This window comes from Uranotaenia lowii, chromosome 1 (assembly GCF_029784155.1).
Source record: "Uranotaenia lowii strain MFRU-FL chromosome 1, ASM2978415v1, whole genome shotgun sequence".
Classification (NCBI taxonomy): domain Eukaryota; kingdom Metazoa; phylum Arthropoda; class Insecta; order Diptera; family Culicidae; genus Uranotaenia; species Uranotaenia lowii.
The window spans coordinates 86,275,736-86,419,914 of record NC_073691.1 but is presented as its reverse complement, the minus strand read 5'-3'; the positions used below and the strand labels follow the sequence as shown (position 1 = coordinate 86,419,914).

Below are 144,179 nucleotides of genomic sequence, written 5' to 3'. Positions count from 1 at the left end.
TGTCGATTTGCCCGCTGGTAAAATTGTTCCTCGTCATCGGTGCTATCCATGTCGGATTCGGATTCATCGCCTTCAGAATCAATCACTTCCTGCCTTTTGCTTCCAGCCTCAGATGCATTTGAGTTCTCAAGCCAGTCAGCAACCTTTGATCTGGACTGAGCGGTGTAGTTGTCGGACTCATGATTATCCAATTCAGCTATCTCTTCCAGTATACTAAATTGCTTGTCAATCAATTTTCGCTTCTCTTCCAACAATTGCTTCTCAGCTTCCACTTTCTGCAACTGTATTTCTAAAGACATTTTGGCGGACCTTTTCGAGGAGGAGTTCTTTTTTTTTTTTTTTTGTGATGGTCCCACAGGCCCATTGGGGACCTTCCTCCACCCCATACGCATCTTTAGGAGTGGGAGGGACAGTTTATCCTTTGGATAATATGTATTGTTTACCTGTTTTATCTATTTTGTACGACTTATTCGTCTTACTCCCGCGTATGTCCATCACCGTACAATTTCTATCTGATACTTCGTCAGATCTTCATCACTTCTATATGATCCTTTTTAGGATTAGTCTTTTTTTATATGGTCTGTTTTATGTGATTTAATGTCAACCTCTTAAAAATATTCAAGTTTGAACTTTCTTTGATGTTCTGTGGTAGGCTGTTATACATTTTCAGTCCGTTGTAGAACACAGAACGTTTGCTCATCTCTCTTCTCGTGTATGGTAATCTGAAGTCTTGAGCTCTCCTTGTATTGTACCCGTGTATGTCCATTCCGTACTGCAGACCTTCCAATAAATAAGATGGTAACATTCCTTTCTTCATTTTGAAGATGAAAATCAAGCTGTTGTAAGCAATCCTCTGTTTAACTGACAACCATTGTAACATATCAAGCATAAGAGCACTAGGAGTGTATCGGTTGCATCGTATCACCACTCGCATTATCTTGTTTTGTATTCTTTGCAGCCGCATTGTCTGCGTATCTGATGCATGAAGCAATATTGTAGCGCAATAATCAAAATGTGGCATAATTACAGATTTTACATAAATAATTTTCGACCAGAAAGTCATATATCTGCTTATCCGACAAAGTATTCCATATTTCATGGCAATCTTCTTAATAGTGTAGTCAATGTGAGCTATAAAATTTAACTTTTCATCTATCTGTACTCCTAAGTATTTGACTTGATGTACTCTTTCGATTGCAAACCCATCAATCAACAAGTTTGAACAATCTCCGATTTTGCGATTACCAATAATCATCCAGTGGGTTTTATTGAGATTCAGACACAATTTTCTCTGTTTCAGGAAATCTGCAATATTTTTCAAATCAGCATTTGCTTTTTGTATAACAAGTTCTAAATCATTACCGCTCCAGTAGGAGACTGAATCATCCGCAAATAGTTTTAGACGACCGTATTGTAAACAATGTATCATGTCATTGATGTACAGAATGAATAACAAGGGACCCAACACACTTCCTTGGGGGACACCTAAGTTATTTTCTCTGAATTGCGAATAAGATGAACCAAACTTTGTTCTTTGCATTCTGTTATCTAGATAACTCTTAAACCAGTTAAGCACAGTTCCATTGATACCAACTCTTTGTAACACATTTATCAGAAGCGACCGGTCGATTGTTTCGAATGCTCTTTTGAAATCCAGAAACACAGCAACTGTGTAGCTACCATTTTCAATGTTGATCTTCCAGTTCCTAAGTAGCAAATTCACAGCAGATTCTGTCGAATGATGTTTTCTGAATCCAGACTGCTCAGCAATAAGTATTTTCTTAGACTCAATAAAGTGTAAAAATTGCTTTTTTACTGCTAATTCTAGCACTTTTTCTTGGATTTCCAACATGTTTATCGGACGATATAATGTTGCCTCTCGTGCATTTCTCTGTTTTTCAATAGGAACTACAGTTGAACACTTCCAAGTATCAGGTACAATCCCTGTTAGAAGACTGTTGTTAATGACATCTCGAAACGGACTCGCTAGAACAGATAAAGAATCTTTAAAAACCCTTAGAGAGACATTTTCAATACCCGCCGTGGGTTTCATATTGTTCACTATTTCATTGAACTCTTGGGTGTTTATTGTATCAAATGTGCGAAAGTCTCCGCCATTGTGCGTGATCTGATTCAAGCAGACAATAGAGCTTGTCGGAATGCTATCATGAATTTCCATGACACTATCGATAAAGAAGTCATTAAACTTCTTTGCAATTTCAGATTCATCTGTGATTTCAGTTCCACTAAACGAGATCGATTTAGGTTTGGCACCACTTGGATTCATTAAACGCTTTATCGACTTCCACATTAACTTTCCATTGGTTTTGTTCCTCTCTAGCTCGTCTTGAATAGATTGGTTTTTTGCTTCTTTGATTTTACGCGAGTATTCATTCCTTACAGTTTTGTAATTACGCCAAGTTCGTTCGCATTTAGTTCTTAAAAACTTTTTATAAAGATTATCTCTACGCCTTTTTATCTCACTAAGACCTCTAGAGTACCAGTTAGTACCCGAACCAGTACCATTTAGTACCAGTTTTTGACGAATTTTTTTTTGTTTTACCAGTGCATTAACACTATTTTTCAAGAGCAGATCAATACGTCTTACCAACTCATTGAAGTCTGCGCATCTCAAAGTGGGCAAACCTGCCTCAAGAAGCTGACGTAATTCGCTGCTTTCATAATGACTCCAATCATTTACTATTTTATGGATCTCAGGTACGACATCGTCAAGTCCTAGCCCAGCATAAATATTTATTGACTCATGGTCAGATACACGATAATCCGAAATAATAGTCGCTTCAGCCTTGTCCACATTTGTGAAAACCAAATCTATTCTCGTACTGCTGGATACCGTTATTCGAGTGTCTGCAGTGACAATTTGCCGGAAACCGTATGCTTCCATAACACGTTTCAAATCTCGGCACTCTGTTTCTTTATTAAAATTTATATTGAAATCACCACAAAAGATATTATCGATTTCATCTACAACAATTTCATTAAGCCAATGATTTTCAAGGATGTCCAAGAAACGAAGATTGCTTGCGCTCGGCGAATGATAAATTCCTCCAATGACTGTTTGTCTTTTTCCATTGTTCAGTTTTGCTGCTAAAATCCAATTCATTTCTATGTTGGCATTAAGCAAGATGTCTATTTTGTAGATGTTTAGAACGAATATTGAAATACCTCCAGTATGCCTTGAATGAGAAAAGCAATGTATTGTGGTGTAGCCTATTATGTTCAAAGAATTCAAATTTAAGTCTTCAGTCAAATGAGTTTCGACTAAAACTACAACCGTCGGCTTTAATTCCTTAATCACTATGCAAATTTCATCAAAATTATTGATTAAACCGCACACATTAAGATATAAAATGTCAGATTTGGATTGCTATTTACCATAGTCTATGAATGTTTTAGCTTTGGAAACTTTTCGTTTGTAAATTTCACAATCATAGCTCCAAGCTGGGTGACAAGTATCTAAATGATTCTCCAAATCAGTTTTTATTGTACTATTGAATTTGACACAGTTGACACACTTTTCATATTGGGAGTTGCACTCCTTGCTTTCGTGACCTTCACCACATTTAGCACAACAGATTGATTCTTTACAATGCTCAGCCTTATGTCCGAATTTCCAGCAATTGTAACACCTTAATACGCTTACTGCTTCGAAAATTTTGCATCTTTCCCATCCAACATTAACTTTACCCCGTTTAATCAATGTCGAAAAAGTGTCTGCATCAACTTCAATTGTAGCTACCATTGGATTATATTTCCACTTTTTATTGTTTTCCATTTTAACCACAGTAATTTCTGACTCAGACAAATTATTCTGTTTCTGCAATAATTTTACAAATTCCTGTTCATCAAATTTTTCGTCTTGTTCAAATCCTACTATCTTGAGCTTAGGTTTGGCTGGTTTTTTAACCTCAACTATGTACTTTTTCCCGAAAACCTTCTGGGCATGAGCCACGAACTTATTTGCCATTTCTTTTGTCCAGCATCTTACAAAAACTTCTCCTGTGGACTCAATGTAACGAACTGCTTTCACGCCCAACGATACTGGGTCTAATGATGACTTTAATTCTTTACGAGTAACTTCAATTTTTTGTTCAGTAGAGGGTTTTAAACGAACTGTTTCTTCTAACTTTATAAGCGAATTTTTTGTGCTCTTATTTTCTTTTGTATCAGGTTCATTCCTGACTAATTCAGTCTTATCTACTTGATTTTTATTAGTTACTCTAGTATCTATTGAATTCTGAACGCCAGTTGATTTCACTACGTTCGAATAGGATATCGTTGAGATTTTGTCATTATCATTCAGTTTACGTTTTTTCGAATTTGAACGCAAATGATATCGAACAACTTCTTTACTAGGATTATTTTCAAACTTAGAGTCTGATCCCAATTCCCTACGAACAATGTCTTGAACTTGATTTTTAAAATCTGTTTGACAAACCATTTTTTTATCCAACAATTCAATTTTAGCGTCAACTACTTTGATCATTTCAATTAAATTATTAAAATTTTTGTCGAAACTTGAATTTCCCAAACAATCATTACAAACGAAAACAACATTCTTATTTTTCTCAACAAATTCGTAGTTTGAACACACCGCTTCTGGCAAACAGCTGACGTGGAAAGACCTCTTGCAAAAACCATAACAGAGAACTTCATCAGCTGTTGCCAATATTCTCCCCGAGCAACAAGCACACAGCTTACCACTCATTCTCTCGCGTTCATCCATCCAGGCACTCACTAAACGCATACACTCGCACACATACGGGAGCGGCTAACGCCGCGTATTCCCAATACAATAGCAACGATCGAAAGTGATCGTAACCACAAACAAAAACGAAATGAAAAAATACTTAGCCGCGGTAATGGAGTCCTGATTATCCAGCGATCCAGCTCAACTTTTTCCGAGCAATTGGGGGGCCGTTGTCCGCAGGAACCACTTTTCATTGACTCCGAATAACAATGTTCACAATTATCACAATGAAGGACACAAAAAGATCCACATTAAAACTGTTTTGCACTAGGAAAAATAACAAAAACTCGGCACTAAAAAAAAACAGTACATCACATCAGCTCTTCTTCTTTTCTGCTCAGTTCGACTTTTTCGAGATACTGGTTCCTGCCTTTGATCGTACTTCGCATTGATCACTGCCAGTCTTAACCTTAGGTGGATGGTCGTTTGAGCATTTTTCAACAGTAGTTTTGTTTTGTTGCCTTTTAGATATCTTCCGAGTTTTTTTAGTGCATTTGTGACAACTGAATGGTACTCCCTCGCCTTCAATCTGAGATGTTACACCAGCGCAAGTGTAATGTTGCCACAGAGAGCAATCATCACAAAGTACCATCCGGTTGTTATCGGTTTTGTTGCACAGCTGACAACTATTTCCAGCATTTTCCTGTCCTTCATCTGCTGCCTGCTGGGCTTGCAAGCCGGTGATCTTCGTTCTGTCTAAGCCTCCCATTTGAGGTTATGGTTGTGTCTTTCTGGATTTACACCATAAACGGATTTTTATAATGTTATCTTCTCAATCAAAGTCGATCTTCCAGATTCGCATTACACGTTTATTTGTAGTAATAAAAATCCCTGGTAAGGAAATGAATAGTTAGGTAAGTATGACAGGATATTATTTTTAGCAACTCACGTTTAGTGATCTGATCCGTTATGAATAGTAAATCCTTCTAAAGGCAAACGAATCTTCGACTGGAGCTATGAATACCTGAATGAATGATACCTGAACATATGCAAAGGTGATTACAATGTTTAAGTTGATTGCGTTATAAAATTACCTTCACAAGAGTGAGATTGCAGTTAAGCTGTGAGGCTATAGGTTATCTATGCTGATATCGGTACGCTATAAGTGGAAAACGCAACTTATTAAGATCTATTGGCAAGTAAACCACCTCACTAACTAACCTTTAGCAAGCACTTCTTCAAGGAATAACTACTGTTTCGCAAACCGCGTATAATCGTTATTTATAATAAGTATAATCAACCAACTTCGGTAACACGTTTTTCACCTCCGAACCACACGTTTTCTTTGATGTTTTGTTTTGCTCATCTATCCTATTACTATTGCTGTCAAACGGGTGCTCGAGGTTGGCTGCCAAACGAGGGACCTCGTAACAAGGGTGTTGCAGATGTTAAACGTATTTATTGATCGAGAAAATGTAGTCAACATTTGCTACAAAAATCCCAATTAGATATAAGTTATGGCGATGTTAATAACCAAATCGAGAGATATTTTAATTTTCTATCGATTAGGCTTTTTTAATTCAAGCTATATGAAATAGAAAATGGATAAAAAAGCGATGGTCAAATTATTTTAGCGATACGGACAATAACTCGCTATAAGCAGTAAGAAAATTCCTCTCTTCATAAGCAGAAGTTCTGTAACACTTGTGCAATTTGTGAATGTCCTCCACTGTTGACGATCACTTGATCCCAATCGAAATTCTTGGCAACAGTTCGGATTTCGACGGCTGATCATCGCCGTCACGAGCTTCTGGGTCTGCCTCTCCTTCGATTTCCTTCTAGATTCCATTCGAGCGCCTCTCTTCAATTCTCGTGTTGATCTCTTCGCAGCGTGTGGCCAACCCTGTCTTTCGTGGTACCACCATCAAGCGTAATATGTCTACCAAGATACTAGAAGCACTCCATTTTCTTAACATGTTGCCCAACTACCATCTTGCCCAGTTATGTTGACCTCCATCCACTTGGACTTTCCGACATTGACTTTGAGACATGCTACCTTGGAGCTTTCGATGAGGTCATCGAGTTTGCTTCGCATATCCGGTTGTCTACGAGCGAGCAAAACAATATCGTCTGCCAGGTTTAGATCGTTAAGTTACTGCATTGTCGAAGGATTCCTCGGTTTGATCTACCTACAGTCAATCAATCCAGTCAAGATCTCATCCATTACAATGAGACAAAATAGCGGTGATAAAATGCATTATTGTCTCATTCCAGCAGTTACCGGGATTGGATAGGACAAGACACCGTCGTGCAAGACCTTGTACGAAAATGCTTCATACTGCTCTTCGATGTGATGGACTAGTTTCTCTGGAACTCTTCTTTGTTTAAGTGCAGCCCAGATGTTTGTTGTATGTTATTTATTTTATTTTTTATTTTCATAGTATTCCGTCTCACGACATAACTTGACGAACATAATTCCAAAAATTCACTCGGTTCATAGCAACCGTTCTCCAATTTCTCGGGCATCCCACGTTCGGCAGATCACGCTCCACTTGGTCTAACCACCTCGCTCGTTGCGCCCCCGCTCGTCTTGTTCCTACCGGATTCGTAGCGAACACCTGTTTTGCAGGACAGTCGTCCGGCATTCTCGCAACATGTCCCGCCCAGCGTATCCGGCCAGCTTTCACCACCTTCTGGATACTGAGTTCGCCGTAGAGTCGCGCGAGCTCGTGCATCATCCTTCGCCTCCACACTCCGTTCTCTTGTACTCCGCCAAAGATGGTTCTTAACACTCGTCGCTCGAATACTCCGAGTGTACCCAGGTCCTCCTCGAGCAATATCCATGTCTCGTGCCCGTAGAGAACAATCGGTCTAATGAGCGTCGTATACAGGTTACACTTCGTGCGAGGGCTAAGTCTTCTCGACCGCAGTTGCTTGTGGAGTCCATAGTAGGCACGACTTCCGCTGATAATTCGCCTCCGGATCTCACGGCTGGTGTCATTGTCTGCGGTCACCAGTGAGCCTAGATAGACAAAGTCTTCGAATATCTCCAGCTTGTCGCCGTCGATCTTGACCTTCCTGCTTCGCGTTTCAGTTTGCGGTAGATCTTCTTTACCGCCGCAGATGATCTGCCGACTATATCAATGTCATCGGCAAAGCAGATAAGTTGGCTGGATCTGTTGAAAATCGTGCCCCGCATTTTGCCCACCGCTCGTCGAATAACACCTTCTAGCGCCACGTTGAACATCATGCAGGATAGACCATCACCTTGTCGAAGCCCCTTGACCGATTCGAATGAAATCGACAATTCACCCGAAATCCGCACACAGCACTGCGTTCCATCCATCGTCGCCTTGATTAGTCTGATCAGCTTCCCGGAAAAGCCGTTCTCGTCCATGATTTTCCATAACTCGTTACGGTCGATCGTGTCGTATGCGGCTTTGAAGTCGATGAATAGATGGTGCGTAGGGACCTGGTGTTCACGGCATTTTTGGAGGATTTGCCGTAATGTGAATATCTGGTCCGTCGTTGACCGTCCCTCCATGAAGCCGGCCTGATGGCTTCCCACGAATCTGTTTGCTTGTGGCGTTAGGCGGCGGAGTAGGATTCGGGACAACACTTTGTAGGCGGCATTGAGGACAGTGATCGCTCGGTAGTTCTCACAGTCCAATTTGTCGCCCTTCTTGTAGATGGGGCATATTACTCCCTCCTTCCACTCCTCCGGTAGCTGTTCTATGTCCCAGAAGCGGATTATCAACCGGTGTAAGCAATCGGCCAACCTGTCCGGGCCCATTTTGATGAGTTCAGCTGCGATGCCATCCTTCCCAGCCGACTTGTTTCTATTCAGCTGGCGAATGGCTTCCTTAACTTCACTCATCGTTGGGAGTGGCTCCTCTTCGTCGTTGGCTACGCCGGCGATGTACCTTCCCCCACCGTCTTGATCTCCTGCATGTGCGCCGTTCAGGTGTTCATCAATGTGCTGCTTCCACCTTTTGATCAGCTCACGATTGTCCGTCAGGATACCCCCGTCCTTATCCCGGCACATTTCGGCTTGCGGCACGAAGCCTTTGCGGGATGCGTTGAATTTCTGATAGAACTTTCGTGTTTCTTGGGAACGATGCAGCTGCTCCAGCTCCTCGAGCTCCTCCTCCTCTAGGCGGCGCTTTTTCTCCTGGAAAAGTCGGTCTCGCTGCCTCTTCCGCTGTCGGTGATTTTCCACATTTTGACGGGTGCCTCTTTGCACTACTGCCGCCCGCGCTGCATTCTCTTCGTCCATCACCCTCCTACACTCCTCGTCGAACCAGTCGTTCCGTCGAGACCGCTCCACATAACCGATGACGTTCTCCGCAACACTGTTGATGGCTGTTTTGATGGTATCCCAACAGTCCTCGAGAGGGGCTTCGTCAAGCTCGCCCTCTGCCGGCAGCGCTGCTTCGACCGATTACGCGTAGTCTGCCGCGACCTTTCGCCTGTTGTTCACTACGGAGAGTTTTGGGCGCATCTTCACCATCACCAGATAATGGTCCGACTTGATGTTGGCGCCCCGACAGAATCTGACGTCGATGATGTCCGAGAAGTGCCGGCTGTCGATCATGCGATCATGCTGAAAAAAGGTACTACGTACGGCCATTCGTTTTGAGGCGGCGTTTTGTCGTCACCGGTACTTCCGAGGTGAGGGCTGTGCACGTTGATAATGCTGATGTTGAAGAACCGGCCCTTGATTCTCAACCGGCACATTCGTGAGTTGATTGGCCACCACCCGATCACGCGCATTTGCATCTTTCGATCACTATAAAAGCTGTTCCAAGCTCGTGTGTGTTACCGCAGCTCTGGTAGATGGCACGACCATCTGGGTACGTTCGTACCGTGGGGCCTTTCCAGCATACCTATCCTGCAGTGCTACGACGTCGAATTTGCGGCTCTTCAATTCGTTGGAGAGCACGTAGGTACTGCCCACAAAATTTAGAGATCGGCAGTTCCATGTTCCAAGTTCCAATCGCTAGTCCCTTTTCGTCGCGTGGGTCTTTGCCGATTTCCATCCGTTGTTCGTTGCTTATGTTTTTTGTAGTCACAGGCTCGCAAGGCCCGCAGCTAACCCCACTATCTCGCAGGAGGACCGTCGTGATGTTGCTGTTTTGGGTCCCGAACACCATCAGGACGTTGTTGCACTCCGCACGCCGCACGGAGAACAGACGCGTACGAAGCCCCCTGACTCAGTCTGCATGCGACCAAAGCATCCACCGTGGTTGGGTACCCGATCTCCGCTAAGGTTGCTCGCACCCCAGCTAGCACCACGGGGAGGTAGAGAATCGGAGTTGCAGACAAAAGTTGTTGTTGTATGTACGTATGTTGTATGTTGGTTATCCACCATGGGTGCACGGATTCACCGCAGTTTCTGTATGTGTTCACATGCATTCTTTAGATTAATGAGCTCGACAAACCTCCAATGCAACGCGTACACCATACCCGGACCCCATTACTTCGTATGAACTGTTATGGATGAATGTATTGTGTTGACGTAGGTATATTATGGAAGAACGAGTCAATCAGGTGGGCTAGTTTTCTTACAGGTATTCCGGCATCCGTGTATATACCTGGCCAGCTGGCAACTGATTGAACATTCTTATTATATAGTCAGTTATATGTATGAGGAAACACATCCTACCTAACTATCGGCCACTTAAGGAACCCAGAACGCCTGGCATACCAAAACCAGACTCGCGCTAGCCTATCCGCTAGACCAAATCGGCGCTCTCAGTGCAGCCCAGATGTTTGTTCGGTTCAAATTGATTTGTTTTAATTGCTTTATTTTTTTTTGTAGCGGCCTATCACACTCCCCCACACAAAAAAGCGCATTTGAGTCCCCTGGTAATGGACGCTCCTGTTCTCAGCAGGTCTGGCAGCAACAAAATATATAAAAAAAAAACGCGAGCAAAATTATACTCATGCTGAGAACTCAAATGTTTAAATGATAGTGCAAGGAAAAGTAATGATAATAATAAAATAAATACTACATGGATCTCAATGGAAAACAGATTTCCTTTAAAGAGATCCACTATTTGATATTAGTAGGGGAGAGTGGGGTATCGTGGGCCATGGGGAAACATAGGCCACTTTTAATATCTCAGATGTGTGTTGAGATAAAAATCTCAAACCAACTGTCATCGTCGTCGCTTTGCGTGAGCGTATATTCCTATATGTTGTTGACTGAAATACACATCATATGCTTCTTTTATTTATCAAGCTAAAAAAAGTTAGAAAAATTTACTTACATAATTAAAAAAACACCCGCTAATTTCACCGATGGGGAACCTAAAGTTCATAACAAAAATATGCTCATACGCTTATGATCTTATTTTTGTCATGATCTTTCACATGGAAAAGGAATTTTTGATGAAACATCAATAAGTCATACAAACGCAACCAATTTGCAAATCATAGCTTGTGGGGAATCGTGGGCCACACATCTTGAATCACCTATATTTTTATGTTTTTATACACATTCAGAACTTAAAATACGTTTTCCCTATCTGTGAAGTTTTCTCATGCCAAATGAAGAGTTATGAAAAATATTTTGTCCATCCTATATAAGAAATTTTGCCAAAACGTTCGCGAGCCAGGTTTTGGAGTCTATGCGATCATACACAGCTCTCTTTTTTATTTCATCATCTGAAATTGCTTTAAAATAACAAAATTAATTAGAAAATTACAGTTTTGGGTCAACTCATAAACTTTGCATGTTATTTGGTCAATTTGGATTTGGTGGTCCACGATTCCCCACCATTTTTCAAAATCCAAAAAATATTGCTTTATTTTAAACAGTCAGAATTTGAGGAAAATAACTCATTAAATTTTTTTTTAAATATATCTTATGATACCTTAAAAATGTAGAAAACCATACCATTTTTTATTTTTATTTTATCTTTTTAAATAAAGAAGTTATGGAACAACGAAAAAAAATGGCCCATGATTCCCCACTCTCCCATACTACTAAGCGAACATTTAATAAAATAAGTAATATAATTAAAAAAAAACAAGGAACACACAAAAAGAAATTAAATTGCTACAAAATTCACAAAAATTTAAATAGAAAAGAAGAAAACTGGTAACTGATCGACAGTTTTTAACGAATCAATTTTTCTTTTAATAGCTGTATTATTTTGATTTTGAACGTGGAACGGTTGTTGATGGTTTTTATTTCATTAGGTAAGGCGTTGTCCTTTGTTGGACCAATAAAAGAGATTCTTTTTTGACCTAAGGATGTCATGGATCGGCTTCGTTGTAGAAAATCTGACTGGCGAGTGTTATGAGTATGCAATACCGTTGTAAAATGGATGTAAGTCGTCACCAAACTTACTAGTACTCAACCGGATTCACTCATCGTTCAACCTTACCATTTTGCGTACCCCTCCTACCAGAATAACCGAACATTGCTCTACTACTATTGATCTGCTTATCACAGACACTCCGCAACATGTGTTAAAAGCAAGGACTGCCACTGCCAACTCCATCTCGGACCACGAAATTGTATATTTTGTGGCTGATATTCGTGTCCCTAAACCTCCTCCACAAAGTATAAAAGTGCGCAGCATAGAAAGAATTGATTTAGTTCAGCTACACCTCGATTTTCAGAGAATCGATTTTGCACCGTTTTTTGATACTCGTGATATAAATCAGAAAACCGAACATCTATCAACCCAACTCCAATCCCTTCTGAACACACATGCTCCAGAAAGAACTATTAATGTCCGTGATAAGCGCACACCCTGGATCACCAGCGAGATAGAGCGTACCATTGCACTTAGGGATCTAGCATACTCGCTCTATGTACGTAATCCCAACCGGTTCAAAGGAGATCCTCAATGGACAGATTACATCACAATACGCGACAGGGTCAGAACTTTGATCTCCAAGGCTAAGAAGCGATATGCCGACAGATGTTTTTCTAACGACTTGCCTCCCAAAAAACTGTGGTGCAACTTACGAAGAGAAGGAATACATAACAATTCCAAGACAACTACTCCTAGCCAAGACTTCGATGCCAACGTTCTAAATAACTTTTTTACAAACGGACATCTTGCTCTTCAGTCACAACCTCAATCGTACTCAAACTACACTAATGCACTCGATGCAGACGACAACGAAAATAACAACAATGGTAACAGTGATTTCTACTTTCAAAGCACATCCGTTAACGATATTTCCAAAAAGCTTTACGAAATCCAATCTAATGCGACCGGCTCAGACGACATTCCAGTAAATTTCCTCAAGATGTTGTGTCCGTTTATTCTACCTGTACTATGTCATCTGTTCAATAGCATTATAGCCAATAGTAGATTTCCAACTGTTTGGAAAAAGGCTATTGTTACACCCATCCCGAAAGTCAACTGCCCGACAGGTCCTAAAGACTTCAGACCCATCAGTGTTCTTCCTGCTATGTCCAAGCTGCTTGAAAAGGTTCTGCTAGCACAAATTACTGAGTATCTCACACAACACAACCCTCCCCTTCTTGCCGACAATCAATCCGGATATCGCAAAGGTTATTCCACGACGACAGCTTTAGCAAAAGTAACACACGATATTCAGAATAACCTTGATAATGGCCAATGCACAGTTATGGTCCTAGTTGACTTTTCTTTGGCATTTAACTGTGTCAACCATCAGTTGTTAGCTAGAAAGCTAAGCTCGGAATTTGGGTTTTCCATACCTGCTATAGATTTGGTAGCATCTTTTCTATCAGACCGTTGCCAAGTGGTGCGCTGTAACAATCAAATCTCAAACGAACTACCACTTAGAGATGGAACACCACAAGGCTCATGTCTAAGTGCTCTACTATTTAGCCTGTATATAAACAGCCTTCCTTCCTTATTGAACTGTAGTTATCAGCTGTATGCTGATGATCTACAAATATACACGAATGGACCTGTGTCTGAAATCGATCGACTTGTGGCGAGAATTAATTTGGAGCTGAGGAAAATCGAACAATGGAGTAGGAAGAACTTTCTGTCACCGAATCCCAACAAAACCCAGGCAATAATTTTTACCAAAGTAGGCTCCGTGTGCCCATCAGAAAACATAGTTTTTTGTAACCAGCCTATTCAGCTTACGGAAAAAGTAAAAAACCTGGGCCTTACGATGGATCACAACCTAAATTGGGCCAACCACGTGAACGAGATATCAGCGAAAGTTTTCCAAACCCTCAGAACTTTCCGAAAGTTCCAACCCGTCCTCACGGTCCCGATTCGGTTGAAGCTAGTCCAAGCTGTCATCATCCCTATGTTCCTGTATTGCGATGTAGTTTACTTTCCGGGTTTATCAGCAGCCAGAAAAGACCAACTGCTTAGGTGCTTCAAATCAGCCGCAAGATTTGTGTACAGCCTTTTTTTTTTTTTTAGTTGGTAACCACAGGTGGTAAATCCCGGTTTACGGATTGTATTCCAAGGCACGGCGAGCCACCGCGTCCCCCCAGTTTGCTACTCTGGGTCCATGGGTACAATGGGCAGACTCATGATATACTCCGTGTATACCCCCTACTCCCTAAACTCCACCTGGGGCCGCAGACCTGGTTCCCACCTCGAACTGTTTAGTACACTATGCTTCAATAGTGGGAGGTCTATTCGCGCTAATGCGCTCAAAGGCAATACTCATTAACGAGACCACTTTCAGCAAAACCTCTCATCCTTACGACTCAACGCCTGAACTCTCCTCTAACGACTTGAGAACCGACATCTCCTCGCAATGACTCGAGATTCCCACACAAACCTCTCCTCTTCGCGACTTGAGGCCTGATCTCTCCTCTGACGACTTGAGATCCGACCCCTCCTCGCATCGACTCGAGGTTTACCTCTCCTCTGCACGATTCAAGGCCCGATCTCTCCTCTAACGACTTGAAATCTGACCTCTCCTCGTAATGACTCGAGGTGACCACTTGTACCCCTCCTCTTGTTGGTAAGGGGCCAGATCCCTCCTCTTACGACTCGGGACCCGACCTCCTATCATAAAGACTCGGGGTTGACCACACAAACCTCTCCGCCTGAAGGTTTGAGGCCTGACCTCTCCTCTAACGACTCGAAGCCCGACCTCTTATCTTCAGGGTTCGAAGTTTGCCACCTTGCCCGTCGTGTGCCAGATCGAGAGCAGCTTATCCTGGACTCGCGCCTGTCACGGCACACGCGCGGGACTTAACGCAACTACTCGGATGATTCCCGACGAAGACGTCATCCTACACCGACTCGAATGGCTCGCCCGGCGTCGAGAGCCACTCTACCCGTGGGTATTCCCCGAACGTGGAATAACCCTTTCCCAACGATTTCCACTGCGAAGAAGGTCAAGTCTTATCCCCGCAGCTTCTGTCGTTGAGAACCGCTCTACTCGGATACTCCCCGAAGGTGGAGCATCCTACACACGAACGCGGCGCACCCACGGCATCCGCTACGCAGAAGGTATTGTCTTATCTTTGTAACTTCAAACCGTGGGGTCGGACGCACTCTACTCGACAGCCCCCCGTCGATGGGGTCAGTCTACTCCGACCGTTGTCCGGTCTTCTTTATCCCCCTTGGTTGGCAACCCTAGGATTTTTGGCCCGCGGATTTTCCTGCCCGTTGTGTGCCAAATCGAGAGCAGCTTATCCTAGACTCGCGCCTGTCACGGCACACATTCGGGACTTGGAACGCTACGACTCGGATGTTTCCCGACGGTGACGACATCCTACACCGACTCGAGAGGCTCGCCCGGCGTCGAGAGCCTCTCTACCCGTGGGTATCCCCCGACAGTGGTTAACCCTCTTCCTTCGAGATCCGCTACGAGGAAGGTAAAGTCTTATCCCCGCAGTTTCCCTCTTAGGAAGCGGAACTACTCGGATACCCCCCGACATTGGGGTATCCTACACACGTTCGCGGCGCACCCCTGACCTCCGCTACGCAGAAGATGATGCCTTATCTTTGTAGCTTCGATCAAGGGATCGGACGCACACTACTCAGATGCTCCCCGCCGATGGAGTCATCCTACACCGTTCGCGGACTGCCGTTGGTTCCAGCTCCTCTGCAGGGCAGTCATGATCCGGGTGAACCCATCGCTGACCGCGTGCCAAGTGTTGGAATCCGCACACATCCTCTGTACAACGTTGTCTGCTGTCGTGTCAGGCCCGCAGGCGGCAAATATGGAAGTACGTACCGCCGCAAACCTCGGACAGACAAATACCACATGTTCGGGTGTTTCCTCTACGTCACCACAATCTGGGCAATATGGCGAAGCCACATGTCCAAACCGGTAGTGGTACTTCATGAAGCATCCATGACCAGTCAGGAATTGCGTCATATAGAAGTCCACTTCACCGTGCCTTCTTCCGATCCAGCTCCCGATGTGCGGGATCAGACGATGGGTCCACCTTCCTCTCGTTGAGCTGTCCCACAGCTGCTGCCAGTTGGACATCGAGTCCTCATTGGCGAGATCTCGAACGTTGGGCGTGTCTCTGTTGTCGTAGCAATAGACATCCTCCTCTAGCAAAACCGAGATGGGCATAACACCCGCTACTACACAGGCGGCTTCGGACGACATGGTCCGGTATCCGCTGATAACCCGCAGGTTCATCAGCCGCTGAACGCTGCTAAGTCGCTGCAGGTTACAGCTTCCTCCCAGGGCCTGCCTCCAGGCCGCTGCTCCGTACCGCAAGATCGAAGTGGTCACACTTGCAATGATCCGCCTTTTGCTGCTTTGGATAGCCGAGGAGTTCGGCATCATTCGTGTGAGTGCGGCCGTGGCCATTGCCGCTCTCTTGCACACGTGTTCGACATGGCTCGTGAAGCTGAGCCTGTCGTCAATCATCACCCCTAGGTACTTAATTGCGCGTTTAGACACGATGTTGCACGGTCCAACGGCAATGGTACCTGTTTGGGGTGATTTCAGGTTGGTGATAAGCACCATCTCGGTTTTGTGGTGGGCTAGACGCAGGCACTTGGAGTGCATCCAGCGTTCCACTTCCTGGATAGCTACCGTGGCCAGTAGCTCAACCTCCGCTGTTGAGGAGCCCCTCGCCAAGAGGACTACATCATCTGCAAATCCTACGAGTTCGGCTCCCGATGGGAGGCTCGTTCGTAGGAGTTCGTCGTAGGTGATGTTCCACAGAACCGGGCCGAGAATTGACCCCTGTGGAACACCCGCCGAAACCTCTTGTGTTCGCAAACCCTCGCCGGTCATATACTGCAGTTGGCGATTGTGGAAGTAACTTTCCACAAGCCTATACAGATATGCCGGGATCCTCATTTGGATGAGCGACGACGCAATCGCTGTCCAACTGACACTGTTGAAGGCGTTCTTCACATCCAGAGTGACAACCGCACAAAAGCGGAGCCCTCTCCTCTTGGTCAGCCTGGCTCTGTCCGCTACCTCGATGACCGAGCGGATGGCATCTACGGTGCTGCGACCTCGACGGAAACCAAACTGTTTCCCCGAGAGTCCGCCCTCACTTTCCGTGTATCTCTGAAGTCGGTTCTGAATCACCTTCTCCAGGACCTTACCCGCTGTATCCAGTAGACAGATCGGCCGATATGCCGATGGGTCTCCTGGACGCTTACCCGGCTTTGGCAGAAGAACAAGTTTCTGCCGTTTCCACGTGTCAGGAAACACCCGTTCCGTCACGTATCGTTGCAACGATGCACACAGGGGTAAATGAACCTAATAAGCGATCAAAATTATTTGCGCACAAACGGTAAACGATAGACATTTGATGTCTTCGCAACATTTTTATATTTTTTGATGATCTATCAAATTCTTGAAAGAAAAAAGTGATTTTTTCACCTGGAAGGGAGATAAAAAAATTATTTCTTGAAATAATTAGCTTAGCGTCTTGAAGTCTTCACAAAAGTTGTAGATCTTATTATTTTAAGCAACTTTGTTGAAGACATCATAAAGATCGCATGAAATTCAAAAAAGTTACGAGCATTTAAAAAATAACGAGAATTTTAACAAGTAATTTTGAGTTTTTATTTAATATCTTTTTAAGTATACGATTTACAAACTTGGTATATTTGAGAAAGTTGTTCAAATTGTTAAAACACACAATTTTGTAGAACATTTTAAATACATATTTCAACTAAGAAAGGAGATATACTGCAAAATATCCAAAATAATGCATTTTTTCTGTAAGTTATAACCTTAAGAGTTCGGACGAGTTCGGATAATTTTTTGAGTGGATTTTGTTGATCAAGTTATTGGCTTTCCATTGATATATAAATAAAACATTAGTTTTGAATAGATTTTCTGCAAACTAGCAATCAATAATGAGCTTTTTCCTTTAGAAACACTTAAAATTCGAAGAAAAAAAACCTCAATTTTTCCTGTTTTAAGAGGAAAAAGCTCATTTTTGATTGCTTGTTTGAACAAAATCTATTCAAAACTAATGTTTAATGTATATATCAATGGAAAGCCAATAACTTGACCAACAAAACCCACTTAAAAAATTATCCGAACTCGTCCGAACTCTTAAGGTTATAACTTACTGAAAAAATGCATTATTTTGGATATTTTGCAGTATATCTCCTTTCTTAGTTGAAATATGTATTTGAAATGTTCTACAAAACTGTGTGTTTTAACAATTTGAACAACTTTCTCAAATATACCAGGTTTGAAAATCGTGTACTTAAAAAGATATTAAATAAACACTCAAAATTACTTGTTAAAATTTTCGTTATTTTTTAAATGCTCGTAACTTTTTTGAATTTCATGCGATCTTTATGATGTCTTCAACAAAGTTGCTTAAAATAATAAGATCTACAACTTTTGTGAAGACATCAAGACACTAAACTAATTATTTCAAGAAATAATTTTTTTATCTCCCTTCCAGATGAAAAAATCACTTTTTTCTTTCAAGAATTTGATAGATCATCAAAAAATATAAAAATGTTGCGAAGACATCAAATGTCTATCGTTTACCGTTTGTCCGCAAATAATTTTGATCGCTTATTAGGTTCATTTACCCCTGTGTGCGATGTTCGGAACATATCGGGGAATTCCCTAATCGCGGCCTTCACCGCGACGTTCGGAATGCCGTCCGGTCCGGGGGCCTTCCTCGGTTGGAGAGACTTGGCGATCTCGCGAAGTTCTTCCACCGTTATCCTCTCTTCGGCGCTGGTGTCCCAGTCATACGGGACTGTTGGCCAGCGGGTAACATCGTGCTGTGGGAACAGCTCATTGATGATGACTCTCAGTTTATCGGGGCACGTTTCAGGTGGTGCGCCCCCACTTTTAGTTCTGCCCATGACTATCCGATAGGCATCACCCCATGGACAGTCGTTGGCGTCACGGCATAACTGTTTGAAACGTGCCCTCTTGCTTGCGTTGATGGCCCTGCGGAGGGCCGATCTCGCGCTTGTGAAGAGTGGCCTACGCTCCGTTCGCTCTTCTTGGGTCCTTGCGTTCTGCATCCTGCGCCTTGCCCTATGGCAGTCGGCGCGCAGACCCGCAATTTCCTCCGTCCACCAGTAGACGGGTGGCCTAGTGCTTTTATGCTTGGCCCTTCTCGGCATCGCAGCATCGCAAGCGCGAGCTAGAACCCTCGTCAGTTCTTCCGCGGACAGGTTGTCCAGGTTCCTCTCCCAGTGCAACGCCTCGACAAAGACGTTCTGGTCGAACTGCGTTGTCTTCCAGAGGCGTTCTCCTGTACGAGACTCGCGTCTACCTGTCCGCGTACTTGAGCCTAGCCGATAGCGAATCGCGAAGTGATCGCTATTCGTGTAGGCCTCGCTTTGTGTACAGCCTGAGACGGAGGGAAACTACAGAGGTCGCCAGAAAACGTATCCTTGGTTGCGATCTCCTGGACTACTATCACAGACGCATATGTTGTTTTATGCGACAAGGATACAACGAATGCCTGACAACATATCTCCTCAACCATTTACAACGTGGAAGAAATGATCGAGCCAAATGATTTATTATACCACAGCATACTACGACATCAAGAAAAAGTGTCCTGATCTACGGCGCTTCATGCTGGAACTCCCTGCCTTTATCGACAAGGCAAGCTAGTTCATTGACTGCTTTCAAAACGGCCTTGAATCGAGTTTAGTTGATAATATAGTTTGTTTTTCTTTTAATTATTATCACTCAATAAGTAGAATATTTTCAAGAATTGTTTTACTTAACCTGACTAAAGTCTGCTTCATTTAATATTGGAACACAAACAATTGCGTGTAGTTCAGTCATTTATTAACGAATTCATAATTTGTTTTTCATACAAATGTAGCATTTTCTTTACTCTTTCATAAAAAAAAATTAAAAAAATTTATTCATTGCTGTTTCGAAGAAATTCTCGTACTTTTCCCGTAATACGGCACATTAGGCGGCGCACACCCTTTTCGTCCACCGTTTTGGCGATTTGATTCCACCAGTTCTTCATTTGAGTCATGTTCCTAACAAGTTTTCTCTTTGCCTTAAGCCTCCGCTTCGTGATTGCCCAGTATTTCTCTATCGGCCGGAACTGGGGGCAGTTTGGGGGGTTGAGGTCCTTCGGTATTACGCTGACCCCGTTCGTTGCGTACCATTCCATAACCGTTTTGCTGTAATGGCAGCTTGCGAGGTCCGGCCAAAACATTACTGGACGGTCGTGGGCACGAATAAACGGCAGAATCCGTTTCTGTAGGCACTCTTTTTTGTAGACTTCTGATGTCATTGTCTTGTCAGTGAGAAAGACTTTGGTTTTCTGTCCACAACTGCATATCCCCTGTCAAATTATGTACTTGCGGGCGAATTTATCCGCAAACACGAACTTAAATTTTGCAGGTACATCCCCCCGAGCCGTCGCCAAATAAAATTTTTGACCTGGGATTTGCCCAAAGTCCGCCTTCACGTAGGTCTCATCGTCCATCAGAATACATCCGTCGAACATGGTCAGCACTTGGTCGTACAGCTTTCGAGCACGGATTCTGGCCACATTGTTCTGCTTCAGCGTCCGATTTGGTTGTTTGCTGGCGCGGAATGACCTTATTCCTTCCCGGAGACGAATTCGTCGCACCGTACTGTGAGCGGCCTGGAACTTATTGGCCAAATCGCGGTCTGAAAGATTGGGATTCCTCTTGATGGCCTTGATGACTTTCCCACGCAGTTTCCGGTCGACAGTTCCACTCCGATGCTTCGAATGCGGCTTCCGAGCCGTCGTCAATGTTTCCTTGTACTGCTTGATAACACGCCATACGGTATTTCTGGGCATTTTAAGCTGTTTAGCTAGCTTCGATGCCGACAACAATGGATTTTCAAGAAAACTGTGCACAATTTGATCTCTCCGTTCGGCTTCCATGGCGGTTGTTTACAAAATGCTATCGTTTGGTGTTATGACATAAATACATGGTGAAAGGTAATGAATTTCCCGACACGTGGGTGAAAAAAGTTTCCAAATCCGTCCACTAGGAGCGCCACAATGAGCAAAAGAATTTGTTCCAATATTAAATGAAGCAGACTTTATAAAGTTAATTGTAACTAACAGGCTACGTTGAAGTTGATAATCAATAAATTACAAATTACAAATTACAAATTTTGATTACTGAAATAAGTATGTAAATTGTCATAGACATATATTATAGTTTGTAAAACACAATGGTCGTTTAATGGAAGAATGTTATGCGCTCTTAAGGAGTAGATCTGGTAGGAAAGAGCAACGGGAGTCTATAAATATTTTTTAAGGGGGGGGTAGGGTCTAACGGGTATAAAAAAACACCATTTTCACGATTTTTTTCTAGAGCTATCGTTCAAACAAATGTATTCAAATTTTTTGCATTATACAAAGCATTGTTAAAAGAACATTTAGTAATTTTTTCGTAGAAAAATATTGAAAAATGAGCCGGTGACGGAGCATTTTCGAGGATGCCTTTTAGAAAACAGGATTTGCGGTGGACACTGTATCTCAGCACAGAATCATCTGAATGCAAAAAATCAGAGCAAAATATTTTTAACAGATATTTTTCTGGACCCCAACGTTTTTATTTAACTTAAAAATATTTTTATGAAATTTTTGTGACTGTTTGAAGTAAAAACTACGATTTTTCACTTAAAAATCCGCCATTTTTCACCTATAAAATCTGCCCAAAGTAAAAAAATCAAAAAAGAAAAACGTTGGGGTCTGGTATTTTATATGTAGAAACTATGTTCCAAATTTGAAAAGAATCGGATAAGTAGTTTTCAAATGACGATGTCCACGGACTTTAAAAATGTGCTTTCGAGAAAAACGCGTTTGAAGTTTCTGCTCTTGCTTTCTTGCAGTATTAGATAGGAGGAGATAAAGGCCTATAACTTCTACAGTTTTGCTTCAATTGACTTGAAAATTTGACACAACATTCTTGAAATGTTTTACAATAAGAAAATAAAAAAATAAAAAAATCGATTTTTTGAAAGTGTTAGACCCTACCCCCCCCCTTAAGCAGCTATTCTGGAGAGTTTGAGGTTTTTGTAAATTTGACAAGGAGGCTCTGCCCCATATCATAATTATATCAAGGTTTATTTAAACACGAGGTTCTCCGACTTTCGCAGTAAGTAGGCGGGGAGTGAGCGGGGCTCTCAATGAGTTTGTTTACAAACATAAGATTATTTGCTCAGCTTTTCTGTGGTTTGTTGGTAAACGATCTTCATGAGTTCTGCAGTTGCATTAAGCCTAAATAGCCAAAATGGCTGAATCGGGAATTTGATATTCGTTAACACCTCCTATATCTACACACCTTGAATAAGATAGTTAATATGAGAGTGAATAAACGCAAAGTAAAATTTAAATAAAACATGTTGAGACACAAAATTTCTCAAATTCCATAGGATACCACAAAAAGGGGAGTTTTTTTTTCCTAAAATAAGAAATATCTGCATAGTTTTATAAACAATTATTCATTCCTAACTATAGTTTTGAGTCACAAATAATTGCCTAATTTTTTCCTCTAAAATAAGAAATATTGGCATTGTTTTGTAAACAATTATTTATTTGATTCATTCCGAACTATAGTTTTGACACACAAATTTTGCCAGTTGTGTTGTAAATTTAAAGCAATAAGATCTACTTACAGAGTTTTTCGCCTCAAAATATTAATTTTTTCATAAGAAAATACCAAACTGACCGGTACTACATTTTCAAGATCGCACGAAAATAACAAGTCCTCAATTTGATAGATCGATTGCTGATTTTTCAGCAATACGGATCGTTTGCTGAAGAGACCAGCAAAATAAATGTTGTTCAATTTGGCTGGAAATCAAATCATAATCTCAGGGTGCATGATGGCATGATAGGCCAAATATATTGTTTAAAATTTATACAACAGACTTGTCAAATTTTTCTAATAATGTTGGATAATATATAAAATATTCAAAAGTAATGTTGAAAAAGCTTCACAGTCACCAAAAACTTGAGGTTTCAGTGAAACATCTTAGGTGTATCGTGCTGGAAAAAGCTGTGTCCATAAACGATTGATAAGATTTATCTAATTGAAAATAAACCTTAATTTTTTCACCCTTAGATACGATATGAACACTGCTTATGTGGTTCGATTACAAATCTGGTTTAAAATAATCGACGCGATAACATGAGCATCTAGATGGAATAAAAGAAGAAAGTTGCTAGTGCTACATTCGACAGAACATTCGACATACATTCGAATGCGTCTGTTTGACTCAACAAATTTTAAGCTTTGAATAGTTCATTTGGGAGTCGATTATTCGTGGATTCGATTGTTTTGATTATCTATGATAACACACACCAACAAAGTTGATATTTTGTAGAAGTGCAAATACATATGCTACTTGTTTTTATCTACATCTTCCGTTTTTGAATTCAAAAGTTAGCTTTTGAAAAAAGGCAAAAATTCTTTGTTTTGTTGTCTAATATACAAAAACAATAAACAAAGATTTAAAAAAAATCTAGATGTGGCTTTGTCGATAAAATAAAAAGATTAATATTATTTCTCAACAATAGAATATTGGAAAATAGGAAATAAAAAACAAAACTAACAACAAAGTTTAACAAGCAAATTTTGGGGCCATAATCAGTGCAACAGTTAGTATCATTTGAAATGTGGCAATAAAAACTAATGAAGTGCTCTTTACCAGTCAATAGTCTTAAGTATAACGTTTTGGAGGTTGTACATTTCATAATTTATTGTAAAGCTTGCTTCATTTAGAATTGGAACAAACTTTTGCTCATATTGTGGCGCTCCTGATGGACGGATTTGGAGGTTTTTGGCGCCCACGTATCGAGAATTTTGTCAGCTTAACGTATGTATGCATTTTTGACATTCCGCAAATCGACTGTACTTTGTAAACAATCAACATGGAAGCCGAAGGAAGGAAAAAAATTGTGCACAGTTATTTGGAAAATCCATTGTGGACTGCATCTAGGCTAGCTAAACTGCTCAAATTGCCTAGAAATACCGTTTGGGGCGTTATCAAATGGTATAAGGAAACATTGACGACGATTCGGAAACCTCAAGCCAATTTTTCTTGGCAACGGCTGGGGGAGATGTTCCAGCCAAATTTAAATTTATTTTTGCCGAAAATTTTGCACTAAAATGTATTATTTGGCAAGATATTTGCTGCTGTAGCAAAAAACAAAAATTTTCGTTGCAAATAAGACAATGACAGAAACTATACCAATAAAAACGAATTTGGCCGTCCATTCGATTCCACGGCCATCCCGTAATGTTTTGGCCAGATTTGGCAAGTTGTCATTACAAGAAAAGTCGTTCAAGAATAGTATGCACTCACCCAACTGCCTCCAGTTCCGTCCTATTGAGAAATAATGGGCAATCATGAAGAGGAGACTCAAGGCAAAGGGAAAGGTTGTCAAAGACATCACTTAGATGAAGACCTGGTGGAATAAGATAGCTAAAACGATGGACGAAGATGGTGTGCGTTGCCTAATGAGCCGTGTTACAGGAAAAAATCGAGAATTGTTTCGAAACCGTGACGAATAATGTTATCCGTAATTTTATTCTTAAAAGTATGAAGGAAACGCTACACTTGAATAAAAACAGGTCTTGAATTCAATAATAAGTAACTGAAATAGAGGCAATTGTTTTTGTCCCAATTCTATCTGAAGCAAGCTAGTAAAATACCTACATGTGACGTTTTCATCAGGAACACAATCGTTGTGACGTTAATGTTCACTTTTGTAAGTTAATAATGCTTTCGGATATTGTTAATTCAGCTTAACACACGGTGGGTTAATATTTTCATATGATTTTCATTTATTTTTTGAGATAATATAATTATATAATATTTCGATTTACTATGTACAGTTTGGAGATTTGTTTGCTCTGTTCATCCATTTCAATAGATCAATAGTTTTTTTTTGTTCATCTTGTTTCGTAATATTTTCACGAGTTGCTTAACCACAGTGATTGAATCTAGTTTGTCATCTCGTTTTATTCTTCTTTTTGTTAATTTTAAATCTTTTGTTTCAAACTTTTCTCCATGCAACGATTGTGTTTTTTTTTTGTTCACTTTGCTAATCTCCTTGGCTGTGTTTTCAGCGCTTGTTTTTTTTTTGTTTCAGTGCTTATTGCCTCGATCGGATCAGAGCTGCACTTGCATTTAGGTTTTTTTTTTACAATTATCTCTAAATCATCAGCGATCCGAATACAACTATGTATATTATGCTTTAATGTTCTTTCTTCAGACGAGTGTTCGATTAATGTGTTTGTTGTTGTTTTAATCTTATTTGTATACCTTATCTTATCGCGGTATTACGCTTGCTCATTTCACTTCTTGATGGGGATTGAGGGGTGGGCAGGAAAAAAACAGGTGTGAATCGATTGTTGAGGGTGGGAAAAACGTAGTTCTCCCTGGAGAGTGTGGTTACGGTAAACTTAATACATTTCACCATTAACGTTTGGGTTTTGGGTTGGTAATCAGGCGTTTTTAAAACAAAAGATCGAACATGTTTTGCATAATGAGTATTGTTAAGGTTTCTCTTACGTTCTGGGGGCAAGGGGAAATCAATTTCGGAACTATCATCAGTGGTGAATCATTCCCGTTGCTGACTTTGCAGATTACTCGAATGAAAAATTGCACAAATTCTGTCGCTGCATTCAACATTCCTAACTAGCTTGTACACATTCACGAGAGTGTATGGAGCTGCTTATGAACCACACGCCGGATCACTTAATTAGAGAATAGGGATCTACAAAGACGTGTGGTTCATCAACGGCCGTTATATATTAATTTTGTTCCTTTTTTCACTGCATGGAATGAAGTTTCCAGGCGATCTGACTCTTTAATACTTGAATGTTTCTTTTTGATCCTATCAAAAAATACTGATATGAACAGTGTGATATCGATTCTTGCTCAATTTTGATTGATTTTTTTTGTAATTTTTTCTTCTATACACTTAATTAATTGTTTAAAAAGATTTGAAACGACAAACGTTTCTCATGTTTTTTCCCTATGGCAGCCTACGAATAAATTAAAGTTTTTCTTCAAAGAGAAAAATAAAAACAAAACAGTGAACAAAACGCTTGGTTGTGTTGGTTTCCGATATGATTAGAGAGGACGTAGATCACAAAAGAAAACCTAGAGTTTTATAACCTGACATTTGTACAAACACAAGGGACGTTCCTTTTCACCTATTCGGATCGTTGTTATCGATGTCGTGTGAATGTGTGTGTGATATGATTTGGGGACACCCCAAGGTTTACACCATGCCATTGACATACTTGTCCTGTGGGTTCATGTAGTCGAGGCCGTTGGGACTAAACGTTTGACCACCCATGGGACCGGTCAGGGCAGACGTTGAGGCAAGGCCGAAGTTGGCGGATGTCGTGTAGCCTGAATGGCCCATGCTGTAGTTATTCTGGTTCTGGTTTTGGAAATAGTCCATCTGATTGTAGTAATTGTTGTAGTTGTTTGAGTATTGCGGGTACTGGTTGTGCCAGAAGTTGTACGTTTCGTGGTTTGGCACGTACGACAGCGGGTTGTGTGAGGTTTGCGGAGTGATTGGCGGTGACGGTGTGGTCATGATGGACGAGTTGGAGCCCAGAGGTGTTAGATTTCCGGCCGAGGGTCCGTTTGACACTCCGGCTCCACCAGCACCAAGCGATTGTCCTAACCGGGAGTTGACGTAGGCCGGCGCGTGATGGGAAAGGCTTAGTTCTGGATCCTTGAGCAGATCATAGCCCGAAGAGGCTTTCATCGCGTCGTTACCGACACTGTGGTGGAAGGACGGTTGCTCCTTTTTGCAGATCACGTTGATGGGTGGACTCACCGAGGTTGACGGCGTGATTGGAAGGATCGGTGAGGCATTGCTGTGCGTCAGCCCTAGGGCGGCACTGTTGTGACTGCTGGTATTGTTTGCACTATTTCCAGTATTGCTACTGCTGGAGCCGGCTCCGGGACCACTGTTCGGACCAGGGTTTCCACTGTTGTGGTTGTTCAGGGGCGTATGCTTGATCGTCGGTTTGTTGTTGGCGTTCGATATCGACGACGATTTATTGCTACTGGCGGATGTTGCACTGCCACTGTTGTTGTTCGACGATGACGACGAAGATGTTCCGGAAGGCCGCGTCGATGAGCTGGACGTGCCGCTGGACGATTTGCTACTGTTCAGGTTCGAGGAGGTCTGGTGCTGAAGCTGTTGACGGCATTTGGCGCGTCGGTTTTTGAACCAAACCTGGAAGAAAAGAGAAAAAAATAAAAAATTATTCCATGCCAAATGTTAAAATAGTGAAAAATTAGTAAATATTAAAACTTTCGAACAAAAAGTCAGCACTCATCTCAGTTCATTTCACCTTCAATTTCAATTTAACTCTCCATCGTATACTAGAATAAGAACGCGACCGAACAGATGCCAACAAAAGTTAATAATGCATCAAATAAACATGGTCCAAACAATGGCAAAAAGAACTTGAGGTAGTTCATCAAGGAGCGAAGAAAAATTAGACTTCATTCACCACACGCGCCCAAACAATCGTATCCAAAATAGAGCAACTTGAAACGAAACTCCTGCCGTGTTTGCCGAAGAACTCTTAAAAGTACAAAGGTAATTCAATACCCACTGTCAGGCCCCTCTTCGAAACATTACTGGGGTATGCTTCAAAATAGGCAGAGAAAAAAACCCGAGAGCAGCACTTGTTCGCCCTCAAATCCGATAGTCGTCGTCAGCATTGTAAGACGATACTTACCACTTTTCCACCCCCTGAAATAGCTGAGAGAGGGAAATCCTCGCCCGGCCTTCAGTTGCCGTGATTTGTTTCAATTCATTTGATTTTATTACGATTTTCCTCCCCCATAGGAAAACGGGAAACCCAAACTTGGCAATAAGTTGCTGGGATGGAACCGAAAAATGTCGATTTCTCTCCGAGCCAAGGATTATTTGTTCGGGGTAATGAAAACGTGATTACGAAATCATTACCTACCGCTTTTTTTTCTTCTCTCGCTTCATTCGTTTGGCTGTGCTGACGGTTTTCCCCCTAAATGTTTGCCGTCATTTTTGCGGTTCCTCACACAGCTGGAAGTTTTTCCGCAAAAGTGACTTTCCTGCTGAGTTTTTCCCAGTTGGGCGGCTGACTGGTGTGCGGTGGATTGGCTCTCTTGAGAGTTGTAGGAATTTCCCCAAGGATCTGGCAACCGGAACAACATTTGCTTCCTCGAGGCGAAGCGTTATGATTCAATGAAGTTGCTAATAGTTGCTGATGGGATATATACATAAATAATCTGTTATCTTTTTCCAAGAGGCTGGATTCCATGCCATCGAACAGCTGGTATGGATTTTGTTCAACTTTCCTAAAGTACCGGTACAATAGCTGGAACATGGGCTGGACACAAGCACGAATTGTTTCAGTGACATTCGAATTTGTTCAAAGTTTTACTGAATGGATGGACCATCATCGGCAGCTGACCAAACTGGCAGATCGACAAGCAAACAAACATCGTCCAGAGAAGGTGATTACAATGACTGTCAACATCCGCAAAAACAAACAATCCACCCGAAGCATTACATCTCAATCTGTTTCTAATCTCTCAAAAGCGCAGCACCGCAGCCCGAAGAAATGGTCCAGCTCTGAGTCCGAAACCCTAGGTCATCATCAATCACTGTATTTTGGACCGATCCCGAATGCCACTGATTGTGAATGGACACAGAAAAATACCAAGTTCCCAGGAAAAGCCCTTAATGAGACAGCCCATTATCACCTTTTACGAAGCAGGAGAAATCCGGTGTCGGCGAAAGAAAACACGATAGAGCATGCGCAACATGAGACAGCATAATGTAGCTTTTCTCCCAAGCCGAAAACATAAATTCGCAACATCATCGTTGTTTGTTTTGATCCCTTCTCTCGGCCATTCGTTTACTAGTATTTGCCCACCAAGCAATTATTACGATTGTCGGTTAGGCGGAAGCTGATGATCTACTGCTTCTGGTTTATTTTTTCCTATATTTCTATTTCGCAAATCGATCAATTTGATCCGTTGCGCAAATACAGCCGCTACTTCTGCCTTTCCACCAAATGGGCAGATGCTTCGCGACACAAAATATCATCATCATTCCTGCGACGGGACACAACAACCGTTGCGTTTTTGACGTCGCTCGGTTGTGGCGCCCCGGAGACGTTAGCAGCAAAGATAGGAAAATTTATGGTTATGGTAATCCGCGTGTGGCGTTAGCGATTGTCTCCATCCCTCAACTCAACAACAGTTCCCGAATGGCCACATTCGTTCGTTTAGCGCGGTTTTGCACCCGTAAAGGACGGCGAAAAAGGTTCTGATCCAAAGTGCCTGGCGGTTTTCTCCAGGTCTGCCTGCCCCCCGGCCTTCCGTTCAGTTGATAGAGTGTGGACCCAAGAATAAGTTATGAATTCAATTTTTCTTCCCAACTCTCCCCACCCGGCTTTAACCCCATTCTATTACCAACGCCAGTCATAACTCGTAAAACTTAGGCTTTGGTCGACACGAGTCCTTGGGCTGGTGTTTACCGTTTTTGGTGTTGGTGTCAACTTTTACGATTAGTTATGGGAGTGTGCTTTCACTTTGGGGCCGTGATGCGTTTAGATCTTTTTCGAGCGCCGATAAACTTGTGGGTACTCAATGCTAAAATTAAACCTTCTTCGTAAGAGTTATTGAAAAGTAAAATTCCATAAAAAGTAAAATAATGTTTAGATATTGTTTTTTGGCTGGATTGTTTTTTTTTTAATTTTTAGGGATTGAAACGGCTTCGTCAGTCAATGGTGGGAAAAAAACGAGGGCTTGAATCATTGATAGAACCTGAAGATCGAGCGCTCTCCCAACTCTGGAAATGTGTCATATATACACAAGCACGAAAACATCAGTTCCTCATATGAAAACATCCTACAATGTACAAACACACGAAAAACAAAAACAAATGTTAGTAACATAGCCATAACCAATCACGATCGAAGCACTAACACACAAAATCCGAGAAGCCATTAGTAAACAAATAGGAGGATGTAACCTTATTGAAGCCGCGTGAAGAACATCCTCCAGATTTAAGCTTTTTTCGTCAGATATAAGCTTTTTTTATCAGATCATCATCAGCATCAAGGCAATCAAGGCAAAAAAGCTTCCGAGCAATTATAAAATCGCATAAGAAACGATTGCTCAAATCGTTAACAATACCTTTGTTCAATGGTTGGTAAAATCGGTTTCAAATGGTTTCTGTCAACTAGTAGATGTTCAACGAGCCATTGTTTTGGTCGAAACAGGTCATTGTTCAATGGAGCAAGTTGAAACTAGTCGAAACCGATCCAGCTCGGCAGCAGGATTCATTTCGACCTGGTAGAAATCGGTCGAAGTCAATTGGAAAGACACAGGTGATCAATTGTCAATCAATTTCTACTTGTTTCGACCCGTTTCGACTAGATTTCAATGAACAGACTTAATGTTAATGTGAATCGCAATTCCTACCAAATAAGTAAAAGATCCTAAAACTGGTTACTTAAAATCGGTTTGATAAAAAATCCGCCATGTTTGCAAATTTCTTATCTCGCGCTGAATTCAAATGAGAATACAACTTTGTTATTCTCTCTGCAAAAAAGCAGTGCAACCAGGTTGCTTACAATCAGATGGTTCATTTGGAAAAATTGACCAATGAGAGAAGCAGCAAATATTGTCGATGGCAACGGTTTACACGCATGTTGAGCCAAACTTGAGCCCTCTCGCATACTTTCAGGATTTACGAATAAGGTGTTGAATATCGTTCAATTTGTATAATTCTTATCCAAAAATTAAAAATATGGATGTATATTGCCCCACTTTGGTAGATAAATGTTGTTTTTTCGAGTTTTATGCGATGATTCCATAATGTATATGAAACGTAGAACAAATTATGTTGAGAAATATACCTACAAAAATGTTTACTGGGTTAAATCTGATCAAAAGAATCTCACGTTTTCTAGAGTAATCTTTTAAGGTTGCATGGGTCAGTAAACAAAGCGCTGCCGCACAAATTATCAAAATGTGAAGCGTTGCAATTCAATTTCCGACGCAGTGAATTTTAAAAACAGGAAACGTTCAATTTTTTAAACTGACAAACGTTCTTGACAAATCGTTCTCTCACTGTTCGGTTAGGAAATGCTGAATCTTATGTGATCCAGAATAACTCAGGAGTACCAACAGGCAGCAACATCGGACCTCTTCTTTTCTGCATTTATTACAACGATGTAACATACGCTCTTCCATCCGGGTGTAGAACGTTGTATGCTGATGACTTGAAAATTCATCGGAAAATTGAAAGCTACAGCGACTGTTTAGAATTGCAGCAAATGTTGAGTAAATTTCTGGAGTGGTGTAAATTGAATTGCTTAACTGTCAGTGTGGCGAAATGCAATGTAATCAGTTTTACTCGGAAAAAGAAACCACTGACTTGGAATTACACTCTCCAAGATTCCACTCTTGAACTAGTTTCCGTTCTGAAGGATCTAGGTGTACTGTTGGATTCCAAAATTACATTTGAAAATCAACTAAATTACGTCGTAGCCAAAGCAAACAGGACTTTAGGATTTATTTTGCGAACCACTAGGGAATTCACAAATCCACAGTGTCTACGAACTCTATATTGTGCATTAGTTCGCTCGCACCTGGAATCGGCAGCAGTCGTCTGGTGCCCTAGCCATGACACCTGGGTCAGTAGAATCGAATCCGTACAATCCAAATTTACTCGCTCAGCACTCCGAATTTGCCCCTGGCCAGTCCCGGAAGAATCTCCTACGTATTCACAGCGATGCTCCTGGTTGAATCTGGATACCCTTGCTAACCGACGTGAATACTTGAAGGCGGCGTTTGTTGGAAAATTGCTGCTCGGTGACATCGATGCGCCAAACATTCTTGCGAGAGTCGACTTCAACGTGGTGCCTAGACAACTGAGAACGCGAGAATTTCTCCGGCTAGGATTTCATCGAACACTCTACGGTCAGAATGAGCCCATTCGTTCCATGTGTGCAGTATTCAACAATGTATGTAGTGAATTCGATTTTAATTTAACGTGTGATATGTTTGTGAACCGCTTACGAGCTACAATGCTAAGTTAATTTTTGTTTAGTATTCTGTTTTGATGTTAGATCTTAGTATTGCTTTTATTTTGTAAATCAGTAGTGTTAGTTTTTACATTCTGTTAATTATTGTATCGTCTATGCTATCTCCACTGATGGGTTTTTGTGCCTTGTGCTTTTCCCATCACATCCATTTAGACCTCTGGTCCGATGGATTAAGAAATAAACAATAAACAAAAAAAGGCTGAAAAAGTCATTCAGAAACAACTCTTCAACTTTTTCCATCGGCTGTACTGAAACTTCTTTAAACGCTGTATAAGCGCTCCAGTAGGCTTTTATTCAGACAGCAAGCTGAAATAGCAACTATGCTTTAACTTAGCATTTGTTCAACGATTGGTTGTTATAAATCTGCTAGATATTTGTTGAGTCTTTAAAAGCGTTTTCGTTTATTAGCAGAAGCATCCTAATTCTGCACGAGTTTCGCTCTAACTGCTGCCATTGTGTTCGTTTATCCATTCAGAAGTCCACCAGTTTTGCCCGAGTTCTGAACCTCAAGCAGGCGGTTGCGACCCATAAAAGTTGTCAATGTTGGGAGTGTTAGGGTGAATGTAGTAACCATATATTTGCATCCTTCCGGGTGACGTTTTTTTTGTCTATTAACACATTAAGGTCCGCGAGAAAAAATTAGCTCAAAAACACCAATATTTTGCATTCTCTATCTCAGGATCAACTGGACTAAATTCTACGAATTTAGAATCTATGGGAACAAGTTCACTGGTATTGGGAAAAAGTGGTAGAAATTTTGACACTTGTTGCACATTTTGAAAATTTTACCATGCAAACATGTTTTCAAGTTCTTTGGGCGTTGTATTTTTTACAGCACTGTTTCTATTTCAGCCGTATGTAATAGAAATATTGCTATTTTAACATCACAGCATGCGACACGTGTTGTAAAAATGCTTGAAGGATGCAGATCTTGAAAATGTTTTTGCATGGAAAAATTTTCAAAATGTGCTAAAAGTGTCAAAATTTCAACCACTTTTTTCCAACACGGCTGAACTTGCTCTGAGTTATCGAAAGTGTGTGTACAACATGTGGAATAAAGTGTTTTGATAAAATGTATCACATTTTAATTATGCATCTCAGTGAAGCAAACTCACTTCAAGCGAAAAACCGAGATATCTCATACTTGGTCCGAAATGTGTTAAGAAAAAGTTTGCCACTGTGCCAGTGCTTTAAACGAAAACGCTATAAGTGTCTGTAGAGATGTTCTTAAAAAAATAGTGAACACTCACTATAGTTACCAACGATCTGGAAAACTGACTAAATTTCAACAAACTTCAGATTGGGATTTGAATTATTTCCAGATAAATCTTCCTATTATTTGAATCGTTTCCAAGGATGAAAAAACTTCCCAGCTCTTTATCGGAACATTTGCCCACAAAAAGTCAGACAACCCATCGTAGGTTGTTTTTACAGTGACAAGTGTTTATCCCGCCGGCGGCGGCTGCGGCGACTGGCCTTTGTTGTTGTTGTTGTTCTCCGATGGAAAAACGAAAACATTTCCATTTTCTTAACACCCTCAGCGAGCGACAAGTGCGAAAAATTCTGTGTTCGTGTTTTCCGAAACCCCCGGAAGGCTTCCATCCATCCATCCCGGGATGGTGAGAATTTTCTCGACCGCCAGCATATGGGCGGCCTCAATCGTGACTGTTGGTGTGTGCGAATTAAAAATTGATACCCGGGAAAGCCGAGTGCCGCGCCGGCATCAGAATGAAGAATGTGCTAGCGGCAGGAAAAAGGATTTTCCGTCATCAGTTTTGATGTTTTGTTGGTCGAGAGATGTCGTGGACCCCGAAGTTTGAAAAATACGACAACCACCACCGATTCCGTCCATCAGCAGTTACTGAAATGGAAGCAGCGCGCGTGTGATGTTGATTTAATTTTAATTTTTAATCAATTTTTCGCTCTGCTTCCGGCGAAAGTTTCTTGTTTCCCTCTGAAAAATTGGTTGCAAGAATCGAGTGCGCTTCTGTGTTCGCAATTGAAGAACCCGGGTTGCCGGAGATCTTTTCTTGTTGGTAGCCCCTAGTTGAAGTTGAAGTTTTTGCTTGCGAGGGTGAATAATAAAGTGATAATCGAGGATTTGTTATTCATGGGGAAAATGGAACGGAATAATTCGACGTCTCGAACTTTTGCGCGGCAAGGGAAGGGGATGGCAGTATTTTGCGAGCTTGTTTAGCGGACGGGAGAAGAGATCCGGAATCTGGAAGAGGTATCGAATTTCACCGTCGGTTGACAGGGAAAATTGAATTTTACGACCGGATGCTATCCGGTAATTGAGGTTGTGGTCGAGATTTAGCAGCTTGGATGAATGTTTGATCCTTGGAAAAATGATTGCTTAAATTTTGATTTCAGAATACATCATAAACTGGCGTTAAAGTTGAGAGAGGTTTATCGTTAAGATTTCTTACCTGTACTCGTGATTCGGGCAAATTGATCTTCATTGCCACCTCCTCTCGCATAAAAATGTCCGGGTACCGCGTTTTGCCGAACAGAGATTCCAGAACGTCCAGCTGGGCACGGGTGAAGGTTGTCCGCTCTCGTCGTTGCTTTCGTGGATTCACACCTGCGAATAGAAAAAAAAATGAACAAAGTTAATAAATACGCTCCAAAAACCTTCCACTCAAGTGCCTATAATTCTTTTTATTTCGATCCTTAAAGTGACTTACTTTTGCATAAAGCTATTATTAAACCGCACATGATTATCGCTAAATTTAATTTGAACCAGTCACCTTAGAGCACCTGAATCCGTGGTCTGAACAGCGGCTTTAGACCCAAATTCCGACCTGAGCAACCGCACTGGTGATCGATTATACCAGTTTCAACTCTATTTTTTTTTTAGAACTGGTATAAGAATTGATCCAAATCTGATGAGATTTGGATCCAATTTCACGCAGTTCTAAACCGTTTGACAGTTAATGGAACACGAATGGGGTTGCCAGTTTTCTCACTGGATTGGATCCGATTTCTTTGGTCCAATTCTTGTATAAATTAGACCCAAGAATAGACCACTGATACAGGTGCTCTTAGAGCACCCAATGTTCCTAAAATCAATCATTTTCCATCAGCCATGCTTTACTGCATTCAGAGCCAAAAAATCGAAGCAGTCATTTTTTTCTCTTCAACTAAATCATATAAACAATCATGCATGACAACGACGCTGCTGTATTTGATACATTCCCGCAAAACATGATGTGGTACAGAAGGACGCAGACTATCAGCAACGAACGTCTCGATGGTGATTGCCTTCCTCGATGGTTTTCAACCTTCTAAGATCACAACTGATATGTATCAGGTCTGAGAGATGTGTAAAGGTTACAGTATGATTTTAGTTTTTCGCTTTGCGTAGAAGAACAAAATCATTACTAAGTAATCACAATGAACTGTCCAGCATGTGCTACGGCTTTTTTCAACATGTGGTCCTGGCATTTCTTCAGATTTTCCTTCCGAGACATTCATGATCGTCTATCATTATCAACAATGATTGAAGTACAGACGTTAGTGAATGATTGTGAAAGCGACGTTCAAAATGTATCATCAAGTATGTCGATCACCGTTGATTTGCCACGTGACGAATAGCAACGGTAGCCCCCGATGGGGCATGGTATATTTTTATGTATCTAGTTAGTGTTGATGTTCGACAAACATCCAACGGATACCTTTACCACGTGCGTATCACAGCACTCGGAGGTAAAAGTATTCTAGCTTGAAACGAATCATGATTGCTTTTCTTGAGTGATTTTCCAAACATTAAGAGCACCTATTTCCGTGGTCAAAACAGTCGGTTTAGACCCAAATTCGGAACAAAGCAAATGCACTGGTGATCCATTATACCAGTTTCAACTCAAATTTTTTTAGAGCTGGTAAAAGAATTGATCCAAATCTGATGAGATTTGGATCCAATTTAACGCAGTTCTAAACCGTTTGACAGTTAATGGAACACGAGTGAGGTTGCCAGTTTTTCACTGGATTGGATCCGATTTCTTTGGTCCAATTCTTGTATAAATTAGACCCAAGAATAGACCACTGATACAGGTGCTCTTAGAGCACCTATTTCCGTGGTCAAAACAGCCGATTTAGACCCAAATTCCTAACAAAGCAACCGCACTGGTGGTCCATTATGACAGTTTCAATTCAACATTTTTTTAGAACTGGTATAAGGATTGGTCCAAAACTGAAAAAAATTTAGATCCAATTTTACGCACTTCTGAACCATTAGACAGTTAAAAGATCACGAATGAGGTTGCCATTTTTTGTAACTGGATTTGATCTGATATTGTTGGTCCAATTCTTGTATAAATAAGACTCATGAATAGACCATGCAGGTGTCGAAAAGTAGCCTACTATGTTTATCATTGTTACTACGACCTGCTTTTAGGTGAGGAGACGACCGACGCGACGCCAGGATTAGGGTCAACGTACTTGATTGCTGTTTAAACATTGAAAGTGAAAAAAACGTCAACCAAAACAAAACAAAAAATATCGACAGAAAATCGATCAAAGTTGACGAAACACATTAGGAAGAAGCCCTTCTGTAGAAAAGGAAGCTCCCAAATAAGGCACCGCATCGTCGCCGCCGTCGGTCAGACAGACACCACACTCGGGAAACTATCAAGTTTCAATTTTAAGGTTCACTTCCACGCGCCTCGGTCGTCTGTTTTTCTTCACAAACATTCCAAGAGTGCGACCGAAAACAAACTCTTAACTGGCAGCGGGTTCGTGTTGCTCTTTTGCCAGTTTCGTCCTTTCCGCCGTTGTTTAACTATCAATTACGGGAAAGTCGAACCAAAAGCCTTACAAACAACTCCAGAACCGCCACGTGACCAGACTACGTACTAAATAGCACCCCTTCAAGTCTCGGCCCACGCGTAGGAGCTGCAGCTAACCTTAATAAAAACATTCATTGCAGCTCGTAGCTCGTGTGACTGACGTTCTCTTCGTGGGTGCGAAGAGCAAATATTGACACTCCAATTTTCCACCCTCATGCCTCGCCAGGAACAATCGACAAGGTTTTTGCACTTCCCGACGAGAGTCATTCGAGAGATTCTAGGAATGCAAAGTGCAGAAGCTCGTCTGCCGCTTCAATTAGACGCAAGCAAGCCAAATTAATTGTTCTTATTCGGGGAAAACCTGAAAAAATAACAATTTCATCAATGTTAAGCTCGCCTCGGCTTTGCCCCGGAAAATGATCCCGTCTCTACGTTGCAACGGGATGCTGCCGGGTGAAAAGTTGCCGTCGTCCGTCGCCCGAGGGCAGTTTCCTTTTCGCTGAAGATTATCCCTTTTTTCGGGGTTTCTAAAGTCACACGTGTTGGAATATTTGGCGGAAAAGTACGATGTTATGTCAATGGAATTGGATTGAGCAGGTTTGTTTACGTTGAATTTCGAAATGGTCCTCAAGTGTGAAATAAACGATTTTGAATGTAAAATTTAAATGCAAGACGATGTCATGAAAAATTGAGGCGTTCAGAGCCTTATTTCGAGTTTATGATGCCAACATTTCATCACATTCCAAATTATATTTGCAGATATTTGTAGATTGTAAGAATTATATTTGCAAACTTTTACTTTCAACCGAAAACTACAATTTTAAAAATATAGAGAAACATGGAAACGTGTTTTCTCCAAAGAAGCATTTATGCACTTATTCCCCTTTGGTTCCAAGAGCCTTAATTAACAGTTCAAAACAATTTTGAAATTGTAAAAAAAAATTAAAAAAAAACAGCAAACGGAGCTTGAAATAAACTCACATCTGTCAAATCTGAATCTGAATCTGAAATCTGAATCTGAATCTTAAATCTGAATCTGAAATCGGAATCTGAAATCGGAATCTGAAATCGGAATCTGAAATCTGAATCTGAAATCTGAATCTGAATCTGAAATCTGAAATCTGAAATCTGAATCTGAAATCTGAATCTGAAATCTGAATCTGAAATCTGAATCTGAAATCTGAATCTAAAATCTGAATCTGAAATCTGAATCTGAAATCTGAATCTGAAATCTTAATTTGAAATCTGAATCTGAAATCTGAATCTGAAATCTGAATCTGAAATCTGAATCTGAAATCTGAATCTGAAATCTGAATCTGAAATCTGAATCTGAAATCTGAATCTGAAATCTGAATCTGAAATCTGAATCTGAAATCTGAATCTGAAATCTGAATCTGAAATCTGAATCTGAAATCTGAATCTGAAATCTGAATCTGAAATCTGAATCTGAAATCTGAATCTGAAATCTGAATCTGAAATCTGAATCTGAAATCTGAATCTGAAATCTGAATCTGAAATCTGAATCTGAAATCTGAATCTGAAATCTGAATCTGAAATCTGAATCTGAAATCTGAATCTGAAATCTGAATCTGAAATCTGAATCTGAAATCTGAATCTGAAATCTGAATCTGAAATCTGAATCTGAAATCTGAATCTGAAATCTGAATCTGAAATCTGAATCTGAAATCTGAATCTGAAATCTGAATCTGAAATCTGAATCTGAAATCTGAATCTGAAATCTGAATCTGAAATCTGAATCTGAAATCTGAATCTGAAATCTGAATCTGAAATCTGAATCTGAAATCTGAATCTGAAATCTGAATCTGAAATCTGAATCTGAAATCTGAATCTGAAATCTGAATCTGAAATCTGAATCTGAAATCTGAATCTGAAATCTGAATCTGAAATCTGAATCTGAAATCTGAATCTGAAATCTGAATCTGAAATCTGAATCTGAAATCTGAAATCTGAAATCTGAATCTGAAATCTGAATCTGAAATCTGAATCTGAATTCTGAATCTGAAATCTGAATCTGAAATCTGAATCTGAAATCTGAATCTGAAATCTGAATCTGAAATCTGAATCTGAAATCTGAATCTGAAATCTGAATCTGAAATCTGAATCTGAAATCTGAATCTGAAATCTGAATCTGAAATCTGAATCTGAAATCTGAATCTGAAATCTGAATCTGAAATCTGAATCTGAAATCTGAATCTGAAATCTGAATCTGAAATCTGAATCTGAAATCTGAATCTGAAATCTGAATCTGAAATCTGAATCTGAAATCTGAATCTGAAATCTGAATCTGAAATCTGAATCTGAAATCTGAATCTGAAATCTGAATCTAAAATCTGAATCTGAAATCTGAATCTGAAATCTGAATCTAAAATCTGAAATCTGAATCTGAAATCTGAAATCTGAATCTGAAATCTGAATCTGAAATCTGAATCTGAAATCTGAATCTGAAATCTGAATCTGAAATCTGAATCTGAAATCTGAATCTGAAATCTGAATCTGAAATCTGAATCTGAAATCTGAAATCTGAATCTGAAATCTGAAATCTGAAATCTGAATCTGAAATCTGAATCTGAAATCTGAATCTGAAATCTGAAATCTGAAATCTGAATCTGAAATCTGAATCTGAAATCTGAATCTGAAATCTGAATCTGAAATCTGAATCTGAAATCTGAATCTGAAATCTGAATCTGAAATCTGAATCTGAAATCTGAATCTGAAATCTGAATCTGAAATCTGAATCTGAAATCTGAATCTGAAATCTGAATCTGAAATCTGAATCTGAAATCTGAATCTGAAATCTGAATCTGAAATCTGAATCTGAAATCTGAATCTGAAATCTGAATCTGAAATCTGAATCTGAAATCTGAATCTGAAATCTGAATCTGAAATCTGAATCTGAAATCTGAATCTGAAATCTGAATCTGAAATCTGAATCTGAAATTTGAATCTGAAATCTGAATCTGAAATCTGAATCTGAAATCTGAATCTGAAATCTGAATCTGAAATCTGAATCTGAAATCTGAATCTGAAATCTGAATCTGAAATCTGAATCTGAAATCTGAATCTGAAATCTGAATCTGAAATCTGAATCTGAAATCTGAATCTGAAATCTGAATCTGAAATCTGAATCTGAAATCTGAATCTGAAATCTGAATCTGAAATCTGAATCTGAAATCTGAATCTGAAATCTGAATCTGAAATCTGAAATCTGAATCTGAAATCTGAATCTGAATCTGAAATCTGAATCTGAATCTGAAATCTGAATCTGAAATCTGAATCTGAAATCTGAATCTGAAATCTAAATCTGAAATCTGAAATCTGAAATCTGAATCTGAAATCTGAATCTGAAATCTGAATCTGAAATCTGAAATCTGAATCTGAAATCTGAATCTGAAATCTGAAATCTGAATCTGAAATCTCAAATCTGAATCTGAATCTGAAATCTTAATCTGGAATCTGAAATCTGAATCTGTAATCCAAATTTCAAATCCTAATCTAAGCTATGAACCTGAAATCTGAATCTGAAATCTGATTTCAAAATCTGTAATTTTTTTGAAAATTGGCACCAGAAATTTTAAACAGTAGGGGAGAATGAGGATACTTGATCCCTGGGGATACTTGATTCCTTAGCTATATCTCGAAACTGGAATGTTTTACAAAGATCAAATGTTCTAGAAAAGTGTGCCAAAACGAGCAAAATAACAATGCTTGTAGTTAAAAAATTTTTAACAAAATAATTGTTTGAGTAATTGAACTTTGTTTGAAAAATTTCACAAAATGTAACTTGAAGATCTTTTTTCATCACTTTGAAATGTTCCTTACATGGGAAAATTATGAAAAAAATATTTGTTCTAATGTATCAATCGTTCGAGCGTAAAATGAACTTCATAATGCCATATTTTCAAAGCAATGGAAAACTCTCAACTTTTTTAAGAAAAAGTTTTCTAAAATGTTGATTATGGGTACAATTGATCCCCTAGAGTTGGGTACAATTGATCCCCCTTCCAAACGGCATATTCTTCTTCTGAATTGATCGTTATGATTGCTGATTATGAAATTACTAATATTTATCCAAAAACTAATATTTATCAAACAATTGTCTGAAGAAAAAAGCAAAAATAATTAATTTTCTCTTAGTTATAAAAAATAGCGCCTTTAAGTATGCAATGTCATTAACGTTGAGACAAAGTTATAGAATTTTCTTCTTATGTCTGCTATAAATTGTGAAATGAGAACAAACATGACCGAAATAGTCAATTTACATTCTATCTTGGGGTTTTGTTTGATTTTCATACAAGGATTAGGGCTTCCTGAATAAAAGATCAAGTCTCCTTCAATAGGGGATCAAGTCTCCCCTAACTTCAGAAAAATCGCAATTTTTTTACTCCCACGAAAATGCATCTAGTTCATCAACGGGTTCAAGTATCGTTCTAATTTTTGGAGCATAGAAACTTGAAGTTACAAGCTGTCAGAAAATTTCAAAGACGGCGTGTTGCTAAATTTTTCCAAAAAGATATGGTGAAATTAAGAAAAGGGGATCAAGTATCCCCACTCTCCCCTACATATCTTGAATTGTGTTTGTACCTTTGTTATTTTAAAGAAAGTTTAGAATTCAGTAATTTCACTAAACTGGAGAGTTGTTCCGATATTTTAATGTTTGTATTCATTTTTTTTTCTGAAGATGCACACAAAGTTGTCTTCACAACTTTCCGTCCCGGTTCTAAACATTGAATCCGTTCGCTAACATTTTCTGCTTCGATAAGAACAAAAATCACTCGAAACAATCCAACGGCAGCATCCACATTCAAGTGGCGCTCGCACTTCTCCCTCGATCTACACAAAAGATCCTGGCAGCATAAACGTTCGCGTAAACACACACTTGCACTCACACACTCACATACTTCTACGTAGCCCATCAACTGTGGAAGGATGCCTGCAAGCAAAAAGATAAACCGCTTAACGGGGTGGCAACCAAAATATCCCCTCCCACTCTCTGTTTCCTTCTTGCTCTCGCTTTTTCTCTTTCTCTCTCTATCTCTGATGTGCTGCTGGCTGGCTGATCGCAAACGCTAACGTTGTCGTAAGGCGACATGGGTTCGTTTGGGTCCCCCTCGTTATTTCGTTCTACCCCATCCAGGAACGAAATACGCAAGAAAATTTACGTCCCCCTCATCATGTCTTCCCGAGGGGCATTGGAAGAAAAAGCTAAGATTCCTTTTCCTCGCCGTTGACAGCAACAGTCACGACAGCAGCTCACAGAGCAACAATAAAGCGAATGATTGCATGAAGTTGTTCTTGGGATGTTTGCCCCTGGAACCAAATGCTGAGGTACCTTCCTTCGTACCGAAACTGGAGGAAAGCATAAAAAATTTGCGGTGCTGTGGGATGCGACAATGTTTGGTACAAGAAAAAAAAATTCTTCAAAAGAAGATGCCTCTCCCCAGGAGGATGGTGAGTAGATTTTCGTTTGCCGAACACACACACATTTGCGAAAGAGCTTTGTGCGTCTCGCCGTTTGGAAAACCCCTCGTCGAAACGGGGGTAGCTACAAGTTTTGCAAATCCAAGCAACCGAACCACTCGAGAACAACCTGAGCGAATTCCTTCGTCCTCTTTGTTTCTTCTCTGTGTTGCCAGTCGTCATTGCGAAATTTTATTTATATGGGGTTTATTTGCTCCCGATAAAGATCTTTTGAGCTGGTATCTTGAAGCCTCGATTCATTAGTACTTTTTAAATAATAACTTTCATGTTTTAGAGTCCTAACATGCGCCATTAAAAAAAATCGTTTTTGTTAATGGCGTTACCTTCAATTGTAGTAGGCGAACGGTTTTATTAAATTTAATGTTGTTGTATAAATAAAACTTGACATTTTAATAAGATGTACCCAAGTAACCATAAGCACTTAAATTTCGCACCAATTCTGCTTTAACGTCAGCTATAGAGCTTGATTCTGTGCATCATATTAGCTCTGTGGGCCAGGTTTGGCGAAATTAACTGCTGCTTTAACAAATTCGTCGCTCATAACAAATCCTCGGATCGTGAAAGTAAAGCTAGAGAGCTCCAGATTTCCAAAGCGTGGCGAATCTGAGCGGCTATCTTGAGTAAAAGAGCCGTCACCAGTTTATGGGTCCCATGGCGACAAACGTGTTAACACGTTGGATGCCATGGGACCCATAAACGGGTGACGGCTCTCTTACTCAAGATAGCCGCTCAGTTTCGCCACGCTTTGGAAATCGGGAGCTCTCTAGCTTTACTTTCACGCTCCGAGAATTTTTTGGGCGACAAACGTGTTAATGCAGAAACTAGTATAACCCTATAAAAGCTCTATATTAGCATTGGTTGATGCTATAGCATTGACAGGCGAAATGCTTGAAAAAGGAAAATGGCGCCCAAATGAGGCACCACCCTGCGGAAAAATAAATTATGCATGATTATGATTTTTGTTTGGGTGAACTTTTCTGTCGTGATACTGAATTTGCCTCTTGTAGATAATTTGCTTATGCATATTTCCTAAAATTTCCGAACATTGAATTTCATAAATAACTAAATTTTATTTTTCTGTTGAAGATAAACTGGAATCGCACTCATGACATGACATGACATGCCACTGCACTGCCTTGCTATGCCAAAGTGACTTATATGTCATTTCCAGATCTCGCCAATAAAAGTGTCTTTTTCCCTTTCCCCACTTTCCACTTCTGTGGGACTTTTCATTAAATGTGCTACTGTATACAGATCACGTTTAATGAGGGGTCCCGGAGAAGGGGAAAGTGGGGGAAGAAGAAGAACACTCTCAATGGCGAGATCTGGGAATGGCATATGCCTCATTAGGGCATATCACGGCAGTGTAGTGCTTACATAGTGCTAAAAAGCATTAAAGCAAGCTTGAGTGATGCCAATTCAATGTTTAGAAATTATAGGATTTGTTATTCTGATTTAGAGCTATGTTGCATTTTTACACGTTCCATGGGACCAATATTCGGGTGACGGGTGTATTTCGTGGGAGGCCCCGTCATATCGAAAACGTGTGACGCTTTCTTTCTCAAGTTAGCCGCTCAGTTTAGCCACACATTGCAAAGCTTGGAATTTTCCTTCTTTACGTTCTCGCTCCGAGATTTTTTTTGGGCCCAGCTAGTAAGACTACCAAAATGAGTGTGGCGACGACCGTGTTAAAGACATTGTGAAAGGCTTATAAAATGCTAGTTGAATTTAAAGAGTTTCATAGTTCTAATATGCTGCATAGCACTCGGCTGTTATAATGCAGAATTGCATTTATGGTCAATTAGGTACTACAAGTTTTGTTTCTAGCGTCCTACGCAATGACAGAATATTTGAACCCACCATATTTGATGGTCAACCAAAATATTGTAGCAAGAAACGAGTATGCACAACAAGGTTTTTCTTTGTCAAAACGAGAAAAGGGATTCAAACCGAAGATTTGTTTTCCACAACAAACTTGTAATATTATTGTTTCAAAAAAAGATCCTGAAAAGAGTTTTTTTCCTCTAACTCTGTTTATTTCAATGGATTAGCAATTAGACGTTTCTTCTTTTCTCAGGGATTTTCATCCTTTTGGAACATATAAGTTGATATATCATCCAGGGTTGCCAGCATTTTTTTTTGTTTAAATCAGGGAAATGGTGAAATAAAAATCAGGCAAAATTAGGCTAGGCTAAAGTAAAGGAAATTTCGTTCAAAGGGATGAACCTTTATTTTGGTCATCGCTCCACATTTGCACTCTCATATGTGTTGTGAGCCTTCTTGGTTGAATCATTCTACTGAATCAAAGCAATCGAAAGATTGTCTTTAATTCTCTTTTCACTTTTTAACTTCAGCAAGGGTACCTAATCCAGTTCCTTACTACCCACTTTTTCATCACATTCGCAAAAATCAGGCATATTTTCATAAATAAGGGAAATTCAATGGCTTATCAGGTTGTCAGGCTGGGCCTTGAAAAATTAGCAAAATCCTGAAAACTCAGGCACATTGGCATCTCTGCTATCATCAGCCAGGTATTAATGCAGCTACATTGTGCTCTAGCGATTGCAAGTATTGCTCGTAACTGTTCATAAGCGAAATGACTATACCACTGCCATCTTGTATCGACATTGCCTCAACCAATAAAAAACTGAAAATTTATTTAAGAAGCCATGGAAAATATCGATTAGACAAAAAAAAAAAAAAACAAACAAAACTATGGTGAGTAAAAATCGTTTTCATTCCAAAGTTGAAAACTTTATTGTGGTCATCGCCGATCAAAAATACATTCAGCCGACTCATTTAGTAATAGCGGAGCATCTGCCGAAAGTAAACAGCAAATAAAGACATGAAGGAAGTTAAAAATTGTTAATTTTGTGCATTATTCTTGCGCGAAATTTCTTTTGTTTAGGACGATGAGTCTTGTCGGAACAGATGATATGCTTCACGACGCTGGGATGGGACGATAGAAGCGCGGTATCACAAACACTCACGACTTGTCGAATCTATCTTTCTCTGCTTGGATGGGCTGTATATTAAGATTCTAATTCCGAAGATCAACGGTTAGTACTGAGAACTGTGACAAACCCAACCGGAAGCTGATAAGAAAACCCCACAAAACAATTTTTTTTCTGTTTTAAAATATGAAGATTAATAATTGAAATAATTTTGTTATTTTTTAAAATATGAGGAAAAAGTTAATATTTCATTTACCAACCATTTTTCATTTTAAATTTATTCTTACACTTAGACACTTCACTATTTTTGGGGACCCTTCCTCATCGTCGGGCCACAGTTTTTAATATTCTTGGGGATCCTTCCCGGAGTCAGCCTTCCTCTCCTTAATTTTTTGTGATCGGCGCGCTTCTGGTGCCGACATTGCCCATAAAAATAGCTAAAAACCGAAAAAGAGTGTCCAGTCTGTTTTAGTCTGTGCTTCAACCTTAACCAGAAAGCTCGTCTCCATTCATAGATTGAGAATGATGAAAAGTTGTGTTGACAGTGCCAGAGCAAAACTCTTCCTCAACACCAATAACGTCTTTAAGCCGTCTGTGATCAGCCTTTGCGAACCGTTGTGTTTTTCAATATTATCCTAGAGCTTAGCAATTCTCATTCTCTACCAATATCTTTCCCTACCCATATCCATCTCTACACCCACAAACCAGACTCTATTCCAAAAATGAACTTTCTTGAAGGTGGAATTATCGGTTTAGAATTTTATGCCGGGCCTGCATTAACAAGCTTTCTAAAATTTGGCCTTGACTTCCCAGCGCAACCGCATTGCATATGTCTGAAAGAAACGAATTAAACATATCCCATCCCATACCCCAAGAATATTGTCGATTGATGTGCCGAGCGCTGTTTGTGTAAGTAAACCAGCTTTCGAAAAAAATCTTTGTTTCCAAACGGCAGACGGCCAAAGCATCGCGTTTTTTTGGTAATCGGCGCGGTGGTGGCAGAAGGACTATGACAATAAACTTTCGTTTGCTAAGCGACTCAGATGGTGCACTGGGTAAGATATCGGACTGGCAAGCTCAGATGAGATGTTGCAGTGAGTTCGATTCGCACTTTTTTTTTTTTTTGATGAATTATTCAATATGACGAAAATCCAATAAAATGGTTTTTCTTGTTTCGCTTGAAAAAATGATGCAAGGCCACTAGCCTTGCATCATTTTGCTTGGGAGCTCGAGTCTTTTTGCCAGTAGTTCTTTTCCAATCATATCATCTTTGGTACAGTATTTTTAAGCGCATTTTTGGCAAAGATATTTACTAAATAGGCATTGGATTTTTGCAACCTCTTCTTTGGGTGTAGCTTTTTAGTCGTATCATCTGACAGTCTCCAGAGGGAAATTGGGAAATGACGTCTAGATCAGTGGCTTCCAAATTTTTTCGATCACCGCCTCTCTGTCCCGATATTTTAGAGCTCACCGCCCCCTTCAGGGTATTTTCGAACAAATTTATTGATAAATGCAACAAAAATTTGCTACTCTAAGCCCTTCTACCGCCCCCTTGTAGGCTCTCATCGCCCCCTGGAGGGGGGGGGGGGGGGGAGGGAAAGGGACCACTTTGAAAACCACTGGTATAGATTAAAAAAACCAAACTTGTAGAGCAATAGTTGCATGTGCTTAATAATTTGAAACGAAGTGTTAAGTAAACAGTTTCGCTAGATCAAATGGTGTCAAATATCCATTAAAAACATTGTGCCTCGTTGAGCGACTCGTTAGAGTTAACTAATGAGCCTATAGTAAACAGTTAACAGTTTACAGTCTCTTTAGAGTTAACCAATAATCCGACTGCCCTGGAGTTGTCATTATCTTTTTCAACACCGTTTAAGTCACCGAAGCGTCCAGATAAATGCTATCTAAGCCTCATTATCAAAAGTGGTGCTCAAAAATATTTCCTTCAACGATAAATTGGATTGTTTGGAAAGACCGACGGCTAATATGTAAACTGATTATTAAATGTTTTTTTTAATTAGGGTAGATACTCTAGATTTCGACAGGGGCTAGTTTTCGACAAATTTTTAATGAAAGGCTTATCGTTCTATTTGGTGGCTCAAGCTATCTATGTTCATATTTTTATATTTTTGTTCTCCCAGTTTAGTATACATTGAATATAAAAATTCTTATAAATAAGTTGTTTAATAGTAGTAAATCAATAATTGAAAAGTAACATTCTAAATCACCTGTGAAATTCAATGCTATCGACCAAATAAGAATGATTTTGAATCATAAAAAAACTCCCCTTTTATTCGATTGAAAGCAACATAAAGGGAATCAATGGATAGATAAGGTTCTGAAATCAATCTTTTCGGTGATTTATTTCATATTTTTGCTAAAATTTAAAGAAATTTCAACTGTTTTTTGAGCTGTCGAAAACTAGCGCTGAAAATTCACCTAATAATCTATTTTTCGACACCCATCTTCCTTGGTATGTTTATTCTGTTTCCATGGTGTAAAAAACGCCGTGAAGTAGACAAGCAATTCAATATGCAAAAATTCATATTCCTGTGCTAACAAAGGATGTGAAAATGTTCTTGTCGAAAACTAAAACTTTTTGTGTCGAAAACTAAAATTGAATGTCGAAAACTAGATCATCGAAATGTTTTAGTAAAAGGATAATAAAAACTTTGTCTTTAAACTTTCTATCGATAAAAAAGGTAGAGAATGAAGAAAAAAGTCTGATTCATAGAACCAATCATATTTGAGATGAAAAACTTAAGTCAATTAATATATTGACATGGTATTTCTGACAAATCATGCAAAAACTGTCGAAATCTAGGTATTTTACCCTACCATGTCTATTTTAAGAGATTTGGGAATATCGCTATAGACTTGACATCAGCATAGCATTGACAAATGGACATTTGGTAGTAACGTTAACGATATGTTTCACAAAATTTTGCACTAATCATTCAAAGCCCTTGTATCTGTTCTACCAGTTGCGCCTAAATTTCAGTAGATTTGAAGATGCAAATAATGCAACAAGCAGCGAATTTAATTGGAAAATTTATTGATAGTGTTTGATATTTCCTTTTATTATCATGCAAATTCGTCGAAAGAACAACCGAACCTAAAGCTGAGCTGTCACCGAAAAAAAACCTTCTCGAAAAGCAAACACAAAAACTCGACAGCAACTAGCAAACGACCCAGCACGAACCAAAAACTGTCATAAATCTGAATTATCCTTTCGAAATGGCGACGCCATCATTTCCATTCGTCGTTCGTTGTTCGCTCAACATTTGCACGGACCCCTCGGATTCGGCCGTTCTTCCAGAAGAAAAGTTGCAGTGATACTCAACTCAAAAGGCGCCACCACCAATACTATCGCGAAGAACAGCAGGACAAAGCGAGGGAAAACTGAACGAAACAATTGGCGCTATCTCGTTCTACCACTAAAGCGAGCATAGGTTTTCCCCGTTTACACATAAACGAGGGGTCGCTCCCAACATATCGTACTTTCATTGGGAAATGCGAAAGTATAGTTAGGTATCGCTAGAATGTGCAATTAGGATTAGTCGAGCACTGACTGTGTGCAGATCGAACACAAAAACGACTTTTCGATCCTGTTCTGGTTCCCGAAAACCCTCTAGATGAGGGTTAGATTCCGTCGGAAATCACTCGAATGTGTGGCGTGCCCCTCGTTCTTCACATATCCCATTCGCATATTTCAAATGTCACTCTCGCTCGCGATTGACAGCTACAATTTGTCAACGATCAAAACTTGCTGTACACGAAACTGCACCAAAACAGCACACCCGGTTGGTTGGTTTGGTCCGGGCTGGAGGGTTGCAATCTGGAACTCGACGAGATTTTCGTGGCTGGGGGTAGTTTCCCGAGAATGTATTCCAAATCACGCCTCGACGCTTGCGAATGGCAACTGTTTTTTGAAACTTTTAGTTCTGTTGTTTTTTTTGTGTTGTTGTCATTCCATGAAGATCTGGAAGTAGGAAGAAGGGGTCTCTCTGTGGGCTGCACCGTGTGGTGTACAAAAGCAAACATCACATGGTTTGAAGAATTGCAACTTCTGTCAGCCAGGGTGCATAATGTTGTCGGGCAGATGTGGTGTGGATTTTTTCCTACTTTATTAGTTTTTTTTTTTGGTTTTCTTCTCTAGGTATATGCGTTTGATCGTGATCGACACAATGTAAAATATGGCGGCTGTCCGTTGCGTATCCAGCAGCCGAAATGGGTGATAGCAAAACTGTCACCGAGATTTCTTTTGAGGGGTTAAAAACTGGCCCGTTTCCATGGTAGCCAGAGAAGTTGACATTGGCTGTTAGCAGCTGTCTCAATGTTTTTGTTCTTTAAAAAAACAGTAAAAATAATCCAAGAGCCGGAAACATTTTATCAAATACAATGAGTTTCATTTTTATGTTAAGTTTAAAAATAAAAAACTTTTTTTTTAATTATCTTCGAGCATATTTCAGTAACAATAAAACCATTTTAAATGTTCTTTTTTCGCCACTATGATTCCAAGTAGCTTTATTTTAATTTCAAGCTCTGATAAAAAAAGGAGCAAGAAAACGTAAATGATTGTGACAAATTGTAGAACACTTAGCCCCGATGGTTTAAAAAGCAATGCTCCAGAAGGTTCTCAGGTAAAGTTGAAAACTTATTGAAAAGTCTTTTACACGGAGAAAAAGCCAACTAGTTTATTACGAACAAGCCATTCAGATGTATTTGAATTGATCCTATAGATTTTAGCAAAAAAAAAAATTATCCGTACACATAAGATGAGCAGCAAAGCGACAGTTAAAAAAACGGCAAAAAGTGCACAGAGTCAAACCAAAACAAGGGTTTTCTTTAAACGAAATGTTAAAAAAATGCAATTGTTTTAGGAAATATTTGCAATAATTTGTAAGAGATTTTGTAAGGTTTTTGTTTGAAACGATTTCTTAACACTGCATTTCAGTTGTTGTTTCTCAAAAATAATTTCAGTCAGTTGGAATTAATGTGCACATCAACTGAAATAAACAGAAAAATACATTTTTTTTTACTTTTTTATGCAGTACTTTTGCTAATATGTTACTTTATGAAACCATGGGTTGATTTTGGAACTGGTTCCCGCCAAAATTTAAATCTTCATAAACGAAATCTTATAAAATTGAAAAAAATTGTAGAAATTCTGAAAAGATTTAAAATAGAGCTAGCAGCAAAAATATGTCCAAATCAGTTGAAAGCATTAAGCTTTTAGTAGAGTAAACTAAGGTTAAAACCACCAAAAAAACTTAATTGAACAGGAAAACAATGCTTAATCCATTTAATTAGATTAGCAAACATTATCAATAAATGGTGCTTGATAACTTCGCATTTATAAATTACTCTTTCCACGTAATTTTTTTTTCCTAAGTCAAACAACCTTCCGCGATAAACGCTAATTAAGCCAATAGTAAAACCTTTAAATTTCATGTCTTAAAATGTATACCTAATTCCGGGAAATTTGTACAGACCCCGTTTGTTTTCGGCAACATTCGATTTTGGCAATATTCGATTTTTGTTTTCAAAAAGAACGTTATCTTATAGTTTAGACAAGCACCATAAATATGTGTTTACGTTCTTAAATAGTGAAAAAATACAACAACACGATCCATTTTTTTAAATTAAAAAATATTATCTAATATATAAAGATGAGTTGGACTATATATGTTTGTTTGTTTGTATGCACCTTATACAAATCCACACCGCTGAACCGATCAGCCTGAAATTTGGTACAGAGATGTAGTTGAGCCAGGGTAAGGTTTTAGTAATAGTTATGAGCCCCTCCCACATAAGAAAAGGGACCCTCCCATATAACTTTCGGTTTTATTCACACGAACCAAAAGTCATGGCACCCGTTTTGGAAACCGCGTTTTTTTTTTCTTTGGCGGGGTTATTTTCACCATCACCATGGGCCGGGCATTAGAAACGACCGTCCAGGAGTTCACGTGTACTGGAAAGCAAATCAAAGCTTGCTCAGCATTAAAAATTTGAACGGTAAAATTTTGGCGGGTGTTTTTTTCTTCTACTGTTCAAAACACGTGGTACCGGTACGAAATATTTGGATGCAATAATGAGCCTACATTTTGTATTGAAAAATACAACTATCCTGTAAAGATTATAGATATTGACTAAAATTGTAGTGATTTTCAATGTGCTGCCTACCACCCCGCTGGGGGGCTTTGAGAGTTTACAAGGATATTCAGTGAACTGAACAGTCAACAGTGAATTGGTTTTTTCAGCTGAATAACTATTTGGACTGAATGCTGAAAAACTAATGAATTGATTTTAATAAACTCCTAATTTTAACCAACCATTTTCAAATTTTTAGGATTCCCTATAGAGAAAGAAAAAATCATTAGATTTAGAGTTATATACCCAAGGTTGCGATTTTAACGCTTCGATAGCCTTCGAGGAATTCAAGGAGGAATTAGAAAATTGATTAGATAATACAATCTGAGGTTTTTAGTTTTATAAAATTCTATTTCATTGGCCAATTTACGTATACTATTTGATTTATTTTTGGTCATCAATTTGTTCAATTCTACCATCCAATTTTGAAAAAAATCGTTTGGTACTGGGAGTTCAAACAAATGATTTCAAAGAATTTTAACATTGATCACTCTTCAAAATAATTAATGGAGCTCAAGTAAGACCATTTCCATAACATTTAAATGGTTATTTCGGTTCAGAGATGATTTCTTATCGATAACTCCAAGAAACTTTTAGTGCAACTTTCAACATTTAAGAAAAACAGTGTTAAATTAAAAAAGCGAAAAAAGCACACATTCAATTGAAAACATGCCAAATGAGCCTTTAACATGGTTCAACAAGGTTCGAAAGTGTTTTTAGAAATTTTCAATTAAATAAAACTTAAATATACCATTGTACAGGGAGATCATCCATCTTGAAAAGTGGGATAGTCTCCAAAAGAGATTAAAGTTTTTTGTGATAGAGAAGATAGAAATTATTTTGAAATTCAATTCATAATCCTCAAAACTAAAAGCTTCTTCTAAAAAAAATAAAATCGATAAACACAGTGAATAATCTCAACAAAAACTTTTAAAAGACTTACAAAACTTACGTGGCCAAACATGGTCCCAATTTCTTAAAATGATGAATATAAAGCTTCCAACATTTCGAAAAATCAATCGACTCATTTTGATTAATATCTTTCGTGAACCCGAGCAAGGCCGGGTAAAATCAGCTAGTAAATTATAAAAGAAACAAAAAATGAAAATTTCATAAAATTAAAAACAAATACAAACAGAAGACTAAAAATTATTTTAAAAGAACTAAAAAATAATGAAGAATGTTAATAAAAGTTTACTAAAAATTTACCAAAAATAAAAAAAAACATTATAAACAAAACAAGAAAAGAGCAAAATGCATCAAAAACATGATAGAAAAAAATACTGAAAATGGTCGGAAAACTGTCAAAAAAAATTACGATGATCATTATTATAGTTTATTGTAGTAATAAGTGAAAAAGTTTAAATAAAAAACATTCGATTTTGGCAAAATTCGATTATGGCAACACAAAATGTAAGAGCGTGTTGCCAAAATCGAACGATGTCTGTACTTATGTCATTCAACAGTTGTCAGGAGAATTTAAAAAAAGCAAGTCGAATCCAAGCAATTTTATCTAAGAACCTAACAAAATTTGAATTCAAAATATTCAACCCAAAATCCCGCCAATAATATAAGGGCGAATTTAGACAGATCCCGAAATAATTCAATAAAAATAAAGAAAATCATATGAAACATTATTTCTTCATCGAAACACATTCCCAGATTTTGAAACGGTATTCCTGGCTTTCGAAAGATCTTTATGTACATTCTGGCAAAACTTGCTTTAAAATTTTGATTTGAATTGCAAAAAAAACATAATAACACAAATCTCGCATGAGCATTCATTACGTCTTATGAAACAAAATGTAAACAAACAGTTTAATTAAGGAAAAATACAAAAAATGACATGAACTAGTCGCAACTTCTTTCCATTTAGAATATTTGTAGCCTGGACAATACATTTAATATGTAAAATACAAATTTTAAAGTTGTTTTGATTTCTTTTGTAGCAGTATTTTTGCGAATTTTAAAGATGATTTATACGGCATAATAAAGTTCACGTGAGAAATAGAGATTTTTGACGATTTTGCAAATAAAAGTGAATAAATTTGGGCAAATTTCGGACTTTTTTCAACGAAATGCGGGCAAACAAGCTGGCGCGGAAATTTTCCCAATTTTGAAAAAAAAATTAAGCTTTCTCGGTTAGAACCGGGAAATTTAGCAAGCTTATCCATCCATAACTAATAACAAGCCGCTGGTATAGGGATGCAACCTTATACAACCCATGTGGAGAACATCTCTCAGATTTAAGATTTTTGGTCAGATTCATGCTTTTTTTTATCAAATTTGAGCTTTCATCTCCAATGCTATCAAGGTAAAAAAGCTTAAATCTGATAAAAAGTTAAAAACGAGATTCACTAACACTTAGCAAAAAGATGTTGGTCACAAGTTCTGTATAGAAGTCGTTCAAGATTGCATCCCTGTGGTTGAAGTTTATACTATCATGATAACTCATGGTTTGTTTGAATGGAGTTGGAGTTGGAATGAAGTAGGCGCAGACCAGATCCAAGCGCTCGGTTTCTCTGCTTCCGCGAGAAGTTTCGTAGATTATCTCAATTTTAAGTGTGAAATTGAACAGATAATGTCAAGAGCATTAGGTACTATTGACAATTGAGATTTTTATGTGTTTGTTTCCGTGAGAATGTGAAATTTTAGCGTTTCTGTTAGTGTAAGTGTTACTTAGTAATCTCTTGGAATAAAGTGTGTGGTCATTGGAATCTCTCTAATTTTTTTTTAAATAGGGGCATATTACAACCCTTATAGGCGCATTTTAAAACAGCCTCTAATCTCAGTATCTCAGAATTGATTGCATTTCCAAATAGTTTTATTTGTTAAATTTTTCATATTTAAACTAAATTTTAAAGGAAAATCCCTGAAATTTTTGTTCTAAGTTGATCTACACATGGTTTTTAATGATTGAAAAAAAAAGGTTTATTTAAATTCTGAAATTTCATCAACGAGTAGTACCTTAAAATTTGATTGGTAGGAAAAGTTGATTTATTAGCAAATATCTCATGGTTAAAAAATGTTGAAGTTATTTTAAAGCCAATTTTATATTCATAAAATACATAAAATCTTATTCAAATAGCCACAGAACACTTTTATACGCAGCCATAAAGATATTTGGAACCCAGCATACATTTTTAGGTATATTCTGCATCAAACTTTTTTCTACGTTTCAAATACATTATAGAATCATCGCATAAAACACCAAAAAACAGCATTTGCCTACCAAAGTGGAGGCGATATACATACATATTATTTACTTATGGCTTAAGCGATAAGAATTATTCAAATTGGACGATATACAACACCTTGTTCGTACATCCTGAAAGTATGCGAGAGAGCTCAAGTTTTGCTCTCAATGCATGCAAACCGCTGCTAGCGTCAATATTTGCTGCTTCTCTCATTGGACAATTTTTTTTAATGAACCATCTGATGGCATGGTTGCACTGCTTAACGCAGAGAGAATAATTTTTTTCGTCAATTGAATCCCGCGCGGGAGAACAAATTTGCAAACATGGCGGACTTTTTATCGTATCCGATTTATACCGATTTTAAATAACGATTTTTACGAGCGTTTACTTATTTGGAAGGCATTGCGATTCGCATTAACAATGTTAACGATTTGAGTTATTCGGGAAGTCTGCATAGTAGTACCTAGTCTGGGAGCTAGTACCTAGTTGTGCATCCACATCGATCTATACACGCCTTTACAACCATTTCTACAAGAAACCTTTTACATCAGGAAACCATATTAAATTCAATTTGAACACTTAGATATATGATATGAATTAAACAAATTCAAATCCATTTTACTCATTCCAAGCTTAAGATTGCTTCAAGATAATTTCGGTCAATGAACAAAACGGGGCTCACTCCAAACCTTCCCAGCAGATGTCTATTTAATTAGGTTTTGGCAATTTTTTGCCATAATCTTTATCAAACCACATCTTTCGCAAATAATTTCTCTAATTTGAATTCGATGTAATGCTTTCGGCTTCCATTAGCGTCCATCTTACTTTCGCATGAACAATCCCGTCTGACAGTTCTCACCGCAGCAGACTGCAAACCATTAGCGAAAAAGAAGTGTGTGTGCCCAAACCAAAAAATTTTAAAATAATTAACCGAAACATGGCTACCGTCCATCCGTCGGTGCCAGATGGAAAGTCAAAAAATCCATCAAAAAACTGCCACCGGCCACCGGCTACCGTAGGAGTTCAGTGCAAAATCGCATCGAAATCAAATCTAAATTTAATTCATCATCAACTGTCCCCGCGCGCGCGCCTCTGCCACAAAACAGCCACAGCACAGGATGATGGGTAATGGGAAAAGTGCGCCGGCGGCCGGGGAAGGAATTAGGATCAATTAAAAAGCTCGGTAGCCGGGAGCCCGGTAAGCTGATACGGTTTTGGAGCCGTCGCCGTCACTCTACTCTAATGGAATTAGCCCCGAAATTTAGCCGACGCAGCACGTGAGATCGTGTGAATATTTCATAACACCCGCTCATTCGTCACTCGTCAAGATGATGTGTAGGGTATATGTACGACTAGTTTTCGTGAGACCCCTCGGCGAGAGCGGCCGACGCTGGAATCACATCATCGACATATCAAAAAGCTATCATCTGCTGCTTCGTTTACTTGCTACATTTGTTTGCGAATGGCGGCGGCTTCTGGACAAATTTCCCACCAAACATTCCCCGGGGCCAGATCGTCGGACACAGGAATGTATGAAGGTATCTACAAGAGACGGTGACGGCGGCGGCGGACGCGGTGAGATATCAATAGTCCCGAAAGCAGAACGGTGGACCCCTCGTCAGACGGAGAATGCTTTTAAGAAAAATGACAGATGAATTATTGTCAGAGAAATCACTCGAGCGTGATTTGATGCTCGGCGCGGACTCTCTTTGGGACGTAGATTTTCGTGTTCCGTTTCAGATTCAGATAAGACACTGCTGTTGTGTTGTGTCGGGACTGTGTGGTAGCGAATAGCCGCCACTCAGTCCAACCAAATAAATGGAACTCTTAAAGCTAGCATAAGAGTGCTTCTAATGGGTCCAGGGAGAGAGCCAAAAGGAAGAAAAAACATACTAACAAGACCTTAAACTAATATTACATATCAATCACGAGAGCTTGTTGTATAATTAACGAAACGTGTAGCGCTACTAGTTTTGAAACGATGGCGATCACGCTTCGACCCAAGAATGTGATCCCAGCAATACTGGAGGAAGTCTAATCCTTTTAACATTTTTGTGACTACCGGATCGAATCGAGATGCCGCCGCCGCCACTCGAATTATTTAGATCTGCGCGTGAACTTTGCAGTCTTTCGTTGATGATACAACAAGCTGGAAAATCTCCGCGCTTTTGCACGAAGCAGTGTCTTCGCTCAACTCTAAAATCTAGAGACTAAATTCTTAAAGTCTAAGGTGTATAATAGGAAGAAAAAAACGCATATTTACCCCACATACCTTGCGGGAACCCTACGGCATCGAGCCCGTGAGGCAAACCGAAAGGGGCCAGCGATGTCATGGGCATTCCGGGCGGCAGCGGTCCATGCGGATGGCCGTGGTGCGGATGATGCGACCCACCGTACCCGTGAGGCCCGTGCGGTCCCAGGTCCGTAGACTTGAGAAAGCCCGCCATCAGGGCTTCCGTCGAGTGCAGCGCCACGGTGCTAATTTTTTGCTGGTGTTGGTGAAAGGGGTGGTGATCGGTGGTGGCGCTGCTGACTACGGGTGGTGGGGTCGTTACCGCCTGTAGCGAGTGATGGTGATGCTGGTGACCGCTACCGCTGCCGCTGTTGGTGCCAAGGTGAGCTGTAGGGTTACCAGGGCTGGAAAAAGAAACAAAGAAAAGTGTTGGGTTAAAATCGGTTGATAGAGACGGTTGGTGGTTACATTTAACGATAAGGACAGTGGATTGGAGCCTTTTTTTTTATCAAAAAACCAAGAAAACCCAATCATCATGCTTAATCACTTTTTGAGTTGTAAAAATTAAAATCAACAATTAAATTTATTTACAATAAGATCTTTAAAAAAACATTAAAATTTGTAGCAACCTGTTTGGAGTTGTTTTTGACGATTTTTGAGGATATTTTCTGTGGATGTGTGTGTGTATTAGCTCTATCCTTAATCTGTCAGTTGACGTAAACAAAACAGAAGTACAGTGCAAGGTTTTGAGAAACACAAGCTTCTGCGACTTTTACAGTAAGTAGGCGAGGAGTGCGCGGGACACTCAGTGTGTTTGTTTACAAACAAAAGAATATTTGCTCAGCTATTCAGTTGGTTAACAAACTTCTTGAGGTTCACAGTTTCAAAATCAAAATGACTGAATTGGGAATTTGACACACGGTAACACCTCCTATATAAACATAATTTAGTACAGTGTACTCTATTTAGGCATGATGTTCGCAAAGGAGATGGTGACTAATTTGCTTCTCGCTCTAAAATCTACCAAGCAAATAGCGGCGACTGTAGCACTGATAAAACTGTAGGTCGGATGTCATCTAGCCACTGTTTACCGCGTGAAATGTTTATTCCTTGATAGACCATGTCCACGGAAGCCGGGTAGTGGAAGGCCACGGTCTGTACGCACTTTAAAAGTGGTAGAACCGGTCATGATGAAAGTAAAGTGGGATTCAGTATGATTATGGATGACTTAAATGCATAATCAAGGGCAAGAGCGAAACGCCATTTGATAACAAAACGAATTAAGGCTTACAGTCTAAGTTGAAGCAGAAGCAGCTAAAGAGCGAACACGAAATCATTTATTGCGACGATTTCAGCAGGGCATATCTGATAAAAATATCATTGGGTAAAAATGAACCAAATTTGGCACACTTTCTAATTGGCGTGCATTGTTTACATGCTGTCAAACTCGAAGTCGTGTTTTTCGATTCAACAAAAATGGAGGTAAACCAACGCGAGCCGAGAGAACAAATTCTTTCCAAACACCTGGAATTTCCTGATCTGTCGCACCGGCAGATGGGAAAAATGTTGAACATTCACCATTCAACCGTCTTCAGAGTGTTGAAGCGGTTCCAGAAGCGGTTGACGTGGGACCACGGCAAAGGATCTGGAAGAAAACCGGGATCGGAGATCAAAAATGGTAAGGAAAAGGCGAAGCGGATGCTTAAAGCAAATCCCAACGTCTCAAGTCATGATTTGGCTAAAAAAATTCGGCATGTCGCAGAGCTACGGCCAGAATGCAAAGAAGAGAGCTGGACGACATACATACAAGGTACAGAACTTCCTAAAACGCGATAAACGGCAACAATCGACGGCTTAAACTCGGGCACCGAAGCTCTACGAGAAGATGTTGACAAAATATGGCTGCTGTGTGATGGACGACGAAACGTATACAAAAGCCGATTTTAGGCAAAATCTGGGGTTGGAGTTTTTCACCGGCAAGAGCAAGTTCGAAGTAGATGACAAATTTAAGAAGAAGAAAATGTTGAAGTTCGCCTCCAAATATCTCGTTTGGCAGGCCATTTGTTCTTGCGGACTGAGGAATGAGCCTTTCATGACAAAGGGCACAATAAATGGCGAGATCTACAAATCGGAATGTCTCGAGAAGCGCCTTTTGCCGTTCTCGCAGCAGAACGTCGAAGCTACGCTGTTTTGGCCAGAGTTGGCGTCATGTCACTATTCTAAAAGTGTCCTGGAGTGGTTGGAGGCCAATTCTGTCTATTATTATTCTGTACCGCATGACACTGTAAAGACTTTCATGGAGGGCAACATTCCATCGATTAACCTTTCTTTGGATTTTTGAAGTAAATATATGTATAAAACTACCCTAAAATTTTGGTTTGATTCTAAATATTATAAGAAAATTGGCATGACATTTTTGATGTCGCAATAATTCGGCTTTTAAGGTCCTTCAAACAAAAGCTAAACTCTTCAAGTGATTCAACAAGATAACATTTGATACAACTAGTTCAGTGATTAGCAATTTAAAGCTGTTTGAATTGTTAGGATCCACGTTTCTTAGGTTGGGCCTCTGAGTGTTAAAATAAACCTATTAAGCACGTTTAAACCTAAATAAGTTTTAAAAAAGTTCTACAAAACTTTTGGTCGCTTTGAACGTTTTGAATGCTCCAACCTCCTCAATCAGATTCAATAGCGCATACAAATTGGAACATTTTACTCTAACGATAGCAATCAACGTCTGAAAGCCATGCCTTAATCTGTTGAATAGAAACATAAGTATCAGACATAATATGCAACAAATCAGTGTGATCATGACGATATCGGTTGTATTAGAATGACCCAAATATGTGAGAGAATCGTGGGAAAAGTCAACTCAGCGTAGCTTAATCTGCACCCACGGACAGTGTTGTACCTCAACAGCCCAGCTTACCGATTGAAGAAGATCCCACCTAATCGGTAGCTCTCGTCAAGCGTGTGATAATCCACATTTTATCGATAACTCCAAGCGGCTTCCGAATTAAGACGAAACAAAATTCCCACAGCTGCTAACCGAATCCAAATGCAGTCAGTGACTTATTTAGAACCCCAATAAAGACTGCGATCGACGATAAGTTGGATCCATTGGTATCGATTTTCCCACCCAAAAATCTTCAAAACCAGACACTCCGATCCGAAAAAACGGGGCGGGGCATAGCTAATCCAATCCAAATATTTACACGCCAATTGATTTCGATCCGATAGTCCCCAACTTCTGATGGGAAAAAAACGAGGCAGGCAGGGTAATCCAACCCGGATCGAATGACAACAACTGGTAGCAGCGGCCCTCCAACAAATGCGGTATCGATCTTCCTCCGTAGGAGTTGATAATCCGCGATTCTCACGCTTTTCGCAGCGGCGATTGGAATTCCTGCTCCTATCGGCGGCCCCGGCCGACTGGGAATCACCTATTACACTTTCTCACTTTCCGGCTGCCGAGAATTCCGGAGCACACATATTTTTACGATTCAACGAGCTTGGACCTAGGGCGGCCTGCCTATGAGCATAAAGGGACGGGTTTTCTAAATTATGAAATAAACCCGTCTTCAAAAGCGTGTCGGGAAAATTTCTTAAAAACCAACAGAGAGAAAAGTGGAAAATTGCTCAAGCATAAAGTCTTTCTTAGACCCCAAACCAAACTGCTTGCCGGCTGAAGGGCAAAGGGGAGAGAAAAAAAAGTGGTGAACACAAAAGATTCGTGTAGATATTAGATGGAATATTAAAAATCTATAACCACAATTGCTCACATATATCAGCTGAAGCTGATGATTATTGAGGCTTAGGAATGCTTTTTCCTTCACTATCTCCGTCTCAATACATTCGGGCCTCGTAGAGGTGGAAGCAAAGACGAGAAAGCGGGGAAAATAGTGACAAATATTCTATAAATTTTCGGTGCCTTTTAATGGATTATTTATGTCGCTGCTCTGTCCATTTCGTTCGATCTCTTCCACTTTTCGGCCTGGGGTTTCGGGTCTCTCAGCTGCGGTCGAAACCTATCACATCTCGTTCGAACCTAACGAGGATTGTCTTTTTAGTTTATCACTTCTTCACTCTTGATAATTTTCTTCTTTCGTTCGGTTGGTTTCTCGTAGATTGCCATAGACAAAAGTTCAGCGCAAACGCCCAGCCAATTTGGCTCACAAAATCAATACCCAAACAGATAGAAACACACTGAACACTCATTCGTATATTATCGTTACACGCATATTTATCAGTTCTTTCGTGCAAAAAGCTAAAGTAGGGGAAACAGAAATAACAGCAACACACATCCCATTGAGGTCTCACAACTTCGGTTAACATGCGTTCCGAAAACAAACAACGGGAGTCCTGAGCCCAAACCCAAAGGTCGGTCGATCGTTCGTTCGTTCGTTCGTTGGGAAGCAGGGAAGGGATAATCCCCGAGGTTTCAGTTCAGTTCAGTACTGGTAGGGGATTGCCCTAGGAATGCGGCAGGGTAGGTACGATCTTTGGGAGCCCGGAGATCGAAATTAGGTTGCTCATTGTTCGCCGTTTGGGCTTGAACCTAAAGGCTTTATTCTTTCAACCGAAAATCCCAATATGCCGCAAGGGGTCTTGTTCTTCTTATTCTGGGTTCTGGGTCCTTGTATCTGGGTTCGAAGGATTAAATTGGCTATATCTTGGGTTTGCGTTGAAAGACGCTGAGCAGTTTTTGTTCACTCTGACTGATAGTTCAATTCGGTAGCAAAGAGGCGTAAAATTGTGTTCTTTTGTTGCACCGAAAAAGGAAAGCTGGCTAAAGGTTCCGTTCCGAGATCGATCGTTTGATCGTAACTGCTGCCTAGCCTAGCGATACGGGTGGCTGTCGGCCGAAATTGGAATTTTCGCACTCATTGGCAATATTCCGTAAAACTTCGAGAGGTTTTTTTCCCTTCATCATCGAGTTAGTCTTCCGCATCTCATCGGTTGAACACCCCCCAAGTGGTTATCTAGTACGGATTATGGTGATTATCAAAGCATCTGAGTCACAATGAGGCACTCATTGATTCATATTTTTTCTAGGTTATAGAATACATCACCTTGGCAATGATTTGCTCCAAGGTCTAATTCTTGAATTTGCCGAGGGGTCCACCGATAAAAATGCGAGATAAAAATGCTAACCTGTTTGTAATTCAAATTAGGCCTTAGATGTCTTCGACAAAGTTGTTGACTTGATCAAAATACATAAATTTGTCGAATATATCAAAGTCCTATTACATAACCCACTTAAGTTAAGGTTAAAGTAAAAAATACCTCGAAATAACAGTTTTTCAACGATTTTCCTTTAAGTAAAATAGTTTTTTTTTTTATAGAAAAAGAGTGTTTTCAAACATTTAAAACTCTATTAGTTCCACCGATTTCCCCGCCTAGTTTTAAATGGAAAATGTTCCGTGGTGGTATTGCAAAAATGTACACTTTTGGTGGACCAGCCTTCCAAAATTGTCAATACAATACACTTCTATAAAGCTTTAGCTACTTCTTAAACCATCATATTGTATGAAACAGCTGTAGATTTTGGCTTGTTACAACTTTGTTCCGAAGACAGCGAACCATTTTATTCAATCTACAACGTGTCAGATTCAAAAAACTGGGTTTTCAAGGTATTTTTCACTTTGACTGTAACTCCTGAGGGTGATATAATAGGACTTCAAAATATTCCACAAATTTATGTATTTTGATCAGATAAACAACTTTGTCGTAGAAATTAAAAGCCTAATTTGAATAACAAAAAAGTTAGCATCATTATCTCGCTATCGGTTGACCCCTCGACAAAATTTTATAGACCAAAATATGATCCAGATTAAACTTAACAATTTTGCTGGAGGGAGACAATAAGGATTTCAAATTTTGAACGCAAAATCCGGGCAAATTTGAGCAAAACCCATGAATTAATAACTTATAAACAGCAACACTTGAAACCTTAATCTCCCAAAGATCGATCCAAGATCGACCAATCCTAATATCTAGATGTGTTTTCAGTCCTTCAGGGTCAGACTGGTATTGTTATCGATAACAGGAAATTCTTTCCTCAGCGTCCCAATCGAAGGAAGCAAATTTTTCAACCATTCATATATCACTGCAACATTTTCGCAAAAAAAGCCGCGAAGCTTTGATTTGTAGCATCGGATAAGGGCATCGGGCAGGATGCACAAATTTACACGATCAACTACACGCGGACGGTTGTTGTTTGTCCATCGGCAAACAGACCACGACGACGGGTACGGCTCAGACGGATTGGATTAAACGGAGTCATTAATTCAATTCCCTAATGATATTAATGACTGCGGCCGCTGCCCACCGGTCTTTTTGTTTCAAGTCCGAATGTGGTCGTCCCTTGGAAGCAGAAAAAGCACGCGCGACTCGTCTTCTTCAAGCCGCTTTAGTTCCCAAAACATGGGGCGGTGAGACGTGTCCGGCTGGCCGCCGCTGAGTGTAGAGTGTCGCTATCTGACGCGGTCATCGTTTATCTTTCTCACCTCTCCCGGTGATATCTGATTCAAATTACATCGATTTAAATACACATTTAGGACTCTGGTTTCGGTTTGATGTTGGTGGTGGGGAGAATTGATTAAGTGATTATCCGTGTCTGCCTCTAGAGGTATGCTTTCCTCATGCGAGGAGGTCTGTTGTTGAGGTCTCTAAGCGCGATCCCGCTAGAGCGCCACCACCAGTCAGTGACATCGGCCGACGGGTTATCTCTCCTCACTGTTTTGTCGGATCTTTAGCGGTCGCTTGAGATCGAAGACCGCGGAGACTTTCTTCGGAAGGGGGAGCAACATGTGGTTATGATAAAGCGAGGCGCCGGTGAAGATTTATGGGAGGCCTTCGTTGAGTCAGCACTGTGCCGCCACCGCGCTGCGTCATGGCTGCAGTGACGTGATGAGTGAAAAATGATTGGCTCATTTGGTGATGATGATTGATTTGTTCAACATACGGTTTGCTAACCAATTGACCCGAACTCAAAGTTCAGGGACGAAGCAACTGCTGCTGAAGGACGACTGACATGTTGAAAAATTGCGGGGTAGGACTCTCAAAATTGGAACAGGAACGTGAGAAATCCAAGGTTTCTTTACTCAAGTCCACATCCTTTCCTGAAAGTTTTTTTTTCTATACCTTGGACCACCCGGTTTCAATGTGTCCGGCTTCAAGGAGATGCCGGAGGTCACCCTCTAGAAGAAGTCGATCTTTGAACGTTCAGTAAGAAAACACGTGCCTAAACTCATGAAACAATTCCATTTGTACATACATACTGAAACACGGATCGATAACTTGTTTTCATTCTGTACTCAGTGAAGTTGAAGAGCGGTTGAAGTATCCCTTGAGTTGAAGTTATTACTCTCGAGTGCGCTCTTAACCATGCACGGCTTGATCGACAATTGAAATAAAACATCAAGAGGGCAAACAATGTAGTACATCAACGTGATCCCATCTACGGATCGGTCTAATTGATTCTGAATATGTGCTAAGAGGCGCACGAGACACAAGTTAGCTGGAAAGTCCAAACTTTTACCTTAAGCCCCAAAGTTATTTACAACTCTAAGATAAAAGCTAGCTCACATAGTTTTATGACTCATCGTGTTTCGGTTTTCGGTTTATGTTCCACCAACACACGATACACACATCTTAATTTCTCTACCCATGCCTCGCCCGTTTTTGTTCGATTGATCCCCTCCTGGTTCCAACAGAAGATCGATCAGCTCAAATTTCAGTCCGCCAAGCCGAGCAGCGGGCATCTGCCAGAGAGATTCGAACCTTTTTTTCTCTTGTTTGTTTCTGGTAATGAGGTGTGAAAGTAATAAATATGATCTTTTCCACCGGTCTCAAACGGAGTTTTATGTCTAAGTTTTGTTTTATGTGCTGCCCATTAATATTCCTATAATCGATTAGGCGCCCCTGAACTTTTCTCGTTTGGCTAGGGAGGATTTCGTTTCCCTGATCGGGGTTCGTTCCGTGGGCTTCGGTAATTGGAACTAAGCCTGATCTGAAGCAAACGATTAATCTTGCTCCAGGTAGCGGTGAAATTGGGCTGGGATCTATTACCATCGGAATGGATGGAACTACTGCTCCCGTTTCCATTTCGGGTCCGAATCCCGACCTCCAGGAGGGAGAAAAATCTCTCCTTCAAAAACCCACTCGATTTAATTGAATTATACACGCACAGTTTGAAATGAACTTGATTCCAATTTGGAATCTTGATTCTTTTAACTCCCCTAACCAGCCGTCCGTCGCCTCCTACGCTTGCGCATTTCTCGGCGGCCCGACTGACTGCCTCTGACGAACGCTAGAGGCATCAGACCATGCCAGGAGTCAAAGCAAACAAACGACCTCGAATCCGTAACGAATCAATAAAATATTCATGAAATTCTTTTTCCTCCGCTTATTCTGCTCACCCGAATTCCAAAATTATCAAAGTTGCCTTGCCCGTTGGAATTCCGTTCGCGTTCTGCTGCTGGGTTACAGCCAGGGTTGAACTCGACATGCCGAGCAACATGGCTTCTTCGATGGAAAATTCCTGATTTTCTCTCCAGACAGCTTATCCAATTAATTACGATCGGCATGCAAACTTCTCAAGTTCAAGTCACATTTCGGCCCTGTCATAGATCTTTCACCGCAATCGACAGCCGCCCGGCCAGTTCTGTTGCGGCCAAAAGGTACTCTAACAGACACCATCAGACCGATCAGGCTCTTTATCTATAACCAGTCCCAGTGGAGAGGAAAATAAACACACAACACTCGGGCCGGCTCAGGCGACAAATGTCGCGGCGCGATGACGAAGGCGTCACTGGCTGTCTGTCGACGACGTCCTCAGGTTCAAGTCGGAAGAAATAATCTAAAATTTTTGTCACACTCTGGCTGTCTCCGCCGTTGGTTGATCGGTTATTATGCAAGCATCCTTCATGTCAGTTGACGAAAACTTGATTGTTTTGTTTCTTCAACTCTCAAGCTCATAAGACGAGTCCAGTGAATGGGGTAAAAGTGCGATCTCGTGTAGGCCATATTCTGATCAGCGCCGAGCCACAAAATCAATCATAGTAGGCTAAATATTAACACCGTGCTTAAACTGGTATTAAGACCAATCTTACCCCATCATCCGCGTCGACTTTTGTGCACTACCGTCGTTGGTTCAGTCGATGATGTTTGCCAATAGTCACATTAATTAGTGGTGTTTTCATAAACAGTTTGGCAATTATGCGTGGTTTCAACTCTCGTTGAGCAGTGGAACCAGTTTGTGACTAGTAGATTTGTTTTCCTTGGTGTAACGACTGGTAGCGAACATGGGACATGGGTGGACTGAGCACGAAAAAAAACCCAAACACATTGGCTGCCCAGCTGTCGTAATCCGAGGTGACAAAATCAATCATTAATAATAAATTTGAAAATAACAAACACGATTTGCTACAGCACCACGACGAGCTTTCACCGAACGATAGGTAGCGCACAATTGAAATCAAGCATCAGTTTTTTTTTTCGCAATTTGATGACGCAATCCGCCGGAGTTGATCAACCCAACAGCGAATGGTGGCCTAACTTATAGCGTGCTTGATGAATAAGTGTCGTTCTGCGTCATCCTAACGAACGACTTTTTTGAGCGAAAGTTTCAACTAAAATGTCTTATTTTTATTAAACACTTCATTCATATTTAGATTTCAGGTTCAGAGTTCAGATTCAGATTCAGATTTTAGATTCAGATTTAAGATTTCAGATTTCAGATTCAGATTCAGATTTCTGATTCTAATTTCAGATTCAGATTTCAGATTCAGATTTCAGATTCAGATTTCAGATTCAGATTTCAGATTCAGATTTCAGATTCAGATTTCAGATTCAGATTTCAGATTCAGATTTCAGATTCAGATTTCAGATTCAGATTTCAGATTCAGATTTCAGATTCAGATTTCAGATTCAGATTTCAGATTCAGATTTCAGATTCAGATTTCAGATTCAGATTTCAGATTCAGATTTCAGATTCAGATTTCAGATTCAGATTTCAGATTCAGATTTCAGATTCAGATTTCAGATTCAGATTTCAGATTCAGATTTCAGATTCAGATTTCAGATTCAGATTTCAGATTCAGATTTCAGATTCAGATTTCAGATTCAGATTTCAGATTCAGATTTCAGATTCAGATTTCAGATTCAGATTTCAGATTCAGATTTCAGATTCAGATTTCAGATTCAGATTTCAGATTCAGATTTCAGATTCAGATTTCAGATTCAGATTTCAGATTCAGATTTCAGATTCAGATTTCAGATTCAGATTTCAGATTCAGATTTCAGATTTAGATTCCAGATTCAGCTTTCAGTTGAAGGTTTAAGTTTACCTTTGTCTATAGATAGCAATGGTAGCAAAATAAACCATACAACATTTTCGACGTTTCGCGGATTGATTCTGTCTTTTTCAAGGCGTGGTTGAAGATTTTTATTGTTCAGCTAATGATTCAGCTGAATTTTTTTGTTTTTTTAACTTGAGATATTTTTTGTTGGTTTGTTTTCACAAAAATTTAACTGTTTTTAGGAATCGCAAAAACAGTAACTTGAAGCTTTGATTGCAAATTTTTATTTTGAGGGTCTGTTCGAGAACAAAATTGCTACAAATCGCATTTATCACACATTTCATCACCAAGACGTCCTGTCAATCCGAAGGAACTTTACGACGCATACATTCCATCGGGGAGCGGTTAAACCGTTTCTTTCCATGTCCAAAAGGCCAGAAAACGACCTATCGCACCATATGCATCCCTGACAGTTGTTCGGTCAAAAATGCAGTGGCGGCATCTTTCGTTCGCCGGCAGCAGCAGCAATGCATGTCAGCAGCCGTTAATAAATTCAATTAAAAGTCTGTCAGAATTTCTCTGCGCGCAAGTGAGGCGAAATTTTTTGGCAGAACCTCCAGCAAACGCCCGGAACGATCGGAATGAAGGACCCCCAACTGCGTCGACTCCCAGCAGGGTGCATTACGGCGGCCGCGGCCGGGTTTTCTTTCTTGTCAGCCTCAGCAGCAGCGCGGCACATAACGTGGCTAAGGTGGCAATCGGCGGCAGTCGCTGTTAAAATCGTTAGAATATGCAAAGAAGGTGCTACCGCTCTTTTTTTTTCGGTGTGAGCGTCACCGCCTCACACCTCCTGGGACGGTTATGGCCGCATCTCTGAGCTCCGAAAACAACCGACAGGCGACAATAACCGATGACCGACCGTTGCGGACGAAAATTAGCTTCGAGGCGATAAAAAATTTGTATCTACCAAATCTTGATAGTCGTTGATTATTTTTACGATTATTTTTATCGCTCTCTCTCGCGCGCACACCTCAGAAATGATCCGCCGAAGATGCTGCTTCTTCTTCACGCAGCTCAGCATAGCGGTGTTGCGGGCCCCTTTGTGCTTATCGATTTCGACGGATTTTGAGGAATTTGGGTGCTACCCATTTTAACCGCTGATGCTGCTGCTGTTGCTGTATGGCATAATAAAAATATCCAATTATGCCATTTTGGAACGGGGGATCGCATAGCTGTTAGCTTTGGTGGTGAATTTCTAATTTTCTGGGCTCTCCCGGTAGCTGTTAGATTGGAAGTTGAACATTTATATCATTAGAGCTTCACACCTCAGCCGTCCTCTAGCATTTCCGTTGAAAGCTTCAATGCAACCATCCGAAATCACCAACAGAAGCCAACCCGAGGGAGCCCGCTAATAAAAAAAAATATCGCTCTTCCTAGCTCCAGCGATGGTATGCCCGGTTTTTCGTGTGCAATAAAAGTATGAATACAGGTAGCGTATAATATCGTCATATTTTTCTTAATTTATTTCTCGTTTTTATTGTTATTTATGTAGACAGAAGAGCTTTCATTGGCGTTCCTTCCCACAGCAGCAGCGGTTCGCAGTCGCGAAATTTTCCAACGACGCGCAGCAAAACAAACCGATCGATCGACCCACAGAATCGTTCCCGAAACCCGGTCCCGAAGGCGGAGGAATGGTAGGCTGGAGCCCTCGGGATCAGAACCAGTTTGAAATTATAATAATAATAACAATATTTTTCATATCGGTATACAGATATTCATATTTTCTCTCCCTTCAGGAGAACATGTATTTGGCGACCTCACGGCTCTATCGCGCGTTTTCGGAAGCCAACTCCCGCGATCGCCTCCAAACGGCCAAGCTCACAACAAAAGCCTTTGAAAATACCGCCGCGCCGCTTCATCAGTAGTCAGTCGTCGAACTAATCAGTCTGCTTGAGTTGGTAGTTTGGAAGTTGTAGTAGAAGTAGCTGGCAGTAGTAAATGCTTATTCGCGGAACGATCTTCTTGATTACTGTCAAGCACCTCAGCTCGTTTCGAGTGACCTGAGCGAGGGTAGCCTTCGAGATTGGACCGAAAGAGAGGAAGAAGCCGTTCGCTACTCGGCAGCTTCTCGCGTCTCGCCTGTGTGTATGATCGAAGAAGAGATTCATCTGTTTTCGCTGGGCTTTGCGTTCAATTGTCGAGCATTCGCGAAGCGCGTATTGAACAGCATCCGCAGCAGCAAGATACCGAAATGTGACAGCTCCCAATCGTCCGTCGTCGGGGCGGTGAAAATTAAATCTTTTCAAACGCAAACATCGCCGTTCATAATGGCCATCTTAAGATGGCAGTGACATCTACGAGGAGGCAAGCGACGAACTCCAGTAGTAGGAAGTGCCATCTCTTACAATTGCTCACGTATGTACCGAGAGGTACAAGGAAGGATGTCGCATTCTCGTTAGGCGATAAATTAGGGAGAAGGGAAATGGAAGTGCAATTCGTTAATTGAGGTTAGGAGTCGGTCCGATTAAATTGGATGACAAGCGAGAAAGCCCCCGGGAGAGCGTTGTCAAAAGTGTTGGCGGCAACCGGCCTTTGACGTCGTAGTCGTCGGCGTCGTTCAACTGGGCGGCTCATTTCCAAAGCCCGGAACACCAATTGTTTGCTTAAGATCGCCCCTCGAACCGGGTTTCACCGGGCTGAGACCTTGGGATATCGCGGCGGCAAAGAGGAATCCAACGATCGCGCAAGCCGTGAACACGGCGGCGGCGGAGAAAAATATCTAATAATTAAGATTAATTTAAATGCAATTGATCATCTGCAGTCACAGACGAACACAACACATTCCATACCCGCGGAAGGCAAACCGGGCGATTCATCTACAAAAGGTGAACATTCTCGATTCCGGAACGCGAGTTGTTGCCCGGTTTAAGCCCGTCATCAGCCAGAAGCCGTTCCAGCAAATGGACGAAACGAGTGAAAGAATAAATAAAAATAAAAATAAATAAATATTTATGATCTCGAGCAGCTACCGAGGATTATAATTAATTATGTAGCTCTTGCTTTTATGATTCAGATTCATTTCTTTCCGACGACGACGGCCGGGAGAAAGAGGTTGGAGTTTGAAGTTTTTCGGACGGGAAAGGGTACCGAATTGTAGGTCGCTTGCTTGCCGGGCCACGGCAAAGAAAGAAAAAAAACGAGATCGCCAGGCCATTGAACAATTTTGTTCGGTTCGTTTATTCGGAGAATAGCGCTGCTCGCGGTCCCAATTTCACGAAACCGATCCAAACGAAGAATTAATGAACCGTGTAAAATTTAATCAATTCATTCAAATTTTAACTTTCGGACACGATGTACACGAATTTGGCTACCGATCGCGGGAATAAAAAAAACCCAACGAACGGCGAATGAAAAAGTTACATCCCTGCACACCGGGCCAAGCTCAGTTTAATTAACGACATTTTTACGACTTTGAAAACTCGGTACAAACTAGCTGCCGCCATTTTGTTCCGACATGAGGTGGAACAAAGACCGTCCTGTCAGAGTTATGTCTACCTATATCTACGCGCGGCCGCTTCGAGGAGAGCGTAATTAAAGCTAATGACGACGATGATTCCGCCGAACGAGAAGCGGCAGTAAAAAAGCGAACCTAAGTAAAGCAAGGAAGTAAACACTTCTTCGTTCCATTTCGTTGCCTCAGCCAACCAAATTTAGTTGGGAGTTTTTTTTCCTCAAATTTCGGGAGGAGTTCTCACGTCCGAACGTCCATCATTAGGACACGGGGGTTTGGTTTTTTCCCCCAAACTTTTTTTTTTGGGATGATGCCGAGGAAAATCGAAAACTCCCTCCATCGGCTGCTAGTTGGCTGCTGATGTAACAAACAAACTTGAAAACGAAAACTGCCCCGGAGAACAAAGTTCATGCGAACGACTATGGATTTCGTCATGCTCGATGCGATGATGAGGAAAGCCATCAATCTTTGAGCACGGAATGAGGGCCAAATAATGGGGAGTTCCTCTCGAAGGGCCATCTTGTTTCAGTTGAATAAAAGCATTCTTTGGATTTTAGTTTTGAAATGAAAATACACAATAAAGAAATTATCAATTAAGCCTCAATTAATAAGAATTTTTCATAAAATGTTATTGTGTTAGAATTTTGTATGTTTTTAACACATGTTTTGCGAATTGCCATATTGGCTGATTGAAGGTTGCAAAGAGGAGTTTCGCTCCCCATTTAAAAAATTATTTTTGTCAAATATGATAAATACGAACAAAAAGTAGCAAATAGTTGTGACCCGCATATCAAACCGTTGTTCGAAAAAAAGGGAACAAGTTACATGAAGAGTGCGTCAAATATGACAAAAATGGGTTGGCATATTTTGACAAAATATTCATAACAGTGTCAAGAATCACCGAAAATCGAAGATGATAAAGTCAAACGGAAGAAAGTTTACTTTAAGTATAATCCCAGAAGATAATGATTAAAAGCATAGGTTAGAGTTGTAATAGAATGTTGTATACTTATATGATTATTTAAACCCCTGAATTTAGGCATCTAAAATAACATTTCATCGATCATAAGCGAGCAAGTTAACTGGATTGTAAACTTTTCATGAGCAATTTTGTTTCGATTTCGATTTTGGATCTGAAATCTGAATCTGAAATCTGAATCTGATAGGGTAAATGATCTCGAGCGGAACTAAATGGCTCAATTCGACGCAACTCGAAACAGTTGATCAAGCGGTATGGCTGTGGGTTATACCCGAACAAAAAAATTTTCAGTTCAGCGGATAGATCTTGGTTTCTGCTTTCTAATGATGATTTTTAGAATATTTTAGAGTAAATTCTAATAACTCTAGAGCTGTTTTACTGGAGTAAGAATTCTGATCTTGAGCGGAACCACGCTGATCTTGAGCGGAACTAAAATATGATCTTGAGCGGAACCATTTTCTTCTGTCAACATCTTTTATAGCTCTCATTCCTAATACTTGTGTAACTGTGAAACTTCAATTAAATTTCATCTTTGAAGATTTTAAAGTTAAAAAATCAATGTTTTTACGTAAAAAAGGGAACTTAGCGTTCCAAAGTTGTTCTCAAAATATCCGTTCAAATTTATTGCTTGCTTAATCTTCCAAAGCTGTTCGCAAAATCTGTGTTTCGGGGAAATTTGACTTGTAATTTGTTGTTATTCCCGTGGTCGCAAATGTTGACCAATTTTTATGATATTGGATTCTTTGTGTAGGTTATTTTTTCTAGTTTCTAAATATTTTAAAAGGAAGTGAATTTGTTCTACTAGGTTGTCTGTAGTTGGCTCCGAATGAAAAAAGTCCCAAAAAACAATTTTATTTTTAAATTGCTTATAATTCCTGACAACTTTGCAGTATTTGGGTGCTTTTTTAGTTTCTAGAATTGTTAAAAATACATCTATCCGACGATGTATAAATATGTGGGGGTCCATTGAATTTTTTGACCGCTATTCTGGATTTTCCGGTAGAAAAAAAATCTAACTCAAAACAAAGACATCCAATTTTGTCTTTGCATTGCTGTATCTCATTTCTTAATAAATTGATATTTCAAACTTAAATTTTAGTTTTTTGTCGTTAATTTGACTAACATTTTCATAGATCATATATGGTCTCTCAAAAACGTCAGTTCCTCAGTATGTTGTAATTATGATTAAGATGCTTTGAATCTGCGCTTCGGGTCATATTGACCCGAACGACTTTTGAAGGTAACGACAGAGTCAGAAATACATAAGAAGATGCCTTTAATTACAGATTTTGCAAAAAAAAACTGTACATTGATCTAAATCAATGTTTTTGAGAAAAAAACAGACTTTTTGTCATTTCTCATTCCCTTAAATCCTTAATTACATTGGAAATTCATGATAAAATGGATCATTTTTAAATTTTAGTTGGGAAAAATCAGTTTACGTTGAGGATCTTTTCATACCTTTCTGATTCAAAGAAAGAAAACTAAATTTAATATTGACCAAAAAAAATTATAATTATGGAAATCCGATCAAAGTTCAAAAATTCTGTGAAATCTGTGATGAAAGTTTCCTCAAAATTCTGTGAAAAACAGATTTTTCTGTGATTTCGGCAATCTTGCTCCAAAAAATAAAGTTTATTATAAATTCCAGTTTCTTATGAATCAAGATTAAATTTATTTATGTTTAAAATTTATGGAAACATTAATAATTTAGCTCAATTGATAAAACAATCATTTCTCAAACCGACTTCCAGTTCGAGCTCAAGTGTAAAATCAAACATAAGGGAATTGGACTATTTGTGTGCCTAGCTTGGTACGCTATGACACCAATTAATTAATTTTTGTTCTATTCGAATTTCATTATACATCTTTTCTTTCCCTAAAGCTGATATAATAAGGAAAATACAAAGGTGCTGCATAGTCAGGGGTTAAAATCACGTGTGAGACATTAGACATAAGACAGCGCACCTAGCGGTTTATTTCGGAAACTAGTAGTTCCGCTCAAGATCAAAGATAGTTCCACTCAAGATCATATTTTACTTTTAAAAACTACGCGATTTATTGATATTTTGATAGAAAACTTGTTACTAAAACTCGAATAATGCTTCTTTAAGAATTTTTCTACCATTTTAGTCATTAAGAATCAGTTTATAACGGCCAAGGGTTACATAAATTGACGTTCAAAGTCAGCGTAGATTGATGAAAATTACAGCAGAAATGCGTATGTTTTTAAATCTTCTATTAACATTATTTCAGTTAATAAACTTTAGCAAAAATGTTAATGCTTGTTTGAAAAGATTTTGAAAAAGTGTTTTTTCAACATTTTGATAAGATTCATAAACAATAATTGCCTATATCTTAGGAAAAATAAATGGTTCCGCTCAAGATCAGATTTCGACTAGTTCCGCTCAAGATCATTTACCCTATCTGAATCTGAAATCTGAATCTGAAATCTGAATCTGAAATCTGAATCTGAAATCTGAATCTGAAATCTGAATCTGAAATCTGAATCTGAAATCTGAATCTGAAATCTGAATCTGAAATCTGAATCTGAAATCTGAATCTGAAATCTGAATCTGAAATCTGAATCTGAAATCTGAATCTGAAATCTGAATCTGAAATCTGAATCTGAAATCTGAATCTGAAATCTGAATCTGAAATCTGAATCTGAAATCTGAATCTGAAATCTGAATCTGAAATCTGAATCTGAAATCTGAATCTGAAATCTGAATCTGAAATCTGAATCTGAAATCTGAATCTGAAATCTGAATCTGAAATCTGAATCTGAAATCTGAATCTGAAATCTGAATCTGTAACAAAACAGTTATTACATTTAGCTCATTTATCTTCGATGGTTTCGAAGGCACAAGTTTTTGGGAAAGGGTGCACGAAACAAATGTTAACCCACCACGATCAATCTCGGAAGAGGTCAGAAGCACTCAGAAACGTCACTCTGGCCACGAACGAATGCAACGGAGGGAAAGATTCAGGTCAGCAAAAGTGTCCCCGGCCAGCCGGACCGAGGGCGCTTGACTCGTCGGTGGTTGTGATTTTTTCTTAAAACACGAATCTTTATGAGTGCTTAAGTGCTCTTTATCAAAAATTTATATATATTTTCATATGGGCAGAGTTCGGGAACGATACTAAAATGAGAGACCGATCAAAAGACAGACAGACAACAACACGAATCACCATGATCGAGTGAACGGAATCAAACAGTCTGCGTAGCGGAGTTGGTTTTGGAGTACCGTTCGCTGGAGGAGATCACCCGGACCGGTTGGAACAAACCCGGGAGTTGATCTTGAGCAGAGAAAGACGCGCGGTACCCATTTCGGGACGTTTTTATTGTTGTTCTGTTCATATATTCATGAGGGGGTCCCGCGCGATAAAATCGCACTCTCAATTTTTTTTATAGTAGTTCAATACCAGTTCACCGAAAAGCTCATATAGCAGCAGCGCGCGGTAGATCAGAAAAAACCCGCGCCTGATTGAGCGAACGGGATTCGATCGATCGATGCGAGAATCTGTGGAGTTTTACAGCCCCGCGCGATCGCTCAGTTTTATAGCGAACAGCGAGTTCTTAAACTTTTCACGATTCACGATCGCTAAGTGCGTCTCGGAGATAAAAAATTGTCCCATACTTTCCTGACTGCCTACCAGAGTGTGCGCCACACGGTCGTAAAAATATCAATAATTGGAATATGAAAGATTGAGTTCCGCTACCCTACTTTGAACCACTTCCCCCCCCCCCCCCCTCCCCCTAAAAGCGATCACCCCAGAGGAAGTCCAGTAGGTACCCTCCAGAAGACTTCTAGCGCAAAGATCCATCACGGAAAAACACACACAGCTCATGAAACCTGCCGGCTCTTCTATGCCTCGACATACGGTATAATATGTTAAAACACTTATGGAACAACATCATTATTATTCCATTTTCCTCCCGTTTCGCTGCTCGCGGCACCAGCCAGTGAGACCAGGCCAGGCGGCTCTTATCTTTATGCATAATTATGTCATTTGAGACACGATACGCGGAGTGGAAAAATTTCTGGCCCAGAACCCCGAAAAGTTCTGGGCCCGCCAGATCGATGGAGCACATCAGGGGAAAAAGCTTGATGGGGTCGAGGAGCAGGAGGCATTAGGCTCCAGAGAGCTCGAGATCTGCGTCTGCGGTGGTGGCGCGCAACATTGGCGCCAACTGTCAATGATCGAACGCGATGTCGGGTTCTAACCCTTTCGGGGCCGTTTCGTTTCTTTACATGTAAAGGTTGGCGAAAGTTTTGAAGTTGATTTGTCAAAATTCATAAACGAAAAGAGCCCTTATTTTCTAATTTCATGAAACCTGGATCTCAACTCCCAACCTTGAACCAATCAATGGTCAAACAACACTGTAAAAAAATAATACATTGGGATAAATAAGAGGAACATTAAGTAAGTTAAGTAAGATAACACCATTTTTTTTTTCTCACGGGCCTACATCCTACAAAAAAATAATTATGGAATGATAAAGCTTCTAAATAAATTCTACCCGCTCATTTCCACCATCTTTCATTACTTCTAACTTTCTATCCGTCTACATAAGTTCCAAGATCTTGCGATGTCCTTACTAAAAAGGACATCACTTTTTACCGATAAGGCCCAACTTCATCATTCTTGTCTGATTGTCGGTGACCTGAATATACCCATGAACTTAGCTGGTTTGAACACTGTAATGCAATAAAAATCAATTTTTAAAATCTTTTGGCTACGCATGTACAAACACTTTTCCACTTTTACTGTCCATGGATGTCGTTTGACCTTTTGGGCGCTTACAAAAATTCAGGATAACTATTTGAAACAAAAGAAGATTTGTTTTGGTTCTCCACTTGCTTTGAGCAATCCGCAATTGATGATTGCGGAACAATAGGAAAGTGTGATGATGATGACAGTATAAATGTTTACATCATCACACGATTAAGCGAGACTACTCAAATTGGGTCGTGGTAACACAAAAGTGTTGCCGGATATTCTGGGTAAGAGTATCAAAGTACTCATTCAGAAATGAGTACTTTCCCGGTTAGGGAAGATGATAAGTGGAGAGTGAGACAATAGCAATCGCTAATGAATTGTGTAGTTATATAGTGACTAGACTGACGAAACATGAATAAAGATAACTCTATTCCAAACACGGAAACCTACGTTTTCAACAGGTCATGGGCCCAAATACGTCTTGATTGGAAATTTCCGAGTTAAAGTCTGTTTCACATAGAATCTGGTCGCATCTTTTCTTTTACTGCAGCGCCCCTAGTTGTCACATCGCGAATCTATTGACAGTGTTTTGATCCGGATGGTTTGTTTACCTAGTGGTGAAAATTTCATCAAGATTGAAGCAGTCAGTTAAGGTTATCGACGATGGAACGCGAAAGACGAGAGAAAATTCTGCACACTCAGGTAGAGAAACCGACGTGGTCAGGGGTAAAGATCGCGAAATTCCTGATATATCCAAAATCGACTGTAAATTCGGTGCTGCAACGTTACCGGGGGACCCTTACGGTGGATCGAGCAAAACAAACCAGGCGTAAAAGTGGAACATATGACCGGAAGCTGCGAGCAAAGGTGATTCGATCTGTTCACAATAATCCTGGAATCTCCTTGCGTGATTTGGCGAAAAAGTTCAAGACGAACCACAGTACAGCTCGACGAATTTGTTTGCGAGAAGGCTTGCGGTCGTATCATGCAAGCAAACACCCCAACGGGACGCTGAAACAAAACCTGGTTGCCAAAACCAGGGCAAGGAAGTTGTACGAGAAAGTGTTGACCAAGTACAACGAATGCATTTTGATGGACGACGAAACTTACGTCAAAATGGATTTTGGACAAATACCCGGTTACAAAATTTTACCTTGCGAAGCGTAAAGGGAATGTTGCGGGTAGATTCATGTTTGTTTTCGCAGATAAATTTGCTCGTAAGTTGATGATTTGGCAAGGGATCTGTAGTTGTGGGAAGAAGACTAAGATTTTCATCGCTGGGGACACAATGAATGGAAATGTTTACAAAGAAGAATGTCTCCAGAAGAGGGTTTTGCCATTCATTCGGTCCCACAAAAGTCCGGTGAAGTTCTGGCCGGACCTTGCAAGCTGCCTCTACAGCCGGGATGTCGTTAAGTGGTATAAAGAGAACAAGATCGATTTTGTTGAAAAAAGTATCAATCCACCAAACTGTCCGGATTTTCGTCCCATCGAGAAATATTGGGCAATAGTTAAGGGCAAACTGAAGAAATGTGACAGAACCACGAAAAAACCTGCTCAAATGGAAAAGAGGTGGAACAAGATGGCGATTCAGGTTACCAGCAGTGCTGTGCAGAAAAAGATGGGTGGTATCGCAAAAAAAGTTCGAAAATTCATCCGAAAAGCTGACGAATGATTTTTATGTATTTTTTTCCTTAAAACCCTACAAAATGACATTTTTGCTTTTGTTGTACGTTATTTCTTTGCGGAGAAATGATCTATTTAATCCGACCAGATTCTATGTGAAACAGACTTTAGTTCGAAAGGGGTACTCTCAAGTATTAAACTTACGGTTAGCAAGTGGACCAGCCAGCAGCCAGAGGACTACCCAACCAGAGGGACCAGCCAGCGCCAAGACGACTCAGCCCAGAGGGACCAGCCAGAGAACCACCAGGCAGCGAGAAGTCCCATGCCAGTCAGGAGGTTCCGTCAGAGGTCGAGTCCGGGGAGGTTCGTGGACCAAGAGGGTTACTCTCGATGCCGTCACGAGCCATGAGAAGTCTCTGGATCCGCAACCGAGCTGCGCAGAAATGGACAGATCCAGCTGGAGTAACACCCCGGATTAATTGGGTGGTGCTGATAGCTCAGAGGGTTACTCTCGAGCTTAGCTTGTTCGCTATGGTCAACATGCAAGTGCTGATCCAAGCACAGTTGACCGCGCTGGATGCCATGAGATGCTCCAGGTCAGCCAGATGGTGCCACTGGAGTTCAAAGCTGCGAAGTCGGGTTCCGAGGGGTTGCTCTTGATGTCGTCACGAGGCTCGCTGCGGTTCGCAGTGTGAGTTCGGCCGGGAGGAGGACTCTCGGGAGCCAGCGTCGAAAGCTACAGATCCAGCCTGCATCGGAATATGGAATAAGCCGCATGACGGGATGTGGAGCTATGCTACAGTCAGCACGCGTGACCTCATCCAAGCCAGCAGTTTAATTTTTCTGTGGCTTTGGAGGCGATGTTTTGGACGAGACGGTTAGTTGCCAGCAACTCAGAGCCGGATTTGACGTTTGTTGCTGAACGTTGCCTTCCGCTTTTTCGGAGAGATAAGATCGTGAGAGCAACAAGAGGAAAGTCCATGAAGCTACAAGTCGAGCAAATGATTCTCATTCTTTAGAGCTGCGCTGCCCTTAGCATGTGTGAGTTTATCTTTGTCGTTTGGAAGAAAATGGTTTGGGCGATGGGCAGTGAGTGCAGTTTCTCAAAGTCATCCTGACATGAAGACTTTGAGCGGAAAAGCAAAGAAAGCTACAAGAGTTTGTTTAGTTGGGGTTACCAGAAAACAACGTTACAGAAATCAAAATGCTGTACGTGCGCATGCTGAGGTTATCAGCCGCCAGAATGAACGAAAGATTCGATTCGTTATCGATTCTGGTGCCAGTCAACATATGGTGACGAAAGCCTGCTAGTGGATGTTTGAAATCTCCCAAAGCCAGTTGAGATCGCAATAGCGAAGAACGGAGAAATATTGAAAACCTCCAAAACAGGAACAATGCATTTGAGCAGTCAGTTGTTCCAATTATACTGTTGGATGTACTTGTGATCCCAGGTTTGGAGGACAACTTACTTTCGGTCACAAAGTGCACCGAGAACGGGAAAAGAGTTACTTTTCTCGGAAAGCAAGTACAGTTTGTGTTTTCAGGGAACAAATCAAGGCAATACTCCTGAACAACGAGTATTGCCTTGATTTGTTGTTGAAGCCTAATCGAGACGATATTGTTCATGAACACATGGTCATCGACTAGAATGGTGAGATCCCATCCGAGGCCTTCACATCTGAGCGGTTAGCCGATGTGTAGGAGCCAGAACAACATCCTACACTCGAAAAGTTTCTTTTTATAAAGTTTCTGAAAACTTTAAGAAATATTTTTCAATTTATGAGTACATTGACTCATCAACTTTGAGGCGTTTACTCAATTTAAATGAAATTTTGTTCAGTTCATGGGAGTAGTTTAATGTGGGCTTTGGGAAACCTCCACTATTTGGAGTTTATTAGGACTACCAATCTCTCGATGTCGCTCTTACAATTATGGAACTTTTTCTTTCTGGCGGCGACTACAAACGACCTGGGAGGGCTGCAAGCTTAACCGTCATCATCACCATCAAAGGCTAGACTTCGGGGAGCTTGTGCTCAATTTTCGCGGGCGGCGATAACGGTGACTCCACGTCGCAACATGCAAAAATTTGACCGATAACGAAGAAACACTCCTCCGACCATATCCAGGCGGGTTCCCCGATAGCCAAAGTGCCTAAAATCAGGGACAGAGGAAAGCAAAGGAAACACGTCGAATTCCTGCCTGCTTTCATTCTTTTGGGTGACGAACTCAGTCACAAACCGGCGGCGGCGGCGGCATTTCAATCGGGCCACAGACGACCAAAATAACAATAAAATGCAAGATATGGGCACGAGTCATCTCGAAGTGGTTTTCATTTTTCACTTGGTTCCGCGTTTTAGAGAGACCGATCCAGCGAAGGCAGCCGGGCACAAGTGTTTCGTTGGAATTTCTGGATCTAAATCACCTGGTCAGACCTACCGTCGGACGGCTAGCACGCGCGCTTAAAAGGCTGATTCTACTGCTGCTGCTGCATAAGGTTTCCAAACATTCGGGCAATTTGTAGTTCTTTAAGATCCGCGAATTAGATAAGAAGCCTTTCGGAACCTGCTCGAAAATGGTGCGAGAAGGAACAATCTGGCACACCCAAGCGCTCGCCTCGAAATTTGAAATCCTTAGAAAAACATTTGTCAAATGTCGATGTTTTTGGGGGACCTGCTGAGTCCACGTTTTACAACCGCATTCGATTTAGGATGAACCTGCTGCTGAAGCAAAAACAGGGAGAATTTTGGTCAAACCCATTTGCGAACGAAGATTGGCTACGGACAAACTGACTTCTTTTATTATTTTTATTAGTATCGTTCGGCCATCGACATAAAAAGTGTCGCCAAAGTGTTGCCTTTTGAAGGTCCGCATTTGCCGTTCTTCGCGCTGCTATCTGAGCTTTTTTTCTTCCTTGCTTGCTCTCTCTTTCAATCGGGCAGTGAAGAACTTAGAAACAAACCTCCACTCAGCCTTTAGTGGCTATTAATCGTTTGCTGATCGGCTGTCTAATGGATATATTTATTTTACTCCTCGTCGATCTTCGGCGCACGGGATATCCCTCCAAATGTGCAAGAGGCGGAACAGAAAAGCTTCCAACCTCAAGAGCTTTCTGTTCAAATCACTCACCTCGCGCCACTTCAGTCGTTTTATCAAAAATCATAAAAATAGTCATCGTTGGTGGTTTCCGATTTGTGGTCTCTCTTTTGCACTGTGCTATACCCCGGAGCCGAGGAAATGTCACAAACAAGGTGTAAGTATCGACTCCAGATGATTTTTTAAGTGTTTCTTCGGCCCCCTTAAGTGGACGACAGCGATGCATGGCCAGGGGGAAGAGATCCATTTGCTGGTTCCCTTCTTCCACAGCAGTGTATTCTTTCGCTTCACGCATCAATTTGCTTGCAGCGATATCAACTATTATTGACTGGATGTCAAAATATCACACAAAAATTGAAGTTTTCTTCGCTCGTTCGTTCCGTTCGCATCTCGGAGGAAACCCTTCCTGCCTCCAAACAAAAACAGAACACCTCCGGACGTGGACACAGGTCTGGCCATGTCAATTTATGTCTGCTTCTGCTCTTCTTATTTCTCCCCGGTTCGATCGCCTAGACTCAGGTGAATGAATGTTACCAAGATAGAGACCACGAAGACGGGACCGGGAATGTGACGTGGCCTTTAATGGATTTCGAATGATATCCGTACCGTCCGTTGTTGGTGGAAGCGATCCAACTGTCAGGTCCAGTCATAGAATGTCACTCAATTGTATTGATTCTTGCCTTTTCTTAGGCACCACGCGCGTCCTCCTCCGTCCGGGTAATGAGTTGATTGAGAAATTGGAAGTGTCAGTCACGCTGTGATCCAACTCGAACATTTTTGGACCAAGATTGCTGACAGAGAACCGTCAACCCAACTGAGAAATAAGTTGATATTTGAATCGACCTTTTCCTGTTATTTCTCAATGGTACATTCGAAGAATATTTGTTGTCAAAAACACATACGAACGGTTGATCTTCTCCCTCAAATTTCACACCCAAAATTCCGAATGTCATATGAACATTTGAAAAGGAAAAAAACGGTGGAAGGTAAAAGGTCAGATCCGCCTGTTTCTAAAACGTTTCTAAGCCGAACAAACGGACAAATTTCAGGCTTTGCTGATCTTTATCTGCAACCGGATCTTTCTTCTTCTTCTGATGGAACCTCGAACTGAGCAGTTCTGATCTGGCCTAATAACGTGACACTTCTGTTGGCTAGAATAGCTTTGACGTTGTAACTCAAAAGAGCAAAAAAATAGTGTTCGATTTCAAAACAGATCATCCGCTCTCAAACTGGTGACGTGCTACAAATTTGCCTGATGTTGAATAACAATCGACCTTAGATGTATCATATTAAAAAAAAAAACAAAACAAAGCATTTGGCTCTTGTAAATAATAAATATTGAACATAAAACGGAGAAAATGTTCATGAAAAAACATCTGGCTCTTGTAATAAATATTCAACATAAAACGGATAAAATTCATTCAGTGTTATTACTTTCGTATGGTTCAAACATGGTTTATTGGAAAAATGCGTTCTCGCTTAGGAGCAAAATGTTACAACTAAACTGTTAAGTTTCTAAGACCCTAAAATCCCGCTGTAAGGATTTGTTACGAACACTTTTTCGAAGCATTTGTGACATAACAATCGCATGATTTTACTGCCTATTGCAGTGAAATTTTGTTTTGTCCAAACGTTTTTTATTGCATTTCCTGACGCTTATATTTTGAGAAAAGGATAATGGTGGGGCAAAAATTACAAACATTTGCCTTTAAAGGGGGTTTCTTCACCGGGGATCAGGAGTGCCAGGTGGTTTTCTAAAAAAATCAGGACAACGCGAAGAAAAAAATCAGGATTTTTCAGGACACCTATGAATTTATGGAAATAATATGCAGCTCTGCTTAGATTGCATTAATAAAGGCGAAATACAGGTGTTTAAAACGCCTAAATTTATGCAACAGACACAAGCACCTTCTTAGCTGGCCTGCTGTTCATATCCGAAAACACCATTCAAATTTCATCTGAACTGGAGATTATCATCGATTAAAATGAGTTTAACTTTTTTATTACAGATTTTTGCGAAGTTCTCATAGTTCAACTACAAATTTTATAAAATTGAAAGTTGTTTTTGAAAATCAAGAAAATTGAGGACCTTTCATAGACAAATTTTCAAAAATCAGGACAATTCGAGAGTTATTGAAAAATCAGGACGGTTTCTCGAAAATCAAGACAAATTCTGACAAATCAGGACACCTGGCACCTCTGTCGGGGATCCTGTTTTTACAGTTTTATTACTTGTTTGAAATGGTGTGTGCTTTTCAACCAAAAATTGGTCGAAGGTCTTTTGAAGGCATAAAGAGAATCAAACCTACTATTGTCAAACATGTTTGTACTGGATTTATTTCTTCATAAATTTTTTTTTTGATTATTCTAAAAGGCTTCCAAGTTCAAAATCAATCACAATAAAAAGTCAGCAAAAGCTAATAAAAAAACTGAGAACTACTGATGATCACATGATGTTGATTATTTTATTCTCTTCTGGCAAAGATGGAAATATAGGATAAAAATACTCGGAAAGGCATCGAATTGAGTCTTTATACTTAGAAAACAGCAATTCTTATTGACAATTACACAAGATTTTCAAAAATTAGCATTAGAAATCCTATCCCAGTATTTAGTTTTCCTGGCTTCCAAGTTCAAAATCAATCACAATAAAAAGTCAGCAAAAGCTAATAAAAAACGAAGAACTACTGATGATCACATGATGTTGATTATTTTATTCCCTTCTGGCAAAGATGAAAATGTAGGATAAAAATACTCGGAAAGGCATCGAATTGAGTCTTTATACTTAGAAAACAGCAATTCTTATTAAAAATTACACAAGATTTTCAAAAATTAGCATTAGAAATCCTATCCCAGTATTTTGTTTTCCTTTATAAAAAATACTTGATATTTATTCATTTTGAACCAACCGCCTAATAAACATAATAAAAACTATAAATTCATGATATAAAAATAAAATTAGTTCTTTCTGCTTATATTTTTAATTGGTTTTATAATTTCAGGATTTTGTAGTTCAGTTTTTAAATTTCACAGTTTTTCAGTCTTGGATTCTGTATTTCTCAGTACAATTTCCACTCGATTTCAGTTGATCCTCAGGTATATCTCGTCCGGATATTCAGAATTGTAAGCTAACATTATCAAAATTTAATGAAGAAAATCTTTCTTAATCTGTTGAAAAAATATCAATTAAGAATGTACGCTCTAACTTTGATTCTTTGATCAAATTTGCTTATGAATCAATAAATTATTTGTTTTTTTCGAATTTTAGTAACTTTGCTCAACATTTTATACGGAACTTCCTGATAAAAAATGTCTTTATCACCGTTCGTAGGAAACAAAAATGAGGACTTCGAGGGCAAACATTAAAAGTAAAAAAATCAGGAATTTTTATTAATGTGCGGACCGCCGAAAAAATTGGAAATCTAATTGGCCCGTTGAAATCTCGTAATCACTTTTCACCTATTTGTTCATAATTTAGAAATTATAAAACAAGAAAATTTGAGAAGCTCTAAATCATAAAATAAATAGAATTTGGTTAAGTGGTTGACGAGATATAGAAAGCTCAGTTTCGAAATGCACATATTGTTCCCATAGTAGGATTGATCGATCTTCGGGTAAAGATCGATCTCCAAGATCGATTCAGATAAACGGTTCTGTGATCAATCCATCTAAAAATTCGGAGCTTGAAGATCGATCTCCGAATAATCGATCTTTTCCGTTTGTAATAAGATAGAACCGCTGTTTATTAAAAATATGCAAAAAAGACACAAAATTTCAAATTTGTGAATTCCTTCTACATATGGAAAAAAATCAAGCGCTTTTATGAGTTAGTGTTTTAAAACAATACTGATCCAAATCCAAATATCTCGGAAATGCTTTGATATTTTAAAGTAATGTACCGACCAGAAATATTCAAGAGATTAAAAGAAATTATTTCAAAGTATTTTTATAAAGATTTTATAATGTATATGAGAGATATCGATTAAAATATGCGGAAAAATCTAAAATCTAATTTATATATTTTTTTGGAAAGAATAATTTTTGTAAAACTGCTGTTATTTCTTATGATTCCAGCAAATGTTTAAATCTTGATCAATCACAAACACCTCCCTGCACCCAATTCAGAAGGTTTGGAAATAATTTACAAAATTGTTTATTTTTATATATTTGGTGTTCCGTCTCACGACATAACACACGGTTCATGGCAACCGTTCTCCAACTGCTCCCACATTCGCCAGCTCATGCTCCACGTGGTCTAATCAAAAATTTCTAAAATTATCTTTCAACTGATCATGAATTCTAAATGAAAAAAAAAAATCGCCTCAACCAGTAATCGAACTTGAGTTCGAACTGTAGCTCTAAAGTTCAGTTGACTTCATGAAATGAAGTATGCTGCTAGATTTTACGGCAGAAAACGCTCATCGTGCCCCGATTAGTTGTGCTTATACTGCCCCTACAGTGACTGATTTTCAGATTTCGGTACAAAAGCTCAATGTGCATTTTTAAACGTCTATTTTTACTTTGTTCAAGTTCCATCTAGTTAGGAAATTGATTTTTTAGTGCCTGAACACGAAACAATGATGTAACTCACATATTATAGCTATTTCCTAAGGTTAAATCAGCGTCCTCCTTAAGGGGGCCGTTATGCCCTCATTTCCTCTAAATGAGAAAAAAAAGATCGAAAGAACGAATCGAAAATAAACCGATCTAATCGATTTTTACCTGGCCGAAGAATCGATCCAAAATATCGAAAATCGGAGTTGAAAAGATCGATTTTTCTAGGATCGATCCAAGATCGACCAATCCTATCCCATAGCATCAAAGCGCCTCGAGGTAGACAATCAAATTCCGGCTGAGAAAACTGAAATTTTAGTGTCCTTTTTTCCTTTTTTTTCTCAGGAAATTTTAGTGCCGAAAACTCAAATTGAGTGTTGAAAATTTGATCCTTAGTAAAAAGTCAATGAATAAAAGTTTTCTTTTATTCAATTAAAACAAAATGTAGAGAATTTTAGGTTTGAGTTGGAAAAAATAATCAAAATATTTGTCAAACAAAACAAACAAACAACAGTCGAAAAAAAGACATTTTTGCATAAGCATTTCAAATTGCCGGAAGAACAAGTTCATTCACATTATTTTCAAATTTTACTGAAAGTACTAAACATGAGTTATGATAAATTTTGCATGTTTTTGCATCCAACAAGAAATTGATTTCTAACTGGTTTTATGTAGATAAACAACACAAAATTGTTTACAGTTTGCACTTTATTTCGATTGTGCAGCTTTGCTTCGATGATAAAACGATTATTTTAAAGTTTAATTTCCACTTCTCCCTTGTTTTTTTTTAAATATTAATAGGATTTTGCTCGTAAAGTGTCCCGTCTTCGGGTTAAAAATTGGAAATTCGGAGCTCTTGTTTTCATAGACTTTCAGATAAAAATCTCTTGTTTTATTTGCCTGGAAAAATACTTTATTATGATCAAAAAGCTGCTTCACAGCTGTAAAAATTTCAAATAAGTTTCTCATAAAACCCTTAAAAATATTGCAAAGATTGCAGTATTGACAAAATTATAAATAATATTCAAAAGCATTCCTTTTTTTCAGATTATACAAAGGATATTATTCTTTGGATTGGCATTCACATACATTTGTTATATCTGAGTTCAATTTTTTGTTAGATCCCGTGTAGAATACACAGGTTTTTATCTCGCGTCAGTTTTCATTACGTCGTATGAAACAAAATGTAATAAACATTTTTGTAACAAAAAAATACAAAAGTTGACATAAACTAGTGGCAACTTTTTTTCATTTAGAATGTTCTTAGTCTGGACAACATATTTTATGTATGAGATACAAATTTTAAAGAGTTTTGATAACTTTTTGCAGAAGTTTTCTGTGAATTCTTAATATGTTTAATACGACGTAACGGAAGATCACGCAAGATATGATCTGAACTATGCATTGCAATGTGAAATCTCAAAAATGGTTAATTATGATATTCATTGACTGTTTCAAAAATAAAAAGCTTTAACAGGTCTCATTTAAAAAAAAAATTAGCACTCTTATAAGAAAAAGTCACATTTTCGTTGTTTTTTTTATCTAAGTCAGCAAATTTAAAAAAAAGTTTTTAAGGATGAAGACGTTTAGCCTAAACAAAGGCGTGATTATTTCCCTTTGTCAAAGCATAAGTTATTGTTACTTATAGCCTTTATGGTGTATTTTCTAGAAAAGAGATCAACATGTTTGACAATCGATTGAAACTACAAAATGCTTAAATAGTAATACCTCGCTACCTACGAGAGGGCATAGAAAAGAAACCGATCAAACACGATACTTCCCGGTTTACCGAAACTCCCCCGCAACAAAAATGCTTTAACGAACATTTCGAACAACAACAAAAAACGGTGGCAGCTTCGTGAGCACTAATTGGCGTTCAGCCCAAGCCACTACAACGCAACCCAGTCATCGATTGAACAACGATTGAACTGTGCTGATTCTGGCACTGGGCCAGCAGTCAAATTTGGTCGATCAGGCCGCAAGTCGAGGCGCGCGCTCGCGTTCCACCAACAAATCTTAACCTTCAAACGATCAATCTTGACACCATCGGGAAGAAAAAATCTTAGCAGCAATCAGCTTCGATGGAAGGGAAGAAGAAAACGAAAACCAAGCCCGAAAAAAGACACATTCCAAGAGCACAATCCACCGAGTTGGTACCGAGTTATGAATGAACGAGCACGTCTCCTCAGGGCTGGATCGGATCGACGCAACGCGACGGATGACGCGACGTCAGGGAAGAATTCAAAGTCATATAAAGTTTTTGAAAAGTGTGAAACTCTATGACCGACAGACGTTCGAGAGAACTTGAAATTTTTCGGGGAATATTTTGGTCGAAGCTGTGGAGGGAAACGAAGACCACTCATCTGATTGATATTTCATTGATTAAGAGTCGCGCTAGGTTGATCCAGGTCGGTCGTTCGTCGGATTTGGGTTTGTCGCTTGCTTCGTAAAGGTCTTCCAAGGTGTGGCGAGGGAGGGAAGGAGGAAACAAAACTTCTCCGTTCGCTTGGCAGGTATGAAAGATATCTGAACTCTATTGTGAGTCACTGATGACGGACTGGTTTTTGGCCTTTGGCCATATCGGAGACAGGGAGGCAGGAAGATCGGGGCCGAGAACTTCGATCATTTCATTTGAACGTAATAAATTTTTCGAGAAAAAAAACCCTTCGACCAAGTCTCCGGTCTTGAGAAAATCAAACGGAATCGTGTACGTGTCATAACGAAAGCATAGGAAAAAGGAAGTGTTCGGTTCTATATTAGCCTTCAGTTCAGCTCAACAGAAGAAAGAGGAACCTGACGTGATTGCCTCAATGGAACTGGACAACCGTTGTCGAATGAAGGGGAAAAAATCAGGTCCATTGTCCAGAAGTGACACTTTCAGAACCTTTAAAACGTATTTTTCGAACTAGAAGCAAGGCCGTGTGGGAATTCGGGTTTGCTTTCGCTGCTTCGTGGGAAATATTTTAACAGGTGATCGTATCCTGTGTTTTGTCAGAGTTGGGTAACCGATTGATAACGATTTCCTTCCTATAATTGAATTTATGGAATTGAAGAAAAAATAATTTCCGCTACGTTTTTATTAGGATTCAGACGCCGGATCAGTCTCAAAACCAGACAATGCATGCATAAACTGTAAATATAAATTAAAAACCTGCTGCTTAAAACTCAAAAAAAATGTTAACATTCAATTTAATGTAATGTTTTTAACCAATTAGGAAAAAAAAACTGAGCCTTTTTTTGTGTATGTTATTTTTGTTTAAAGGGAAGAATGAGAATACTTGATCCCTGGGGGATAGTTGATTCCTCAACTATATCTCGACACTGGAATGTCTTACATAGATAGTAAACTTCCATTTTTTTCTAAGAAAAAGTTTTCCAAAATGTATTTTATGGGTTCACTTGTCCCTCGAATCCAAAATGATATATTTTTCATCTGAATGGATGTTGATCATTGCTTAGAACGAAATTGTTAATATTTATCCAATGACTTATACTTATTCAATAATTTGCTGATAAAAAAAGTCTCAAAAAAGCGCTTTTAATTGAAAAATTAGAAAATTGCGCCTTTAAGTATGCAACGAATAAAAAGTAGTATACAAGTTTTGAGAATTCTTCAGAATTTTGTCTAACTAAGTGTCTTCACAAACTGTGGAGTTAAAAATCTAATATGGTCAAAAAAGTCGATGCAACTTTTATCTTCAGATTTTGTTTAATTTTTGTCAAAGCTTAGGGAAGTCTTCTTTAACTTTCAAAATATCACTTTTTTCGTCTCATGAAAACGCGTCTAGTTCATCTACGGGTTCATGTATCGATCTAACTTTTGCACCATATAAACTTGAAATTACACGCAGTCAGAAAATGCAAAAGACGGCGATTTGCAAAAATTTTCCAAAAAGATATGATGAAAATATGAAAAAGAGATCAAGTATCCCCATTCCCCCTGTATGAAAGCGCCTTGAAGTAGACAAGCTTTTGCGAGGTGCAAGAATATAAAGTGTACCTACTTAAAACTTATCCTTTACAAAAAAAGGAGTGAAATCGTGCTTGTCGAAAATCGAAACTATGTGTCGAAAACTTTCAATTGATTGTGAAAAGCTAGATCGTCGAGAAATCCAACTAATTCTATTAGGTAGTACAGTAATCATTAATTTCCTGAGCCAGCAGTTTTTGCCGGATGTCTTTCGACAATTTTTCATATAAAATTGCTGAGATACTATAAAACTTCTTTTCCTGAAGTCGAAAAACCTACTTTCGATATTTCAAAGTATTTTGGGAAAGATCTCCCCAAATAATAGTTGTAATTATCCTTATTAAGATTATTAAGATACACAAAGAACTAACTCATTTTCATTTTGAAATTTGAGATTTTTACTATTCAACTCTACTGGTAGTTTGTAAATTTAAAAAAACTGGCTTTGACCGTTCAAAGAATATCGCTGGACATATTTTTCGAAAAAAGTTAGGTTTTTTTTTCGAAATAATTAGAAAATGCGATAAGTATGGAGACACCAATTAACTTTCTATTGGAAGTTCATGATGGGCAAAAAGCTAAATCAGCATGATGGGCAAAAAGTTAAATAAAAAAAATCAACATATCTCTCGTGAGCCTCCATTACCTCGTATGAAACAAAAAGTAAACAAAAAGTTTTATCATGAAAAAATACAAGAACTGACCTAAACTAGTCACAACTTTTTTCCATTTAGAAAATTTGTAGCCTGGACAACATATTCTCTTTGTGAAACAGAAATTTTAAAGTTGTTTTGATAACTTTGGCCGCAGTTTTCTGTGAGTTGTTAAGATATTTCATAGAGCGTAGTGAAAGCTCACGTGAGAACTCTTTTCGCACTTTTTACTAACTTGAATATAGATCAATATTTATAAACGAACACAAACACATACAGGAGGATCTCACTGAAACTATTGTTTCCTCGAAGAGATTCCTATTCTTAACTCTAAGCGTTCATCTTTCGAGGATATGATGGCTAGCATCTTACAAATGCTAAAACCACCAAACCACAGACAATTTACTATGTATGCCGTGACCGGGATTCGATCTCATACCCGCTGGCTTAGAAGACTTGAAGGCTACGCTCTAAGCCACGGGCTGCGGCTGAAATTGGTCACATAGGTTCAAATTCCCTAATTTGCCTACCTTGCATTTGTTTAGTGATTGAATTTTGATTTTAAGCATTGTTTGAACAAGCGAATTGAAAAGTTTAGCTAGCTAGACCGCTAAACTCCACGAATTTGATTCGAACTTTCATTTTATAACTGAGCGAATCATGCTTCAAGTAAGTAAATAACAATCGTTAACAGATCAAATTGTGATTTTCTCATGAAAGTAACCAAACGAAAATATTGGGCAACCAGCATATTAACACACTAAGGACCGCGGAGAAATCTGAGACGGGAAACACCAAAATTCAGCAAAGTGTATCTCAGAAGTCACTGGACAGATTCTACTAATTTTGCATTTCTGAGTTACTGAAATTATTGGGTTTTATTTTTGTTGGATAATGTTTCATAACTAAACTCATACATTTGAGTTAAGCAAAACTGATTTGCCATCGACTGTCATTGCTGTCGACTAGTATTATTAAGAGCCACAGCATCCAAATATTTTCCTTAGGACTTTTTAGCCTTTTATTTTTTTTTTATGTTTCTACTACAGCGTTTAAGAAAATCAAATACCCGACCAGTTGTTTCAAAAAAAATTTAGGCATTTGTCAACATCCTTTAACTATGACTATACTTTCTTTTTGGTAATGCGAATATGTTTTCACTGTCAAAATAACTCTAAAATACAGTACGCACGGTATTTGATGATTAGTTTTTTGGCAACAGACTTTAAATAAGCATCATCGATTGCTTGAAAATCGTTGAACTTGAAGTAAAAGGTTGTCTACTTGTCCTTATGCCTAGTGATCCATAACTTTAAGAGTTAGCGGTTAAAAGCAACACTAACTTTCAGGTTAGCGATACCGATCACTGATATTCCCAATTTACATCCGACGGTCAGCAAGCAATAGTTGGTCCTTTAAGAAGGCTCCAATGATTAACTGAATTAAATCCACTCACCTCCCGCTCGATGGAAGCAGCTCTCCGAAGGGAAAAATGGTCGCTGCTAATGATGAACTCTCGGATGACCACAGATTTGCTCCGTAACTTTTGCTCGCACAAACCGCTAGCTAACTCTCACTTTGGTGATTCGCTATCGAATCTTCGCAATGGACCACTTAAACAAAACACTGATCGTGACCACCACTCACTGTTTCGCTAGAACTTAAAGAGATCACTGGCCGTTGTTGTAATCGTTGCTGTTGGTTACAATTATGATGAGCGTTTGCAGCACTTGCTCAAAAGCACTATCGAGATCGATCGGAAGAAAATTGTCATCAATATCCACCCGCACTGGAATTGGTTAATCAATAACACACTGGGACAGTTGTTACTCTTATCTTGTCATCGGGATTAGGGTTTGGCTGACTGACTGGCGTATCACTCCAGTTTAGAGCACTCACAAGAAGTAGTGTATCCAAGTTTGCAAATCGGAGTCCGAACGGCGGCGTCCTCTTCTTCGGAAAAATAACCCACGAAAGATCACTATTCACTAAGATCAATCAGCTGATTCGACACAGCTTCCGCGGAACTAGGTTGCTGGTGTTGTGCCGCAAGATCTGGACGTGTGACGTTTAAGCCGGATCAGCGGTCTCGCGCGACTCGTTTGTGAGTCTTCCTTCTAGACTGTGTATTACAACTGCTCGGCGGCCCCGCGTCCTAGCTAGATTATTCTCTCGCGGTTACGAATGCTCGTCGTAGCAATTACGATATCTGGATTGGCCTCGCGCACTACGCACTACACCTATTATTGTTATTAATTAAACAAACAACAATAAAAATTATAATTAATGTTAATCCGCTGTGCACATGTACTCCTTACGAATGTTTATATCTAACTAAGTAGAAAAACAAACCATACCTCATAACTTTTCATTCAAAGACTTCGGAGAAGAGGTGTTGTCGTCACGCACACTACCGCACACTAGAAACTGGCAAGAACTCACCAACACTCAACCGATTACCGCGTTGCTAGAGTTGTCCTGCTCACTCCTCCACTTTCTGCCCTTACCTACAGGGTGTTTCTATCAGCTCTCCCTATCGCACTCACTGCTTCGTCTGCTTCCAACCGACCGATCGAAAAACCAGTTTGACTTGTTCGCCTCACACCTACTCACTCATCCCATTTCCCTTTTTTCACCTTCCCTTTAGTATTGGTGAATCAAGATTTCTTTCTTTGCCACGAATTCCTCTCCGGTCCCACCGCGCACTGCTACTCACATCAGCTCTCTCTCCCGACAGAAAAGCGAGAGGAAAGTTTCTAACGTTGCCCTCGTCCGTCGCTGTGCTCGAACAAACCGAAAACAAAATAAACGAATGGTTTTCTATGCGCACACCTTTTCACCCTTCAACAAACGGGAGGGAAAAATCGATGACGAGCGAATGAACGAACGATGGTTGGCTGGGAAAAGCGGGGCAAATGTAAGTAAAATTTCACTCGCTCCAAGACTTTCTGTCCCTGAAACGCTCTGGCTGGCTGACTGGCTGGCTGGCAGCCCCGAAACTTTTCTAACCGTGGTGGGAATTTTCCATTTCCCGATATAATTAGATTTTTCAATTTTAATTCCTTAAAAAATCTATCTCCACTTTTCCACTTTCGGGGTTTCGTCTGTGAAATATCAAATCGATATTTCAAGCTTCAACTGCGTCATGAAATTATTCACCCGGGTAGCCGAGTCAGTCGAATCCCGAGATCGGAGAGGCACGTCGTCGTGACTTTTAGGGAAAAAACCGGGTAGTGTGCCGGTCTTCCAGTTAAGCCACCAAGCAAATGATCTCTTCCTTTGTGACCTCTGCAAGAGGGGCAATAAAATGCTATCGGTCGTCGGTGGTCTTCTGGGGCCTAGCAATCAATACCTACCGGACTCTGCCACGCCTCTTGCGGTAAGGATCCGGTGGTTGTTTGGGCATCGTAAAAGCCTGGGGGAACAAACCAGAAGCTAATTATGGGCCATAAAGATGCCTACGACGACGACGACGGCTGACTTTTTTTCTTCGTGCGAAGACATCCCTCCAGAGGCATCAGGTAATGACTTTGAATGACTCTTTCGAATGGCAAAAACTTGGAAAATTACAAACTAAAACCACAGAGTACTTAAACATACATTTGTTCAAACTGTGTCTTTGTTTGAATGTTAGAGAAGCATTTTTAAAACTAGTTTTTAATACCATTCCATTTTGCTTGAATTTCCAACTCATGCTTGATGCCCTGATCAAACTCAATGTCTGCATGGTGGTTCTTCTAATGAATTGTCATTGTTTGGAAAGGGTTATCTTCAAAGTTCAGATGAATTTTGGAGTCATTTTTTAAACACTGGTTGGAGTACTATAAAATCTTAAATAAAGCATCATACTTATTGGGTATTAGAGTAGTTACGAGAGCACTTCAAAAGCTTCAATAAACATATGTTTTTAAGTTTGCTTTAAAGCTTTTATGCTGTAATTAAAAGTCATAGAAAACCGAGATACTGGCTTCAATCATAATCATAGAGTGTTGTTGATTCCTTTTGAGAGAAATGCCAAACCAGGTTGTGATTAAGCTGTGATAAAACTCTGATAAAGTTTATTGGAGAACGAGATTATATTTGCGGAGAGCTTTAGTTTTTCCTTTGAGAGAAACTTCTAATAAAGCTGAAATAAAACTTAGAAAAAGCTTTGTTGGGGAGAGACATGCTCATAACTAACAGTTGCAGGCTTGCTCAACGGCTTGTTGATGATCGAATGAAAGAGAAATAAATTATGCCATCATGCTGCATTCTTAACTTTTACAATTACGCTTAAGTTTATTATTCGCCGATAAAATTGTTGATTAAATAGTTATTACATTGCGGCGTGATGAATTCGCAAGTAGAAATTTAGAACTTATTGAAGTATATAGCTGGAAAGATGAAGCGAGTTCGCTTGGTCGTGTGGTCAACTGTTTTAAGAAATTTAACAGCAAGCTGTCATTCTTCCCACAAGTGGTCAACAAAAAATCGCCGTATTTTTTATACTCATTTCATCATATAAAAAACATGATTTACAATAATTTTGTAGATATGTGTAAAGAATTATGCTTCCATTTGGATTTTGACATTCGATATTTAGTTATCAAACTGACGTCCAAGCAAGAGGAGCTACGAATCAAAATTTTGTACATGCGTCGTGAAAATCCTAACTACACGCTCGCAGAAATAGCAAAATCGTTGAATGTGGAAAATCAACCGTCAACAAAGTAATGAAAGTGTTCGAGGAACTTTTATCGACAACTAGGAAGTCTGACTCACTAACTTTCGTGTCCTACAAGGTAGAAGCGCCATTGCATTTAAAAATCAAAGCTCTTTCCACGGAAGCATGGCCGGTTGGAATTCGTTTTCGTGAATTTACCACCGAACGCAATAACAGGCCGGGGTTTTCGTGGGAACCGAAACCCGAAACTCCAGCAATGACCGTCAACCCTATAACACCGTACGTGACTCCCGTTCAAGTTTAACAACTTATAATGAAACCTTGTCGGAATCAACCATTCCCGTGGTAAACTCAGACCTTCTTCAGTATTCGACGCCCGATTCTAATAATCAGATCTCCTTGACTATTTCGCCGACTCAACTTCTCCGCCGGAATATCTCTCTATACTACCAACATGCGGGTGGTATGCGAACAAAGACTGCTGCTTTCCACAACGCGCTTTCTGCCAGTGATCATGACTGCATTCTGATCACCGAAACTTGGCTAAATCACAAGATTCAAGACAGTGAGCTATCATCGAACTATAATATTTATCGTTGTGACCGCAACTCTGAAGTGAGCAATGCTCAACGAGGAGGAGGCGTTTTGATCGCTGTGAAAAAAGAACTGAATGCAATTCCTGTCGCCCTGCAAAACTGTGAACATCTATAACAAGTTGTAGTAAAAGTAAAGATTGGCACGAGCTCGCTCTATCTGTGCTGTATTTATCTTCGGCCAAACAGCTGCCTCCGTAACTACGAATCCCATTCGCCGCTGTTCAACAAATAGGAAAAATGACCACCGCGCTTGACTCAGTAATCGTTGTCGAGGATTATAATCTTCCTCACCTACAATGGACCTACGATCAAGATCTTAATAGTTATCTGCCAACGAACGCTTCATCTGAAGCTGAATTTCTATTAACTGAAACACTATTTTCCGCTGGTTTATTAGACCTTGCATTTGTAACCGATCCCGCCAACGTGTCAATTTTCGAATCACCCGTTCAAATAATTCCTGTAGACCGTCATCATAAACCGCTTATCTTATGCTTCGAAGTTGATCAAGAACTGAGCCCCTTAGAAGAGCCCATCGGAGAACTTGATTTTGATTTCAAGAGGTATAACTTCGATCTGGTTGCGGCTGCACTCAACTCAACAAACTGGGAATTTCTAGAAGAAGCAAGCAATGTGGAGTCCGCCGTTGAATTTTTCTATTTTAAAATTTTCAAACAAAATGTACCCCTGAAGTGCCAGCAGAGAATCAAATCAACGAAGCATGCCTGGTGGAATGCCGACCTTAGAAGATTACGTAATCAGCTACGAAAGGCCCGAAAACGTTTTAATCGGTATCGTTCTGAAAATTGTAGATGTCACTATAGACTCCTGGAACGTGAATTTAAAAACCTGAACAACGTGCTTTACCGCCAACACATCTTGCGTCTCCAGCAAAACCTCAAAAATGATCCCTCATCATTTTAGGAAGCATTTCAACAACAAGAAGCGTAACGCCACTATACCTGCAGATGTGAACTTTAATGGTGTCACTGCTAATAGTTCAACCGAGTCGGCTAATATGTTTGCAGACTTCTTCCGAAGTGTGTATTGCTCTGCTGATGTATGCCAAAGCAACAACTACCTAGACTCTTTGCCTTCCTATGCCATTAATTTGCCCCTACCGTGCTTCTCTGAACAAGATGTTTACGAAAAGTTGCCCGCTGTTGATCCAACTAAGGTCCTGACTGCATACCGCCATCGATTTCAAAATATTGTGCTGCATCCCTAGCTGGTCCGATTTGCAGTGTTCTAAATCGGTCACTTAATGAACGATCGTTCCCTAACGCGTGGAAAATCGCTGCTATTTCTCCAATATACAAATCGGGAAATGCGCACAAAGTCGAAAATTACCGTCCGATCTCAATTCAGAATTCTATTTCCAAAGTATACGAAGCTTTGATGCAAGAAAGACTGTACGGTGCCGTTAAACCTTTCATATCCAAATCACAGCATGGTTTTGTGAAGAAGAGGTCGACTGTTAGCAACTTAATGTGCTACATAAGCTCAATCAGCAATAGCCTGGAAAAAGTTGTCAAGTGGACTCCATTTATATCGATTTTGCAAAAGCTTTCGATCGAGTCCCGCACGATTTACTTGGAGTTGGACCGACTTGGTTTTCCAACTTGGTCACTCGAGTGGAACAAGTCGTATCTCACAAATCGCTGCGCTTTCATGAAAATAAATAGATCACGATCTTGTATATTCGAAACCCCGTCAGGAGTACCCCAAGGAAGCCACCTCGGACCGCTACTTTTCATTACATTTGTAAATGATCTATGTGAAAAACTCCACTCCGACAAGCTCTGACGATCTGAAGCTTTTTAGGAGGATTCATAGTAGTATAGATTGTATGGCACTGCAAGCTGATATCGCTAGGCTTGAAAGCTGGTGCCGCTTGAACGGGATGCAGGCCAATGCCAAAAATGCAAGGTAGTAAATTTTACTCGCTCACGAAACATCGTCAATTTTGACTACCGCCTTTCTGAAAGTTATCTGGAAAACGTGAAGTCCATTTTTGATCTCGGACTGAAGATTGATAACAGGCTCACATTTGCTGAACATATTGCATTTACTTCCGCAAGAGGTTTTTCTACATTAGGATTTCTGCGTCGAAATACCGAGGATTTTGACGACATCTATACGTTGAAAGCTGTTTAATGCGCATCAGTACGAAGCATTATGGAATACGCTGCACAGATATGGGCTCCTTTTCAGAGCACACAGAGTAACCGCCTTGAACGAGTTCAACGTAGTTTTATAAGGTATGCTTTACGGCGCCTTACCTTACAATGGTCCAGTGTTATGCGCCAACTGACGTTGCCGACTTGCAGGAGAAAGAGCAGTTTTACAGTCAACTGAACAGCGTGGTTGAGAGAATTCCGAAGGGTGACATTCAAATCCATTTGGGCGACTTCAACGCAAAGATTGGCTCCGACAATCAGGACCTTGAGCGCATCATGGGGCGCCATGGCCTAGGACAGATGAGCGAAAACGGAGAGCAGTTTGTAGAATTTTGTGGCAACAACAACATGGTGATCGGTGGATCGCTCTTCCCCCATCGACCAGCACATAAGGTCACTTGGGTATCCCGAGATGGCCGAACAGAAAATCAAATTGACCACATCTGCATCAGCCGAAAATGGAGAAGGAGCCTTCTTGATGTCCGCAACAAGCGAAGCGCAGACATTGCATCTGACCATCACCTCGTCCTTGGCGAGATACGACTGAGAGTTGCACGTGTCCAACGGCGCGAGGAGAAAGTCGGGTGTCGATACGACGTCCGCCGGTTGGAGAATCCAGAGGTGAAAAGGGCATACGTTGAACAGCTAGAATCCCGAGCCTCGGAGCTGCCGACAGACGGAACAGTCGAAGAACAGTGGTGTGGAATCAAGAATGCCTTTATCACGACGAGCCATGGTACTCTCGGTAAAGTTTGTGGAAGAAGGAGTGAATGGATGTCGGATGAAACTTGGAGGATGGTCGATGATCGGAGAAAGGCGAAAGTCGAAATTGAGCAGGCATGTACCGAGTCAGCCAAAGCAGCCGCCCGCTTACGATATGCGGAGCTGGAAAAGGCAGTTAAACGAGCTTGTAGACGAGACAAGAGAGCCTGGACAAACTCCCTAGCCGAAGAGGGAGAAAGAGCCGCCGCCAATGGAGATATCCGATTACTTTATGACATTTCTCGCCGCCTCAGTGGTGCAAGGACTAATGCAAGAATGCCGCTAAAAGACCGAGCAGGTCAGTTATTGACCGATCGAACAGATCAGCTCAAACGATGGACTGAGCACTTCGAACAACTCTTCCGAGTCACGAATAGCGATGGCCAACAGAATCTGCAGCTCGAAGCGCCAACAGTAAGTCGCATTAATGGCGTCAACTCGGAAGCGCCTTCGCTGGCTGAAATAGAAGCGGCAATCAAAAACATGAAATCCAACAAAGCACCTGGGATCGATTGCATCCCTGCTGAAATGCTGAAAGCCGACCCTGCCCTATCAGCACAAATGTTGCACCGTCTTTTCGCTGACATCTGGGATACTGCAACATTCCCGGCCGACTGGATGCAGGGTATCCTTGTAAAGGTCCCGAAGAAAGGAGACCTGACAGAGTGCGGTAACTGGCGAGGCATAACGTTGATCTGTACAACCCTCAAAGTACTCTGCAAAGTGATTCTGAACAGGATCCAGGAGAAAATAGACGCTACACTCCGACGGCAACAAGCTGGATTCCGATCCGGACGATCATGTGTGGACCACATCACAACGCTACGAATAATACTGGAACAAATCAACGAATTCCAGGACTGTCTTCTGCTGGTGTTCGTTGATTTCGAAAAAGCATTCGACCGACTTAACCATGAAAACATCTGGGCGGCTCTAAGGCGACGAGGGGTCCCAGAGAAACTAGTCCATCTCATCGAAGCACAGTATGAGGCATTTTCGTGCAAGGTCTTGCACGACGGTGTCTTGTCCAAACCAATCCCGGTAACTGCTGGAGTGAGACAAGGATGTATTCTATCACCGCTACTTTTTCTAATCGTAATGGATGAGATTCTGATTGGATCGATTGACTGTGCACCGAACCGAGGATTGCCATGGAATCCTTCAACAATGGAGCAACTGAGCGACCTTGACCTGGCTGACGATATTGTTTTGCTCGCCCAAACACAACCAGATATGCAGAGCAAACTCGACGACCTCACCGAAAGTTCCAAGGCAGCAGGTCTCAAAGTCAATGTCGGAAAGACCAAGTCGATGGAGATCAACACAGGAAATCCCTCCAGTTTCATGGTAGCTGGGCAACAAGTAGAGAAAGTGGAGTGCTTCCAGTATCTTGGTAGCCAGATTACGCCTGATGGTGGTACCAGAAAAGACATCGAAACACGGATCAGAAAGGCCCGATTTGCGTTTGCGAGTCTCCGAAACATCTGGCGGTCACGCCAGATCTCTCTACGAACAAAAATCCGAATCTTCAACTCAAACGTCAAATCCGTATTGCTGTACGGGTGCGAAACTTGGTGCACATATGCGGTAACGACGCGAAAACTGCAAGTATTTGTAAATCGCTGCCTGCGGAATATCATCCGCGCTTGGTGGCCTGGCAACTGGATCTCGAATGAGGAACTACATCGCCGGTGTCATCAAAAGGCGCTAGAAAACGAGATTCGGGAACGTAAGTGGAGATGGATTGGGCACACGCTGCGAAGAGATGAAAACGAGATTTGCAGAGAGGCGCTAGATTGGAATCCAGAAGGTCATCGAAGAAGAGGCAGACCCAGAAATTCGTGGCGGCGAAGCCTAGCCGCTGAAATCCGAACTGTCAACGAGAATCTTGACTGGGACCAGGTGAAGACGCTGGCTCCGGATCGTCAACAGTGGAGGGCTTTTACCACGGCCCTATGCACCGGAGTATCGGCGCGGGATCATTAACATAACATAACTTTACGGCGCCTTCCCTGGACTGAACCGCTTCGTCTTCCGTCTTACGAACAAAGATGCGCCCTTGTAAATCTGGCCACGCTTGGAAAACGTCGTACCGAACTTCAGCAAACTTTTATTTTTGACACCCTGACTCATCCTGTGGACTGCTCTTACATACTCCAGCGTGTCAATTTATAAGTATCCACGAGGACGCTCCGACAACGCCAGTTTCTCTGGATACTTTAACACCGTACTGCGTATGGTCGAAACCACCCAATCGACAAATGCTGTGAACGTTTCAATGTAGTGTACCATCTGTTTGATTTCAATGTTTGTAAACGTAAATTTAAACTAGACATAAGTAGAATAACCTAGTTTTTAAGAAATTTTTCTGTATGGTAATTTCTTATCCAAAGACCAAGTAATAAATAAATAAATAAAAAAATAAAATTGGTAACGACGATGTGCAACCCTGCATGAAGCTCAAAAACGATCCGGACTTCCACCAGGTGCCGGTAATTAAACGGAGAAAATTAACTCTTTGCTGACATTTTGCTTTCTGATAATCACTGTGAGCCCGCCAGGTTCACTTAGAATCAATCCAAACCCTAAGATACTTAAACCACCTCGATTGAGAGATCGTCCTGCCTAGGAGTTGAAGCTTAGGTTGAGCAGGTCTACGTTTCCTAGAAAAAACAACCATCTCCATTTTCTTTGGAGAAAACTCCATCCCAAGACCAAAAGCCCAGGATGACAATCTGTCTAAAGTACCTTGTAAAGGCCTGTGAATATGCGACTCTGTAGGTCCTGTTACAGAAACTACGCCGTCATCTGCATGTAGTCTCAGCGTGCAGCCTTCAAAGATACAACTGTCGATGTCACTTACGTAGAGTAATACAAAAGAGGACTCAAACATGAACCCTGGGGTAGGCCCATATAAGAAGTCTTACTTTTTGCAATATCTCCTTGCGCCAAAGTTTAGGTGTTTCTCAAAAAGCAAGCTGTATAAGATGTTGATCAATAGAGGAGGTAGACCCCGGGAGTGCAATTTTTCTGTCAAAATCTCTATTTATACTGCATCGAAAGCTTCCTTTAGACCAAACCTATCGGGCGCATCCTGACGGGTAATTGTGAGGTGATCAAAAGAGGGAAACTGCACTTTGATGAACGCCTGAACGGAGCACATGCAGGAGACCAAGACTGTATAGGAAGGTACATCACCGGGGTAGCCGACGACAAGGTGGAGCCACTCACAACGATGAGTGAAGTTAAGGAAGCCATTCGCCAGCTGAATAGAAACAAGTCGGCTGGGAAGGATGGTATCGCATCATCAAAATGAGCCTGAACAAGTTGGCCGATTGTCTACACCGGTCCGGATCTGGGACACAGAACAGCTACCGGAGGAGTAGCAGGAGTGGGTGATATGGCCCGTCTACAAGAAAAGGCAACATATTAGACTGTGAGACCTATTTAACGAGCTCTCCTCAATGCCGCCAACAAAGTGTTGTTCCTCATCCTACTCCACTGCCTAACGCCACAAGCAAACAGATTCTTGGGAAGCCATCAGGCCGGCTTCATGGAGGGGCGGTCTACGACGGACCAGATCTTCACACTACGACAAATCCTCCAAAAATGCCGTGAAAACCAAGACCCTAAGCACAATCACGGGAAGCTGACCAGACTGATCAAGGCGACGATGGATGGAACCCAGTGCTGTGTGCGGATCTTGGGTGAATTGTCGAGTTCATTCGAATCGCGCAGGGGGCTTCGACAAGCCGATGGTCTATCCTGCATGATTTTCAAAGTGGCGTTAGAAGGTATTATTCGACGAGCGGGGGGCTAAATGCGGGGCACGATTTTCAACAGATCTAGTCAACTTATCTGTTTGCCGTGGACATTGATTTAGTAGGCAGATCATCTGCGGCGGTGGAGGAAATCTACCGCAAACTGAAACGCGAAGCAGAAAGGATTGGTTTGATGATAAATACGTCTAAGACGAAGTACATGCTGGCCTGCAGATCTGAGACCGACCGAGCCCGCTTGTCCTGTAATTACAAGGTAACGATCGACGGCGACAAGCTTGAGATAGTTTGTTTATCCCTGCTCATTGGTGACCGCAGACACTGTAACCAGCCGTGAGATCCGGCGGCGAATGATCAGCAGAAGTCGTGCCTACTATGAACTCCACAAGCAACTGCGGTCGAGAAGACTTAGTCCTCCTAGAGCCCTCGCACGAAGTGTAACCTGTACATGACGCTCATTATTAAGACCGGTTGTCCACTACGGGCACGAAACGTGGATATTGCTCGAGGAGGACCTACGCACACTCGGAGTATTTGAGCGACGATATTAAGAACCACATTTGGCGGCGTACAGTGTTGAGGCGAAGGATGAACCAAGAGCTCGCGCGACTCTACGATGAACCCAGTATCCAGAAGATGGTGGAGGCTGGCCGGATACGCTGGGCAGGACATGTTGCGAGAATGCTGTACAACTATCCTGCAAAACAGGTGTTCACTACGAATCCGGTAGGAACAAGACGAGCGGGGGCGCAACGAGCGAGGGGGTTAGACCAAGTGGAGCGTGATCTGGCGAACGTGGGGTGCCCGAGAAATTGGAGAACGGTTGCCATGGACCGGGTGAATTTTAGGAATTATGTCCATCAAGTTATGTCGTGAGATGGAATACTATGTAAATAAATAAAAAGTCATTTCCCTTTAATCTTTAGATTCGCTCTGATTTCTCAAAATGCGCTCCACGAATTCATCTGTCCGAATGAACATTTTTGAAAAAGTTTTAACATTTCATACGAAGAATACGATTTCCTTGTTAGCATAGAAATATCTTAATTCTTTGCCAGCGAAATGAGTTTTTTTTATAAATTTCACTTATTTTAGGTCCACAGTAGGCTCTAGGTTCAAATTAAAGCCGCTCACCCTAGTTTAAAGCCATAGTTTTAAAGAAGTTGTGTAAGCTGGGATAAAATTTAATTTTTTTCCAAGGACATAAGCGATCCTTTTGAAAAATTGGTACCTACCCTACATTAAAAGCGCAATCTAGTTAAAAAAAAGTGATCAAACAGATGAGGCTCTCTCGAGTTAAAAATAAATTATGGTTTAAACATATCCGTTGAGGTTCATATTTTTTTCAATGTTCTTCTTAAGCCTACCCAAAGTTTGCATTAAACCCTCTCAGTAAAACGAGACTCAAGCTCGGAGTCGCAACCAGTTAAAATCTATAATTAATCTTAACCAGCAATGTTGAGAGTACGAAACAGCATTAACGCAAGTACTTCGAGTTGATTACCAAAATGAAAAAATCATGAAACGATTCAAAGGGTGATCAGGGAAATGTCGAACGATACATAATTACCTCCATTCGCGACGGCTCTTGATTATGTATGTACTCGCAAACAAACGCTCGCATAATATGTGCCTTTCTTTCATTTTTTTAGAGCTTGTGTGTTGGGCCTTTTGTTTGATCGCTGTGGATTCCCCAAATTGAGTATAATGTGGGACATCCATTATTAATTGAATCAGATTTCTGTGAAAACGGTGCAAAACAAAGCACAAAATGGCAATGTGTCGTCGTGTGTGAAAATTTAATAACCACCGACCACAATTGGGCAGCGTCGTTTTCGGGCACATGAAATGGAAGAGCAAAAGTAGATTTTTTCATTATGTAATATGTTTTCGATTCGTTATCGAGTGATGAATCTACTTGACTAGATACCAATCAAAAATATATTGTTTTACGAATTCTAGCTGTGGCATTCTTTTCATATACCTGATGGTGAAAATCATTTAATTTAAATTCATACCACCACGAAGTTGTAACTTTTATGAATAATATCTGCCATTCAAATGTTCAAACCTTGAATCAAAATTACAATTTGTCAGAAATCGTGGGCCTCGAGAGTATTGCCCACATGTATAAATACCTACCTTTGACTGTTGCATCATCATCACCTTATCGATTTTCAAGAAAACCACCCACCAATATGGATGCGTGGGAAAATCCATCGGATCACAACCGGAAAAAATCTATGGAGTTTGATTCATCGTGGTCTCCAGCTTAATCCAAACTTCACGTGCACTCCCTCACTCTGTTCAATGTCCTCTTATTATTTGACATCCAAATGGCTTTAAGTCTGACCTCGCGAAAGAAAATGGCTTAATTTACTATCAGCCAAATCTCGTGATCATGATTTTCTTTGCAATAAAACGTTGGTTACAGAAATTTAATAAAAATCAAAACTTATTGTAGTATTGAATAAAATAATGAAAGTATTATTCACCCTCAAATTCAAAATCAGAATCAGAATTTATATTTGGTATCAAAGCTCAGATTAAAAATTCAGAATTATAAGAGCAAAAATTTACAGTCATTAAAAGGAACTTGCTTCTAAAACCCCATTCAAGCATAAGTGTCGTTGATCAGGTTGATCAGATTATCTAAAATTGACAAACAATTTTCAGAAATATCAACTCCCTAGAAGAAAATTTTTACAGCGAAATTATGACAAATAATCAATCAACAGTTACTGGATGATGATGGTACCTGTAGTTGAAAAAAGTCAGAAATTAGTTATAATCTCAGAAATATCTACAACCACCAGTCACACCCATCCTCGACGCTATCATTATCTTAAAAGGCGCTAAATAATTCAAACACCTCAAAAAGCCCCCATTTTGGTGATTCAATCGTTGCTTACCTGAAGCTCGTAGGAGATTCAGCTCGCCAAAACTTCAAACCGATCAAAAACGTCATATTTCAAACAAATAAAATCCATGCCTCCACTCACTGAAGCAGTAAATGAAATAGGTTAACTTTTGCGAGCTCAGCCACCTCCCACCAATTACGTTAAGCCTCTAGCGACCATTTCTGCTGTTTGCCAGCCGCCAAGAAGACTTTTTTCTACCAGCTCCATCATTATCGAGGCCATTGTTTCGGGGCAGTTTAGGTGACCGCAGGAAGATATTTAGAAGATTTAGCAGCCGATCTCTACCCGGAATGGATTCCTTCAAAATTGACTCCGGTTATTCGTAGCTACAATGAAGGATTTCCAACAGTTGACAGATTTTTTTTGCCTCCCCAAAGAAGTGGGCGTACTAGACAAATGTTTCGTTTCGAGTTTTATTGCATTTGCTTGCTGGGACATTGGGCTGGATTATTTAGTTTTACCTCTTTCGGTGTGGCTGCTGTTAGTTTATGCTGGATGCTTTTACCTAAGCCGAGAAAACAAGTTTGGCAAATCGATTTGCGCTACCAAAAGCAAAAAAAAAAAAAAGATTGTGACACCAACCACGGCCGGGAAAAAGTGTGAAGTAGTAACACGTCGATTTGTTTTGAAAATTGTCTGTGTTTTTTTAATAAGTACTGTCAACTGGGACATCACGCATCACTTTTCAACTTCAATGGCTTCTAAAAACTGAATATCCACTGATAACATACCGCTTGTACATAATTTTTTTTAAAGTTGATGGGACATCTAATTGACGTAGTCAGGAAAATTATTGGTTTCACTAGTTATTTTTAAATTAACAAAAACATGCGATTTTATCCATATTAGGAAAAAGAGGTACGTTGCAACAAACTTTGCTGTGATTGGGAATTCAAATGAAAACGTTAGAAAAATTATAGATTTTGATATATTTGTGATGTCATAACACATGAAGCACCAATTGCAGTAATTTTTGTTTTTGTTCGAATAAATTTAACATAAAAAAAAGCACAAGGGTGCTGCATACATTCAGAGGTCATGTAATAAGTCCCAATTGAATTTGAAAAGTACGACTCGAACCAGACCACAAGAGTTTTAGGGGAAAGGTTTCCTAAATGGGCCTATCGGGTTAAATGACCCTACGGCCGTTTGACGAAATGGCTTACAAGACAACATATCTAATCAATGCATTTTGAGGGTAATACGCTTTGAACATAAGGTAAGAAAGAATTTTATGAATAAACCAACTCAAAAAAATTTTAAAATTCATACAAGGTTTTGATACCTTTTGATGTAATATTTTCACTTTTAAAAATTATACGTATAGAAGCTCAAAAAGGTTGGGCGGTTCTTGTTTCTTATCCAATTGAACCTTAGAAGTAAAAAGAATTTAAGCTATTATAATGGTTTCATAATGATTGGAAAGTGGAATAAGAGAGTGGTTTTGTATGCCCCCATCATGTTTGTAAAATGCCGCTACCCTTAAATAACAGGTTAAATAGAATAAATATACGGTTTTTTCCATAACAACTTCGAATTCTAGCTGAAGAAGGAGGGACAGTTTATCCTTAGGATAATATGTATTGTTTACTTATGTTGTCAATTTCTGTACGACTTGTTCGTCTTACTCCCGCGTATGTCCATCACCGTACAAATTTCTATCTGATGTTCCGTCAGATCTTCATCACTATTGTATGATCCTTTTTAGGATTAGTCCTTGTTTCAAATTGTATGTTTTATGTAATTTATTGTCAGCTTCTTAAAAATATTCAAGTTTGAACTGTCTTTGATGCTCCGTGGTAGGCTGTTATACAGTTTCAGTCCATTGTAGAACACAGATCGTTTGGTCATCTCTTTTTTTTTGTATTTGGTAGTCTGAAATCTCGGGCTCTTCTTGTATTGTATCCGTGTATGTCAACTCCGTACTGCAGACCGTCCAATAAATAGGATGGTAACATTCCTTTTTTCATTTTGTAGATAAAAATCATACTGTTGTAAGCAATCCTCTGCTTTACTGACATCCATTGTAAAATATCAAGCATAAGAGCACTATATATCGGTTGTATATCGGAGTATATCAGTTGCATCGTATTATCACTCGCATTATCTTGTTTTGTATTCTTTGCAGCCTCTTTGTCTGCGTGTCTGATGCATGAAGCAATATTGTAGCGCAATAATCAAAGTGTGGCATAATAACAGATTTCACGTAGATAATTTTTGACCAGAAAGTCATATATCTGCTTTTTCGACAAAGTATTCCATATTTCATGGCAATCTTCTTAATAGTGTAGTCAATGTGGGCTATAAAATTTAAATTTTCATCTATCTCTACTCCTAAGTATTTAACTTGATGTACTCTTTCGATTGCACAACCATCAATCAACAAGTTTGAATACTCTCCAATTTTGCGGTTGCCAATGATCATCCAGTTGGTTTTATTGAGATTCAGACACAACTTTCTCTGTTTTAGGAAATCTGCAATATTTTTCAAATCAGCATTTGCTTTTTGAATAACAAGCTCTAAGTCATTTCCACTCCAGTAGGAGACTGAATCATCCGCAAATAGCTTAAGACGACCGTACTGTAGGCATTGTTTCATGTCGTTGATGTACAGTATAAATAACAATGGACCCAAGACACTTCCTTGTGGGACACCTAAGTTATTTTGTTTATTGTTTATTGTTTATTGTTTATTGTTTATTGTTTATTGTTTATTGTTTATTGTTTATTGTTTATTGTTTATTGTTTATTGTTTATTGTTTATTGTTTATTGTTTATTGTTTATTGTTTATTGTTTATTGTTTATTGTTTATTGTTTATTGTTTATTGTTTATTGTTTATTGTTTATTGTTTATTGTTTATTGTTTATTGTTTATTGTTTATTGTTTATTGTTTATTGTTTATTGTTTATTGTTTATTGTTTATTGTTTATTGTTTATTGTTTATTGTTTATTGTTTATTGTTTATTGTTTATTGTTTATTGTTTATTGTTTATTGTTTATTGTTTATTGTTTATTGTTTATTGTTTATTGTTTATTGTTTATTGTTTATTGTTTATTGTTTATTGTTTATTGTTTATTGTTTATTGTTTATTGTTTATTGTTTATTGTTTATTGTTTATTGTTTATTGTTTATTGTTTATTGTTTATTGTTTATTGTTTATTGTTTATTGTTTATTGTTTATTGTTTATTGTTTATTGTTTATTGTTTATTGTTTATTGTTTATTGTTTATTGTTTATTGTTTATTGTTTATTGTTTATTGTTTATTGTTTATTGTTTATTGTTTATTGTTTATTGTTTATTGTTTATTGTTTATTGTTTATTGTTTATTGTTTATTGTTTATTGTTTATTGTTTATTGTTTATTGTTTATTGTTTATTGTTTATTGTTTATTGTTTATTGTTTATTGTTTATTGTTTATTGTTTATTGTTTATTGTTTATTGTTTATTGTTTATTGTTTATTGTTTATTGTTTATTGTTTATTGTTTATTGTTTATTGTTTATTGTTTATTGTTTATAAAAGACCATCTGACGTAAGTGTCTTAATGGTTTACTTAAATCTAGGTCTATCTAAACTTACATTTTGAGTTTTCTAATTAGCTGTTTCTTAACTGGTCGCTTATGTTAGATTCGATCAAGCGTTTAAATGTTGCAGTTGAGATATTGAAGTCAAAGAGAGCATAATTGCGTAAGAAGCTAATTTTCGCGGAACGTAAAGGGTCGTTGCTGCCATAGCGTGTATTTCTCGATTCCAGTGAGAGCCAGTCACGGTTTCGCAGAGCTCTTTCTGGGGCATAAATATTACAGCGGGAGAGTATCCAAGAACAGTCGATTTCGTTTCTGAGAATTTTCGCCACAAATAGTGATTGACCGATAGAATGGCGATCCGACAGCGTGTGAAGGCCAAGCAGAGCGCAACGTTGTGCATAAGGTGGCAGGTTTCGAGGATTATCCCACGGTAGATCACGCAGAGCATAACGAACGAATTTCCGTTGAACCGCTTCAAAACGCGCTACTCATGTAGCTTCAAATGGCCACCACACAAGATTTGCAGATTCTAGTATTGAACGGACCAGGCAGCAATACAGAGCTCGTAGGCAAACAGGATCTGTAAATTCTTTACTCAGACGTATGACAAATCCCAGCATTCGGTTAGCCTTTTCAAGTGTAGCACAGTAGTGACGCTTAAATGTCATATGACTATCCAAAACAACGCCAAGGTCCTTTATTTGATCAACACGATGTAGAAATTTGCCCTGGATATTGTAGTCGTATAAAAATGGAAGTTTCTTGCGTCCAAATGTTATGATACAGCACTTTGAGACGCTTAAGGCCAGTAGGTTAACAGCACACCAATTTACAACCGTATCGAGGAATCGCTGTAATATCTGACAATCTGCCAAGCTGTTAACGACCAAAAAAATTTTCAAATCGTCCGCATACATGAGTGACGCTTAAATGTCATATGACTATCCAAAAAAACGCCAAGGTCCTTTATTTGATCAACACGATGTAGAAATTTGCCCTGGATATTGTAGTCGTATAAAAATGGAAGTTTCTTGCGTCCAAATGTTATGATACAGCACTTTGAGACGCTTAAGGCCAGTAGGTTAACAGCACACCAATTTACAACCGTATCGAGGAATCGCTGTAATATCTGACAATCTGCCAAGCTGTTAACGACCAAAACAATTTTCAAATCGTCCGCATACATGAGTACTCCGCATCCAACAAGCAGCATGTTAATATCGTTACAGAACAGGGTGAACAATAAAGGACCCAAATTACTTCCTTGTGGTACCCCTGAAGTCGGAATGAAATCTGGAGATTCAGAAGATCCAATTTTTACAGCAAGACGACGATTAGTTAGGTAGCTTCTGATCCAGGCGCATAATCTCTCAGATAATCCCAGGCGTTTTAACTTCAAAAGTAAAATTAAGTGATTCACTGAGTCAAATGCCGCAGTGATGTCCGTGTAAATTGCGTCGACTTGTTTGCCACAATCCATACTGGATATGCAGAATGATGTAAACACAGCTAGGTTTGACGTAACCGAGCGTTTCGGGAAAAAAACCGTGTTGATTTTCCGAAATCCAGTTCCAGCAGGCTGAAAACATAACATCGTTGACAATTCTCTCTAAGACCTTCGAGCAGGCAGCTAACGATGTAACACCTCGATAATTGCGCACCTCTTGCTTATCGCCTTTTTTAAAGATTGGGCTCATGAAGGATCTTTTCCAGGAGGCAGGAAACTGATATTGTTGTATGGACTTATTGAAAATACAAGCAAGGGGCTTTACAAGTAAAGTGCAACACTTTTTTAACACACACGCAGGAATTCCATACTGTCCAGCTGAGGTAGAGTACTTCAAATTTTTATAGCCTCGAAAACCATTTCCTCGGTAACAACAAAAACGTCGAGATTTAAAACATCGGTGGGCAATCGTGTGACAGCTGCGCTAATTTGATCTTCAGTTGGCGATTGAATTGAAAATACACTGGAGAAATGCTTTGCAAAAAGAACACATTTGTCAGCAGGTGATTTAGCAATTCTGTCATCTAAACGTACCTCCGCAGGTAGACCGGATTCCTTCCGTTTGTTATTCACGAAATTCCAAAACTTTTTCGGGTTCCGACGAAGCTCACTTTGAGTACGATTTACATAGCGGCGATAGCATAATCGGTTGTAGATTCGATATTGTCTGGTAGCATCGTTAAGTTTCATTTTAATGAATGGGCATCTAGAATTACTAAATGCTCGAAGAAATTTCGAGCGCAGCTGTTTCAATCGTTTTAAACGAGAATTGGTCCAAGGAGGTCTGAGTGGAGGGCGAGCCATGGGTACAGATTTGTCGAACACATCGTCCATAATTGCGCAGAATGAATTCACGGCTACATCCACACTAGTACATCTTTGAAGATTTGTCCAGTCTACTTCAGATAGAACTAGGTTCATGAGATCGAAGTCACGTGCAGATGGGTCGAAAGCCTCTACAAAAGCGACCGGATTCGGGAATGAAATGATGAACTCAAGCGGAGGATGATATACGTCAATTGGTACAACGGCATCATTTGCTTCAATAACTTCTCTGTATCGCGAGTAAGATGAACCAAATTTTGTTCTTTGCATTCTGTTATCTAAATAATTCTTAAACCAGTCAAGAATCGTATCATTGATACCAACTATCACTAGTACATCTATCAGCAATAACCGACCAATCGTTTCAAATGCTCTCTTAAAATTCAAAAACACAGCAATTGTGTAGCTACCATTTTCAATATTGATCTTTCAGTTTCGAAGTATCAAATTCACAGCAGCTTCTGTTGAATGTTGTTTCCTAAATCCAGACTGCTCTGCTATAAGTATTTCTTGGGACTCAATAAAGTTTAAAAACTGTTTTTTACTGCTAATTCTAGCACTTTTTCTTGGATTTCCAACATATTTATAGGACGGAATAACGTTTCCTCTCGTGCATTTTTCTGTTTTTCTATAGGCACTACAGTTGAACACTTCCACGTATCAGGTACTATCCCTGTTTGAAGACTTGTGTTTTTAGCATCTCGTAACGGACTCGCTAGTACAGATAAAGAATCGTTAAAAACTCTTAGAGAAACATTTTCGATACCCGCCGCCCCGCCATTCTTCAGGTCAGCAATCAGTTTCCGGATGTCAACAGGTATTTTTTTGTGAGGAGCAGACATTTTCTTGTTAATTTTTGTGGATTTAATTGACAGGAAAATGTCTGCTTCTCACAAATAAAAACCCCGTTGACATCCGGAAACACGAAAATCTACTGATTTATGCTAAATAAAGTTCATTTTACCGAATTTATCGCTCAGACCACTGGAAATTTTTTTTTGTTGTTATTCAACTCACGTTTTTGCGTTTGATAGACTGACATATAACTGTTTACTTGACTAAGATTTGACAAAGGCCTCAGTGTAGTGACAATTTTTTGACGTCGTTTTTGGGACTTTCTATACAAAATGAATTGGATTATTTTTAAGGTTTAACTCATAAACATTTTGAATACTGATCTACAAAAAGGACTAGTTTCTGCAGCGAATGATGTATTAGTAGTATTTTTATTGACTGAAAAAGTGCTCTTTTTGATTGTTTGGATTTCAAAGTACGTGCTGTACGGACAATTTTTTGATACAGTGTAAGTGGTGAAAGTTAAGGTTTTGGCCGTAACTACCAGCTAGCTCAAGGGTACTTACGTTCTCTCAGGGTCGTCTCTATGATCTCGGGGAGGACTGGAACGACCAATAGCTGATCTCAACAGGGTGGAAAAATACGATCACCTAAGACAAACAAGGGGCTCACTTAACAATTATTAAAACGATTACATACGGGTCATTTTAGGTTTATTTAACTTGCCGTTTTGTTGGGATACCATTTGTCCGGGCCTTTGATAGTGGTGCAGCCGGCTAAGCTGATGGAATACCTCAGATGATCACGGTTCAAAATAGCCGGAGTTCAGGATCACCGATTACCGAAATTGCCAGGATGTTATTTTCCGGGTTAAGCAATTACACCTCGTTCCACCCGGGGTTCGTTCAGCCAACTCCTTGTTTACGTTCGGAATCGGGTCGATCGTGACGAGAATGTAGCCCACAGTCCGGGAACGTTCAAAGTGGTTCTACCTTAACCGGTATTATACCACGTAGGAAGGACTCCAGGGGTGTCGTATAGAAGTCATTAGAAACCTTTTGGCTAGTTTCTATCGAGTGTGGCCGGGATGAAAAAAATCCGACAAAGCGCCTGGAAGCAACGGAGCGCTTTTCGGAACGGTTGGGGATGCTTCTTATCCCTTCACAACGGATTTTATGCCGTCCACTTCACACTCCTTTCTTTTTCGGATTCACAATTCTAAGAATCGATGTGGTTTACTTCCTAGTCCCGATAACAGTGAAAGAGACTTAGGTATCGCATGTACGAAGGACCCTCCTTTTTTCCCAAGTCCAAATACTCTCTTGGCCCTGCTCTCTAGCAGTTGAGTAGTTCCGGTGAGAAGAGGTCGAAACTAGTGGACTAGTGGACAGCTGGTATAAATGTCGATATCTCAACGTTAGGCTTGTTAAATAAAGTGTATAACAGTTTACTTGGAAGAATTAAATGTAGACTAAGTGAGCCATTATAATTATACAAAACAAAATTTATAAAAAAAAAACTACCCGCGAACAAATATTTGAATTTAATAATGTATTGTTTCCGATTTTTTTTGTTAAAAACCGTATTGAATCGGTAACAGTGGAGATGGATTGGGCACACGCTGCGAAGAGAAGAAAACTAGATTTGCAGAGAGGCGCTTTACTGGAATCCAGATGGGCATCGAAGAAGAGGCAGGCCCAATAGCTCAGGGCGGCGAAGTCTAGCCGCTGAAATTCGCACAGTTGACGAGAACCTTGGCTGGCAGCAAGAGAAGACGCTGGCTCCGGATCGCCAGCAGTGAAGATCTTTTATCTCAGCCCTATGCGTCGGTCAATCGGCGCTGGACCCTTAGGTAGGTTTCAAAAGATAATTACTTGATAAACATTAGTTATTGGTATGATTTACTAATTTCATGATAACCAATGATCACGATCCATTCAGATAAAATATTCACCTTTTTGGACTCTAGGGATCAATTATACCCATACATACATTTTGGACATCCTTCTATCAAGATTTCAAGAACGTGGATTTTGAAGCTATCTCTCCCGTCCTTGAGTCCATCAAATGGGAAGTTGAGCTCGATCCTTCTGATCCAAATGCAGCTGCTGCGACATTTTCGAACATCCTCATCTACATTATTGATCGTCATGTTCCGAAACGTGAGTGGCTACAAATCTGTGGGCTCCCTGGGTCACTAAAGAACCGCGGCGACTTAAGACGACCAAGAAACGTGCACTCTAAAACTACAACAAGCATAAACCCCCTTACACTAAGGGAGGATACCGCAAACTAAACTCTGCTTATAAAAAAGTCAGTATGCGTAGCCAATTAAATTATATAAACCGGTTACAAAGGAATTTCAAGACCAGTCCGAAATCTTTTTGGAAGCACGTAAAAAATCAACGGAAAGAACCAGGGCTTCCGTCCTACATGTTCCTTGACAGCGACACAGCGAATTCTGATCTCCGCTCCTCGGGGGCACAAAGCTCGCATATGCCGATTTGCCGATGACCTGAAACTTTTTCACACCATAAACGGCCAAGGCGACATCAACTTCCTGCAACAGCAATTCACCGCTTTTGCTCACTGATGCTATATCAATTGCTTGCCCTTTAACCGCAGTAAATGCTCGGTAATATCGTTTTCCCGTAAGCGGCACCATCTCCATGCAGAGTACATCCTCGGAGACAAAACCATAATCCGGGTGGACCACATCAACGATCTGGGCGTTATTCTCGACCGACGGCTGGAGTTCAAGACTCATACGAACTATGTTGTCGACAAAGCTTCTCGAAGCTTTGGATTCTTGTTTCGTATGGCTAAAGACTTAAAAGACGTATATGGCATGAAAGTCTTTATTGTTGCATAGTTCGTTCTATTCTCGAGTACGCTTCAGCTGTTTGGTGCCCTTTCTACCAGAACGGAGCCTAAAGAATCAAGGCTATCCAGCGGCATTTCTTGCGGTACGCTCTACGGCACCTAAACTGGCGAGATCCGTTTCGTTTACCAAGCTATGGAAACCGCTGCCGTCTCATAGGCTTAGATACGCTTCAATTTCGCCGAAATGCTACTCGTGCTCTAGTTGTAGCGGACCTTCTCACATCTAGAATCGACTGTCCCAAACTGTACAACCCCGAGGATTACGAAACCAGAACCTGCAGCTCTACGTTCCCATTCGCCTGAACAATTACGGGGCTAACAGCGCTTCCATCGGCATTCTAAAAATTTATAATCGATTTTCCGAACATTTCGACTTCGACGTCTCAAGGAACGTGTTCCGAAGAAAAATTTAAGTGTATCAAGTATTGTGTTGTTTTATGTTGACATTAATTTTAATTTGTTAGTTATAGTGTAATCACTAGGATCTACATGTGATACGTTGATGTATTAAACAATAAAGGAATCGGAGGCTCTAAAATGTCAATGTTGTTAGCTTCACTCGAAAAACTAAGTTGAATATTTTTATATAACTGTTTAGGCCGGAACAAATTTCAAATTCTTCTTTTGTCACTCGAAGTTGGAACATCGCGAGGGGAGGGACAATTAAAAATAATGCGAAAAACAAATAAAAGATCCTAATGATAAATAAATTATAGGTTACATATAAAATCAAAATAAATCTAAGTTTCTCTTGACTTGTTCGATATGTTTCTACGGAAAACATTTCTGGGAACGCCAAAGTCAAAGTACTCCGAAAAAAGGTTGACGGTTTTCAGGATGGCTATAAGAGCGCTGTTAGCCCCATAGTTATTCAGCCGAACGGGACCGTAGAGTTGCAGATTCAAGTTTCTCAATCCTCGCGGTTGCACGTTGAGAGGAATAGCTTCCAGCAGCACGGGACAGTCAATCCTCGATACGATCAAAGCACGTGTAGCGTTTCTTCGGACTTGAAGCGTGTCTAAGTCTATCAGCCGGCAACGATTCTCATAACTGGGCAAACGAAAAGGATCTTGCTAGTTCAAGTGTCGAAGGGCATATCGCATGAAGCGCCGCTGGATAGCCTCGATTCGTTCAACTCCATCCTGGTAGAAAGGGCACCAGACAGCAGAAGCATACTCAAGAAGGGAACGGACTATGCTACAATATAAGCTTTTTAAGCAGTACACATCTTTTTATTCTTTAGCCACGCGAAACAAGAAACACACGATTTCTGGAGGCTTTGTCTACAACGTAGTTCGTGTGAGTCTTAAACTCAAGCCGTTGATCGGGAATAATACCCAGATCAATGATTTCGTCAACTCGGGAGATTATTTCATCCCCGAGAATGTACTCATCATGAAGAGGGTGCCGCTTGCGAGAAAAAGATATGATCGAGCATTTACTGCATTTACTGCGATTTAGCGGCAGGCAGTTGTTGTCGCACCAGTCAGCAATAATTTTGAACTGCCGTTGCAGGGAATCGATGTCGTCTTTACCATCGATGGTGTGATACCGTTTCAAATCATCGGCATAAGCGAGTTTTGGACCATCGAGAAGCGAGAGAACATCATTGAAATAGATGACGAAAATTATTGGTCCTAAATGGCTTCCTTGCGGCTCTCCGGAAGAGCCGAGAAACTGTCTCGAGAAAGATTCTCCAGTATGAACGGACAACTTTCGTCCCGTTAGGTAACTCCGAAACCACTCCAGTGAAGATCCACAGAAGCCCAAGCGACCTAGCTTTGCGAGAGCAACTCGTGGTTCACTTTATCAAATGCAGCAGACAAATCTGTATAAATAGCAGTGATTGAATTTTGCTGAGCATGAGTTGATCAACCATCTCTCGCTCAACGCTTTACTCGAAAGCAATGGTTGCTTTGAGGCAGCGAAAACGACAAAACCGATGATGTATACGCTCTCAACATGGCCCGCCTTCACGAAGCAATATGCATTCGAGGCAGCGAATCCAAAAAACCAAACGAATGGCTCTCACTCATCTCCTGTTACAAGCTTGATGGAACCGAATTCTAAAGGCAGAGCAAACCCGAGTCTCCTCGTTTGTGCCTGGATCGAATGCGTGAGGTTTTTCTACTATTGCTATTATTGCACAGCAACCGCACGCCGGCATCTAGTTTTTTCGTTTCTTTTTCCTCCCCTCTCTTTGCACCATACGTTGCGGGCCTGTGCAATGCAATAGGTTCGGTTGTTTTTGTCGTTGCCTCAACCTTTGCGGCGAGGTTGAAGATGGTCTCCTCAATGACAGTTATCGGCTGGAGTTATTCAAATTCAAGAACGTAAATGAGTATGTGTGCCTCGTCTTCTTCATGCATCATGTAGCAACCGAACGTTGAGAGTGTTCGTTCGGGGCAGCAAACGAAAAGTGTTTCTCAGAGCAGATCCTCCTCATGGGGAGATCTGATGAGAAAATTGGTGAGGATTTCAATCACTGATAAATAGCATTGATTTGAACATTGAACATTGAACGTCCGTAAATTTGTGGTACTTGTTCGTTTAGGCATGAAACCGTGCTGATCGTTTGAAAAGTGGTGGTTGCAGAATGAAAAAAATGGGATCCAACACAACCAGCTCAATCGCTCTTATTTCCCTTTTTGTAAACAGGAAACATATATGCTTTTTTTCCACAAAGCGGGGAAGATTGCGCCGTCCAGTGATGCTTGAAAGATATGCCTGATAGGTGTTAGCAGATGAGGCATAAACCGTTTCAAAAAAGTAGCTGGTATTCCATCCGGGCCCTTAGAAGTAGAGTTTTTGAGTTTGGCGGTTGCTTTTAAGATAGCTGCATCGTCGACGAGAATACTATTTATTGAAGAGCCTAGAGGTGAGACATTACTCACAGCCCTGGTCAGTTGTTCTGTAGAAATGGACCCGCTTGAGAAAATGCTCGAAAATTTCTCAACAAACAGATTACAGATTCCAGGATCAGTGCTAGCAATATCGCTGTCCAGGTACAAATGGGACGGAAGTCCGGATTCTTTTCGCTGGCTTTGGCCATACTTCCAGAACGACTTCGGACTGCTCTTGAAATTTCGTTGTAACCGGTTCAGATATGCTAGGTAGCAACATTTGCTGGCTTTCTCATAAGCAGAGTTCAGTTTGCGGTATTCATCTTTCGTGTTGAGACACTTGTGCTTTTTGTAGTTTCGGAGAGCGCACTTTTTAGCAGTTTTCTGTCGCCGTAGTTCTCTAGTAACCCAGGGAGTTCGTAGATCACCATCAACGCTGCGTTTCGGCACATGGCAATCGATAGTGTAGTTAAGAATATTTTGGCTTCCAATTGCCATGTCACGGCAAGTATTTGTGTAATTCAAGCAGTTCTCCCGGTTATGCATATCTGCCTTCTAGCCCCGCTCCGTGTGCATCAAATATTATTTTTTCTGTTGACGACGAGGAGGCCAACTTAACGCTCCAGCCTGCCACTAGCGACACTTCGGCTCATGGAACCGTATCGACACTTTCTCAATGGACATCGGGACGCATCACTCATGCCAATTCGGAAGCATCGGAAGCAGGTGGTCCAGGGGGAGGCTTCCAACTGCCATGTCACGGCAAGTATTTGTTTCATTCAAGCAATTCTCCCGGTTATGCATATCTGCCTTCTAGCCCCGCTCCGTGTGCATCGCATATGATTTTTTCTGTTGACGAGGAGGAGGTCAACTTAACGCTCCAGCCTGCCACTAGCGACACTTCGGCTCATGGAACCGTATCGACACTTTCTCAATGGACATCGGGACGCATCACTCATGCCAATTCGGAAGCTCTCTTCTCTGGCCACCAACGATCGACTGTTCCTGCACCAAGTCGTCCGTTTTTCGGTCAGGTGGTTCAGGGGGAGGCTTCCAATTGCCATGTCAAGGCAAGTACTTTTCTCATTCGAGCATTTCACCTGGTCATACATCCGTGCTTTCCAGCTCCGCCTTGAGTGCCCGTTCAAACGACAAAGCTTGGTGTTACTACCAAAACGTCCGTGGTCTTCGCACTAAAATAGAGGAGTTTTATTTGCAAATTATTGATTGTACCTATGATGTTATAATTTTGACTGAGACGACTCATTTAGTTCATCCCAATTATTTGGCAACGATTATACAGTCTTTCGTTGCGATCGCAGTCCACGCAATAGCAGCAAAAAATCCTTCGGTGGAGTTTTGATTGCCGTAAAGCATGGTTATGTAAGCAGTTTTGTCCCAACGGAACACGGAAACGACTTAGAACAAGTTTGTGTTGCTGCCAATATCAACGGAAAAAGATTGCTGTTCTGTGCCGTATACATTCCACCCGATAAAAGTAGTTGTGTCCACTTTTTAGAGTCCCATGTGGCGTGAACTGTGCACCCGAGCTTCTCCTGGCGAGTCAGTATTAGTTTGTGGCGACTATAATCAACCTCGATTGATATGGGAGGTCAATGATGAAGGCGCTGAACTGTTAACTGTAACTCCTCTTAGTGCTGCTGCCGCCACCTTGATTGATGGGACGAATTCACTGGGTTTGATTCAGTTCAATGCAATCAAGAATCACCTCGGACGGACCCTGGATCTCGTTTTCGGCCCTAGTGATGACCAAATTATAATTTGCACTGCTCCCGATGTTTTGGTACCGGTAGATACGCACCACCCTCCCATCGTCTTCGATTTACCTGTTAATATGCTGGTCACTGAAGCCTCATCAAACCCTGCGAGTAACAGCACATCGTTGAACTTCCGGAAGACTAATTTTTCGCTGCTTTCATAACATCTGAATGGAATTGATTGGGACTCAGTTTTTGGCAATTCATCGATTGATCTGATGACAGTTTCGTTTTGTAATGTGATTTGTCAGTGGTTAAATTCGTTCGTTCCCAAATTCAAACCGCCTGTTTCACCCGCTTGGAGCACACCTACCTTGCGACAACTTCGCCGTGAAAGGAATGCCTGTTTACGTAAACTCCGAAAAAATCGAACAGAACACCAGCAAGCACGGTTTAGAACAACAAGCACTGCCTACAGAAGACTTAATGCCTTACTCTACAAGAGCTATGTTTTGCGCTTACAGTCTGGTTTACGCAGAAATCCCCGAAGTTTTTGCTCTTTTGTTAACTCTAAACGAAAGTCTAGCACGCTGCAGTCTTCAGTGTATTATAATGAAAGTGTTGCAAATTACCCAGACATGTGTTACAACTTGTTTGCAGAACATTTTCAATCGATCTTTTTGGACACCATTTCATCTGAAAGCGAGCGCAACGAAGCAACTCTTCACGTTCCGGTTGATGCGATTGACTTCAATACGTTTACAGTGAATCGAGAAACAATCGAGTCTGCGGCAAGGAAACTTAAAACGTCGTTTGCTCCTGGGCCCGATGGAATTCCGATGTTTACTGTCGTTGCATCGAAGCAGTGTCATTGCCCCTAGCTCGAATCTTCATCCAGTCGTTTCAGCAACCTAAGTTTCCTGACATGTGGAAAAATTCGTTCATGTTTCCGGTCTTTAAGAATGGCGAACGTCGTAACGTGAAACAATATCGTGGCATTACCAGTTTGTCAGCAGGATCAAAATTATTTGAAATAATTGTAAGTGATGCCCTTTTACGCGCCTCATCGCAGTATACAGCCATCGAACAGCACGGGTTCATGCCAGGCAGATCAGTTTCTTCGAATCTTTTGGAATACACATCTTTTTGTTTGAACCAGTTGGAAAAGAAAAAACAAGTAGACGCGGTATACACTGACATCAAAGCTGCATTCGACACAATTGATCATGGAATTCTTCTAGCTAAGCTGGCCAAGCTTGGAATCCATAACAACATGATTGTCTGGCTGAACTCATTTCTTACTGAGCGTTGCATAAGAATAAAGCTTGGCAATAGCATATCTTTTCCCTTCACGAATCAATCTGGCGTTCCTCAAGGAAGTAACTTGGGACCTCTATTGTTTGCGCTATTTTTTAATGATCTAATTCTCAGCTTAGACGACGGAACCAAAATTGGATACGCTGATGATTTAAAAATATTTGTTCCCGTTGAAACTACTGCTGATTGCGTTCGCCTTCAAGTGCTGTTGCATCGTTTCGGAGATTGGTGTAAACTAAACAAACTGCCCGTTAGTGTTTCGAAATGCACTGTCATAACATTCCATCGAGGTAAAACGCCACTTCTTTACGATTATAACATCGGCAACCAGATTTTGAACCGGGTTTCTGAGGTAAATGACCTTGGAGTAATACTTGATTCGCAACTCACGTTTAACAGTCAACGCTCTTCAGTCATCAACAAAGCTAATCGTCAACTCGGATTCATCACCAAAGATGCACGTGATTTCACAGATCCTCTATGCTTGAAGTCTCTGTACTGTGCCCTCGTAAGGTCAGTGATTGAACATGCTTCCATTGTCTGGGCTCCTTACCAGTTAAGTTGGATTCTGCGAATAGAGCGTGTTCAGAAGCGGTTTGTCAGATTCGCTTTGAGGCACCTGCCCTGGCGCCATCCCGAAGATCTTCCTGCTTATCCAGACCGATGTCAGCTCTTGGGTCTCGATACTCTCGGATGCCGCCGAAAGACCCAACAGGCCGCATACATTGCAAAAATAATGAACGGAGAAGTGCAATCGCCTAAGCTGCTAAGTTTGATAAACTTCAGTGCCCCATCGAGAAATCTACGATCTAATTCGTTACTCGCAAGTCAAATTCACCGAACTTCGTACGGCTTCAATGAGCCATTAAGTGCGTTATTAATTATTAATATTAATGAGCGTTTGTTCCGGGATACTGAACATCTATACCAGTTTGGAGAACCTACTAGTCGTTTTGTTCGTCGTATACGCCAATCCAGATTTTTTTAATCAATTTGACGGTGTTTTTACTATTCATTTAAACTTTCATGTTCGATGAATTAATAAAAAAATAAATAAATAAATGAATAAATAAATAAAATTTTTCGGCAGCTGCGTTAGGATCAGAGAAATCTAGTTCATCTTCCCAATTGAGTCCAGAACGAGGGAGATAGCTACAAAGTCGGCATTCTTGAAATCATGATAGAAGGATCTCGTTTTCTCTGCGGGAGCAAATATCCTGGCAACATCGAGTGAGATCACTAAGGCGGGGTGATGTGGGACAGGCTTAACAAGGGAAGCAGGAGTTAAATCGATTGTTGGATTTCAAAACCCTTCGAAGACAAAGCAAAGGTCGAGCAAACGATCGTTTTCGTTTTCGATATTGTTGATTTTACGCAGAGTCGCTGTACTTAAGCTATCAAAGAAAATGTTGGAGGATGCCGAAAACGAAGAACGTATGGGATCTGGAAACAGAAAGCCACTTCGCGAAGTACACCATTTCAAACCGGGCCATTTGAAATCACCAGTAACAAGTATGTCATCTTCGGGAGAGCGCATAGAGCTAACTTTTGTGAGGCAGCGCGAGAAAGATTCAGCTAACATCTGATCTCCAGAACGATCGGGAGGCACGTACACTACGCACAAATAAAGTTTCCGGTCACCGAGATCGATTCGGGTCCATAAAAGTTCCAAATCTTCCCAGGAGTTGTCTTCGATTAGCATAGATGGGAGTTGTAGTCCTAATGAAAGAACTGATTCAACTAATATAAAAAGAAAAGCAGTCCGAGAGCTCAAAGTTCATAGTTCTTTTATTAAGCTAGGTTTCAGTGAAAAAAATGATTTCGTACTCACATGAGGCTAACGAGAGGAACGTTTGGGTAGCTAGATGGTAACAGAACGATTCAGATCAAGTTGGGGGCGCATTCACAGTCCGCAGTCTTAACTGCATGTCAAGACTAACCTTGAACGAGACGAAGGAAAGTTCGGCAAGATTTATGCCTTTGGGAACTAGCTTCGTTACGTCCACGTTGTCTGTCTGGAGATTTTTTTTCACCAACTCAGCAACTACAGTCTTGATGAAGTAAATTTACTAATACCAATTGTAAATGTGATAGGAAACAACCTAAACTGCCCATCTGCACGAAGACTGCGATGAAAAAAGCAATATCCGATTTCCGATTGCGATTCTACCTTAGGGTGTCTGTCTTACCGGACTTTCCTCTACATTCAGACTTAGAAGAAGTATATCATAAGGAAAAGTCGTTGCGAATATGTATAACTCGAAGACCAGTAAATAAATGAATGGATATGTTAATAAAAACTGTCACCGCTAAATGTATGCAACATCCCTAACATCAGGTTAGTGAAAGGAAATTGGTCAAATTTCGTTCCAACAAAACCAATCATTACTGAAATGAAATTTGTCAAAAAAAAATTAAAGTGTTATAGGTTACTGTACAATTTTTCTTTCAATTCTCTGAAGTTTTAATATGCTGACGGTGCCGAAGAAAAATTATCTACTTCGATTACAGATTGCCGACCCTAGTTTGAAGTTCTATATTTTCTACCAAAAACCTTCAAACACCGCTAAATGCTTCTTTGTTTCAGTCTGGTTCGCTCCGTAATGCTTTTTATGTGCATCAGTTCGGGCAGTTGTGATCTTTCGTTGATTGAGTTTCGATCTCTGCCTCAGTGGCACACAGAAATTAATTACAATTTCCAGACACCAGCAAATCCGACAGAATGCAATAAAAGCATTATAAATATTTTATGTTATTTTATGAATTTCACTCGTTCGCTCGCTCTGTCTCTTTCTCTTTCTAGCTTCCTTTGGCTGAGCAGCAAAACCAATAGAATGGCCAGATCGACCGCGGTCGCCCGAAAACCATTTGGAGCCAACTTTCCATAACAATCAGATCCCGACATCTGCTGAAATTGGAGGTCGCAGAACCCGAAACGGATCCTATCCCGGGTTTGGGGCCACGGAGGAGCCACAGAAGATTGTCTTTCTGGCCCAACCACCAGGCGAGTTCGTGACTATACAGTTTGCACGTTGATGGTTCCAAGCGACATTCCGCGACTACGTCGTTGTCGTTTTCGTCGTCGTGCACAGTAGCAGTTTTGAATAAATTAAACTGAAACTTTGATTGCCTCGTGCCTCGCTGCATTCATCCCCCCTTTACGTTGCTCTGCTGCCCTTATCACGCGATGACAATGCTCATGTACCCATACGCATGCCTTTGCCGGTGCCCCTTGGAGGGATTAAAACTCCCCCTTTCGGCAAACGGGAGATACCTACACGATCTCACCACACGTCGTTGTTGCGTTTTTCTGTTCTGGAGCATGGAGCATGGAACTGATGGTGGTGAATTCGTCGCGGCCAAATTGGGTAGCTGGCCAGGGACATGGCAATTGGACACTGGAAAAGCTCCGAGGAGCCACAAACAAAAAGGGCAAACACTCTTTCAAACTTGCTGGACTGGCTGGCTCGCGGGAACCGTCAAATGAGTTTTTGTGGTTCATAAAATCAGATTAACGCTATCTTCCCGAATATATGAAATGGTGAATGTTGGGCAGCTGATGTGAGGCTAATAAAGCTCTAAGCCTGATGTAGTCAATAAGCTCCCGAAATGTTGGCTGCTACTGTTTGGTGCAGTTCCCGATTTTTTTGGCGTGCTACACATTCGGATGGCTCAGCCAGGGCCTGAAAAATATTCCCCGAGGTACGACGAACGGCAGCATTCCTTAACGATCTCCGTCTGGAGCCACCCAGGTAAATGGGCGTGAAAATCTCCAAACAATAAATTATTAGATTTGCTTTTCCCGGCAATCACATCTAAAAGAATCCAATAGGAACGATCTATTATGAAATAATTGCTGGATTGAATCGAACGGATGTTGATTCAATCATATTATTTATTCTTGCTTTGATCCATGCATTATAGAGTAGTTCAAAGAGTATTTCCGTTGAATAACTGCGAAACAAGAACAGGCAAGGGAATCTAATTTCTATTAATTTTCAAATTTTCAAATTTAGACACAATTTCCCCGTATGTTTGGATAACGTGCCGCTATTAAAGTTATTCCCATTCTGAAACCTGAACCGCTTTTAAAATATTTGAGTAAAACGAAACTCAAATCTGCTGTTCATACAACAAATTGGCGTCAACTTTCAAGAGGTTTTTTGCAAAGCTGTGATGAGTTTAACAACTACAAACATGATCACAGCTATGATAAAACACTTGAAAACAAGTTTTCAAGCTCGAAAAACCAAAAAAAAAAACTTGTTTTATTAGCAATCAGAAGCATGTCTAAAATAGGTCCTACTTTATTCCTTAGGGACTTATTTTGGACCACTCTACATAGCCTGGATATTAAACTTGCTGTTAAATGTTAATGAACTTAATAAGACGTTGAACAATGATATTAAAGTACTATGCCCACTGTTTCAATAACTTATCATAAATGAAATTTGGAATTTTGGCATTATTTTATTTAATCAACTCGCTTAAGCCCAAACTCGCCTTTAGACAGGATTCACTTAATCGGCATAAAACCAAGCCAGTCATCGTTTTAACTTACTTTTTGTGCACTATGCATGTGATTTAACATGTTAATGTAACAGTCCACATTAATGGCAACTGTTTGATAAACAGTTGTCAAAAGCTACAGCTTAAAGAAGCTTAAAAACATGAAAAATTTGGACATGTACCAATTTTTTATCAATTCATTTTTTTATGTTTCATAAAAAATTATTGACAGTTTGTTCTAGAAGTTTAAACCATTCAGGGTTGAGAAAAAAATCTTTGTTAGGTAGAATAGACGAAATATAAACGATAGACGAAACGACAACAAATCGGCAATTATGCAACGAGTTTATTTGTTGTAACGGTTGAAATATCTCCGTTAATATAAGAACAATTTTAACAAAATATATATATTTAACTATAGATATTTATGTTTAAAAACTTGGGAAAAAATTTGTAAAATGTGTAAAAATTACAAGCTCCTGTAGTTATGCAAATAAAAAAAAACTGTTGAAAAATTTACTTCAACGGTTATTTTTTTTTCCAAGAACAAAAATTGTTTTAAAGATAAACTGCTTTTTGTGAATTTTTCAGCGAAAAAAATCTGGCTTTTAGATGATAAAAAAGAGCATAATTTTCGCACTTTTTATCATTTTGAATCTATGATTTCTAAAGAACTGAAGCCATAACAAATCCACTAAGGTTTTGGAAGTCGAAATGCATCAATTGATGGCGCAGAGTTGATGATGTCAGACTTTCTTAACTTATCATTGGGTCGCTTGAAGGAGATTTGCGTTGATCCTGAAGATGAGCCAACTGGTCAGTATTTAACACTGCAGAAAAAACTTCGTCGAGATTGCAGTGTGCTGTCAGGATTTTCAAAACATTTGAAACATACTATATAACGGATGAGTTTTTCTGTTTTCACTCTATTCTTATCGAACAAACCAAACTTAACTACAACAATAAGAAAAGACAAAATTGACTGAATTATTCACATAAATGTGCATCCATCGCTTTCATAAATATAGCAAAGTTTATAAAAAAAAACTTTTTAGTTTAATATTCGCCCAAAATAGGTCCAGAGGGTGGTCCAAAATAGAAACCTGGTGGTCCAAAATACCAACCAGAGTAATGATCGAAGAAACGCGTTTTTAGTCTTAAATCTTGTTACATTGCAAAAAACGGCGATATGTTTCGATAGAAAAAGCCTTCATCTTCGTAATGAACGGATAAAACAGTCAAAAGTTGTAACAACTACTTTTTTATTCAAAAAAATTTCATGGTCACCTCCTAAAGCGGTCCAAAATAGGTCCGTTACCCTACATGAGTAAATTTGAACTTTTATGTTTGTATGGGAAAATTGAATATTTTGTACTGAAAAATCAACATCATTTTTGTTTTTCCTGTGGAATCGAGCCGGCTTATGGTTTATGTGCCAAATTACAAAATTTTAAAGGAAAATTTCCGCTGAACAACTTTGTCGAAGACCGTAATTTCGTATCTAAAGTTAATTAAAAAGTTATTAGCTGTTTAACAGAAGTATGTCTTTTGGCATTAAAAAATAACAAATTCAATTGCCATCACTGATGGGTGCTTAGCGAAGTATTGTATGAAAAGTAGTCTAACAATAAATCGCTAAGCACCCAGCAGTGGTGTCATGGTGAATTTATTGTTTTTCAATTCCAAAACACATGCCCCCATTCAACATCTAATAACTTACAGATACAGTCTTCGACAAAGTTGTTCAGCGGAAAATTTCCCTTGGAGAGTTTATAATTTGGCACATGAACCATAAGCGGGCTCGGTTCCACAGAAGAAACAAAAATGATGCTGATTTTTCAGTACAAAATATTCAATTTTCCCATACAGACCTGAAAGTTCAAATTTACTCATATAAACATTACTTTAAATTTTTGCATGGATGAGTTGGATCGAGCAATAGATGTACAAATTTTTACAATTTTTGGATGCCTTAAAAAATTTTACCCACACTTAGGCAAATTCTTATTCTAATTCTCGTAAGATACGTCTCATGAAGCACCTTTTAGAATGTAAAATAATTTTTCATAAGAGTCTTATGAAATCCTTTCAGTTTTCATACGAAGTTCTAATGAAAAAAAAACGACATTGTGAAAAAATAATGAACACATTCATTCCATCAGTCATTTTTTAACAGTCTAACAAAGTTGTGGATTTATCAATTTTATTCTTTTAAATGGGAAGTTTGAATGAAAGTTTTTTTTTGAAACGTTAAACACATTTGTAAACTCGAATTTTTTTTTTGTTTACTTTTCAGCACGTTGACCGGGAGAAAACCCGAGATCAAAAGACCGGATGCGGCGGAATAACTTCTTTGGAATCGGATATTGATGTGCTGCTGATGGCGACCAAAATGTATGTAATTCCTAACAAATTAGCCGATCAATAAAATAATTTTTTTTTGCATATTTTTTTTTGTTTCGATTATTATAGTCGTTTAAACATCTTTATGCCATTCGCGACTTATATCAACGATGAAGTTGGCGGACAAGCCATGGAAAAACTTATCCGGTACAACTGTGATCGATGTTTACTCTTTGGCTCGAACTCACGGACATCGGCTCAGAAAGCAACTGACTTGTCAACTGAATTTTTACATAAATTGTTTCAAATTATTCTCATCAAACGTGACATGTCCTGTTTTATAAGACCCTCTTATGAAAAGCCAAAACCTCTCATTGAAGAATTCATTCGCGTCATAAGACAATCTTATGAATTTCAATGATTTTTCTTATGACGCCACTTCATAAGAGAATCTTATGGCATATATAATACAATTTTTCTAAGTGCAGTATTACGGATCGGATTCAGGATATCACTACAAACTTCATATAATAGCGCCAGCACTACATTTTACTTCGGAAGTCTGGACTTCCGACTTCAGAAAGACTTCCAACAAAGAAAAGTGAAGTACTAGATTGTCGGAAGTCTGTGTTTTGTTGCCAGTCCACCAGTGACGTTTCTAAAAATTTCATTTAAATTCACAATATTGTCTAAATTATCCAGTCTGGGCTCAAATCTATCAAAGTGCAAATCAAAGTTTCACCTTTAAACTCTCATTTCCATATGCTGGAATATGGCTGTTTTGCATCACGCGTTTGTTAATTTAAAATTTCCATCCATCTAAACATTAATTTTTTTGATTTCAGTTACTTGTTTTGTAGTAATTTTTATCCCTAAATGTATGCAGCAACCTTAAGCTTTTTCTTTACACACATTTTTGACAGAAAAAAATGTGAAATTTAATACGAACAAAATCTAGAATTACTGCAATTTATGCTTTATGCGTTATGTAAACACAAATATATTTAAAACTGTGAATTTTCAAACGTTTTCATTTGATTTTTTAATACAAACAAAGTTTGTTGCAACTTACCCCTTTTTTGCAGGGTGAAAATCGCATGTTTTGGTAATTTTAAAAATAACTGGGGGAGCCAATTATTTTTCTGATTACGTCAATTTGATTTCCCATCAAACTTAGAACTTTTGATGATCAAGCGGTATGGTTATCTGTGGACATTTAGTTTTTAGGAGTCAGTGAAGTTGAAAAGTGATGCATGATGCCTTAGTTGATGGTACTTGTTTGGAAACAACATGTAGTAATTAATTTGAAATAAGCACATTATTTTATAATTAACATAATATTCACGACATAACTTGACGAACATAATTCCTAAAATTCACTCGGTCCATGGCAACCGTTCTCCAATTTCTCAGGCAACCCACGTTCGCCAGATCACGCTCCACTTGGTCTAACCACCTCGCTCGTTGCGCCTCGCTCGTCTTGGTCCTACCGGATTTGTAGCGAACACCTGTTTTGCAGGACAGTCGTCCGGCATTTGCGCAACATGTCCCGCCCAGCGTATCCGGCCAGCTTTCACCACCTTCTGGATTCTGGGTTCGCCGTAGAGTCGCGCGAGCTCGTGGTTCATCCTTCGCCTCCACACTCCGTTCTCTTGTACGCCGCCAAAGATGGTTCTCAACACTCTACACTACACCTTCTGGATACTGCACCCAAAATAATCTGCACGTAGCGGCTACGTGAAAAACTACATAATTTTTATCCGATTGATTTTCACGTAAATCTACGAAATCAATACGTAAACGCGTCCCTATAAGAATTCGTGCTTCATGGAGCGCACCTACAATTTACGTGAATTTCAAGTAAGGTCAACGCGATGTGGCCATTAATGCTACGGGGAATGTTTTTAATACCCGAGTGAAATTAAGATTGATTTTTCTTTCGTTTTTTTTTATTTTTGTAAAAAATGTTCAGAACAAAACAAGTTAACAATGGAATAAACTTTATTTTAACAATCCTGTAGGGATAGGAAAGTATACATTAATAAAAAATTAATAATTTAAATTCAATATACTTCACCTTGTTCGTTGTTGCGTGATCGGTGCGCTGTTGAACCGGACAGTCATATGTAATCCGTATACGGTAGGAATCCTAACAAAGAACGAGTGTTAAAACGGATGATGAAAAAACAAAACATTAAAAAAAATATAATTTGGCATCATTATCACTTACCAAGAGATCAAGTTTAATCCAATAAAATCCTCCTTGGCATACATTTTCTCTTCTAGAGAAGATTGAGAACGATTGAAAAATCTGCTTTCCTCCACAACAGCTAAAAAAATCAACTGAATGTTAATTCCATTTTCTAATAAGAATTTACAACAGCGCGCTCTAGAAAAATAAAAAGAAATGAATTCACTTAGACTTAACGTGAAATTCATGCGCTAGTTACGTAGAAGTAAAGGAGTTACTACAGGCACACGTAGAATCGATGGGATGCAACAAAATCTTAGTTTACGTGAAAAATCCCGTACAATAAATTTCTAAATTATTTTGGGTGTGGGTTCGCCGTAGAGTCACGCGAGCGAGGCTGGGTCGTTCGGTCGAAAGTCATGAGGCCGAAAGCCAATCGGCCGAAGGTCATTCAGCCGATGGACGTTAGGCCGAACGAGCTATCTGGCCGAACAGGCCACTAGGCCGAATGGATTAAAATTAAAATTATAATCATACAAATTACGGCGATTAAAATCATATTACAAACAATCATTGGCAAAAAGAAAAAATACAACAAGAAAATACGGTTCGAAAATTGACACTTGACCAAAAAAGTAAGAACGCGGAATAGATAAAATGTGAAATGCGAAAAAATCGACAAGTAGCAACTATTCGCAGCGAATCTGAAAAGATGGCAACGTCGCTAGAACTGTTCTCGCATAAGGAAAGCTCAGTAGGCCCATGGGCTGCTACGTTTTTGTTCGTTTGAAGTGTGCGTAAAAACACGCTCTCAAACCACTGGGCTCGCTATACATGTGAATTCTCTTTCTGAGTTTCTCATGTATAGTTAGCTAGTGTAGAGCAAAGGCGGGAGCAATTCATGGGAGCTTTTCATCAACATGCTCTTTGCCTAAAATTTCAACACCTATAAAGCTTTCTCCTATTGGCGCACTAATGCCTGTCTATCCACCTTTCTTTCAAATTTCGATAAACTAAATTCTCTCTTGTTTTCATTCCGCCGCACATGCCATTAAAATTATAATCATACAAATTACGGCGATTAAAATCATATAGCAATGTTCATAAGGCCGAACGGGCACTAGGCCGAATGGTCACAAGGCCGAATAGTTATTAGACTGAATGGTTGTGAAGCCGAATGGACGATAGGCCGAATGGTCGGTAGGCCGAATAGTCGAATCCGGCATTGCATCCATTCGGCCTGATGACTATTCGGCCTACCGACCATTCGGCCTAACTACTGATCGGCCTAACATGCATGAAAGTGATAATATGTCTTATAGGCCTAGCATAAATTCTGCCCAACGACCATTCGGCCTAGTAGCTATTCGGTCTAACAACCTTCTAGCATCTATTCAGCCTTGGCCATTCGGCCTGATGTCTATTCGGCCTTACGACCATTCGGCCTATCATCCATTCTGCCTTACGACCATTCAGCCTGGCATCCATTCATCCTTACGACCATTTGGCCGACGACCATTCGGCCCAATGATAATTCGGCCTCACGATCTTTTGGCCTAGCATCCATTCAGCCTTACGAATATTCGGCCTTACGACCTTTCGGCCTAATGACCATTCGATCTAACGACCCTTCGGCCTAGCATCCATTCGGCCTCTCGAACATTCGGCCTTACGACCTTTCGACCTAATGACCATTCGGCCTAACGACCTTTCGGATTAGCATCCATTCGGCCTTACGACCATTCGGCCTGATGCCCATCTAGCCTAATGACCATTCGGTCAAATGACCATTCGACCTATTGTCTATTCAGCCTGATGACCATTCGGTCAAATAATTTTCGGCAAAATAACCTTCGGCCTAATGTCCCATTCGGTCTATTGTCCTAGTCGGCCGAACATCCGTCGGCCTTTTAACCCATTCGGCCTAGCGACCTTCGGTCTAACATCTTTCGACCAATCGGCCTTCGGCCGAATGACCGACCCCCCGCACGAGCTCGTGGTTCATCCTTCTCCACCACACTCCGTTCTCCTGTACGCCGCCAAAGATGGTTCTTAACACTCGTCGCTCGAGTGTTACGCAGGTCCTCCTCGAGCAATATCCATGTCTATGCACATACTTTTCGAAATTTGAAGTGATTGCACCGTAATATGAAACATTTTCAGCTTTCTATCACTCACTACTGCCTGAACACTCCAAATTTCCAACAATATCATGCTTAGAAATTTTACATTTTCTTCACTGAATGAAGTTTTTGCATACGCAAGGCACGTACATGACTCTTAAAAGTCTGCAAAGTTGCAATCATATATGTAGGAAATGTTGATGGTTGAAAATTCAGTTTTAATATTCGAGAAATAAAAAGCGATTAATTTTTGTCATAACAACTTGGCAACTCTGATGACGCCTAATCCGAATCAAGTTTCGAGGGAATGGCTGAGGACAACCAATCATCAATACCATCGACCGTATACAAACACCGTTATAGAACCTCCCAGAAAAGGATGTTTTTCAAATTGCATTTGTAAAGAATGTTCCATAAAGAAAAAACAGTCCTCAATTACTTATAAAACTCTATTTTGATGCACCCTCTCGTCTAATAAAAAAAACATTTTTTTCTACAGTAAACATTATGACAAGGACTATGCAAAACATTAACCTAACAAATAAATGAAGTAAAAATACAATGCACAAAGTGAAATTATAGACGTACGTAACAATGATCAAAACACAATTTAAAAAAGCAATTCAAATTACTTTTATACATCAACAAAACAACAGCATACATTAGTTTTAAGTAGTTCCATGGATTGTAGTCTACAAAATTTGACTTAATAAATAAATAAATAATTAAATAAACCAAAGGTAGATATTCCCACATCTTTGCAAAGCTCCGCCACGTGTGCCCAGCAATAGGTCATATAATTCTATGCACCATAACACCCGTTACAAAACACACATTTTGCCATCAATGCCCATTCGAGGAACGTTGTTTTATTCTCGGCTTTTGCCCGTTCGCCCACGAGCGAAAGGAAGCCTTAAATACGAGTTTAATGTAATAATGATATAAAATAAAACTAATCGAAAAGGTTTCCCTTGATGAGGGAGCGTAAATACAACAACAAGAACGGCCTTCCCGACGACAGGTTAAAGACATGCGAGCTGGAATGAATGTGTTCGCTTCCAAAGTCGTACAGCAAAGGCAGCAATAAAATTTGAACAATGTGGTATAAAGACAAAGCAGTTCAACGTTCGCCCGGGTGTAAGTTTGTACATGTTTGTTTTAGTGTGTAGCACTACAACGCCTTGATAGGTAAGTATTCTGTCTGAATGGAATGTATGTAGGTGCTCCTTGATGTCTGCAATGAGCATGAAAGGCGTCCCGTACATTTACTCGTCTCGGGTGTCAGGTCACGATATGTCACCTCGCCCTGTCAAGCATTGCGTCGTGATCTACCTTCTACCGAAAGGTGCTCAAGGTATGTATCTATTTTTTCCATTGTGGTTTTGGCTGACCAGGTCGTCAACTTCAGCAAAAAAGGGCGTCTCGAATTTCATGACATCCATTCTGTCACACAAGGACTTGTGTTTTCATTGCATTTAGAATCCATTTCCGTCTGGATGGAATCATGCAATTGGTAAAGTCAAGCGCAAGAAAGCATTAGAATAAAAATAGGTTTCTTGTATTCAATTGTTTACCAGCTTTAAGTGACATACAAATTATTGTTGAAATTTAAACCTTCTTCATTAGATTTTAAAACCTTCTCCATATTATTGTCAATCAAGTCAAAATCCGAAATTTTCGCGCTGGTGATTGAAAACCATGCAACCAGCGACGATGAAAAAATTCATCCAAAACCTCGGCATTTCTTTCTTTGGTTTGGTTCCGACACTTGGAAGATGTTTGATGGATGTTTGGTCTGCCGTCGCTGATGTTGACGAAAACTCCGGTTTGCACTACAAACTGCCTCATCTTAAAAAAAAAAACTCCGTCGGACGATAAGAAAAAAAAAGTAACCGATTAATCAGGCATTTGTATTAAAAAATATTGGGGAAATTCTAACGAAGTTCCTCTGAATTTCTCCAAACAATTTTTTTCGTTTGTTGAAATTCCGGTGATTTTGAACCGAAGAAAAAAAAATTTGAGGACTCATACCAGAAAAAAAGCTACATGTGAATCTACTTAGAGCTTGAAGCTACCTGACTGACGGAGAAAATCAAATATGTGTGCCAGGTACATAGGTACATAATCGGAGAAATTGAAATTATAGTTTTGATACCTTTGGCTAGCGAACAGTAGACAATGTGCAACTCGAGACCCCATACACCCAACCTTCGGGTAGTGGCCATATCACCACTTGTTTGCAACTCCGATTCTCTACCTCTCCGTGGTGCTAGCTGGGGTGCGAGCAACCTTAGCGGAGATCGGGTACCCAACTCCGGTGGATGCTGTGGTCGCATGCAGACTGAGTCAGGGGGCTTCGTACGCGTCTGTTCTCCATGTTAGGGGCGGCGTGCAGCAACGTCCTGGTGGTGTTCGGGACCCAAAACAGCAACATCACGACGGTCTTCCTGCGAGATATTGGGGTTAGCTGCGGGCCTTGCGAGCCCGTGACTACAAAAAACATAAGCAACGAACAACAAATTTCGGATGCAAATCGGCAAAGACCCACGCGACGAAAAGGGACTAGCGATTGGAAACTTGGAACATGGAACTGCCGATATCTAAATTTTGTGGGCAGTACCCACGTGCTCTCCAACGAATTGAAGAGCCGCAAATTCGACATCGTAGCGCTGCAGGAGATATGCTGGAAGGGCTCCACGGTACGAACGTACCCAGATGGTCGTGCCATCTACCAGAGCTGCGGCGACACACACGAGCTTGGAACAGCTTTTATAGTGATGGGAAAGATGCAAAAGCGCGTGATCGGGTGGTAGCCGATCAACTCACGAATGTGCCGGTTGAGAATCAAGGGCCGGTTCTTCAACATCAGCATCATCAACGTGCACCTCGGAAGTACCGGTGACGACAAAGACGAATTTTACGCGCAGCTGGAGCGTGAATACGACCGTTGCCCAAAACATTATATCAAGATCGTCATCGGGGATTTTAACGCTCAGGTCGGCCAGGAGGAGGAATTTAAACCGACAATTGGAAGGTTCAGTGCGCACCAGCTGAAAAACGAAAACGGCCTCAGACTGATAGAATTCGCCGCCTCCAAACGAATGTACGTAGTACCTTTTTCCAGCACCACCTCTCACACAAGTACACCTGGTGATCACCGTACCAAACGCAATCAAAGATCGACCACGTTTTGATTGACAGCCGGCACTTCTCGGACATCATCGACGTCAGATACAGTTAGACCACTATCTGGTGATCGTGAAGATGCGCCCAAAACTCTCCGTAGTGAACAACACACGAAACCGGCGCCCGCCTCGGTTAAATATCGCACGACTGAAGCAACCTGAGGTCGCGGCACACTACGCAATCGGTCGAAGCAGCGCTGCCGGCAGAGGGCGAGTTTGATGAAGCCCCTCTCGAGGACTGTTGGGATACCATAAAGACAGCCATCAACAGTGCTGCGGAGAACGTCATCGGTTATGTGGAGCGAACTTGACGGAACGACTGGTTCGACGAGGAGTGTAGGAGGGTGATGGACGAAGAGAATGCCGCACGGGCGGCAGTAGTGCAAAGAGGCACTCGTCGAAATGTGGAAAATCACCGACAGCGGAAGATGCAGCGAGTCCGAATTTTCCAGGAGAGGCCCCATCTACAAGAAGGGCGACAAATTCGACTGTGAGAACTACCGAGCGATCACTGTCCTCAATGCAGCCTACAAAGTGTTGTCCCGAATCCTACTGCGCCGCCTAACGCCACAAGCAAACAGATTCGTGGGAAGTCATCAGGCCGGCTTAATGGAGGGACGGTCAACGACGGACCAGATATTCACATTACGGCAAATCCTCCAAAAATGCCGGGAACACCAAGTCCCTACGCACCATCTATTCATCGATTTCAAAGCCGCATACGACACGATCGACCGTAACGAGTTATGGAAAATCATGGACGAGAACGGCTTTTCCGGGAAGCTGATCAGACTGATTAAGGCGACGATGGATGGAACGCAGTGCTGTGTGCGGATCTCGGGTGAATTGTCGAGTTCATTCGAATCGCGCAGGGGGCTTCGACAAGGTGATGGTCTATCCTGCATGATGTTCAACGTGGCGCTAGAAGGTGTTATTCGACGAGCGGTGGGCGAAATGCGGGGCACGATTTTCAACAGATCCTGTCAACTTATCTGCTTTGCCGATGACATTGATATAGTCGGCAAATCATCTGCGGCGGTGGAAGAGATCTACCGCAAACTGAAACGCGAAGCAGAAAGGATTGGGTTGATGATTAATACGTCCAAGACGAAGTACATGCTGGCCTGCGGATCCGAAACCGACCGAACCCGCTTGTCCAGTAATAACAAGGTCACGATCGACGGCGACGAGCTGGAGATAGTCGAAGACTTTGTCTATCTCGGCTCACTGGTGACTGCAGACAATGACACCAGTCGTGAGATCCGGAGGCGAATTATCAGCGGAAGTCGTGCCTACTATGGACTCCACAAGCAACTGCGGTCGAGAAGACTTAGCCCTCGTACGAAGTGTAACCTATATATGACGCTCATTAGACCGGTTGTTCTCTACGGGCACGAGACAGGATATTGCTCGAGGAGGACCTACGTACACTCGGAGTATTCGAGCGACGAGTGTTAAGAACCATCTTTGGCGGCGTACAGCAGGACGGAGTGTGGAGGCGAAGGATGAACCACGATCTCGCGCGACTCTACGGCGAACCCAGTATCCAGAAGGTGGTGAAAGCTGGTCGGATACGCTGGGCGGGACATGTTGCGAGAATGCCGGACGACTGTCTTGCAAAACAGGTGTTCGCTACGAATCCGGTAGGAACAAGACGAGCGGGGGCGCAACGAGCGAGGTGGTTAGACCAAGTGGAGCGTGATCTGGTGAACGTGGGGTGTCCGAGGAATTGGAGAACGGTTGCCATGGACCGAGTGAATTTTAGGAATTATGTTCTTCAAGTTATGTCGTGAGACGGAACACTATATAAATAAAATAAAAATAAATAAAATTTTGATACCAAATGACTTTGAAATGTATAAAACCCCGAGATCTGGCATTATCTCGCAAAAAATGTCAAAAATCGACTTTCTGGAACAACTGCTACGTTTTTCGGGTATAACGATTTTCGGGAAAAATTTTTAATCGTGATAACACCAGCTTTCGACGTTCTAAGTCATTTGACATCAAACATATAATTTTGATTTCTCTTCCGATTTAGTGATTTTTTAGGGTCAATCAAATGTTGGTATTTATGAATTCGTATCATAGTTCTTGTGCAGACCTGTCCGGAGCTCCGTAGCTCGGAAACAACACCTTGAATCACCGGATCACGAACTACTAGGGGAATGCACACACCACTTGACTCGCTCGCTAGATCGCCGACTGACTGACTGACTGCCCAGCGTACACGCTCATAAGGGATGACCAAGGGTCGGTTTAATCCATTCACACATCCCCCTCCTATCCCAAACAAAATAACAATAATAGAATTACAAAAGCAAAGTTTTCAAGAAAAAAGAACCAGGGAAACGCCATAATACACACAGTTTGCGTTTTCTATACAGAAATAGGCTGAGTAGTTAAGAGGAGCTATGATTAACACAATATTAATCAATTTTCAATTTTGAACATGTTCGATTTTGTTCTCGAAAAATGTCTAATGAACTTCTTACATGAATTCTATCAATAAGCTGATGTAAAGTTCTATGAACTTACGAGGCCAATTAACTAATGCTAAGCATAAATAATATACAAATGCGCAGCCCATGCTATGTTTCACTGCCACCTTTATTTCAAACTTCGTTTGTCGAAATCGGCTTTTTAATATTTTCCATAAACTAATGTTAAGAAACTGTTATTATTTTGACTCAACAATCACCGAAAAATATCAACTTAAAAAGATAACAACAACTGACGGTGATCAAAAATCGTAAACATAAACTAATATGTTGAACCACATTATATTTGAATTTGTACTCCATCCTTGTATTTCAGATTTGTACTGGATCACAAAAAGTGTCCCTTATCAAGAAACAAAAGACAAGTTGAATCGCAGTGGTTTTTAGGCTAGTCGCTTTTTTATGTTTTGCTTATGGAACGTCATTCTATGAATTTGATACACGGTTGACATAATCTATACGGTGTTATAATTTAAAGATTACACATTTCATCTCCGAGTTGAATTGAGTTAATCAATATCTCATATTTTCCAAGGTTTTTTCAGTTTTCATTTTGCACTGCATGGTCAAGAAACTCCGATGTAATTGCGTAAAGTTTATATGAAGATAATATACAAATGATGAACTTCTGTTATTTCAGAAAACATCTGGTATGCCCCACACTGACCAGCTCTTAACTCAAGGTGCAGTCTCTTACATTCATTGATTAACCCTCCAGACAAGCTATCTCCACCAGTTCAAAATATCAGTATGAATTGTAAACAAATCAAATTATCTCGTATTTTCTTCCCAATAACATTGTGCCAGAACTAAATTCTTTCTCAATAGTCTTGACTCATCAGTGACTGAAATTTGATCCAAAATAACATGTTTCTTCTTTTCTAAGTTCTAAGTTGACCCCTCAAGCTGTCCTCTCAACCAGAACTATAAACAATTCATCTGAACAGTTCTCTCGAAATGCTTCATAGATGGTTCTTTCATCAAGCTGTTATTTCAATCAGCTTGATTTGAAATTCGATTATGTGTTTGGGCTATTCTCTCAACTCGTCATTTAATTCCAAGCATTCCTTCAACTCGCTTGGAATTCATATCAGTACCCTCGAGCTTTCCTCCCAACTCACCTTTGAATTTCAAGCTGTCCTCTCAACTCGGTTGAAAATCTCATCGATACTTTAAGGCTGACCTCTCAACTGTTCTTTGAAATCCAAGCTGCCTTATCAACTCGCATGAATTTTGATCGATATGTTCAGGCTGTCCTCTCAAGTCGCCTTTCGATTCCAAGCTGTTCTCTCAACTTGCTTGAATTCTTATCGATATGTTCAGGCTGTCCTCTCAACTCGCCTATGTATTCTAAGCTGTCCTCACAACTCGCTAGAATTTTGATCGATATTTTCAGGCTGTCCTCTCAACTCGCCTTTCGATTCCAAGCTGTTCTCTCAACTTGCTTGAATTCTTATCGATATGTTCAGGCTGTCCTCTCAACTCGCCTATGTATTCTAAGCTGTCCTCATAACTCGCTAGAATTTTGATCGATATTTTCAGGCTGTCCTCTCAACTCGCCTTTGTATTCAAAGCTGTCCTCTCAACTCGCTTGAATTTGATCGATATTTTCAGGCTGTCCTCTCAACTCGCCTTTGAATTCCAAGCTGTCCTCTCAACTTGCTTGAATTCTTATCGATATGTTCAGGCTGTCCTCTCAACTCGCCTATGTATTCTAAGCTGTCCTCACAACTCGCTTGAATTTTGATCGATATTTTCAGGCTGTCCTCTCAACTCGCCTTTGTATTCAAAGCTGTCCTCTCAACTCGCTTGAATTTGATAGATATTTTCAGGCTGTCCTCTCAACTCGCCTTTGAATTCCAAGCTGTCCTCTCAACTCGCTTGAATTCTTATCGATATTTTCAGGCTGTCCTCTCAACTCGCCTTTGTATTCAAAGCGGTCCTCTCAACTCGCTTGAATTTTGATCGATATTTTCAGGCTGTCCTCTCAACTCGCCTTTGAATTCCAAGCTGTCCTCTCAACTCGCTTGAATTCTTATCGATATGTTCAGGCTGTCCTCTCAACTCGCCTTTCAATTTCAAGCTGTCCTCTCAACTTGCTTGAAATTGTGAACCACATGATCAAGCTGTCCTTTCAATTCGCTTTATATATAATGTTCATCGTCACAATTTTGGCAATATTTCATAATCTGCTCATTCGTAAAATCACTTTTTTCCCACATTCGAAATAACGGTTTCTTTTTTTTTCCATTTGACTGAAATAGAAACCAACGGTGTAGGTTTTTTTCTGCTACAAATGCTTCTACCCAATGGGTATTTATTTTACTCAGTGTGTTTAACAATGGGTAACTTGTAATCCGTTTGATTTTAAAGCGAGTTTGACTATCCTTATTTCTACGTGAATCTTAGAACACGTGTTTTTCTTTTTCGGTCCGCTTTTCGTTTCTCCAACCTCGACTTTCACAAACCGCTCTAGCAAGTCAAAGAGAAACACCTGCCACGGTCGCCAATGTGCAGACCTGTCCGGAGCTCCGTAGCTCGGAAACAACACCTTGAATCACCGGATCACGAACTACTAGGGGAATGCACACACCACTTGACTCGCTCGCTAGATCGCCGACTGACTGACTGACTGCCCAGCGTACACGCTCATAAGGGATGACCAAGGGTCGGTTTAATCCATTCACACAGTTCTGAGCCAACAAAAAAGGGAAAGACGTTTCGTTTTGATATTCGGTCTTTTTCAAATATTTACTGCATTAAAGAATTCAGTGGTATACACGATGTCTTGCGTGCATTCTACTTAGTGTCCCGGGCATTTTTATGTTCCCGGGAATCGAGATTTCTGATGAAGCTTTTCCCGGGAATTTCAGGAAAATTGATAAAGCAGCTTTCAATTCTCCTAAACATTAAAAATTCGTTTTTTCTAAAAAATTTTCAAACTTATTCAGTATTGGAATTTAAAACTTAAATAAATATTGGAAAAAAATTGTTTTTTTTCTGAATATATTAGTAAAGAATCAATACTTTGAAAAAAAAAAAATCGGTGTTTGAGAGGTATAAATTTCTATTTATATTCAAACATACTCAATTAATCAGAAAAATTGAAATAAATAAAATATGGGATTTTGATATAGCTTAATTGGCAAGTCAGTTGCCTCCTGAACCGATGTCCACGAGTTCGAGCCCAAGAGTTGTTAACTTTTTCAATAACTTTTCGCCAACTGCAACGTTGATATAAAGTCGCGATTTTTTTTTATTTATTTGATCATTGGTATTCAAACATTTATGAGGTCATTCATCCCTCGCGAACGCTATAAAGATGGTAAAACGGCTAGGGGAGAATGAGGATACTAGATCCCTGGGGATACTTTATTCCTTCGCTATATCTCGAAAAAGGAATGTCTTACAAATATCAAATGTGCTTGAAAAATGTGCCAAATATAACAAAACAAAAATGCTTTTATCTCAACCAATTCAAAAATAATTATTATTCGAGTTATTGAACTTGCATTTTCATTAAGTGCAAGCTTTGGTACATCATTCACGTATATTGAGAACAGGAGTGGTCCTATGTAACTTTCCAAACGTATGGTATGGTACTGATATCGGTCTAATTGCACTTTCGGTATCATTTACTCCCACGTATTGGAGACGGTTTGATAAGTTACTTTTAATATTTAAGATCGTTCGCTTTTCCACGGATTCCATAAAACTAACAATAATTTGTGATCGACGGTGGTTTTTAAGATCTAGGAAGCGAACTTTGTTAGCTGATCCAACCAGATCTTCGTTTTCGGTGCCTTCCAACACGATTCTCGACTCTCTAAGCACGGCAACTCTCCGCCAGATCAACAGCATAGATAATAAAAATGGTCGCATGCTTGATCTCTGCTTCATCAACAACGGAACCCAATTGGCTACGATTGAATACGCTCCTACGCCCTTGGTCAAGGTTGGCCTCATCACCCTGCTCTGCTGCTTTCACTTGATATTCCTGGAGCTGTTGCCCACATCGAAAAACCTGGTAAATTCTATCTTGACTTTAAGAACGCCGATTTCGTCGCTGTTTCACAAACGGTCGACGCTATCGACTGGGAATCTGAACTGGAATCTGCAGATCCGAACGCTGCAGCTATGAAATTTTCCCATATCATCAATAACATCATCGATCGTCACGTACCGAAACGATCATCAGTGTCTAACCTACGAGCTCCTTGGGTAACTGGGTAAGAACTGCGACAAATGAAGACGCTGAAGAATAAAGCTCTCCGTTATTACACTAGGCACAAAACTCTTCGGGCCAAAAATGAGTATTGCAAACTAAACTCAGCTTACAAAAAACTATGCTCACGCTGCTACTAGAGCTACTTAATTCGGATACAGCGAGGTTTCAAAACAAAATCCAAATCATTTTGGCAGTACATCAAGGACCAGCGGAAAGAATCCGGCCTACCGCCCTCCATGTTTCTGGATGATAATTTAGCGACCTCGGAACCTGAAATTTGTAATCTCTTCGCTGACAAATTCCTTAGTATATTTGACTCAAACTCAATATCATCGGACCAAGTTACCAGTGCAGCTTGTAACGTCCCTCATTTGAACACATTGCACATTAAAATTGTTGTAGATGATGATACTATTTTGAAAACGTGCCACCGACCGTGGCTTAGAGGATAGCGTTCAAGTCTTCTAAGCCAGAGGTCATGAGATCGAGTCTAGATCACGGCATACATAGTAGTCTTTCTGTGGGTTGGTGGTGTCAGCATTAGTAAGATGCTAGCCATTATATCCTTGAAAGATGTACGATTTAGTCTTAAGGTAGAATTTAGATCTCTTCAAAGAAACATGAAGTTCCACTGAGATCCTATATGTGTGTGTTCGTTTTTTAAAGCGACCGCTAAGCTGAAACACAGCCTTTCCGCAGGACCAGATGGCATATCTGCTACCTTCTTGAAGCGATATATATATAACATATGCTGGTACCCTTAAAAATAATCTTCCAAGTTTCACTCGATGAGTCTACGTTCCCATCCATCTGGAAAGAGGCCTACATGTTTCCGGTGCACAAAAAAGGGGACAGACGAAATGTGAACAACTATCATGGCATTTCTGCCTTATGTGCGATAGCCAAATTATTCGAGCTGGTTGTTTTGGAACCCATTTTTACGTATTGCAAGCCTTATTTTTCAAATGAACAACATGGATTCATGCCTAAGCGCTCTACGACTACAAACCTGTTGGTATTCACGTCTACTGTGCAAGACAGTTTCGCCATGGGATCACAAACCGACATCATCTACACTGACCTATCAGCTGCTTTCGATAAGGTCAACCATGACATAGCCATCGCCAAACTCGATCGTATTGGTATCTGCGGGTCTTTACTGGAATGGTTCCGCAGCTACCTGGTTGGACGAAAACTCATTGTTCGAATAGGTGAATTATTTTCCAGTCGATTCTCTGCCAAATCCGGAGTGCCTCAAGGAAGTCATCTAGGACTAATAATATTCCTGATATATTTCAACGACGTGCTGTTGCTTCTTGAGTCTTGGCCATAAACTAGCTGATGACCTGAAACTGAAGCTGAAGCCAGTTCAACCTCATCGCCTCTTTGTGTGATGTCAATTGCCTTCCCTCGAATCGTAGTAAATGCGCAGTAATTTCGTTTTCCCGCAAGCGGATCCCGTTATCAGCAATTTATCATCTTGGAAACGAGGCTATCGCTCGCGTCGAACAAATGAAAGATCTTGGCGTGATTCTTGACGCACGGTTGAATTTCAAGATTCACACAAACTACATCGTCGACAAAGCCTCCAGATGTCTAGGTCTTCTTTTCCGCATGACGAAAGACTTCAAGGATGTCTACTGCTTGAAGAGTCTTTATTGTAGCTTGGTTTGATCGACCCTTGAATATGCCTCGCCTGTTTGGTGCCCATATTATCAAAACGGCTCCAGAGCGTATTGAGGCCATCCAACGGCGTTTTTTGCGATACGCTCTCCGACAACTCAACTGGCACGACCCGTTCCGACTTCCTAGCTATTCACGAGAGCCGCTGTCGTCTAATCGACATCGACATGCTGCAAGCCTGCCGGACCGCCACACGAGCCTCGGTCGTTGCTGATTTGCTCTCATCGAGAATAGACTGCCCTGCATTGTTAGAGGAACTTCGACTCAACGTACGACCACGAGTTTTGAGGAATCGTGATCTTCAGATATTTGTCCCTCTCCGGCTGAACAATTATGGGACCAACACAGCTCTAATCGGTGTTATAAAAACATTTAACCGCTACTTAGAGTACTTCGACTTTGGCGTTTCGCGTGATGTATTCCGAAGAAAAATTCTTGGAGTTTTAAGTCTAACTTAGATTACCGCTTTATGTACATGGTCTTTAATTTTAGTTTTTCATTTGGATCAATATGAGATCTGTTGATTTATAATAAATAATAATAATAACTACGACGTATTGGTGGCTTTCAAACGCATTGTAAATTTCCTTGGATAGATCGCTAGCTGCGGTTGCAGTACTAGATCCTGTTCTAAATCCGATCCGT

The 144,179-nt window shown here is 40.2% G+C and overlaps 1 protein-coding gene across 2 annotated transcripts; it reads right to left on the bottom strand.

The window, feature by feature from the left end:
* Positions 1-24,894: 24,894 nt before the first annotated feature.
* On the bottom strand, positions 24,895-92,807 carry LOC129738611 (homeotic protein ocelliless). 2 transcript variants are annotated; one of them, XM_055729846.1, is made up of 4 exons: positions 91,909-92,807; positions 57,068-57,441; positions 34,644-34,798; positions 24,895-27,338 (listed from the first exon to the last, which is right to left on the bottom strand). In XM_055729846.1, the coding sequence occupies exons 2-4, from the start codon at positions 57,249-57,251 to the stop codon at positions 26,364-26,366; spliced, it is 1,314 nt and encodes a 437-aa protein (XP_055585821.1). In that variant the 5' UTR covers positions 57,252-57,441; positions 91,909-92,807; the 3' UTR covers positions 24,895-26,363. The 2 variants fall into 2 exon arrangements, with proteins under 2 accessions (XP_055585821.1, XP_055585822.1); XM_055729847.1 differs by having other exon boundaries at positions 57,077-57,441.
* Positions 92,808-144,179: the final 51,372 nt, after the last annotated feature.

Bases quoted from the DNA above. Each gene is read 5' to 3' on its own strand.
- LOC129738611 (XM_055729846.1), bottom strand. From the start codon at position 57,251: ATGGCGGGCTTTCTCAAGTCTACGGACCTGGGACCGCACGGGCCTCAC. The intron at 34,799-57,067 runs GTAAATATGCGT...TTCTATTCGCAG, and splicing joins GTTCCCGCAAGGTATGTGGG to GTGTGAATCCACGAAAGCAA. The intron at 27,339-34,643 runs GTAAGAAATCTT...CTTTTCTTCCAG, and splicing joins TGCCCGAATCACGAGTACAG to GTTTGGTTCAAAAACCGACG.